Source organism: Notothenia rossii (assembly GCF_949606895.1).
Source record: "Notothenia rossii genome assembly, chromosome: 11".
Taxonomy (NCBI): Eukaryota; Metazoa; Chordata; class Actinopteri; order Perciformes; family Nototheniidae; genus Notothenia; species Notothenia rossii.
Window position 1 is genome coordinate 53,699,632 of NC_136910.1, and position 115,715 is coordinate 53,815,346.

Sequence of the window (115,715 nt, forward strand, 5' to 3'; positions counted from 1 at the left end):
CCCCCCCCACCATTTACCTCCCACTCCTCCCCCTGATCCTCTTCTCCCTCTCTCACCTTTCGCTGCTCCTTCTCCTGCCATTCCTCTCCCTCTCTCACCAGTCACTCTCCTTTGTCTCCTTCCTCTCCGCTTCCTCCTTGTTTCTCCCACTTAATTAGATAGCACGCATTAAGGCTCACTCCATCATCATCGAAGTGCCTGTAGCGAACGTGCACTTAAAAACAGACGAGGGTGAGAACATTCAATAAGGGGGGTATTTACTTAGCCCGTCACACATTACCATCAGGGGTGCAAAATGTTACTTCAGGGGCATTTTCCATTCAGCTGCACATGTATGGTAACTAATGGAGCATAGTAATGGGGTAGTCTCTATTTATGCAGGGAGGTAAATCAATACAATATATTTTCTACCAAGGGCGGAAAAATCAGCCCGGGAAACTCGACCGGCCCAACTCGGTACCGCTAGTCAATTGTCAACGGGGGGGGGGTATTCCCAATGGCCCTTCCCCCCTATATTTCTACTTCTCCCCATGATTTCCATCGACCCATATTTTGTGATTAGGTCATCAATGCTCTTTCCTGGTCAGAACAAGTTTCACACTACAGGATTTAGACACCAAGGAAAAATCAATGCTAAAATCTTCAACGTGTAAACGGCTGTCTCAGTCACTCGTATACAATGTTTCTGTATCAGGGCTTCCTTTTGTAGAGTGGTATAGTGTTTAAACATGCCGTTAAAGATAATATTCACTTATTTTCTTTCGTGGAAGCCGCCTGGCATCAAAATCAAGAATAAGGAAAAAGGACTTCTCATGCTGTTCCTAGTCCCAGCCACTGAGGTTGTAATAAAATACCTTTATTGTGCAGAAGAAAAGTGTGTTAACAAGCCACAGAGTGAGAATGAAATATTGGTGTAAACATAACAAGTAAATATATTTTCAATAAAGGATTAAAAGACTTTGTAGGGATTTGGTGCGTTTAACTGCGTGCATAGGCCGCAGGTGTCTCTGGATACACTGAAATAATGGCTTTATAGTGGCAGTGTAATCAATAAAGAGTATAAAATATCACAAATCTAGTAACAGAAATACAAGCAGCAGGTATCTTTGGTTTAAGGAGCAGGAGCCACATCGTCTAGACACGTCTCCATCTAGCTCAATAAATAATTGCACGTAGCGTTCAGCGATCGATCGTCCCTCATCAGTATGGAGCAGGTGATCGCTGTGTGCCTCTCCGTCCCACTCCCCACTTTTCTCATTATCTGCCATTCAAACACACATGGACACAGTGTTGAGAAGTATCCAATGCCAGGTGGTGGATTTATCCCACATATCAGTGTTGGTATGCCCATGTGATGTGATATGGAGCGTGTTTATTTGTGTGTCACCGGGCAAACCTTGTCATTCCATTACAGGTCACACTAATCTAATCATCCAGCTGTGAGACTCGTTTATGAAAGGCACCGTAGAGCACAGAGCTGTGTCTGTCACCACGTTACCTTTCCCTCAATGACAAACCGTGTCTGTGCCGACTCTGATAGCCCCGCAGCCGTTTCCCAGACTGATTACTGTGGGAGTGAGCGGCCTTTTGCTTCGATTTGGACACCAGCAAGGAGCGTAAACAAGGGGTCACATCGGGTCTACTCTGAAAAACCTGGAGGATGTCCAGGCGTGATGGAGGACGGCGATAAAGCTGTTATTAGTGTGACTTACAGGACTGGATGGGACATTCTCTCCTCTCTGAAATCATATTGACAGGAAGTGCGTCTCCCTCAGATGAACTCTCGAGGCGTTTGGTTTATCATCCTCACGCCCGCTTGTGAGGGTTGGCAGCCGATACAGATTTTCTCAGGCTCAATCAGCTGAGCGGCTTGAGGTAAAAGAGATCAATACTTTTCATTTTTAACACAGAGGAAATATCGACCGCGTAGAGGCCGCTCCTCCACTGGGCCAAGAGAGGCTTTCTGTGCCATGATAAGAGGCGTATTATTTTAATCATCATCATCTTTCATCCGCTCTTATCTGTCGCCCCTTACACAGGGAGATTGTTGTGGAGAGGGTGGTAGGGTGGAGGGCTGCGGAGTCACTGAGACAAACAGATTGGTTGACTCATTTCCAAGCGTCTTGTTTTGTTACGCTCTTTGTTGAATCAAAGCTAATAGAATGGCACGCTCATGCCAGGTTGTGAGAACATGCTGCCGTTCATTAATGAACACGAGGCAGTGCATGAGACACCAATGTGAAGTCAGCAATACAAAGCAAGGTGTCCTGCTTCCATATTAAAAGGACTCAAAACTAATCAAAATGAAAAACAGACAAAGAAAAAGGGGAAAAACAACCACAAAGAGACTCCAGGAACTAAAAGAAGTGACAAGAAAACTGAAACGAGGTTCTTCAATTGACAAAAAGTAACACAAAATGACCATAAAGAGACACAAAATGACGAAATGCCAACCAGATGCAAAGAGACAAGACTATGAAAGACAAAACAACCACAAAGAGACCCAAAAAAAGGATTTGGCAAGAAAGGGGGAAACAACAACCAAGAAACACAAATAACAAGTCACCAAACAGCCACAAAAATAACTTGACAAAATGTAAAACAAACAAAAATCACACAAAATGACAACAGGGAGACACAATAAAAAATAGATGCCAATCACCCGCAAAGAGACTGAAAAGCAACTCACAGTGATAATGGCAAGGGGGAAAAAAACCACAAAGAGACTCAAGGAACTAAAAAAGAGACAAAAAACTGCAACGAGGTTCTTCAATTGGGGTAAAAGTTAACAAAAAGTAACAGAAAATGACCACAAAGAGACACAAAACGACTACAAGGATCAAAGAGAACTCTTAGGTAAGAAGGGGGGAAACAACAAACAAGAAACACAAATTTCAACCACAAAAAGAGACACCAAACAGCTAGAAAACAGGGTAAACCACCAGAGACAAAATATAACGTTAAAAAATGTAAAAAAAACAGATATCACAGAATATGACCACAAAGAGATGTCAATATAATGCAAAGACACTGAAAAGCCACTATCAATGATAATGGAAACACCCACAAAGAGACTGAAAATGACTACAGGGTGGCCCTTGGGGGGTGGGGGGGTCATGTCTCTGCCCGGGGCCCCATTGTCTCATTATCCGCCCCTGTGAATAATTGAAGCTGCTGCTGACACAGAGCTGTGACCTGCCTGCAGATGGGGGGCAAGTGAAGAATAATTTCAGAGTCGCCATCAGCTGTAATAACAGAGAGATATGTACACTCTCAGAGAAGCCACAATATAATGGTCTCATTATCATAAGAAAAACATAAATGTATGTATTCATGACCGCATACACATTGGGTCGTGAAGTCATAATGTTGGAGAATAAATCACGTGATCATGTAACCTGATGGAGATCAGAACAGTCGAGTTCAATCACAGAGAAACAAACAAACTGGATATTGTAATTTTATTCATTGACCAAATTGGCAGATGAAATGCAAACCATATTCACAAAGTGGCAATAAGAGGCAGAGGCAATACAAAAGTAATGTCTGTGCTAGCGCAGCAGGGTTTATTGTTTCACTGCAGTAATAGACTCTCAAGGACAAACCAGTGTTCAGAACTGGGCCTAATGTCTGCTGAAAATCACATAATTATTCTTACGGATGAAACGTTGTCTGGGTATTTTTGCATTTTGGCTAGATTTCAAGTTTCTTTCAAGTACTGGATGAGCAACACAAACCATAAAACCACTTCTAAACCATTAGATGTCCTTCTATGTGAGATTAGATGAAAACAAAGAAGAAGAATGGAAGAGAAGTTGCCAATGCATAGACTTAACTTACACATGATTGATGTACAATACTAAATTGTTACGTGAACTAAAACTAAAACTAAATCATTGTAATTGCTAGAAACTAACATTGGCTGCGTTCGTTTTTATTTTCAGTGGTTGTTTTTTTGTGATTTATTATAAATGTCAGGTAAAGTTGCCAAAAACAGATATGATCCTTAAAGAATCTAAATACCTATATTGGTCAATCCACAGACAATCTTCTTCTGAAGCATCTACATAATGGACTCTCAATGGAAGATCTCTAGCTGGGGCACTTATAAAATGTTTAGCTGGAAGATGCTTAGCAGGTTTATCACTCCTGTTGTTCAGTCGTCCAATCATTTAGGCTCTTCCAGCTGCTGGAGGAAATGTGTGTCCCAGGTAGCCATGTCCTTACAATCACTTTTTGGCACAAGATTCATTCAGAAATCAATCATTTTACGGGAGGCTAAAATCCAGTTTTATTGTGAATATTTTCTCTTTTTGGGCTTTTACATTCAAGAGCTACAAACTTGAAACTAAACACGTATTTGGAATTCTGACTGTAGCTGCAAAAACGCAATAACCTGGTAAGATACAATACATTCAATATTTGTTATGGAAATAATCACCTTTTCCATGAGGCTTCAGAAAAATCAATTCGAGGAAACGTGAAAAAAGTGGCAGCAATATATTCCAGAGATGACCATGTGGGATAATGTGCAACGATTGAGTCATTAATGAAACAAGAATAGCCGACAGGAAGGGACCTTGATACTTGAACATTGTGAAATGAGGGCAGATATTGTCAAAGATTATTGTTCTCGTAATATCTGGCGTTAACGTTGTCTTTTTCTGGTAACCAGGCTGATTGTTTCTCACAAATCTTGTTTTTTTTTAATGGTTTGTGGAAGCAGCAATGGTCAACTCAACAATTGTTGCAATATCGATGTGTTTCCCCTCCAGCGCTCTGCGCCAGTCCAACAACTAAATAGGGACTTAATTGTATTGGTTTAATAATCACCTTCACTAGTGGATCGTTATTTGAATTTGTCCTCATCGCCCCTTAGGAAGAAACTTTTACCATGAAAGAACGAAGCTTAGAAAAGGACTCTTGGAGCATCTAACACCACCAACCCTCTCTTTGTAGACGGGATAGATTGAGTTTTGTTCTGTATGACCCAGTGCACTGCAGTCCATTATGGAGTTCCTTTGTTTTTCCATGACAAGGTTACAATAACCAGGTGCCTCCATGCTGTGCTGCACTGATTACCTTGAGCTATCACTGCCAGCTCCCATTCATCCCTTCTATGTATCACTGCATCCATTGTTTGACACAAACCAGGGACAGAGAGGAATTTACTCACTTTGTGATTCCTCGCTGTCACGTAAATGTCAATGTCGACGTGTCAGTTTCTGCGTGAACAGGAAAAAATTGATATTTTCAGATCGATGGCTCTCGAACCCCGAGGTGGTGAAGATTTCTTTAAATGTAATCGTTCAGTTCAAACACGAACGATAGCACTGCAAATGTATTTGAGAGGAGACCCCTCCTGACCCCTGCTTCTTCTGCAGGCAGCTCATGGCAGATTTACCCTATAAACCTTGCTGAAAATTCACCAGCGAGGGCTTTCAGGATTGTAAAGGAGATTAACTAAACAAATACATCACCTCTAGAGGCTAAATCTTTCTTCGTGGAGACTTGTGAGAGGGATGAGCCTCTCTGGAAGGAAATAAAGGCAATGAATGAGACCGAGGTGTCCGGTTGTGACTGCACGGTGATCTGATAGCTACTGAGGGCGTCCTGTGACTTCACACGAAATCACACATTTCATCTTTTACAGCGATCAATGTGTCACTCGCTGTTGAAGTGTCCTTGAGCAATAGTTGGAAAAAACTAAGCCTTGTTGCCAGGAGCCTTTGCCCCTCCAGTATGCATGACCCTGTATTGAGCACTGCATACAAATAAACTCTTTATTATGCTTTGCCAAGTGCTATGAAACCTCTGGATATAAATACATTATAATTAATCACTTTGCCAGAGACTAACTAATACATTCAAATTAAAGAGCCACAATGCTCGCATGATATCAGCCACCTGGTGCCTCAAAACAGCAGTTATTTGAAAAGCATAAAAGAAAAGAAGTGTAATCTGTTCTCACATAAGCAGTATAAATATTCAAATGTATTTCCTGTTGAAGACAGTTTAAAGGTTTGCAATAGCGCTCCTTAGCAGCAAGTTAGCTTAGCACAAAGACTGGAGACGGGGAAACAGGGGAGACTGCCTTCCAGTGCCACAAAAACTCAGCCTGGTTTCCCAGAAATGACAATACCATTTAACGAAACTGTTCGAGGGAACAAGGTTGGGGGTCCTGGTCAAACAAATATAGGACTTTCACTCAGGAGACTGATGTGCAATGGTTGTGTGAAACCAAAAAAGTACGGATACAACTTTAAAAAACGTAACAAACATACCTGTTCTTTGCCTTTTTTGGGGGGTGGTTCCCTTTCCTGTATGTTTTATACGTTTTGTGGATGTAAGGGGTCTGAAAATGCTGTTGCGGCACATGCAGTATGAGAAATAGAAAGACCCTTTTGAACACAAAAGCAGGTAAATATGTCACAGTGAATCCACAAAATACAAATATAAACCTGAAAATAACCATAATATGTCATCTATAAAAAAAACACACACGTTATTTTATGAGCTTTATGTCGCAGACTAGAACTTGGTAATAAAAAGTTCTGACGCAATCTTCAGAGATGTCAGGAAGTTACTGGCCAAGAATTGCTAATAACATTTAATGGACAAAGGCCAACATGAGTGGAATCAGTATACTTACATTTGGAAAAGAGGGAGAATATGTATAATTTAGTCTTCGCATGTAGTCTTCAGCATAATCCAACACAAGTGACAGCACGGTAATATGTTACACTAAATCTCCATGTGTCTGCCCCTTTAATGGGGTGTTAATATGAAGCAACAGAGCCAAGAATAACGCCAATCTGAGCTGATCATTTGGAAGCAGATGAAAACACCTTGACATCATTTCTTTCCACAATAACACCTCTCTGTCATCTTTTCACAGGCTGTGGCTTTTTTATGTTATTTGTGACTGCAGGCACAAAAGATGTTTCCTTTGGGAATTTGCTCTGTGATTTTCTCCTCCTTATATCTTTTTCTATGCCTCTTCCAGATAAATGTGCATTTTGGTTGCAAAAGCCGTTATAGGAAGCTCTGCCAACATCAATCTTCCTCGAATGGTTCTTCTCAGATAAACAAAACTGCCTGCTTTTGTCTTAAGGTGGGAATTTTGTAGAAGACATATCTCGTAACTTTAATTTCCAACCTTCTGTGTTCACACAATTATTTTTCCATCTTCACTTTTTTTCGATGGGGTCAGTCAAGTGTGTATCTGCTTTTTCCATTTGTTCTTCAAAAAACGATGTTGGTCTGGCAGCTGAATTGGAGAGCTATAATTGCAGGTATTACATACAAGAATAAAAATGTCATAATGCTTGGGTTTTGATTGATCCAGCTGTTGGAGGTGGTTCAAAATGATTGCTTATGCACTAATAAGGGCACTTCAGTCTTGCTTATACAACGTAGCATTGCATTGTGTATATGAAAAGATGTGCCAGATCGAGATGAGCCGACATCCTCAATGTACTTGTTCAAAAGATTCTAGTTCTATAAGAAGAACATTTGCAATAGTTGAAGGCTTTGATCGTAACACTTCCAGAATTTGGCAGATTAACAATTGACTTCAGACCTCGCTCTGAGGACTCCTGAATAAAGACTTATAAATAGCAGTCAGGCTCTAACATTACTGTTCATCTGATAAGTGATAAAACACAGTTTCCATCTTCAGTCACACCTTGCCTCCACTCTTATCGATTTCTGCTTGGGAACAGGAATTGGATCTTCCCAAACCAATCACTAGAAACAAACACATCCAACTGAATGTAGACACGGATGTGTGGTCATGACAACATACTGGTTTTGCACTGGTTTTAAGCAATGATGTTGGCAGGTATAGAAAAAACATGCTATCTGTACAAAGTATGATTAAGGAGCTTGGGAACTGCTTAGCCCCGTCTGTTGATGTTGGTTAGCTCTGGGTATACAGAGGTCTAGACCCAGACAACGTTTTTTGGAAGAAAGCCTTAAAAGGTCCCATGTCATGGCCATTTCTATCATAATTCCATTGTTGAGGTCTACTAGAATACATTTTCCAAACTCACATTGGTTTCTCATACAGCATCTCTGTATAGTATGTGTATTCACTCTCTGTCCTGAACGCCTTGTTGGAGATCCTGCCCCCCCCCCTCCTATGGGCCCACTGTGCTCTGATGTGTGTTTATGTGTTACAATGGCGTTTGTTAGCAACCAGAAAATGAGCTGCAGCTGAGAAAAGATTGAGTGTGTGTGTGTGTGTGTGTGTGTGTGTGTGTGTGTGTGTGTGTGTGTGTGTGTGTGTGTGTGTGTGTGTGTGTGTGTGTGTGTGTGTGTGTGTGAGGAAGTCCGCGGATTGGTCCAAACGTAACGGCTCCGCGCACATAACGGCTACGTCACTATACCCAATACGTCACTGTACCCAGGAAGAAACAGAAAAATCTCCAACGAGGCGTTCTGGGGCAGCATAGACAGGTATTTTCTGAGTTAGAGTTTTACTCGCTACAGGGTGTACTTTGAGGCTTTGTGACTCTGCAGACCGTTTACATGCATAAAAAGCTACATAACACACAAGGGGATGGTTAATAACCGGAAAAGCATGACATGGGCCCTTTAACAAAACACACAAAACATTTTGGTTGCATTATTGTTTTTCACGGCCATTACCAAACCTTATGTTGTGCATTTGGATACATGGACAGCCTGGGACAAAACAACAACCTATAAAGAATGTGTGAAACATCTATTCAGCACTTGTAAATGAACAGGGGGGTTCGTTTTGCAAATAGCTTATAGGTTGAATATTGTGAATTTAAGCCATGAGTAAGCATTACGTAAGAGTTAATGTCATTGGTGTTTTGTAATATTGAATCAACTCATCAAATGTAATTCTTACGGTAAAAGTGTTTACGTTGCGCAAACTACAGCATATTTTCAAATATACAATATGCAGTTTGATACAATAACTAAATTACATGTTTGTTTTTTGCCTTAACTTTGCAGGGTTCTGATGTTATCATGATGATAACAAATATGACAGACACAAATATGAACACCTGGCAAAGTACCCAAACCTTTTTCTGTGGTATTCCCGCTACAGTAGGCGTCTCACCCTGCATCACAAGGTGGAAACAACACCAGCTTTGATTTTGTGGCTGGTAATGAACCAATTCTGCATTGTTGAATCTTACATTGTTACACTGTTTCTTAGCGGGTTGTTTTAAAGCACCCTTTCAGAAGATGACGAGAGATTCCTCATACAAGCTGGTGTAGCATGCAGATATCTTGCCGCTCTGTTTCCACTGAGGCCAGGCTGTGCCGCTCTGCTGGGCTGGCACACACTCCTGTGATCCATCATTACCAGCCACAGGCGATGCAGAGTCACCTCAGCCCAGCACTTCTCTGCAGGCCGTCTGCTAATTAGGAGGAACGGAGAGCTGTGAAGTGGCTGCGGTGTAATAACATACAAGCTATGCATGCCCAACATGGAGCAGTAATATTTTAGATTTATCTCAGAGAGGGGATGTTTAAGTATGCTGTTATATCAAAAATTGTGTCTTAGAATGAGGCAACTTCCAATAAAAATTAAAAATGAGATGAGAGGGTTTCATCTTAAAGACATGATGCACATTTTTGAGTCGGCCAAGCTGTGTTTTGTATGACATCTAGATACAGGCTACATCTTTAAAAAACAACTGCCAGACATCAATTTATTCCTTCCAACGAGCCAAGAAGCGTCAGTAACTGTGGATGACTGCTTTCAGGTGAGCTTCTGCGTGACATCTTTGTGTCGCCCACACACCAGTCCCACCAGTTGCTGAAACACCACCGGTGTTGCGTCTAGTTGCTGTTGGCTGTTTGACAGTTTCCTGATTTGGTTGCTCGTTGGATGCTGTGCAAAAATGTGTGGACCTGAGCCAAACTTTGAATGCCACAGATATACAAACGAAGAGCTGACCACTTTTACTCTTGGATTTGATTAAATCATGTTTACCTCCATATTTGTCAAGTCTAAATGTTGTAAATCAATACAATCCTGGGAGAAAAGGACTTTCTGCCAGCACTTCTTCTCTTAATTTACTAGTCTTCAGAACTTTGGTATGGTGGCAGACAGAGGCAAACGCACCACAACATTCCAAAACACTTACATAAGGTGAAACAAGATGCACATTAAAAACGATAGAAATACCAAAACACAAATACATGCCAATGAAGAAAAATCTTCACCAACATGAGGAAGCATGCGCAGCTTTTAGAAAACACTCGCCAACTTGACAAAACATGCGCATGGTTTACTAAAAGCGTTCGAAAGGCTGCAAATATAAAATCACAAATGTGCAAAACCTGAGTTTGTCTGTTTCCTAATTGTAAGTGTTTTGTCAGTATATTTGGAAGGACTAAGTACCCCTTGTGGGTTACAGCATATGTGAAATAATATCTGAAGGAATCATGCAATCACATGAATTTAAATTAAAATAAACCGATAAAACTTTAGGTACGTTTCCAGTGACCGTTGACCATCATTATAAACCATGAACGTCAACGAGCGCTCCGGTCCCAGCTGTGTGCATCACTTTTTAGTGTTCCAGTTTCCTTTGTGTTTTAAAATTCTTTCAGCATTTATTTATTTGCGGTGTTGGAGCGTTTTGTTTATGCAGAAGTTTTAGTTGCACATGTTTCGTGAAGTTGGCGAAGATGTTTCTTCATTTGCATGTCTTTTGGCACATTTGTGGTTATTTTTGAAAGCGTGTTTGCACCTGTCGGCCACCTTACTTTAGAAACTGAGTAATAAGCAAGATTTACATGACAAAAACAACACTATCTCAACATTCTCAAATGTATGTATCTATGAATGATCTACTGCTATAGTATGAGCTACATCAACAAAATAAGTTTCTCTAAGGTAACATGTATTTGTGTACACATTGCTGCAGCTGAAGTTCAGGATGAAGTGGATCCTAATTGGTCGTCTTCTGTTTGATGTGAGCTCTAGTGACATGACACTGGGCTCCCGACAACATCAAGTAAATTGTGTTGCAGTTCCAGTATGAGCTTGTGTAGGAACATCACCGCTTGGGGGCTGCACTTCACAAAAAACACGGCCAAATGAATGTGGACGGGTGAACTTTACATCCATATGTGATTGCTGAACATGTATGGCTGCAGGGATTCTCCTCTATTGCTCCCATTGTGGATGATAAGGCTCTCACGCAATGTTCCACTTCATCTCTTAAGGTGTTAGAGGGGGTTGAGGACAAGGCTCTGTGCAGACCAGTCCAAACTGGGAAAGTGTTTGTATGATATAAAGGAATGGTTTTACGGACCTTTGTGCTAACCTCTTAGGCCCCACGGACCCGGTTCCGGGGCCAAAATCGCGTCATTTGTAGGAAACAACGTCTAACGAACCTTAATATTTAATAAACTATGAATATTTTATTTCCATATAACGGAGAAAAACTAATTTAACTGATCTTTTTCATTTTTATTTAAAAAAACGACAACACAATGCTAACAGTGAGCCTCTGAATTAGCCCTGAGCGAAAAATGCTAACCTATTACTCCACCGAAAATCACTCCTAGCTCCCTTATTACTTATCCTAGCTGCACATCCAACACATCGTTTATGATCGTAAAGACACAGAATCTAACGGTGCCCACCTCAACACTGAAAGATTCAAACTTGCGACGTTATCAACAAAAACGTACATCAAAACAAGTGGCGCTAGGTAGCCCACAACGCTAACATGGCTTACCTTCGTCTTTGTCTGGTCTAAACTGGTCTTCAATGGCATTAAAACGATAACAACGATGCTGTAGTTAATCCATACGTTAATATCCAATGTGGCTGTGTCCCCTTTGAAATGTTCTGATAATCTATAAGCAATAAAACTGCAATTCCGTTTTAAAAAGTAGAGCAGGCCATTCCTAGGTTCTATAGCTTCATTGTATGCGCGAAGACGCCATCTTTTTTTTAACATGAGTGTGTGCGGGACGATTTCCCTTCGTTTCTATTGGCTCTAACGGTCAGGAAGAGATGTCACATGTCAAAATCGAAGAAGGGGGGCCAGAGATATGGAAAATCCACCCAAATGGCCCCAGAAGAGGTTTTCTTTGCTAAATCTGTCTAAAAAGGTCAAATATCACTTGTTTTGCATCAATCTTGATACAGGGTACTTATTATATGTTGTACTTTGGATTCCTAAAGCTTTTAGTCTACTAACCCATCGTACAAGGTTAGTTTTCACTATAAGTAAAACATATTTTTTTGACGGACACTAATTTACAGTTTTTACCTTGTTCAATCTGAATTTTCTTTAAAATAAAAAACATCTATATTGATTCTGACTTTTCTACATCCAACTCACAGGTTTATCATTACTTTGTGAAAAAAGATTATTAATTTAACCCTTTTAGAAGGGAAGATATGGTCATTTGTTCTGGGGAATGTCATTTTCGAGCCTGAAACCTGAAAAACAGGCTTGGGGGTTAATGAAGAAGTGTTTCCGGAGCCTCAAATGAGACGCACGATATTGTCCAAAATATAATTTATACAATATTATTATTTCATCTTCAATGGAACGAAGGGGGTCATACCATGGAAAACAGAGACAAAAGAGGATGACGTGTGTTTTAATCGAATGATTTTTTAACATGAAAGAAATAAGAAAAAATATAAATCAAATGCAACTTGCTTTAATTTCTTATAGGAAACATAATTTTAAAATGAAACATTTCCTAATTTTTGCTATATCATTATTATTTTTGTAATTATACAAAATAACAAATAATATATATATTTTTTCAAATAATTAATGATAGGTAAAACATTTAATTAGGTTTTGGTAATGTATGTAAAACAAAACAAGTCAATTTAATCAGATTTTTTAAATGTCACATGGGCAAACAATCAGTAATCTTGATCTACAAATTAGCTGAATTCCTAATGAAATTAGTCTTGTGGGGAAAATCAGTTTGTTTCTCAACTGATGCGCTTGTTATATTTGGGTCAAACTTACATCAACACTCCGCATCTCAATAGTTTATTTGTGTTACTGAGTGTCTTTGCGTGCTCTACCCTGAAATCGCTCGCAACATTATTAAATGTTTCAATTTAGATGTGGTCAGTCTTCCTCACGCTGCATTACATGACAGTTATTTTCAAAAGGCCACCAGCTTTATTGAAAAGTGTCTGTTTCTCTTTCACACAGATCTACCCAGAGGGGGATCAGATATCTGTCGGAAGTCGAGCCAGACGTTGTGTCCCCCCCCCCCCCTCCCTCCCTTCAATGACCCTATTGGGATCATAACCCACCAGGGCAGGACCCCCCCCCCCCCCCCCCCCCCCCCATTTACCCAGCAGAGACACATGAGCTGATGAGGCCTTTATCAGATCAATTTGCCCATGCATGAAGCGATTTTATTCGACCAGTCTGTTCCAGTTTCTGAAGTCCCTACTTCAGCTTGAAATGCCTAAGATCAAAAGGCTAATATTTAAAAGCTGGATTATTTAAAGATATTTTCATTCAAAGGACTAAAAGGTTTAATTGCTGTGTGGATAATGAATCACTTTGCCGGAGACTAACTCTAATAGCTACTTTAGAAATGTCAATTCTTGCTGAGATGATTTCTGCTTTTGTTTACAGGTCCCATATACTGTACAGCGCTCTATCAAACAGGGGATACAACTAGGCACTGGCCACAAATAACTCAATACATTTAATGTCTTTTAAGCAATTTTCCTTTCTGTCTTTATTCCTCTCCTCAAATCTAATCTCGCCTCCTACAATTTTAGAAATAAGCTAATTTCAGGCTGGCAAAATTGTGTTATGAGAATGGGAGTGAGTGGATTGATTGAAAGGGCAATAAGGGCCGATCAATGAGCAGATGATTGTGGACCTTCAGCCCCATAGTGAGAGACTCCCTGAGGCGGGTTTGGCTTCGATATGGAGGCCATCCTTTCGTCCAGTCTTTGGGGCGGTCACATCCTATTTGGTGTGACAAAAGAGTGGTGCAGGAATGAGTCCTTAACCCAGAGAGTAGTTAGCATTTTAGCACTCCCGGGCTCCCTCGCCTGGAAGTCAATGTTTTTTGAACGTGTTAGATGCATGAAGCAAGGTCTGTGGTTAAACACAAGCCGACAGATTTTTACAGTTCGTTTTCCGACATTAAATTCAACAAAAAATACCCCACTTGTGAATTGTTTAAGCTTTTTAAGTGTCTTTAAATATGCTAACGACCTCACGGCAAACGTTAGCAATATATAGCTTAGCGGTGTTGACGCAAAGTCGTGCAACACCGACTTTATATGTAACGTTAGCTATTTAATCCTTTCAATAGCATTCACGCAGGGTTCGGGGGGGTTCCTTTCAGAAAGTATTATATTACAATAAAAAAAAAATCCATTACATGAACAAATAATTTATTAGTGAAAAAAAAAAAAATCAGGCAGTACGTCTAATTAAAATAAATAAATGGATCTTGATTTAAAATGTATTCGAACATTGTAATCCTGCTAGTGATATCCATTTTTTTTTTTAAATGCATCACTAACCTGATTACAACTCTATTTATGTAACTGTTTTGTATCCTGATAACCTAACCCCTTTACATATCATTCGCAAGCCTGCATTCACGCAAAATTACAACATCACTGAACCATTTCGAGGGCAAAACTAAGGTATGAAACATTCCCTTCATGACTTAGATATACACTTTGTATATAAAGACTGCAAAAAGGGTCACATGACCCCACCACCAGTTTCTATGAACGCCACTGGTATAAATGTACAAATACGGAGAGCACCAACCCCCTCCTACATAGCTAGCATTCCAGTGTCAGCAGCCCTCTGTTCCAGTGACTTTAAGCAGGGCAGGCTCCACGGGTCACAGACATTACTTACCTACACGCAGGGAGACATCGCTATGAAAACACTGATGGAGATGGAGAGAAGTCTATCCTCTGTGAAACACATGAGGTGTGTGTGTGGCTGTCTTCGTGTGAGCATACCCACACTCTCAGGCTTTTGTGTGCAAGTGTGAGTTTGTGTATTTGTGTTCTCAAGGTCACGTATACAAAAAGAGTTCAACCAGGTGCCACACAAGTGCGGATTGGACAGGAATAAGTCGGACCTCCCAGGACTTTCTGGCTGTGAGTCTGCCTGTCATCGTGCATCTTCCTCACACCGCTCCTCCCTCAACCCCTGTTTCACCTTAATTTGTATATTTTTCACCACCGCCAAATCTTTTATAAGATGCTGTTCTTTCTTCTGACCTCGACATCCTGAACAGAGCGGCCAGCCGGGACGGTTCACGCTGGAGTTTTAGACAGAGTGATGAAGAAGGAGAGACAGAGGAATAAACCGCTCCCTTGGGGGAAGAGATAAACATTTACTTTTCCATGAGGGTAGGGCGGTAACATTACATTCAGGAGGGAAAGAAAAAATAGGGGAAAGTAAAACGAACTCAGTGGGATAGTGGGCGAAGAAGAGATGGATAGAATAGGAAGTACATGACTCATCTAAAGCACCATGTATTCCAATAACAATGGCTGACCTGTGTCGTTTTTTCCCTTTAAAAACCCTTTGAAAACTACAGGAGATGGGATTGAACAATGTTGAGTGACCATAACCCCGACCAGGCATTGATCTGCAGCGGTTACCAGAACCCACTGTGTGCTTCGAGGAAAGAAGAAGAAGCCTTGCAAGCTGTAATTAGTTTTAAATTGAAATAGCAGCCCAGTCTGATCTCTGAGAAATTGCATTCGTAGGAAAAAGGTTGCAATGTTTGCATCTGATATGCACCAACAACTCTAGAATCTAAACCTTGGGCAGGTGCAGCCTTACTTTTCCCCTGACCAACCCTGTCTCCTAAAAAATTGCATTCCAGATAATTTAAAACCTAAATGCATTCTCGATTTCATTTTGTGAGAAACTTCCTGTCGACATACGGTCTGTTTTAAATAAACGGAAAGCAAATTGAACAAAAATAAAAACGAAGCTAAATTGCAACAAATTAATAAAAATAGGTTTAAATAATAAAGATAAATTATTGATACCAAGATAATCATTATGGCTGCATACTCAAATCTCACAATGTAAAACTACAATCTATTTAGGTTGTAGGTAGGAAGGAAGTGATAATGAGTGTGAAGATTTGCTCATTTGTGTGTTCGCAAGTTTAAGATCTGTAAAAAATAAGTGATGAAAGCCATAGAAATTGCCATCTTGTTTTTCTGGAAACAAAAGTTTTAGGTGGTAAAAATGTAGTTATCTTTCACCAACTTAAACACACTAACAGCCGCAAAAAAAAAAAAACCTTTGTGGCTCAGTTTGTGACCCGCAACATGTATGATACTCCAAATTAGTGATGTGCCACTATTTCAAGCATACTACGTCATCGAGTGCCACCGAAGTACTGTTCCAATGTCCAGCATACTTGGAAATCTACCGAGCCCGGCCTACTTTGTTTGGAGAAATTTCGAGGTTGCACATGTGTAGACTCCGCGGTCTTAAAATCCCCACAATGCTTTGCGCACGGACTAATTTCCCCAAATCTGTGGCGGAAAATGTAAGGCGGAGCCTCTCATATGACGCACACCTGCACACTTGCTCGCCTGTTCCACTCTTCGTTTTCCGAGGCTAGGAAGTGTTCTTGCCTCGCTTCTGAAGCAAGACACTAGGAAGACATGTGCTACCAAGCAAGCGTACTCGACATTGAGAAACACCCCCTCTTTCTGCAGTCTTCCTTATACGGCTGATTAGAACAAATCAGAAGCATCTGAGCAGAGGCGGAGCTTAGAGCTGATCAGGAACACCTGAGCAAAAGGAGCCAATAGGAGAGGAGAGAGAGAACACGATAAGGGGTAACACACTGGGAAGGGGTGAAAGTTGTAGGTTTAACATGAAATCATTAGAAACATTTTCACTGAGGTAGTTAATCAAGACAGAAGTTGAGTCATTTTCTCATAGACTTCAATACAAAATGTTTTGCTGCTTGTTGTATTGGATTTCATCAGAATTTGAACAAATAACCCTCATTGATAATAGCTTTTGGGGAACAATTTGACACAACGCCCTCATACTAAAAAAAAACAACAAGCAAATGAAAAACCATTAGTGAATAAATCAGTAAAACACATTATTTCTTTAAAGAAAATTCTAAAAAATATCCTTCTTTTAATTGATCTATTTTGTTCGCCACATGACTCCAATCATCCTCCGTACTTGCTTGATGTTTTTCTTTGTGGGGAAATAAAAAACTCAAATTAATCAACAATATATAAATAGCTCAACAGTCAGTATTAAACTTCTCTAAGAAAAAGAAATATTGAAATGGATTTTTCTTTGCAGAGCCGTACGTGATCACACTTTGTTTACCGGCTGCTAATGGAAGAGGACTGATGGGCTGTAATGCCGTGTCACGGCATAAACACTCAGTGGCACTTTAGTAGCACTGGTTGAGTATAGATTGCATTCATAAACAACAGGGGAAAAGAACGCTCAGTCTTTTGCCAGGGTGCTGATTGTGATCCAGTGGGTGATACACAGAGATGGCAAAAGTACACACATCCTTTACTCAAGTAGAAGTACAGATACTCGTGTTTAAAAATAATCTGGTAAAAGTAGAAGTACTGACTAAACTTATTTTCTCAAGTCAAAGTAAAGAGGGCTTTGAAATGTACTTCAGTAAAAAGTACCCATAACTAGCAGCTGTTTTAAAGAGTACCTGACCTCCCTTTATATTAATAGAACAATAATGTCATTGTTAGCTAATGAATGTTTCCATGCTGAACAACGGCAACATGACAACGTTTTCATTGGTCCCTCTTCTTTGGAGAAGACCAGGAAATGATGGATACACGGATCGTGTTCAAATCAATAGGCACGCAATGACTCTAAATAATAATGATCACGCCACCAAACACACATTCAAACTAAAGGAACCAGCCTGTTTGGAAAATGAGAGAAGTAGAAAGTACAGGTATTTGTGTTCAACATGTAAGAAGTAGAAAGTACAGGTATTTGTGTTCAACATGTAAGAAGTAGAAAGTACAGGTATTTGTGTTCAACATGTAAGAAGTAGAAAGTACAGGTATTTGTGTTCAACATGTAAGAAGTAGAAAGTACAGGTATTTGAGTTCAACATGTAAGAAGTAGAAAGTACAGGTATTTGGGTTCAAAATGTGAAAAGTAGAAAGTACAGGTATTTGTGTTCAACATGTAAGAAGTAGAAAGTACAGGTATTTGTGTTCAACATGTAAGAAGTAGAAAGTACAGGTATTTGTGTTCAAAATGTGAGAAGTAGAAAGTACAGGTATTTGGGTTCAAAATGTGAAAAGTAGAAAGTACAGGTATTTGTGTTCAACATGTAAGAAGTAGAAAGTACAGGTATTTGTGTTCAACATGTAAGAAGTAGAAAGTACAGGTATTTGTGTTCAAAATGTAAGAAGTAGAAAGTACAGGTATTAGTGTTCAAAATGTAAGAAGTAGAAAGTACAGGTATTTGTGTTCAACATGTAAGAAGTAGAAAGTACAGGTATTTGTGTTCAAAATGTAAGAAGTCAAAGTAAAAAGATGTCAGAAAAATAAGTAGTGGAGTAAAGTACCGATACCAGAAAAATGTACTTCCATCTGTCACATGTAAATATAATACCTTGCTTTATATCTTGTTATTGTTAATTTGTAAATTCAACATTTCTACTTTCTTGTTTATTTCTTGTCTTTTAATTTGTATTGTACAATGCCATGTCTTTTTATGCTGCTTCAACACAAACAATTCCCAAATTGGGATCAATAAAGTTCTATCTTATCTTATCTTATCTAAGTACAGTAACGAAGTATTTGTACTCCACTACTTCCCACCTCTGGTGATATACACTCCATGCAGGGGCTCCTCGATCATCTTCCTGTGGACTCATAAGGCCATGAGAAACATTAGGATGCACCGCTGTGCCGGCAGCCCCACTGACCCTAATTTATAATGACTCCATTGTCTTGGGGAACAGAGACGTATATCAGGCGTAAATGAAGTAGGACAGGCACTTTAGCTGGGGAGATGAGGTGATTATAGCTCATGGATTAGTCTGCCTGGGCGAGGTGGATGATCAGCATGGCGCGCACGGACACACACACGTGCGCTCACGCTCAGATCTGCAGGTTTGTGCATATACAGGACACCACACGTGCACGAGACCTCACCCAAACAGACCCAGTGTGAGGGGGGTTTACTGTAAACACAGACCACAGGAAGATGATCGCTCTGCTGGCAGTTTGGATTCACCTCGCTCTCCAGTGACTCCATGGCGCACAGCAGGTGCACGTCACGGTGGTTTACATGTTTTTTTATATGTCGGTTCAGGCAGTTACAGGTACAGGGAACATGGGCAGATTATGAAACAAGGGCCCCTGGGTAGAGACATGCAAAAGGCCCCATGAGTTAGGAGCAAGGCACACATACTAAATGGTTGTTTCGCCTGTTCGTATTGATGTTTTGTGTTGTCATTTATTCTCTCTTTGTAGTTGTTTTGTTTCATTTTGTGTCTATTCGTAATCGTCCATTTAAAGTCATTTTCTGTATATTAGTTTTGTGTCATTTTGTAGTAATTTTGTTTCAATTTGTTGTCTTTTTGTGTATTTGTAGTCTCTTTGTTATATTGTGCCTCTCCTGCCGTTATTATTAGTCACTTACGCGGCTTTCACACCAGTGCTTTTCCCTTTCTAGCTACGAGCGGGAGCTTTTCTGGTTCAGCTCCAGTTTCCCTTTTCTGCTCCCGCTCTGTTCACACCGCCCAGAGCTGCCGCTGCTGCGTCATGACGTCACCGTTTACGTGCCTGCTTCATAAAATCCAAACCGCGCGGAAATCCCTCACATCGACAACAAAAACAATGGCCGATTGTATTGAAGCGCTGTTCGCTTTGGTTATCCTCTTACGAAACGAAATGCGCCTCTGCGATGTGAACAGGAAAAACCGGTACTTTCCAGGCTCCAGCTCCGAGCCGAGGGGCATTAGTGGACAACTTCTGTCTTTTTGTGTGACTTGTTATGCTTCTTTGGTCCTTTTAAGGAATATCTTCCTGATCGTTACTTTTCTGTTTGAGTGACTCTTTGTAGGCGAGGCCAGAAGGACCCCTGACACTTTGAGGCCATGACCTTGAACTCAAAGACTCCCGTTCAATAATCAAACCATGCCAAACAGGTGTTTCATGAAGCCAGATTACCAGTTTAACCAGGATTAGGTCAGCAAATCAGGTTTATTCTCAAGAAACTATGTTTCAAAAAGGAGGTTTAAATACGTCTAACCCAGGTCAAACTGGAAAATCCCGCCTGGTCCAGGTCGGGTTGGTTTTCAGGCAGAGCTTCACCTCAGGATTAATCATTGTTACGATCAATCTGTCAGACTGTAATATTTCCAAAGTTCCTCCCTAATCCTCTTTACTGCTGACCGTGAGTTTTATGTCTTTGACAAGTACTGGTTTTATTGTGCAAGCCTTTCGTTTCTGCACAGTACTTTAGTCAAATTTAGGATTTGAAATACACTTCAATTAAATGATGAAGCTAATATTTAAAACCTGCTGTAGGCTAATAGTTAGAGACATGTTCACAGTGTGTCCTCTAAACAGACACCCTGACATGTGTTCATTTAAAATACAAACAGAGCACTGTTATGCTACCATATAGGTTGCACACTCAAACTGATGGGAGAATTTATTATCTTATTTTCTTATCAGAAAATATCAAAATCTGGAGTCTGGGATCCCATTCCATACATACAAGATGTCTATTGTAATTTTGCACCTTACAGTTGACTTTCATGTTAATAATTGCAGTAGTTGTGTTGCTTTAATATACTACTCTTTTAATATATGTTTATCTATTTGTTTACATGTCAGTTCTGTAATTATTTTTGTTTTATATGTACAATGAAATTGCAGACTGCAAACAGACACAGTTACCTGGCATCTAAATGGTCAGAATATGCAACAGGAGCCACAGGAAAGAAAGATCAAATGCAAACAATATGTTTCGGTCATGGCATTAAAGGGCCCCTATAGGTTTGCCCTATTTATTTCAATTTCAATGTGGGGAAGGTAATTTCGGAGAAACCAGCTCGAGTGCGCTAGAATTTGAAAATACAGAGCCGGAAAAAATCTGCCACTTCCTTACAGAGCCCCTCCTCCAACACACATGAACGCGCACATGACCAATGAGGGCACGAGATAAGTTTGTGCACAGATGGAAGGCTGACAGGAAGGTAGGCCATCCCGTTAGTTTAGCACTTAAGATATTCATTGCTATCGGGATGTTAAGAGCATTCTATGAAATATAACAAAAAGTGTATCTTGAGCCGGTTTCTCAAACTACCCGCCTTTAAGTTATACTCATCCATTTTTAAATGTGACTTAGGCTATATAGAAGCTCTGTTATTTGGTATCGAGAATCGAAGAGTTTCCAAAACTGTCAAATCAGGGACTAAACTGATGTTATTCTGAACCAGACGAGATGGAGGTCCAGGAGTCTGTTACGATGGAATAAATCATTCTGTTTGTGAACAGGAGCCACAGAAGAGGAGACTGTTCAGTGTCTCTGTAAAGTTTACAATCCTGCCGTTGAGCCGGCGGGCCTCGCGCGAGCTCCCTCATGGTACTGCTGTTACGAGGAGGATTAGTTCAGCTACCAGACTGAAGTCTGTTTCTATCTGCACTCACTCACTAATGGATCATCCCTGGGAGCCAACCAGTGATGTTTATGTAATTGAAATACTTTGAAAAAACATTCACAAGAGAAATAGTTGAATGTTCTGTTCTTTAATGAGCGGTGAATTAAATTCTCACTGTGCATCCTGTGACAGTAATGTTGGTGTTCCCATGATCACCACCACGTGGCGCACTGAGTCATGAACCTATCCATTCACTGCACAGCTCACTGTATATCTGCTGCCCTGAAACCTGAGGGAGGACAGTATTAAATATCTGTGAAACAGATGAGAGGCCAAACAAAATGCTTCAAAAATGATTAAGAACAAAGCTAAAAGTAATTAAAGCAAATGTACTTTTGTGCTGACAATGAAGTTTGTGGCTTGTGTTGTCATGTATTGAAGATTGTCATGTAAACAAAATGTCTTTGCCAGTTAAAGAAAAATGTATGTCTAAAACATAAATAGAAAATAAAATCTTGAGGATGGACAGATAGTTGGGACGGGACTGCATTTAAAAACAAAATTAAAATCATGTTATAAAAGGAGTTCATACATTTGCATGTGCCAATTATCTATTGTTAAAGTATTTAATTTACACACATATGTTCATTAGTCCATGGTCTTTTGTGTTTTTTTTCTATTTCTTCCTTCCCACCATGTATTTTCCTTTCACTTATTTTTGTTTGTTTACTTTGGAATCTTTATTTCTCTTTTTATCATGAATAATGCACTTGGAAGCAGCTGGACACTTGAAATGGTATTGGACATAAAACAAGTAAATATTGAACCATATGGGCATGTCTGATTTCAATACTTTATAATGTAAAACATTTCAACACACATGTTAGTTAGAAAGTGAAACAGATTGGGTCCTGACTGCTAAAGAATAATGGAGTTTACCGGTGAAAGCAGCCTGCTGTGCAGCATGTTGATGAACTGATCTGGGATCTGTCTGCTGGCCTGGGAAGCACTGATACCCCCCTGGAGGAGGGATGTTGCTTTTATAAACGAAACGCCCGTCATTCAAAACCGAAGCCAATGAGACTGCATGCAACCGTGAAACTGTACACTGCAAGAAATATCGGCTCTACAATAAATCCCATGTGAAAAAAATCAATGAATGAAACAGAATGGTGGGCACACGTTTAAAAAAATAGAGGAAGATAGGAGAATTAAGTTGAAATGGTGAGAAGAAAGTCAACATGTGCAAATTAAGGTCGACTTTTAAGCATTAGTGACAGGTTTATAAGAAGGGAAAAAACTGAGGGAAAGTGTTTTTCTTTAGATTAAGTTAACTTTGAGAAAAAGTAAACAGTTTGATGATAAAGTTGAAATATTGAGAATATAGTCAAAATGTTTAGAAATAAGTCAACTAACTTGTCAAAATAAGTTTGAACTTTCAGTATAAGTGTCTACGGAGCCCTGGAGGGTTCATAGAGAGAAACATAAATAAAACGAGGCCACGTTTTATTAATTTGTGCGCACGATATACTTTCTCGTTCAAACAAGTTACTTTTTCTTATGGTTAGACACATCGAACTGCCCGATTATTATGAAGAAGATGCCCGGTCGCCATGGCGTGTGGGTGTGTGTGTGTGTATGTTTGTGTGTGGGGGCATTTGTTTTCAGAAGATATTATGATATTGGCGTTCATTCCGGTGCACTCCGACAGCATTTAGCACTAGCCTACATTGAGATTAAGATTAAACTAAGTTCTTTCATTTGGGAATACACATATGGAGTTAGCCAGATGTGTGTAAAATACTGTTCATGGTCATTTGAAAACAAATGCCGGTGTCGGACACACACATACACCGAACACACACACACACACACACACACACACACACACACACACACACACACACACACACACACACACACACACGCGCGCGCACACACACACACACACACACACACACACACACACACACACACACACACACACACACACACACACACACACACACACACACACACACACACACACACACACACACACACACACACACACAGAGCTGAGCTGAGCTGATCCCAAACACACACAAATCATGTAGCATTTCACGTTTCCACAGCAACAACAACTTCCTGTCAACAGCGTAAACTAAAATAAAACAGGAAATTAGCCTAAATTACATTAAGACATAGGCCTATACAACTGCAACGAAAATAACAAAAACAATGTCATATCCTTTTCAGTTTCCCAGAACACAAATTGGGTTATTTACACATCATGCACCCTGGTGACCGGACATCTCCTTCATAAAACGAGTAATAGGGGGAATAATCGGGCAGTTCGATGTGTGTAGAGGTGTGTGTGTGTGTGTGTGTGTGTGTGTGTGTGTGTGTGTGTGTGTGTGTGTGTGTGTGTGTGTGTGTGTGTGTGTGTGTGGCTAAAACGTAGCAGCCTCAATCTCTATTCAGCTGTTCTAATGAAGGTAAACAAAGTGAAGGCGCTGCGTAAAACACACAGCTCTCTGCGCGCAGATAGCAGATACTGTGAGAATCACGGACATTAATTAATAGATCAAGGCAGGTTCACAGACTCTCCTGTTTTGTTGATCCGGTGCTTAAAGGGCCCATGACATGTTTTTTCCGGTTATTACCCGTCCCCTGTGTGTTATGAAGGTTTCTATGCATGTAAACGGTCTGCAGAGTCAAAAACCCTCAAAGTACACCCTGTAGCGAGTAAAGCTCTAACACAGAAAAGACTTGTCTATGCTGCCCCAGAACGCCTCGTTGGACATTTCTCATATTCCATTGTTTGCTTCCTGGGTTCTGTGACGTGTGAACACCCAAATCAACAACAAATGACCGGATTGGCCCAAATGGACCAATCCGCGGAGCACCTCCCACACCAGGATCCCTTGGCCAACTAACAGGGAGTCCCCATTGACTTGCATAGAGCTCCCTGAATGCTGGTAATAGACGAGTTGGGATCGTGGAGAAATGCTCTCCGCAGACCCAAACTCACAACGTTATAAAACGTTTTCTTACTCAATATCAAGCCACACTTATTGTTTTTACTTAATGTGTTTGTGTGTGCTCAGGATGAGTTTAGCTTGTTCTCGCTGTATCGCCGACCCGGAAACCTGTCCGCTCACCAATCAGAGCACACTGGGCTCACATGGAGGGGAGGCAGGAGCTCCAACAAGCCCTTTAGGACACAGAGTGAATACCTGGTGAATATACATACTATACAGAGATGCTGTATGAGAAACCAATGTGATTTTGGAAAATTGCACAATTTAAATCTTTTCCAGTAAAACTCAACAATGGAAATATGATCAGTAGAAACGGCCATGACATGGGACCTTTAAACAAATAGCTCTACACCTCTGGCCGAAATGTCCCTAAAATGAAGTCTGAGTTTGAAATATATCTCAAATAATGTATGCACTACCATTTCCACATAAACATAACAGTCTGCAATGAAACGGTTGACTCCTGTGCGAAAGTATCTTGTGCGAACGAGAAAGTACATTGTGCGCACAAATTAATAAAGCGTGGCCTCGTTTTATTTTACTGTTCTCTATATGAACCCTCCAGGGCTCCGTAAGTGCCAGATAAGAAAAAGAAAATCAAAGAAAAATTTTTCTACATTTTCAAAATAAATGTTGAGAAATAAATCAAAACACCATTTCAAGAATAAAAAAGTTGAAATGTCGAAAAAGTAAAGACTATATTCAAAGTTCAAATGAATTCTCTACATTTAGAATGTATTACAAAATGCAAAATAAACAAATTAATGAATGAAAATTTTTGAAATGTAAGAACTGCAAAGTGGAAACCAAGCACAACTGAATAAACATTTGCATAATAATGTATTCAATTTGCCTCCATACGGTTCAAGAGTTACTGAGATAAAACACCAGCATGGAAAAAAGCGAATATATTTTACAGTGTGCCCCGGCTGGCATAGTAGGAGAGCGAGAGAGAGAGCGAGAGAGAGAGCGAGAGAGAGAGAGAGAGAGAGAGAGAGAGAGAGAGAGAGAGAGAGAGAGAGAGAGAGAGAGAGAGAGAGAGAGAGAGAGAGAGAGAGAGGGATCGGAGGGGCGAGAGAAGGGGGGTTGGTCTGGGAGAGCATGGTCGCAGGAGCGCTGCAGACTTGCCTCAGTGTCTCCTCATTGATAACAGCTTCTCGGGAGCTCTTGGTGATGTTGCGGAGCCTCTCGTCAGGGGACATCTGACCCGGAGATTGTGTGCGTGTACGCGCGGAGGTTTGATCCACTGTGCGCGGTGCTGGTCGTTCGGCAGGACAGACAGAGGCACCGGGACAGCTGCGGGATCAGCCGGAGCTCGAGCTGCTGGTTCGAGGCTTCTTCTTTCGGGGATTCTCACTCACAGAACAGGAGCAGAGATCGTGATCTGGAAGCGCGACGGCACAACGACTGCTTTTCTGCTCTCTTGTGGAACATTTATTTCTGTGGCTTTTATATTTTTTCCACTGCGTAGCCTACCTCCAGTCTTGGAAATTGATAGCGACTTGGAGAAACTGTTTTCGCGGAGTTGAGTTTACGCAGATCTATACTGTGGATTTCCAGCGTTTATCCAGAACTGTTTCTCATTCAAGCGACTAAAGAGTGATCATATTGTGCAAAGTCAATGATCTGACTGTCAAAACGCAAGCTGTTTTTAAAAGAACCGAAAGATACATACAATTATTACTAAAACCAACAAGGAAGCAACATTTGTGCGGGAATAAGAACGTGGACTCTCATCACAACATTTCACCCCCACATCCATCCCAGTCTTTAACCCTGAATCACTTTGGCTTCGCCGGAGTTCCAGAGCAGATATGCCGCAGGTGGAAATGATGCTCTTCCTCCTCACCATCATAGTGATGTGTGTGGACGGCCAGGACCCGGCGTCCAAGGTGATGTCCGACCGATACGCCGTCTTCTGGAACCGAACCAACCCCAGGTAAGCACCACGCTCCCCGGTTAAAGCTGCACTAACCGGTTACAGTCGTTCAATAGTTGAGTGACTGTATAAACAGTGTGTACACTCTGATCTACACACGATGCAAGAGACGCATTTATTCATCCAAACCAAACCTCACGGAATATTTGTACAATTTAAAAACAAACGTGTTATTAGACTAATGTACAACCATGCATATCAAGATGTAACATTAGCTTTATATTACAACCTCCATGAACTACTCTTCGGCTGACATAATGTTGACAATTATGCTTTCTTAATATTTCCTTTTGACTTTAACCTGTATTTGTGGTCTTCGCTGATGGATTATCGTGATTATTTGATAGACCCCCACATCTGAATAATCTTTGAAATACACTGTGAGAACCGAGCAGCATAAATCACACCTGACAGAGGGACGAGCCGTTTCCACACAGGCTGTCCGCTATTACGCACCATTACGCGTTTGTGTACAGTGTTTGCGGCACGTTCCGGTTGCAAATTAGATATCAGGAGCTGGCAGAGATGCATTCGGCTGAGCTGCGCTGGAATAACGCTGAGTCGCTTCCAGTCTGCTGCCATCGATTATAATTGACAGTTGTTTTTGTGCCAAATGAAAATCCATCCTATGTGGCAGAGAGTTCATTACACTATCATGCTGCTTTGCTTATAAAGTGAGCAGAAAGTGTATTTTGTTGTGTTAGGTGACTTAAAAACTAACGGTGGCCTCCTGGTATTTCTAGTTTACATACTAAACTTCCCCTGAGGGCGGCTCCCCGTGTGACTCAGTGCCTCTATCTTGGCACTTGAGCACATAGTGATATAATGAGTGTGTCACTTAGTTTCATTAGGAATACATTCACTGCACGCTGACATTAAGCTGGCTTCAGTTTCGGCATGAGTCAAAAAAGTATGTAAATGTACTGTGTATCAGCATTTGCTCTGGGACGAGAAACTGGTCTGCTGAACTGACTGAGTGTTGCTGATACAAATGTAAATGCTGTGGTGGTGACTTCATAGGCTGCTGGAGTTCCTGCTCCGCCAAAAGACGGATATCTGAGTGTGATAACAGCTTTCTGTCCCGCTCGCAGGCTTGTAGGCATGTGGAAAAAGTACTCACATCTTGTACTTAAGTAAACGTAGAAGCACCAGAGTGGGAATACTGTTACAAGTAAAAGTCCTATAATCAAAATGTTACTCAAGTAAAAGTAGAAAAGTATTAGCATAAAAATATACTTAAAGTACCAAAATAAGTACTCATTCTGCATATTGGCCCATTTCAGAATAATATAGATATGTTTTGATTTGATAAGGTATGCAATGTGCTGAACAAGCTGGTAAAGGTGGAGGTAATAACGTTGTATACTGCAGGGTAGCTTTTAAGTGTTGATTATATTTCACATCATTAATCCAAATCTGCAAAGTAGCTTAATGTATTAGATAAATGCAGTGGAGTAAAATGACATGATTAAACTCTGAATTGAAGTGCAGTAGAAGTACAAAGTAGCACACAATTGAAATACTGCAGAAGTACACACATTTATACTTAAATACCGTACGTGAGTAAATCCACTTAGTTACTTTACACCACCGCTCGCAGGTGGTTTTCTCTCTCTTGGCCTCCGCACAGTTCCCAAAGTCTGGTTTCTTGGCTGCCATGCTTCCCCCTATCCAAGTGTTACCCCCCCCCCCCACCTTCCCCCCATCCAAGTGTTACCCCCCCCTCCCTCCACCTCCCCCCCCACCCCCTCCCGGCCCACGCTGGGGCAAACAATAAGGGGGTACACAGGGGTATTTCAGCCGCGGCCAAGGCCCAGCGTGGCGCTCGCTCTTGTGAGAGATCCACACATGCTGAGGTCACACACTTGGTAGAAACCAGGCGAGTTGCGGGTTAAGCAGCACAGAGGGGACCGTTGTCAGGGTCAAAACCGGGGCAGTACCGCCGGCCATGGGGCCCGGTGACGGCCCCGGCAAGGCACCCCGCCTGGGCTTTGTCTCCGCAGAATGGGGGCTAAATAAATGAGTAACTCTAAATGACTGTCTCCTTTTCTCATTCATGACTTTAATCTAAACCTGACCCCGGCTGCATAATGTAAGACAGGGCCGCTCTTAAAGCCTGGGGCCCCTGACCTGCAGCAGAACCTATAACAGTATTCTACACAAGCATGCAGGCCCCGGCATCCCTGCTGTTTAATGTAACCATACAGAACATTGGAGCACTGGGATCCTGCTGTGGTACAGTCCCAACTTCCAGATGAGCTCCCCCCCCCCCTTCTGCCTCCTCCGCTGCATATTTGACCAAAGTGTAGAAAATGGCATCCGGAGTAGCGGTCCATACTCAGCCATTCATGAAATCCCCTACAGGAGCTCTGGAATTGAAACGGGAAGTGAATCGTGAAAAATGGAAAGGCAAAGTCATTTTCATGTTTTCTATTGTTTCAAACGGGGCTTAAAGGCAGCATTTTTTATAGTAATTTAGATAAACGTGCATCCATGTTTGCTGTGCTTACATCTCAGGGAAACATCTTCCTGCGCTGATGCTTGTTGCAGATTAGGTGCAGGAGAGCAGCACTCTGAGCGCAGGAGGAGGAGGAGGGATTTACAGCCTTGAGGATGGTTCAGTTTGAAAAGCTTCCACAGTGACAGCAAGCCGCTGCGCTTGTATAAGCTACTTAATAAAATTAAATGCGACTCCAGTATCACGGAGCCTTGTTAGAAAGAATCTAGATTTTAAAAAAGGGAGTCTTTGTGGCTTTTTTTGATGCAATTTTAATGCGTTTTTTAAGCCAAAACAAGAAAAAGGGATTCAGATCATTTTGCCATTTGGTATTTATCTGTGAAATATATTTGTTGCACTGTGAAAGCTCTTGCATTGTTCAGTCTACTCTAGAGTCAGTCCATTAGTTGAAGTGTGCTGAGTTGCTATGCAGGTTTGGAAAGTTGTACAACTCTCCTACTTTGCATATACTCAAATATATTTTCGCAAACATCGGTAGAGTATGTGACAAAACTGTTTTGTGACTCCTTTTTAGTCGTAGACCTTGAAAGGTTTCAGATATTGTGATCAAAGAATGGTGAATAGTCATTTGTACTGGCTGTACTAGAAGGTATTGCTAGCAGCATCTACAGCGTTTACTTATCAATCAAAGAAGCGCTTGGTTACATGTTCTACTTCATGAAAGTTAATGCAGATTCAGTTATTCATGTTAATAAATAACTGTTTTAGTAAAGCAATGATGATGAAGTACTTTTAAAGCAATTCACAATTATATAAACAATGTATAGTGTGCCTTATAAGAAGAGATTAAAGGAATTTAAATAAACAATTGTCCTGTTAGCGTGATCAAAATAGGGCTGCAACTCACGTTGGTCATTTTTTAAGATCAATATATTGATTGATTGGTCTATAAAGTGTCAGAAAATAGTGAGAGACGTCTTTTAACGTCTTTGTTTTGTCCGTCCAAACCCCAGGAATATAACTTTTATTTGATTCAAAGCAAAAAAAGCAGAAGAAATAACAGATTTGAGGCTGAAAACAACATTTCACGTCATTTTCTACCCTATTTCAGGATTATGTTTCTGTTTATCGACAGATAGTTAATTTATTCTGCAGATCTAGATCTATACATAGCTTTTAACAACTGCATTCACCATTAATAGATTCATTTGTGACAGCATATAAAGCCTGCATTAAGAAAGCTTTAAAAGAAAGTGGCACCGAGACAAAACCCATAAAATAAAAACTGTAGCATTTCGTGGTGGAACAGCTCATGTAAGAAAAATGAGTCACAGATGTTTCTTGTCAGCTTCTCCGTCTGTGTCGGCGAACCAAACGATGGAATAAGTGTATGAGGGGTATTTACTGCTGCTCTGACAAGGAGCTATTAGTGAATTCCCAGCTCACCAGCTATTTAGCTGCTTCATTAAAACCCACCCGGGTCCATATGGTCCGCACGCAGCCGTTGCCGTGGCCCAAGGTGTTTATTTGTTGCTGATAGGTGGGATCAACGGAGAATCGGGGGCCGGGCTCTGTCCATAATCTCCCAAGCTGTTTGTGTCTCCGACGCCATGGAAACTGATACCCCTCGTCATCAAAGACCCTCATTGGGTGGGACTAAGGAGCTGACAGCTGGGGAGAGAGGGATTCCAGGATTCACTGTCACCCCAGGGGTTTCCCTTTAATCCCTGATAATGCCCATCCAAAGCTTCCCCCAGCAGATGCAACATATTTCTCCATAAGACAATCAAAGAATGACCTGTTTGCATGTTTGATATAAGCGTGGGTATTATCATTTAAAGAGATTTGAAGCCTGGCGGGCCGATTGTTCCAGGACCGAGGACGTAGTGGAACAGGCTGGTTGGGCCAGCTTCTTTGCTAATAAACTTCTTGGCACTATAAACTGAAGCCATTTATATGACCTTAGATTAAGGCTGCTTTGCCAAAGTTAGGGTTAGGGTTCCTTAATTAAGTTGGACATTGGTCTAAAATGATCTTAAAGACTAAAATGTATCAGTGTTGCAAGGGACGACCTTTCTAATGTACGGTCAAAGGTACAATGATTGATTCTTAAGCTAGAATATTGACAGCAGTGACAGAAACCTATAACTAGTACCAACAAAATTGATCTCAGTAAAAAGAGTAGCGACTAAGCGTTTTCTTGATGCCTTTGTGAAACAGGATATTTATATAGAATGCTTGTTATCCCATGGGAGAAGACTATAGTTTAAGTTCTGGTTGAGTTTCCGACATGGCATGCTTCAGGGTGTTAAATCGGACTTCTCTGATGACCCACACTGTCTTAGTTACCCCTCTCCGTTTCTGGACATACTTGAAGTAGAACCTCAGACATTTGAGAAGACTTGCCACTTGCACACATTTCTCCTCTTGTTTGCTTTTCTTACTCTTGCTCTCTTTTTAATCTCCACTTAAAGAAACAATGGTCCATTTTGCTCTTGGTGGCGAGCTGATGTTGTGATAGTTTCCCAGTGGCATTGTGAGTTGCCCCGTTCGCATTGTTCCCAGTGTTTACCCTCGCTTTCCCCTCTCAGCCTTTTCCCGACTCCCTGCCGCTTGGTTCCGCTTGGATTAAAAACGGACACAAAAAAAGGCAACCACGTCCAAATATTGACTGGGCCTCAGGACCGCAGCCCTCTCCCAGCGCCGCCACAGAGCCCCTGAAAGGACGCCATTGTTTCCGCTCGTACTCAGTGGCCCATAGCCGGCTTTAAGCTGTGCGGGGAGACAGACTGGGAGAAGGAGAGGTGCTTGTGGAGAGTGTGCATATGTTATATGAGGTGGGACAGGGGGATTATAACAGGGAGGGACAATACAGTTGCGGGGGTGAGAGAAACTTCCTCATAAGAGGCCAGAGGCTACGACAGGGGAACAGTGTGGCTCCTGGGGTGGGGTCAGAACCAATGTATCCACCCTGAGGAAGTGTCAATCTCAAAAGGCATCAAAGAGATCTGACAGAATGTGATTTCCTGCAGAGAGGGCTCAGAAAGTATCAATAAACAGAGGATGAGAAGCTTCTTATCTGAGGTTTACCTTTCATTTTATTACAAAGTGCAGGAGCATTAAGCCTCCTGACAGCACTTCAGTCTCTCAGAGCCTGAAATGAAAGAGCGTCACATCAGGGATAGGAAATCACTTCCTCATATCATGTCAGTTTCCTACCACTCTGTGTTCTTTAATCAGTGGTACCTTACAAAATGCACTTAATAAGCCCTCAGCTGCATTTGTGCAGAGGGGGGAAGTGGTCCTGTGGAGACGCCCGTCATTCCTCATGCTCTCTACGACCTTAGCCCTGCAGAGAGGACATGCCCTGCCCGCCCTTTACGCTCTGACTAATAAGACGAGGCCCTCAGGCTGCCGACGCCTGACTGACAGGAACTAGTGACGAGAGGTTACTAATAAGGACGGACCTTTTATTACTTTACGGCAATGTTCCTCTGAAGAACTGGCACAACAAAAGCACTGAGATTACAATCACTGTGTTTCAAGTTGCCGCTGGTCTTCTGTTCTGCAGTTTTTATTGCTCATCACAATGATTTAAATGTCTTTTGTCAGTTTTGTAGGGCACATTTGTAACATTCTGGTTTTTCTGTAGTAGGAACAACACATTGGCAAATCATGACAACCTCAATCAGGTTGGATTAGGAGTCGATTAGCTTCAACAATCTTCTAAAACTGTGTGTCAGAATATAAATATTAAGGTATAATGTTAAGTCAAATATTAAGCCTACTATTGCAATTTCACTCAAAATACTCAAATGTACCAAATTAGAAGTTGAAGTTAAATAATTTGCCCATTCAGTTTGATCAACACGTTTCTAATACGTTAATTTGTGTTAAGAATGTCCTAGTAATGAGTCTCTGTATGTTCGAAGAAGGGAAATTACTGATTTAAAATCTAGAATCTAGAAAATGTTATTTAGCAGAAGTGAAAAGTTCTGCAAACGGTGTGCATGATACTTAAACATGCCCATCAACAAGCATTTTTTTAGGACTAAACATATGCGTATTGAAACTAAAAATAAAGCAGAAATCCCAGAACTAGAATAAAAAACACATTTTAATCTAAATATTAATTTACGGAAAATATGTACTTTTCAAAATAAGTCAACCAGCTTCAAGAATGTTTTTTAGAACATATTTTGGGTATCTTGAAAGAATAGATCATCGGATAAATAGAGAATTATTTAAATTTAATAATTCGCCAATTTGATCCGCTTAAGGAAATCAATGTGTCATAAATGTTTGGATTTAACCAACTTGTTACAAGAATTTTCTAGAGTGAATATGTTGGAAGACAAACATATTTTAAAACATTTCTGCACTAGAATCAAGAAAAATCCCATTTCAATCTGAGAAATTGTATGAATAACAGATAAAAAACACTCAAAATCCAATTCTTACATTTTAATTTATTTAGAAAACCTTTTCCTTTGATTATCACATTCTAATTTCCAGAGTCAATCCTGAATTACTTTATCTAGAAAAAAGGTACATTTGACTTGAATCTAGAAAATCCACTACTCCTTGAAACAGGTTGAAAGGAGCTTTCTGAACTGGCTAAGAAAACTTTTATGACCAAAGTGATAAGATCTCTTGTGACCAGAGGAGATGCTGTGTGAGTTTAGTATCCTGTGTTTGATATGCGCGGCAGTCAATGGATTAGCGGGGGGTAGACTCTTCAGGCCTAATCTCGCAGTCTCACTCCGCTGCACAGAGCTTCACTTTTCTGCAGTTTTAATCTTTAGTGGGGCTTTTTTTTTGTGTACGCTGTTTAAATGTGAGTGGTGAAATGGCATCCCCCGTGTCTTTGTAGGCACCGGTGAGGGTATTAGCAAAGAGGCTCTAAGGGGCTTAAGAGGTCAGCCCTCCCTTTGTGTGGAGACACAAAACACTTCCTGTGGGACCCTTCACCCCTCTCTGTTCTCCCCTCAGAAAGCCAGGGCCTGCCTGACCATTCACATTAATCAGCCTTAGCTCCTAATGACTGCGGTAAAGCTTCTGAAAACGGCTTCTAAAAAGGTCCTAAAGAGCCACTAAGCTGCGAACAGACAGGGCAAGGCCGCCGCTGCTGTTTGTAGGGCATCACACAGTATCAAAGAGCGCAGGGTGGGAGCCTGGCCCTGCTGCAGACCCTTTATAGTTCCTCAACAACAACACAGTTTTTTCGTAGCTTTTCATGGACTGTTGTGGAAACAAGAGTCAAAGGAATGTGTGTCTTATACTTGGTTGTATGCTATTGAATGGCTGCACTGTAAAAAACGAAATGTTACCAAGAATGGTCTTAATGTCGTCTTTTCTGTTTTTAGAACGTACAAACATAGTTTTGACTTGTTTCAACATCAAGGGTTGGAGTTAGGGTTAGGGTTAAGGGCTTCTTGCAAGGTATTTCTAGAAACACATTGAAAACAGATTCGCACTGACAAGTCTAGTTTTATTTTTCAGACTTTTAAAAGAAATAAGTATATTATTTGTTGTGTAGAAGTTCTACTCCGTTTTTGAGTCCCCAGTTATTTCTCTCACATGTAATGATAATCTAGAAGACTAGAACTCTCTATTAGCTACTATAAGGCTTCATTTTGGACTAAAATCTCTTTCAAATGTGTGGTTTGACTTGTTAACTGATGTCAGTACACACTGTCTCTTCTGCTCTAAGACAAATGGAGGTAATAAAAAAGTTGGCACGTCTGAAGATTGGAATTGTATACGATTACAGCTGAAATGTCAATTGGCTCAAATTGTCGAATTTTGTCAGCGGGGGCCAAACCTCTGAGTAAATGGTTCTGGAAGTGTCTATTTGGGTCAGTGCGGCTTTGGAGGCCGGCCCGAAACTAAAAGTATGTGTTCCTGGTCGTCAGGGCGATATTTCTTGATTATAAATGGCTGCTGACTCTGAGCGTTTTGTTCATCTTGGAAGAAATTAGACAACGCTGAAGTGTGAGTGCATTGCTTTTCCAGTCAAGGGTGTGTGAATCAAGGAGATTGACAGATTTCCTTTCAGCCACGAAGACAAACCGAAACATCTCTGATGAAGCAAAATATGTTTTTTGTTGCCGTTTAATTGCTTTTGTTTCTCAGTTCAAACATCTCATGTAGTCACTCCGGTATGTGGGTTTATCTGATTCCAGTTTGGAGCAAAACCACAACGAGTTTTCTAACCTCCCGCGGTGCAAAATATTAAACGACGATTGTGATGTATCTGCGTGTGGAGAACGGTTGTTGTTGCATGAACTTGGTGTGACTTTGCGAGACCTTTCGTGTGGCTCTCTGGTCCGCCGGGACTCAAAGTGTTTCCTCCTGTTTGATTTCAGCACACTTGGTGCTTTGGGACGCATGAAATATTAAAAAAGCTGTTTGTGATCTCACGATAGAGCTTGGACAAACCTTCACACGCAACCAGGAGAAAATCCAGGTCAGGACTGCCACGACTTTAATAGAGGGGTCGACATTACGTTGTTTTCCTTCGCAAATTATTTTCCTGGCCTGCGTTCTTTGGTGATGAATGACTGCGATTAAATAGTTTTGGGTGTTTTATCCGCGAACACAACTTGAGTTGCAGGGTCATTAATTGAAATCAGGACTGCCAAGATCTGAGCACTTTCCGCAGATGTGGCTGACTTCTCCTCCTCGCCTTTTCACTGCTGTGAGGCGGAGCGGGGAGAACCAGGCAGCCATTTTCCAAATCCGACTCCATTTTGTTTCAAGAGTAAAAAAAAAGTAGGTTACGAATCCTGGGACGTCGCATGAGCATCATCTGATCTCTTCTGATCCGGCTCTCAACTACTGTAAAGAGAACAACTCCTTCTACACACATAAGGGACTCAATTGAAGTCAAACATTTCAACCAAAGTGTTGGTGAAGTCTGAAATATCTAAAATTGGGAAAATTCTATAAAGGAAATGTAAATATTTTAACCGTGTATGCTTTTAAAAACAGTTGTTTTAATATCTAGTCTAATGGCTTTTTACTTCTTTATATTTTCAAGTAATTCTATGTTTTACTTATAGACAAATTTAACAAATCTACATCAATGGACTTTCAAGATAATTACATGAACAATTCTAAAAAAATACTAATCAAGTCAAAGTATTCATTCTGCTTGAAGAGTTTTTACTTTTGTTAACATTATTTGGGTTTTTAGTGGGAAAATATATGAATTTAGAAGAAATTCTGAAGATTTGAAGGATCTTTAAACATTTGTGTCGAGGTTGAAAAATCAAGGCTACATTTCGGGCGAAACAAGAAGCAGTTCTGTAAAAATAAAAGGGAAAAAAAGCTAAATATTTTATTTATTACAGGAATTTATATCGATTTTTTTTTACCATCATCTCAAATCACTTTCTGATCATAAAACTGGAAAACTTGAGTTAAAAATCAGAAATTCAAGATGAAAGTTATTCAAACGTACATTTAGCTAATTTCAGAAGTTATTAGGAAAATTGCTGCGTTATTTTTGTCTTTTCTGGCTTAGATTGATGTCATTCTTGAAAAAAGTAAAGCCGTCTAGTTTTCTCTTCACAGATTTTTAACAAACCAACCAAAAATCAATAAACATGTTTAATTATGCAAATTATGTGTCACAAGTTAGTCTATCATGAATAAGAAAAAACACATTTAATTATCCCTAAATAAAGTTTTATGACTTTGCTGAGTCGGCCATTTTGCATGGAGGTGCAGCACTGATTGACCCCCTTAACACGCTGATATTGCACACGCTGTGATGTATTTTGTTTTTGCACCAACCCGTCGATGTGTGCCGCCCCGTTAGGAGCTGGCAACCTGGCCCTGCTCGTATCGCTGCTCGCAGCGCGGCATGCTGGGAACACGCTGGGCAGACGCTGCGAGCGCTCGCTGCTGATGATCCCCTTTTATGTCTTGGCCCCAGCAGGGCCCAGAGTTATTCTAGTGCATAATTGATGGAGGAGTTAGAATAGCAGAAGTAATGCGATGAGAGGGTGCAGCCAAGCGGAGCGAGGGATCGCGTGCGTGGGGCTGCAAACATTGAAGGGGACGAGAGGAGGGCATCTGGCGTAACAGGTCCCAGCGCTGAGTCGACACTGAATATGTCAGCGTCTCAGCCAATCAGAGCGCTTCTCTTCCCGCCAATCAGATGTCTGCAGCTGAGTGGAGTACTACGCTCTCATGAATCAGACTCTTTTCCTTCTTTTTTGATGTTTTAAATCTGATTCTGATGTTAAGTTAAGATAATTATTTTACTGGAGATTCCTCTTTAGCTAGAAAGGAATGTTGTAAATCACCTCGGGGGTGTCTTTGGCCTCAGAAGGCTTTCTTTGTCCCTGTAGTGGATTCTTGCCATGACAGGGTGGATATCACACCTATACGAGGTGCTACAAAGGGAAACTAATGGCCCAACAAGCCCGTATTGTCTGTTCAACAAAAGAGACCAGGTCACCTGTCCTGTCCTGCTTCAAAGAGACTGCAGGACACGGACGGGACGGGTTTCACCCTTCCCCCTAAGTCCCCTGAAGTTTCACTCTGATTTAATGTCTTTAATGTCATAAAGTCAATTTTTTGTTTTTCAAGCAAATAAAAGGCTATGTTTGAAATTAATATTAGAGGAAAAAAGGATACATGCTAAATATTACACAAGTAATACTTTATATTTGAAAAGGAAAATAATACAAAAGCCCATTAGTTAGTTCTTTATGTAAAAAAAAAATGATTAACCAAATCCAATTTCAACCTGCAGCTGATCTGCTCACTTTTCAGTAGAAATATGTAGTTTCTTTCTGATTTGTGCATTTTATGTAGTTATTTAATGTATATAAGTGTTCATGTTGTTCTTAAAATGCAAATAATCAAAAAGAAGGAACAAATTGTTAAAGATTACAACACAGACCACTGCAAATAAATAAATAAAATTAAGCAAAAACTGAATAAACCTCATGCTGAACTTTAAAAATCTTTAATCAATAACAACTATTTTCACTAAAAATGTACTTTATCAGCATCTGTTACAAGGAATAAGAGAGTTAAGTCCAGAAAAACACAAAATAAAATATTTTAAATTGGACAAAAAGCTTTTTATATTATCATCTATGCTGTAAAGTGAGACGATTTGACCGTTTAGCAGATTATCATAACTTTTTTTCGTTAGGAAAATAAATATTTTGTACCAAAGTAAATGATCAAATGTACATTTTCTCTACAGTCCACTCTCAGAAAGCCGCAGACAAAATAACTTCCTATCACCCAGACCTGATGACTCCCTCATTCAGTGTTTGCTGTTAATCCATTTGTTTTTATACTCCGTGTCTTAATACGCACAATGTACATTAGCCACTACTAATGGGAATTTATTGTAATTTGGCAGGCGGTGAAAGTGTTCTTTTAATTATCCAGCAGCCGGCGTAATGAAAACAGAGAGGGGGGAAGACAGTAGCTGAGGTCGGCTCCTGAACACAGACCTGTCCTGCAGCACTTAAAGGGCGACTGGACCGGGACTGTGCCGATTAACATCATAAAACCGGCTCATAAAGATGTTTTATTTGTTTCCTGAGTGTGCCGGCTGCTTAGGTTTCCATCAGAAGTCTTTATTGCTCGCTGCTCATATTTCTGTCTCTGGATGGAGGTGACTATTAACTTTTAGTGGACTTTTCCAAGTAGCAAAAGTATGTTCACCAAAAGTTCACTAATCATATTTCTGTTCCTCAATGGACTTTTTTTTTTTTTAAATATGTTTTACCAACGACTTTGGACTGTCTGTTATACAGTTTGGTTTTATGGCAGCTGTTAGAAAATCCATATGAAACGTAAAAAAAACAAATCTTTCAATTTATAGCTTGATATTTCAATCGGAGAGTTATCAGTATTCTTTTTAATAATTTTATCTTTGTCTTGTACAATTTAGGTCAAGACTTACAGACAATTTTATAAAAAAAGTGGATTTATAGTGACTCTAAATATTTTTCTAAGTGCACATTTTTTTAAAAAGCAGATTCTTTTTTTATTTTGTTCTTTCAGCATAAGCAGTATATTTCTTAACTTATTTTTTCGTGGAATTCAAATACATTAAAGCCTTTTTTTAATATCATATTGTGTATATTTGTAACGAGTATGTACAATTGTAATGTATCTTACAACTTTTCTGTAGTGTGACGTTACAGTTACAACTATTCAAAACAATTACATTTAAATATAATTTAATCCTAAATACGGTGTTAAAATGGGGAAAAAACTCATCCCAGTAAATGTGTTTCATATTCCATTGTTTGTAAATTTCAAATGAAAATGTTCAGCCATATAAAAAAAAAGAAAGAAGGCAATTAAGGCATATTTCTGGCTTTAAAAAACCGGGAAAGAAAATCAAAGTGATTTGGTATTAGCAGAGTTTAATCTCTTTAATCTAGAGTGTCCTCCACTACACATGGCGCTGGGGTCCAAGTCTGTCAGCTTCCCTCAGTTTCACTTATTTCCCCCTGTGTGACTATAGGATGAAGAATTGATCCAAGTAGAAAAAGTGTGGATGTTGAAGTCCTGTGACGGCTCATCTGGGTCACATGGTTCTTCCAGAAGAAGTGCTGGTGAGGTCTAGACACGCGATACACGGGGGGGTTTGAGGAACGCCGGCTAAGACGTCACTCGCGTTTACCATCCACGAGCCACTCCTGTATGGAGGCAGGCCCGCTCTAAATTTTGCCCAGCAACCCAGCAGCGTAGTGGGACATGTGCTGGTGTGATGCAGCACCAGTGTTTGACACATTTATACACTTTTCCAATCAGAAATCACCTTATTTCCTAATTTTCAAACAGTCTAACGAACTATCATAAGTTAAGTGAAGCCTCTGCATGACTATAAAGTGGTTCTGGCTGATTAAAATGGTTCTCATAATTGTTCCCCTGGTAGAATTTAGAGTTTTTTCGGAGAAATGATTGAGCACCAACTGAGAAGTTACATCTGGGCTTGCGTCGTTGTGATTTGGGGCCAAAAATGTCCAAAAATTAGGTTACAAATCTTCCACACTGCAGGCAAAAAAGAATAATATGCAAATTAGCGCCCCAGAAAAAGGAGGGAAACGAGGGGTGTGTCCTCTCTGAAAATCACCAATCAGGATTAACCCATAACCCCACGGCAGCCAATGAGGCGTGTGGCAGCTGTGCTCTCATTGGCCCGTTGAGCACAGATAACCAAAACTGTGCCAGATACACCAGGGTAGAAATAACCCAGAATTCCTTTAGCCCGGAGGGACCAAAGCCCTTAATGCAGCATGTTGAATTCATGCTGCCACAGCCTGCTGCATTCTGGGGGATGTAAACTGAAATGCCAACAACTATCTGAATTAATCACTATCTGTATGGTGTCTATTCATCGTGGCAAGGACACACACACACACACACACACACACGCACGCACACATACACACACACACACACACACACACACACACACACACACACACACACACACACACACACACAGAGCAATGCAGACTCAGTATAAATGAAGGAAGGTTACAGGGAGCTGAGTTTGCTTTCTCTCTTCCACGGTCCCTCATTATCTCTTCCAGTGCTATTCAATCCTCCCTCTCTATTTACTCTTCCTCTACTTTACTTTTGTCCCCCAGCAATAACTTAAAACCTGTGACAAATCCCTCCAACTTCTTTATGTTGACGTTCTGAACAGTTTGTATGACAATTACAGTAAGTACAAACATAGGCTCTTAGCCATACACTTCCATTATTGTGTTTTCGTGCTTTCTTAAAAATCTTCCCAAGATAATTTCGATCATCATCAAATGCATCGCAATATTCCAAAGTCTATGTTTGTGCCTCCTTAACAGTTTGATTTCATTATTTAAATGTTTTATATTGTGCTGTTCGAAAAGGCAATAAACTGGATGTTATGCGACAAACTATTTTACGAAATGTTGCTTCCAAAATGTTTTAATTGGGATACTACAGAAACTTGTAAAAGTACTTTGTTAATATTTTAAATAACCCAAATATGTGTTATGTACAACACATATGTTACAGTGACCTTGAAATGTCCTTGGCATGAGTAAAAAATATATCAGTGAAATACATTTCCTAAATTTGCTATAGTGTCAAGAAATGTAACTATTTTGAGATAATCACAATATTTTTCCAGTTTTATATTTAAAGCAACGTCAAAAATCTGTTCTAATTCTAAAATGTTTTTGTAAACCACGGCACATTTCCAATTATTGAATACAAAATATGTTATGGTGCAGTCACCTACATTTGCTGTATTGTCTCGAAACAGCTATTTCCGATAATCATAAAATAAAAAATAACAGAAATAGAATAAACATTTGTTAAATAAAAACGTTTGCATGTAGGGCCCGATCTTTTAAAAAAATGTTTAATTGCATGCTAATCCCCAAAAATGTATGTACTGTCCAATACAATTTGTAATTTGTCACTGTTGCACATTCTTTACCACACGATCCTTAAACTTGGTGCAGTGACACCAAAATGCTTCCGTCATCATCCCAAAATATATATCCTATAATCTGAATTAGTGTTTTTGAAATGTGTTTTGTGTAATAATTCCAAAAAATGTTCGGCGTCAGAATTCGTACATTTTGTTTAGCGGCTCCATCATTTGTTAAAATAAAAATAATTGAATGTATGTCCCACAAAAAGCTCTTTCCAAATATGTTTTAGCACATAGCTGTAGAAGTACCCCAGATTTGGTATAGTGCCGAAAAATTAAGTTTCATAAAATTAGTCTCCCTTTCAAATTTGCTACAGAACAACAAAATTCACTGAAAATATATTTGTTTTAATACAAAAAGTAAAATATTGTATAAAAGATACATTTTTGATAGCAACACAGACTCCACATTTTTGTATTCAACCAAAACATCTTTGCTAAATTTCCCCAAATTAGCTTTTATTCCCAAAATGTGTTACAAATAAAAATGTAAATACCAGCAAGAAATCCAATAGTGTTTAAAAGCACCCTTAATATTTGACGCAGCTCCCGGAAAGTACACAATATTTGCCGAGTTAGCACGCTATAGCACGATCCAGTCTTATACCTTTCATACTATTATCCTTAGATATCTTATTCGCTAAATTAACAGGTGAACCCAGAAAAAGTTCACGTTTTTGGCACATTCAGGGCCCCCTTGTTGCCTTTGGATTCGGTTGCTAACCCCGGTGTCCAGATGTTTTTCATCCAGCTGCTGAACTCCTGCTGCTATCAGATATGAGAAGGGGCGATTAGAGCTTCTCAGAATTCACAGCTTTGTTCTTCTCCCTCAAAAGTCTCCACGTAGCTGACTCCTTCGCTCTGCCAGGTTGGAGCTGAAGTCACTTCCTCCATGTGGCCTCCATACAACAGTAATGACTCAAGTCAGAATTTGGACCTGTTCAGTTAGCAGGGGCCATTTCTTCTTCTTCTTGGTTGTGATCCCGTACAGTTAAAAGTCTCAGATGCTGCACAGATGGATATCAGCGAGATGGTGACTTTAATTTGGCGGTGTGCTCTGTGGCTGCAGACACACATTTAATCTGCTGTGGAAAATGTGTCTTCAGACTTTGGGGAGACAGCGTGATCACACACACACACACATATATAGAGGCCATGCATGCGTGCACTCTGGCAAACACACACACAGAGATGCAGACTTGTGAGCAGAGTGTCATATGTTTATCCTGTAAGTCAGATGTTTGATCATAATTTGTGATTAATCAGCCATGAGAGCTTTTGAATTAAGTGCAGCTTTTCATGTCAGGGTAACTGCAGCCTAATCCGTCTGGCCGTTCCCAAATGCTTTATAGTTGAGCGGAGCAGATGACACAGAGCGGGGTGGCTCAGTGCTGGTGCTGGTTATAGCACTGTCTCAGAACTGGAAAGTCGGGGGGATTTAGTCCCAGCCGTGTCTTGAGCGCAATAAATTCCATTGATTAAACGTGTATCAAGGAGAGTATTTTATTTCTCAGTAGCATCTGCTACACACAAAATGAGTAGGTGCTCTTGTTTGCCTGTAATAAAGTGTGTAGCTTCAAAGAAAGAAACCCAAACCTCTAACCCAAACCCTAAGGAAATGATTCCATAAAGAGCTTAAACACATGCAATATGACCATTTTCTGTTGGAAAATATCATATTAGACAATGTTTTCTAGCTTGTGCAACCTTTATTTTCTATATGCATGTTCAACAAAGCCTTCTCTATAGACCCCCCTTTATTGTCCCTGTTCCTCTGTATGTCCGAAAGCAGCAATTTCCTACTAATCTCATTCCCATTAAAATGCCTTAAAATGATTCAAACTCACCCTTTTTGGCATGCCCTGTGCTCGCTGTTCCCTCCCCACAAATGTTTCTCCCACTGCCCTTTTGTTCCGCTCCAGAATGGAGTTGACGCGTGTGAAACCGAACGTGATACCGGGGGCCCGAGAGTTCATTATTTGCCGCTGTTCTCACGGGGCGAGTGAAAAATCACTCCTTTGTGCCTCGGAAGAAAGAGCCTTCCTCTGACCTCATGGTTACGCAGTGTAATGTCAAAAGGCCCCGAGGTTTGTGCGGTGTAGCCACACCCACCCTGTTGTGGAGGCACCGTGGAATCAGACCCTGTCCCGGAGAGAAAAAACAACCTCTCTTGTAAACAAATGTTTGGATCCCACATCGTACACCGCGCTAATTGGACCTTGGCTGCTTACAGGATCTTTTTTTCTCCCGTCTTAGACATCCAAAAAGTGCATTCTCTGTCCACTTTAGACCACTCCAATTAGCCTCTTTTATGGTAAAGATTTCTTTCATGCAGCGCTGTGGGGTATCAGACCAGTCGAAATGATAGGTTTCCTGACGTCAGCTCAGTTAGGGGCACACTGAACGTCGCATCGGTCAAAAGGTTGACCGACATCAAACACATTTCACTGCAGAAAGTCGCTCCTTTAAGTGCAGACCGTGCTCGGGTACTGGATCTAAGAAGGCGTTTCTGAAAGCGCTAACAGATGACATAATGACCCAGAGGACCCTGCTGCCTTTCAGGTGTTAATTGAAGCTGTGTGTGGTATGTTTATTCGTGTAGCTGAGTGTGTATTTTCACCCAGAAACACACACAAAGATGCAAAAAACTCAATCGAATCTAGTTTTTTGTCAATTATTTAGCCCTTAACATTTTTATTTTGTAAACAGATGTGTTTTATGCACAAAATGGCTGAATTTGATATATACAAGTATCATTTTCCTTTAACCTAATATTGCAGACTACCTGTATTCATCTTGTTTTGATTTACTGGCATTCTAAAAACGAGTTATTTCTATTTTATGGCTTGAATTTCAAAATCAACTTGAGATTCTTTGCAGCAAATGCATAATCCTTGGATAGGATCTGTCCTGAAACGGCCTTGTTCTGCCTCGTTTCAATGTTCTGACTCTCATTTCCATACAACTCTTTGAAAACGTAGATTTTTCACTTGTGTTAACAGAACAAAAAGTTTAAGGGCTCTATAATAAACCCAAATGTCTTGCATAGAGTGAGATTTGTCTTGCAGCAGCTGCTCAAACCTTTGATACGTTCCCCCGCCGCCGACAAATCCAGCCCGACCCGGACCACAGGCACTAAATGGGAGTTTTCATTGCACATCTGGGTAACTGTGATATACGATCGTGGGCTTTAATCACTCATAATTATGACATGACTCAACTCTCATGAGGTTGATTTTGGATGGAGCTCTGATGTTCCATCCAGCTCCTCCGTCTCCCTGTCTTCTCCCAACCTCCCCGGATCGCGCCATCTTGTTAGCCAGGAATGTGGAAACAGCACATTTCTGCTTCATGGGAAAACGTTGCTTCTTCTGTGGAGGAAGAACTGTTAATGGATTAAGTGGCCGCTGTTTCCCAATTGTGGGCCAAGCCTCCGTCGTACCCTGGTTTATTCAAGCTACTACCCCCCCTTTAACATCCATCTGCGCGCAAGCTAATAGGCATGGCTAGCATAGCTCGGCTTTAGACCCCGGTGCTCCGCCATGAATTTGGCTTTCCTGCCCCTCTTCACCCCATTCATGTCAGCCGGACCTGGCAGCCTTGTTGGGCTTTTTTGAGTGTGTTCACTTTGGACGGCGATGAAAGGAGTCGGGGGAACACGGGATCTTAAATCACTTAATGAGGGGAGACAGGCAACGCTTTTGTCCAGCTTGTTCTGAGGCTGTGTCCAGCCAAAGGCCTCTAACGGGCTCTGACACCTCGCTCTGCTGCAGACCCGACTGTGTGTGTGTGTGTGTGTGTGTGTGTGTGTGTGTGTGTGTGTGTGTGTGTGTGTGTGTGTGTGTGTGTGTGTGTGTGTGTGTGTGTGTGTGTGTGTGTGTGTGTTGGAGCATTGCCAACATCGCTCCAGCCTGCCGGGCTTCGGCGTTCTGACCATTTTTGTTCTACATTTCTTTCTCATCTCCTTACCAGCTCGCCATGTTTATTTGGTCTCGGCGTTTTTCGTGTCTTTTCGGCAACAGGAAGCATATTTGTGTGTGGTGAGGGTTAAGTGGGAGGCAGAAGGAAGCCGCGTGATGTGTTAGGCGGCGGTGTGCAGGACAGGGTCACTCCCTGCGGGTGTTTGGCCTTGGCCTACAGTTAGTATGTGCTGACTGAGCCGCGGCATGCAGGAAAAACCCAGAGAAGGAAATAAACAAACAAGCGGTAGCAGAGGTTGAAGTTTCTAACACACACTGCTGCCAATCGGATGAACAAAACACACAAATATGTTAATGAAGGGCGTATAACATCATTAAACTCTTTAATGAGCCCCAAAAGTACCTGAGCCTGTTTATTCTCTTGGATGGTTTCCATGTTTCCTCTTTGTGAATGCTGCACACCATGTTGGCAGAGTTTGGTACAAAAAAGGCAGCTTTTTTCTCTGCAGGATTTTGGAAAAATGACAGTCTTGATTATCATGCCGCATGGTGAAAGGGTATAACATGGGCCAAGAAAGATAATATTACATTTTGGGGTAGATCCCAATCACAGGGCAGATACACCCATAATCTTTCACTTATGGAAACAGCCTTGGCGGACGTCCACGCTCTCCAAGTGACCCTCTAGTTCCAAGACGTTGTGCTGCACCTAAAGTGTTAGGATTACATTTATTTTATTTTATTTTGGCCACCAGTTTGTTGACTCATTTAAAAAAAATACCACATCTCAACAAGGTCATTTCTACTGTGGTTTGTATCATTCAGCAGCTCGTATTTACTGTCTGTACGGAAAATCTTACACAAGAATAGGACTATAAGATTGTCTTTAGCCAAGTTTGGTTAAAAATGGTATTCCCCATCAACATAAATAAAGCCAATGTCAAGCTGAAACTGTGTGAGAAGCTGTCTGGATCTGTGTAGTAGCACCGCTGGCACGATAAGGATCAGAAGGGCCCGGGCACTCAGGGTTCAGCTTTGTAGCGGAGGCCTTCACCCTGTGACATCACAGTCCAGGAAATCCCCTTTCTCTCCCCCCTGCTTCCTCCATCCTCACTTCACCCGCCGTCTGTCTCTCACCTCCCCGCCGCCTACATCCTGCGTAGTCTTCCAACTGTGAGATTCTTTTGCTGTCTCCTCTTCTGCTAGTTCATTTCCACTCGTTCACTGCTCTTATTGCTCTCACACAGTCACCCGTGCTCCTTCCTGCCTCACTTTCTCTGACATTTCAAGGTGCGCATAAGCCACAGGAAGGCGGTTTGAATTTGACACTTCCCCCTCTTTCTTGATACTCATTGTCTCTTGCCGTCTTCCAACAACTCCATCTTTTCTCTCTTTTGCACACACACATTTCACCAAGCTTGCAAACACACTGGCTATCTGGCAGGCTAGTGTTCAGTTACAGGCCACCCTTCAGTGGTAAAGAGGTTTATGAACTCATCTTCGTTTGAACTAGAGCTTCTTCTTCGGAGGTCCAGTGTGAGCACCCTAGAACCAAATTGGCCCTGGTTGAACCATTAAAGAGGCCCTATTCTGCTTTTAGGGGTTTCCTGTAGTGTGTTATACATTTGTGTGCATGTAAATAGTCTGCAAAGGCTAAAATCTAAAAGTGTTCCCCCCCCCCCACTGCCTGAAGCACCTTTGAGTACTTCTGTAACAGAGTGACATCACTACATAACCCTCACGCTTCTATTGGCTATAGCACATCGTCGTGATGGTGCGGGACATCTCTAAGTGGTTGACCAATCACAGCAGAGCCGGGCATCTAACCAATCAGAGCAGACTTGGCTCTGGTTTCAGACAGAGGGTGAAAAGAGGTGCTGTAGCACAGGCAGTATGAGAAAAATAAAGAGCTTTTTGAACATCAAAGCACAGAAACGTGTCACAGTAGAGACACAGAATACAAATATGAACCTGAAAATGAGCAGAATAGGGCCCCTTTAACACATCAGCTGTGCATGCATGTATCTGAATATGTGTGTGTGAGGTTGCCTGTTGATGTGGCTCGCTGAAAAGCCAAGATTTATATGGCCGTTCTCAATTTAGCTTCACTGCCGCCGCTCCTTGGCTGTTAGACCTCACTGTTCTTTTCAGCTGGCTCAAGTCCGGTTCCTTTCACAGCCCTCCAACACAAGAAGAATGCTACGCAGTTCCCATGGTAAATCACGTTCACATTTACATTTTAAGGCCTCATCCAGAATGCAACCAATGCTAAGGGAGAGACTGTGTTACGACCCACAGTGGCACTGCATTAAAAAACCATAATGGCTTGCACTGGTGTAAAAACAAACCAGAAAGTACTGTTAATAGGTACGTCAAACACTAACACATTTTACAGCAGTTTGTACTCCTATGAGGAACACTTTTACGACTTGAAAAAGTGATTTTTCCAGACCTCTCAGTGTTTACATATAAAACTAGCTCATGATTCAATGGAGCTTCGTTACCGACGACTCCGACAATAGATGATGATCCTCATTTCATCTGATAAATTAAAGCAGTGTTTGCAGGTTATTCTGGTCAACACTGCAATTCAAATGTTAGTCGGGTTTCACTACATCGCTGACGACAGTGCTGCATTCTTTATTGTGCCAACAGAGCAGTCTCATTGAAATTAATGAGGAACCGATGGACTTTGTTTGTACCCTAAAAGTTGACCAGGGACATTTGTCTGCGTATCTTTTCAGCTTACTTTCTTTCTTACCTATTCACACAATACATATCAAAATACCTAGGACATTAGCCTGCCCATTACTACAGGAAGCTAGTACTTTACACCTCTTGTATCGGGTCATTTATCCTAATTTAGTGTCAGAACAGAATACTTTTGTAAGGAGTTTGAAACACCCCTGCGTGAAAGCTGATTGATTGCAACCGATAAATCTTGTCAACACACTCTTAAATGTGTGAGATCTTTATTTGCTGAGCATGGGTTCAATAAAACTTTAAAGCACTAAGGAAAAATAAACATTCTGGAAAAAAGATCTGTGATTATTATCAGCTGCAGGCATGAAGGATACTGAGCCCTGCATTTGGAGCTACTTGTCTATTTAGGATGTTTACGGCACTAAATGACAAGTTTATGTAAAAAGAAAGTACATACCAACCAAAACCACAGTCCACAGTGGTGGCTGAGGAAACAAAATATCTCCAAGACTGTATCAATTCCAAATAGCATACGGCCAATCCTGCCACATCTGTACACACTAAACGTTTTTTCTGTTGCATTCCTCTTTCCAAAATATGTAGATATGTTTTCAATAAGGGGATGTTGAGCTCAAAGACAATAAGATTATGATTTTATCAGTTTGCTCTCCAATATGTTCAAGCTGCCATTTCAAGCCCTTAGATTCAGCTACACTTTTGACTCCTCAGGGTCTACACATTCTCGCAATTTGATTTCTGAAAGGGAAAATAAAATAAATAAAATAGCTGTTTTTTAACGCCAGCCAAAATCGGAAAGTAAACCTCATTGTGCTCGGATAAATATGGACTCACGCCTGTGTGACCAGACTACAAACAGACATTGTGTACTTTGCTTTGCACGGTGTTTGAATGGGCCGCTCGATAGGCCGTGAGCCCATGAGAACCCCCCGACATGAAAGCCGTCGTCTGCGCACCAAGGAAATTCTGCTGACACCTAATCACAAAAAGAGAGGAGTGAAAAAAAATCAACCGGAGCACTTGGCGATCTCCGCGGGTTATCTTGAGGCAGCGTAACCTTTGTGACATTGATAGGATTGTACACAAAAGAAGGCGCTTTGCTTGCGTGCACACCAACACACACCAACTTTCTTTCATTAGCTTTCTTTTGGGGTGTGTGTTGCGGGGCTCTGAAGTAGCAGAGGTGATGGATGTCAGGTTGCCCTCTGTCGCTGTTCTACTCGACTCGCCTTAATGGACCTTTTACAGACTTGAGTGAAATTGATGGGAAAACTAATCCCAAAAATAAAACCGAGGCTCTTTTCTTTTCTGCCGTTCTTTTTTCTCAGGCTCTCATGGCGCCTTATCAACACCCAATATTTTACACTCAGTAAACCCTCTCATAAAGATCTGGTTCTCTTTACCTCACTTAGCCGGTCAAAGATGGGAGTTGAAGTCAAGCTGGAAGGCAACCAGTGCAACCAGTCACCCCTCTTCTCTCGCACTTATTTCTCAACGTCTTCCCGCTCATATGACATAGCTTTCTCATGTCAGGCCAAACATGTGATTCCCTTTAACCGCTGCCCCGGAGCAGCTGATAGCCCAGAAATCTTCCAGGCAGACGGAGACACAACTGTTTATTTTATTTACTATCTATAGAGAGCGTCTATTTCCGTAGGAGGTGTAAGGCTGGCTTGATGAGGTGTTTAAATCGGGGGTGTGGGGGGGATAAAGGCCATTCTTAGGGCTCGCTGATGGCCTCTATTCCCGTGATGGACTGGGTCTAACTTTTCCTCCATTAGCGAGTCACATTTCTGCTGAATAAGAGATAGGGCTGTTACATTGGCATACTGTATGTGTGGGACTTTTGTGATTATAGGACCATTTTAAAATAATTAGGTGTAAAACTACAAAATGTTTCATTATCCATTCACTTTATTTTCTTAATTGACTATTTTGTCTATAAAACCTCAGTGAGAAATGCACATCATCATTTCTTAATTTCCTTTTGTGTACGTCCAAACATGTTCAATTAGGGTTAGGGTAAGGAAAAAATAAAACACATTCTTACTTTTGATATTGGGGAACCGTTACATTTACATGTAAAATACTTGGACATTTATCCTTTATCAAAAAGTTGCCGACTATTTCTCTGTCAATCGAGTTATTGATTATTCAACTAATCAATGCCCCCCCTTTATAAATTAGGTCAGGGTTAGGGTTCACTGGGGTGAAACGCCGGTCATCATCGAGTGGGCGACACTGTACTCGTTTGAATTTGTGGATGATGGCAAACGTTTTCAGACCGTCTTTTCTGGAAGGCATTTATAGTGTTGCACACATGAAAAGTGTAAGTTCAAACCCAGCGTTCTTTCTCACCTTCACACGTTTGATTGGGTGTTAAAGTCAGATTGTTGGTTTTGTACATACAGTTACAATAATACTCAAACCAACCCCCCCCCCCCCCCCCCCCCCCAGTATGTGATAAACTGGGTGGGGGGTGGGGGTTTTCTGACTATGTGTAGTGAAGTGAATCCACTCAGATCTTTATCTTTGTGTCAACATTCCCAATGAGACGCTGAGTCACCCTTAGTTAAGATAGTCCGACGTCCCGCCATGTGCACTGAATCAAGACCTAATCTCATGTCTGACGCCACAACATCCATACTGCTGTGTGTGTGTGTGTGTGTGTGTGTGTGTGTGTGTGTGTGTGTGTGTGTGTGTGTGTGTGTTGTGTGTGTGTGTGTGTGTTGATATCATTAGCAGTCCTGCCTGAATCACATCGTAACTTCGACACAACAAAACTTGCCTGATTAGAGTTATTTTGACTTTATCACAGTCGTCATCATATGTGTGTGAGATAAGAGGGCAAACAGGCAGCAGGAAGTCTCAACACACACATCTGGAGACTGACTCTTTACAGCACCTTCATGAGCGTACAGTAAATATTAAGCTACAGCCAGCAGCCGTAAATCAAGGACTGGAAACTGCTAGCCTGGTTACGCTCAAAGGTAACCAAATCTCTTTTTATGGGGGGTTATGTGCTGGACTGTTCCTTGGCCAGGCGCCGTGTCTTCCTGGTGTTCAGATTTATCGCTTTACACGAAAGCAGTAAAGCATTTCCCCCAAAATGTCTTAAAAAAATTGAAGACATAACAACTCGGAAAACAACAAATCGGTGGGGATGAAGCCGTTAGAAATGTATGGTGTCATGGTGATGTTAAAGCAACACATTTATGATTTGGAAATCAGGGCAAAACAATCAAAAAATCACAATTGGATCTTACTTAGGACTTTTTGCTCTCCAATTTTCTGTAAGGTGCAACATAAATCACACCGGTATTCACATTTTAGTAATGCAGCTCATGCTCCAATCCAGAATTATGACAAACAGTAACAGCAATGCAGAGCAGCATTGACAGCATTAGACATATGGCTGGTTGATGGCAATAATGTTAAATAAGGTGGAAAACCAGCATAATATTGTCAATGGTTGCTCTCCTTGGATGTTATTTCGTGCCCCGATGTCAGCAGAGGTCACTTGGTCTTGACCCGCCGACCCCTCCGTCCCTCAGCCGTGCACTATAGCGTCACACGTCGCTCATGCGAACGCTGCCGACAACACCCCCCCGCTCCTCCCTCCCGTCCTGCAGCCATTGTCTAGATGTCATCTGGCAGACAAAACGCCTGTTCATCCAGAGCCGGAACAAAACACAGCATCCTCCATTCACACTGCGACTGTCAAACACTCCAACAAACGCTGCCACCTTCTCCAAAACCCTGGCTGTCCTCTTTCTTTTCTTTTTTTCCCCCTCTTTCATCGAGGGCAGAGAACTTCTCACCCCAGATCAAAGAGGGTATCATAGCAAACATGGCAGAGATCCCAACCCTGATACCCATCCTGTTTGTGGGAGAGCGTGCATGCGGGATATGAAAAAGCCCATTGTGGTCGTGCCAGTGTGCCTAATTAGTGTGTACACAACTATGTCAGCCGTCCTGTGATCTCCTCTTGTTCGACAGTTTGTGGGGCTCTATTGTGAGCCGAGTGGGAACGCTGAGAGAAGTGCAGGGATCTGAGTGTGTGTGTCCTGTAAATGAGTGTGTTATCAGAGACACACATCAGCATTCCTGCCCGTCTGGTTGCGGTCTCGTCTTCGTGTCACCCGCAAGCTCAGCGTCTCGGATGCCTCTTGATTTACGGCTGCTCCAGGATCAGGTGGCGAAGCTGCCCGATGTGCCAGTCAGGGAGCCCGGAGAGTCTACAAGAGTTGAGCCCGGTTTGTTTACTTTATGCTCTTTAATAACTTACATTTCTACGGCCTTATCAACTGGTCCAATGCCAGTTTTTTATCGCTTAGCTCAGAGTTGGGTTTCCCAAAGGTACCCAAGGGTCTCGCTTGACTTTTATTCAAGGAAGCCTTTGAGTTACCTAGATAACGCTTGTATATCCCACATTTTTGCTGATTATTTCTTCTTTATCAACCAAAGTGGGGCTAAGGGTGATAAGAAGAATGTAAAAAAAGTTTGATGAAGGTTATTTGACCCGTGTTCAGTTGATATATTTGAGCTCTCATTAGCTCAAGTTCTCCTGTACCTAGAGGTGTAGACAACTTAACTGAAAGGCCTCACATATGTCGAGTCCAGTGTGACGAGAACCTGCGGGCCCCATGCATACTGTACATATGTTACCACCACGAAAATAACCACAAACATTCTTCCACCTCTTTGCATCTTCTTGTACATTTATGACAATACACTTAAAAGAAAGACCGGCAAGGTTAGACGTTGTTTCGAAAGGGTTCTACTTTCTTGCTCTGAACTTATTTTGCAAGAGATTGGTAAGGGCTTTCATAACCATTCAAACCCATAAATAATAAAAGGGACGAGGACATCACAAAAGCAGTCTGAATAGTACAAATCGGTTCAACTGCTGCATGGATATCAAGGTCAAGAAACACGTTCTTGCCTCCACATTTGAGGACATTTAGTAGTAAAGGATCACTAGGCCAGGGAACATACATTGAAAATAGGGAAGATAATTGCTGAGAACATAATTCTTCTGTCACATTAAGAGGATATGGAGTCAGGTAACATAGGACTCAGATTATAAAGAAGCCTGGGAACATCTACGCTCCCAGGTAGATCGTTTTAAAATGTCGTTTTAATGAACAGAATTTTCTTTCAAGCCCCATAAGTTAAAGATGTGTCTGTTGATAAGGGAAGAAAAAGGATGAGAGTTTTGAATCTGCACAAAAATGCTTAAAACATCACTAAGGGAGACCAGAAAATACATTTGCTTTCGATAAGACCTTCTGGTGGAATCCTCCGACGGGTCCCATTGTAACAAAGCTCAGCGAGTTCAAACTGTTGGAAGATTAACTTTTGACTTGATCAAATGTTTTCTGTTCCCCCTGCCCTGTTTGCGCAGATGAAAGAGCCGACTGAATGGGCTTTGTACTGGATGAGGGATAAGACTATTGTCTGGATTGAGCTTTTGTCGGAATGTCGAAGGATTTTCAGTTTACCTTGTCGGTGTTTCTGTTGCTGGGTTTCCACCACGAACAGTTTGACTTGGAATTCCTTCAGTTGATTTCCTCTCGCAAACAAAGATTAGCAGCATTGTTTAATTAAAGGAGTTCATTTGCAAACAAACTGTGTAATGTGGCGGAAGCATATCATTCATTCCAAGTGATAGAAGCCCAAAACTGCAACAGAAGTTAGGATTAATAGTCAGATGAATTGAAGCATACATTCTCAAAAATACCTATATCGTCATGTTTTGGTGATATACGACAGAAGCAAAAAGAAGGCAGTTACATTTTTTATACAGTACCATTATCTACATTTTTGGCTATTGATGATCCAAGATGGATTCTCAGGATACAAAGCCTCAGGAAGGTAACGGAGACGTGTGTTATCAGGCTTTGATGCTCTGGTATGGCTGTCTGAGTGTTTCTGAGTGTGTGTGTGTGAGTGTGTGCCCTGCTTTATCAGCACACAGAGATGTAAGAGGGCTGACCTTATCACAATGTCTCTTCCTCCTCCCTGTCCTCCCCTTCTGCTCTTGGGATCGTCAATAAAAACACACACTCACACCTGAACAAAGCAGATCAGAGGAAATGCTCCAAAACAGTTCAATACATCAGTCAGCGAGGCTCTTTGAAGGGACAGGACTGCTGCCAGTGTGCGGTGACCCGGCCAGACAGCTGATATCGATAAAATGCTCCACGTCAATTTTGAAGGAGGGGGTGGGTCCCGTCATTGACCTGTGGTCACTTAGAGAGAAGCGGTACATGGGGATGTGCTGTGGTCCCAAAAGGCAGTACTGTAGTTGGAGAAAGGAAGAACACACACTTGGGAATCTTTAGTTTGAATATCATTTATTGAACTTCTATTAAATCTTGTTATTCAACAACGGTTAGCGTAGTTCAATCAAGCAACATCACATTGGCAACCTGGATTCCTATGAATACCTTTAAAACATAACGATATTCTCAGTTATGTTTCAAGGGTAACTTTTTCTACTCAGAAATGTACAGATTGAAATTGTTTGATACTTTGTCAATTGAAACAGAACAAAAATAATGTACTTGGTGAGGTAGTGGTTAGGCAATGCTTTTGGCTGTAAATGTATGCCTTTCTTACACTATTTAACTTTTGGACATACATTTAAGTAATATAATGTTGAATTATGGTTTTAAACGGGACACGAACAGCACTCTTAAGCGTAAAAATCCCAGAATCCAACCCAATTTCCTATGATTAAAAAACATAGTTGACGTGAAAATCCAACAAAATGCAGGAGAAAATAATTGAAAAAGAAAAAAAATGAATGAACGAAAATGTTGGAATGAATCATATAAGAATTGTCTCAATGCAACAGTATATTAATTGCTAACTTGAAATGTTTCCTTTTTAAACTTCCATCCTGACAAGTACAACCAGAAAGCTGTTTTGATTAGAAATAATTAGCTATTTTAAATGACATCTTGGAGACCCGCTACATCTTTTTTAAATGAATACTCACAATTAGATTAAACATAATCAAATTGTGAGTATAATGTGTCACTGGATATTTGCTGGGAGACTTTAAATAAAATGACTATTTGATTAAATAGTTACAGTGAATAATTACAGCTCACTGAGCAAACAAAGGGTCTCTGCCCTAAAGCGTACAGCATACATCTGACGATTCCTGCCTGATTACATTAAAGAACATCAGATGTACAGAAGGCAGAGCACATGTTAGCGCTGCCTCTCCTCTCTGAAGCTCTTGTAAAGGGATCGGCTGTCATCATCACTCTCGGGATGTGTTATCCATGAATTCCAGCTCATGTCTTTGGTATGAATCTGGGGATTTCTGAGGTCTAGCTACCCAGAGCTGGTTAAAGCCGTCTGGAGTGCTTGATTTAAGACCCTTATTTTCACCCATTCCAGAAAAAGAGAGTCTTAATTTACTTCCTGTGTTTTTACTTTGCGACTCATCTGTTTTGAAGCATGAGATGGGAAGTCATTCTGTAACCTCTATGCACGTGTGTCTCGTTAGCTAACATGGCTATTAGCCACAGTTAATTCCTTTCTCTCTCTTTGCTGAAGGCCCTACTCGAGAGACGCATAAAATATCCTGAGTGGAAAACTAAAAGCCATGACACGTGACTCCGGGTGCTTCCTGACCACCAGCTGCCAAGCTAAGCACATTTTGGTCATGAAAAAGTCCTTGACATAGCTCATGACCGCCGACGTCCACGTAGCCATGGAGCAAATAAGGGACGCTCCCGGGTGTCACTTGGTCTTGATCAGCCTCAGATTTACGGTGACCTGACCCAGGGAAGGCCAACAGGGGGTGTCTGTTATTATCCCAGGTCGACTCCTCCAGGGAGGGACTGCTAGAGGTCAGAGTGAGGGATGCAGATTTATATAGCCGGTGCTACACGCTGCACATGGTCTTTCTCCATTTAGCTAATGGGCCCGCTGTCATAATAGCCGTGCTTTCAGGGAGAAAGAGTTATGGCCTCATTGTCTTCCTGCTGAAGTGGTTTGTGTTTTCTTCTTGGAAAGTTTTAGGAGCTGCGAGTCTGGTGCTTGTCTAAGGAGTGTCCGGATGGCCTGTGGTTTCAACAGTACACCATGTGGTTTTATTTGTGCTCTGTCATTGAAGACACCAGGTCTAATAACCGGGTGTATTATAATCATCTGGTGAAAATGTGTGAAGAAGACACACCACTACTTTGTATACAGTGCCACTATCTTTCCAGCCTTTGTTCAACTAATATCTCAACTGTTATTTTTTTCTGTTGGGTTGCTATGTTTTCTGTTTAAAGCTTAACTTTCTGCACAGTTATATAATTTGATATAAGTATTGCTTAGATTTAACCGGACAAAAAAAATGATGATATGATTTGCAAAATTCCCCACATTTTTATCTCAAGAAATATTCTACTTAAATACATATATTTGTTGGGGTTCAGCCTTTAAAACAATATATGTTGCAGTCAAATGACTAATTAGTTAAAAATAAGACTGACTTTAATCAATTGGAGGATTATTTTTCTTCAATTAAGGAGAAATTATAAGCTTTTTTCAAAAAGTCTTCCAATGTAAAAAATGACAATTGGTACAGACCTAGTTTTTTCATATACCATTTTCTTCTTGTATCTTTCAGCTGGCACATCTTCCATGGGTTTTGTATTCAAGTTCTAAGAAAACTAGTCTATACTTCATTGAAAATAAATTACATTCCTTGTCATTTTCACCCTAAAACACAGCATACTTGTATAAACAGTCAACAACTACAGCTCCCATAAGGCTTTCACCACATGCCAGTAGCTAAAGGGCAACACACACCAGCCGTGTCACGTCGTGTTATGTCATTTGATGCCTGCAGCACACACCAAATGTGCCATGAAGACTGACGATTTAGTCATGTTACTACAGCAGTTCAATTAAATGTTGCTTTTCCTAGATATCCTTCTTTAGAGACATTACCACATGTCAACCAAAGACTGAGCTTACTTAAAAAAAACAACATGCTGAAACATGTTCTGATTCCTAGAATAATTCATGCTAGCACTAAAATAATACATTTCTGCCGATGCTGCTGTTTCACAGTGTTGATACAACGATCATTCTTGATCTGCAACCAACAACGAAATCAGTGTAGCAACAACACAGTGTTTAATATGCATTGCTGTTTAAAATGGTGACACAGTTTGGTACATTGACAATCCATGTTTGAGCCAAGTGAACATGCAGCCCAACAGTCAGGTCAACATCTGTGCCACATTCCTCTCCCATTCACACAAGTGTAACGACAGCGGCATGGTAGCCTCCAGCTAAACCCCGAACACTAAGGATTAGCAACGCCACGTTGGCTAACTGCACAATACAATGTGTTGAGAGCAGCTAACATATCGCGCGCTGGTTGTATGTGGAGCAGGTGTGCCCGGAAAACATGCACATGGACACACATTCATTCATACATTGCTCAAGTCCACCTTCAGATTCATCACAGGCTCATCACAAACCCACACAGACAGCACATACATGCCAGATGGGTGGTTATGGATCGACCTGGGCCATGTGCCAGCAAGATGCACGGCCATTACAGGGAAGAGGGTGAAGAAGGGAAGAAGAAGGCAGGAAAACTGCAATGGAAACCGTAACGTCCTGGGAACTATTTGTCTTTCCAGGCTCTGTGTATCACGTTAGAAGGAAGATAAAACTTTATATTGTCTTAGATGAGATTTTAACTCGGTTTTAGACCGGGTGTCGCCCTCAGAATTAATGTTGGCCTCTGGACAAGCATCGAGCTGATGCACCACTAAAAAGACCCGCTGAGACCTACGCTAATTAAATTATTTCAGGCAGTGTGACACCTTAGGTGCAGGCTGCTAAAACCTCCGGAGTCAATGCAGGTTCTCTGCCAACAGCTATTTCATCTGTAAAAGTAATGGGAATGGACCGTGGGGCTTTTTTGGTAACTTAAAATGTGTCCTCGGCATAATGTCCAAAACAAAAGGTTGGCATCAAATGTTAGGGTTGATTGCAGATTGATTAAATCCACTGTCAATTTCTACCAATTGAATCCAAATATTTTAAAGAAATGTAGTGAGATGTAACTTTTTAGATGTGCAAGAAACCAAAAATACTATCAATTACTTAAAACTTTTTATGGTTGTGAACGCAGTTTAGAGCAATGCCTAATTGATGTTTCAAACTGTTAGCTAAAGAGTGAAGATACAGAAGAAGGATGTATGAAATACTACACCTCCCAACATTAGATTTTAATAAAAGATGATGCTGTTGCAGTAAAAGTGTGTTTTCAGATTAATGTGTGGTAGTCAGGGATAACTGATAAATGAGGTTCCTGCCCAATGGGTACATTTTCAATCTATTTGGGTTTCGGAATCATTGAGCTTTGTTAGCATCCACATTTTTTGCAATTCCAAGGGTACAGACAATAAGAACATTGGAGGTAACTGAAAACAATGGCGAGTAGAAAACATGTTTATGTTAGGATAGTGTTTCAGTCATATTGGCACCTGAATCGAAACACTTCCAACCATCTAGCCCTGGTAACAGATGACAGTGTGTATTTATTGCTTCAATTATTTTTGTATGCGCGTGTGTTTACTTAGGCAGTAAATCCCCAGCGGCAGGGCCTAGGCTGGCAGTGTTGCTGTGTGTCAAGACTTACTCATCGGTGTTTGGGGAAGGGATTATGGGGGTTGAGAGACCGACATCCACACAAAACAGGATGAAGGCAGGAACACGGAGAGAGAGTTCATTTACTAACCACCGACATGTTCTCCTCCTGTCTCTTCTTCTCCTTTGTTCCCTTCATCATTTAGCCAGCTCTTTTTATCCAAAGTCCCTTATGCTACCAGGCGTGCACACATTTTTAGCATTGGTAGCTCCGAAAGGAATGCACCGCTAGCCCCCGGCTCACCGGCGGTGCCATGCTCTGCCAGCTGAGCTATGCAGGGACCACACACTTCTTCCCCCCTTGTTAGTTCTTCTTCTTTGCACTCGCTACTGTAAATTATAAGTGCAACCTTCTGCTTTTCCACAACAGCTGCCTCGGTTCAAGGTTACACCACATGTCTTTTGTGCGTGTCGACTGCACATACTGTGGACAGCTACTGTTTGGTGAAAGACATTCTTCGTCAATTATCAAATCTTGAGTTTAAGACCTTTACATTTCTTTATTAACAATTGAGCAAATATATATGGAATGTTAAAAGGTCTCATTTGATGAACACACGAAAGGACACTCGAGTGCAGTTCTCTGTGAAGCCGTGCACTTTATCGCAATGCTAACAAAAGTAAAACATGAGTGTGTAATCTAAACAAAGAGAAAAGACATTTGGAGAGCAAAGACCTTCACCAAGGCAGAGTGAAAAGTAATGTAAGTAACCACTCCTTATTCGAATCTGCTTCAATGGAAATAAGGTCAGTATTTAATACCTAATCCTGCCGACAAACGGGAAATCTAACCGTAAATATAACCCCCTTGGTGGGGATTATAATCTCAACCCAATTTCCAGAAAAACAGCTTTCTCTGAGTTTTCACAGTCAAATGATGACAACAAATGAGCTGGTTCCTGTCAATGGTAAAGATCGTGCGGTGCAGTCAAAAGAAATCCAACAAAACCCATGAGATGTCCCTCAAAAGAATGCGTGTTTCCCGACACCAAACCAACTCCATGATATGCACATTAACCTCATCCTGTCAATGGTGTCTGATGCTGTGTTTGATGGATTGAAGTAGAGAACACTTGCCGAACAACAAGATGTGGCAAACGAAGGGCGTGTGCGTTTTTTCTTTCCGCTCTCTTACTTTTTTTGCCCCATCTCCCCCTCCATCACGCTGTCGCAGCAGGTCCTCCACAGCTCACCCCGAGCTGTCAGGCTCAAATCAGGGGAACAGATGAGAAACAAATGGGTTCTGTCTGAAACACATGAGGGAAGGAGATACGCTTATCAGGGCTTCAGTGGTGGGCTTTACCCAAGGCACCTCTGCTGCCCCGAGCCACAGCTGCCCCCTCTAACTCTCCCTCCCCCTTCTTCCTCTCTACCTGCCAGTTTTATCTGAGGAATGTGGGAATGCAGCAAGGCCAGGGATGGAGGGACAGAGAAAGGAGGTTAAAGGGAGGGGAAGGGATAAAAGGGAGAGGATGGAGTCCCTAGTTGCTGATGGGCTCGCTCCCCGGGCCGACACCTTCTCCTAAACCCATACGGATTATAGCGATCAGAGAAGACGCCCCCCCTTCCATGATTCCCAGGCACCCTTCATCCCTCACCAGTCCTCCCTCCTCTTCTGCCTTAAACCAGCCAACATTCTTTGCTCTTGAGGGGTACAGTAGACTAACAAGGGGGGGGGGGGGGGGGGGAACCTTGTGCCTGGCATTCTGGCGATCTTCAGCTGAATGGAAACTGAAGCTGGCACTTCACGGATTAAATTAAAGATGGTTCAGCAAGTTTGCTGCAGCTTGAAGCAAAAAAGTACCCAAAATAGGTTCTAGAAAAAACCCTCATTTAAATGTGCCCGTCTTCTAGCTTTTATGGCACATTTTGTTGGACAGTATAAGACATTTTACGTTCAAAACAGTTTGATCAAGTTGGCAAATGTTGTTTCACCAAACAGTTCGGCTCCAGGAGCATTGTACAAGCATTTTAAGCTGAGAACACACCACACGGTTATTGCTTTCCTCTTGACACTTTGAGTAGCAGTAGTAGGACCATATTTACTTCCTTGTTTGTACCTTGTTTGGTCTGGGTTTTCTGACTTTTCAACCAAAACTAAATGTGTGAAACCTCCCCAAGACTAGAAAGAAAAAGAGGACACACGCAATGTTTACAACAGAAAACCTTGGCCAGGATTCAAAGGCGTGAAAAAGGCCTTAAATCAACACTGATATCAGAATTATGATAGAGCTGAATCATTTGTTATCACTAAGTTTGTTCTAGCCTTTTAGACATGTGTGTTTCTTTACCACAGCAACCTTTTGGACGAACTCCGTTCCATAAAATCCACTCGGGGCCTATTTAAAAACTCATCGACTGTAATATCATCCTATTGTGCAGCGTTCACTGTCAACACCACCCACTTAGCGTGGCCACAGATGCGCAAATTGCCGTTGCTGGCACCAAACCTATGACATGTCATCTGCGGGACGGTCCTGTTGACCGCCGGGCCACCCCGACGCTCTCATCCATTCACGGCGAGGCAATGAGTGCTTCCGTCAAGAGCAGAGGCCCGGAGGCAAAGCTGGCAGAACCCGGGAGTGTTTGCGAGAGTAGGTTAGTGAGTGATTGAAAGCAGCCTTCTGTGATGTGCTTGTCAGAAGCGAAGAATTGTGTCAAATATTGGGCGATGAGCATGCTGACTGATTCTGATGAAAGAAGCCTCATTTGCGACTTGCAAGCTTTCCGTGTGTCTGCATGCAAATGTCTAGGGATGTGTGTGTGCATACCTTTTTGTAAGCATGCATCTGTGAACTTCACTACAGTGTTAATGAGAAGCAGAACAGCCTGAAGGTGTGTGTGTGTGTGTGTGTGTGTGAGTATGCGATCTCATCTCCGGTGTCAGATCATCGCCTCAAAGAAAGGAAGCAGAGAGGTGAATATTTATTATAAACATGGGGAAATTCCTCTTCCAACGCCGGAAAGAATCTGACAATTAAAGACCCTTCTCAGAGATTCATTAACAGTTATTAAGATGTACAAGTTTTAATCATCTGCGTTGTGAGCATCCATCTTGTTTGATCTGCATTACATTTCAGAACAATGAAATGCAAACAAACTGTCTGACAAGCAAGGGTGTTTATGATTAAAGCATCAATTCATCACCCGGAAACATTAAATAGGCAAGAATCTGTCTTAATGACGCTTCCACAGGGACTCTCTGACAACAGCTTATACTGAAACATATGGCAAAACATACACAGGACCCTGCATCCACTATACAGAGACACAGCAGGACATTCTTTACCATGCAGCGTAGACTACACACCGCTACATATAAATATACATGTAACAGCTTGCTTATTATTAAGTCGTATAAACTCTTTAGTTGACGAATGTGTGCGTAAACCACCAAAAAGTCAATTATCTCAGCTCCTTAGTCTGTTATCTCCCAAGTGTTTCTCCACTCTCCCTCTCTCGCTCTTTGAATGATGAAGCCAAGTGAGCACAGCTGCTTTGTGACCCTTTAGTGGGGTCTCTACAATCCCCTCTATCCATCCCCTCCTTTGTGGGTACCTCATCTCAGAGCGAGTGCAGCACTTGGACACGGAGGCAGACACTCGTGTGCAGGTGCCAGAATTTTGACTTTGGTTTCAAGAGGAAGGTTGAACTCGTAAGAAAATGTGATATGACTTTGGTACCATAGAAGAAAGGCCAACATACATATCTGATACGTAAATACAATTCCTTAAACCTTCATTTTTTATAAGACCAACATGGGAAAAAAAGTTGCAAGAAGAAGTCAGATTGTATAGAAGTCTCAGAAAAAAATATGACCTACTTCTCACTTCAGTAAACATGTTCCTAATGAGTCTATGGTCTCAATTGATTATATCAAGGATTTCTTTTATACAAAACGTTCTATTTTGGAAGTTAAGTCATATTAAGAGTAAAATAACACGAGAAGGCCGGCTAGCTTAAACATGGTATGCCTTGTGATTGGCAGGCAATTTATTTGAAATAATATCCACTTCTCAAAAGGAGGAGACAGTGGGATAGTTGTGAAAGGTCACAAAAGTAATTTACATTCCACTCATGTGCTGTTTGTCTGAGGCGTGCTTCAAATATTCTGCTGAGGTGAAAAGAGCAATGTTGTTCCGTCCAATTAAGACCCTCCAACACACACATCACCGACCGCTGTGTGTGTCCGTCCGCCTGGCTTTGTCCACCCAGATGTCACTGTTTGTCTGTTATCAAACACTGTGGATACACACATTTAGCACAACCTTGTCAAACCCTGCATTTAGTATTCATTTGTCCCATTACAGATCATCGTGTCACTGAAGAGCCTTATATTTGATCAGATTTGTTTTTACCCTTTTTCGTTGTTTAATTAAGTGGATAAGAAAAAACGATATTCAAAAACGTGTTTAATTTAGCAATGTCTGAGCCAACCAACAAATGATGCATGAACGTCAATATTTTCTAGAAATATGAACACCATTATTATTATTTCACGTAATATCAATAGTTTACTTTCTCAAAACGAACTCAACCTGAATGTTAATGTAAAATGTCCTGCAGTGCATGCCACATAGTTTGCTTTTTTATTAGCTTATTTAGAGCGCAAGGTGGTAAAGACCTTGTGAAAAATAATGTAAGAAATGTACTCAATTACTTTCCACCTCTGGCTACAGCAGTTGTATTGCATAAGCGTTATAGCTCAATCAAAGAAACAAGTTATTCAATCAAGAAAAAATAATTCAACAAAGGCTTATTTCTCTTATTCTATTCATCTATGAATCAGACTTAGATCCAAGATGGGTCTGGACAAGCTCAAACTATTTAATTTTACCCTCAAGAAACAACTCTTGAGTCTTCAGCCTCCATCGTGCTCCGGCTCTTGTCACATGACACCATCTGCATGCTAACTGGCCTGTGAGAGCCTCTTCAGGCGGGCAGGCACACACTGAGGGCCCCGCTGCGCTGCCTGCGCTCTGCGGTGACAAGTGTGGAGGGACGAGAGCCAGGAGGCACACAGGAATGCAGCGGACAGTGTGTGTGTGTGTGTGTGTGTGTTTGTGTGTGTGTGTGTGTGTGCGTGCGTGCGTGCGTGCGTGCGTGCGTGCGTGTCATTTGTGCATGGTCCTCTACCAATTTATAGCAAAAATGCCCAAAAGATTACCTTTACAAACCTGGACAAATTGTAGCTTGTTGAAGGCTATATTTGTTGTTGTCCTTGTTGCTTTGCCTCCGGCTAACCAGAGTCTCTTTAAGAATCTCAAGCATCCTGCTGGAAATAACTTTCTTTGAATCTCACACCATTTTCCCCAAGGTCTGCTCCTCCTAAAACATCTTAATTATTATTTACTTGGGAAGGATTTAATTACTGACTAGAATGGTGTCATTGTGGTTTATGTCTAAAACACTAGCTGTTTAAATAAGAACTTTTCAAAGGCAAATAAGGGGCGAAGCAAATGAAGTACAGCTTTAAACAACTAGTTTGTTAGTCAGATAGATTAATATATTGGTCAATAAAAGATCATGAACGCTTACCATCAAAACATTTGGCTTATTCTTGCATTTTATGAGACAAACAGTAATTAATGATACAGTATTTTCTGTTCAGATAAAGCCTAATGTAGCCCATCGCTCTTTGTCTTCATTCATTACTCAGTCCCATTTACAGGTGCACCAGATGACTGCTTTCAGCCAAAGGATGGGGCGTTTGGGGGATTCATAAGAATATAGCATGAAGAATCTTTGCCAGTGTCTTTGCAGTTTCATATCCCTCTTTGAGGTCTAGTTCATTGACAAAATAATAAGTTATAACATATGACACTCGTCAGGGATCAAGTGGTAACGTCTCAGACTTATTTCGATCGAAGTCTTAGAGAAGCAGACAGTGATGGAGGCACACGATCAATATCAGGATCAGAATAGAGCTCATTGCCAAGCTGCTTTTAACATACAAGGAATGTGTCTCGGTGTGTGTGTGTGTGCGCGCGCGTGTGTGTGTGTGTGTGTGTGTGTGTGTGTGTGTGTGTGTGTGTGTGTGTGTGTGTGTGTGTGTACTGTCACAACTACTGACCTCGGCTTAATCATTTGAGGGATTATGGGGATTTAGGTCTGTACCTGCCGTGAGAAAAGGTGACATCATATGTCTTTCTGCCGTCTCATGTTGTATGAAACAAGTCTGGACATGTCACACACTCTGATCGAGTCACAAACACTCACACACACGTTGTCAAGCGGTGACACACTGTTTATCAAACGCGTTTCCTGGGACCTCATACCACCCTAAAACAAACACACAAATACACACCTACTCAAACACGGAGCGGTCAGTAAAGCCACCTGTGTGTATAGTGGCCGGAGCAGTTTGCTTTACCTGACTGATGATCGCTCTGCTGTCAGAGGCTTTGTTGGGGCGGATTAGCCGCCTGCAGGGCCGGGCTCGGGTTACTTCCTGGGTTAGGCTCAGCTAGCGCCTAATGGCAGAGGAAAGGTGCACACTGTGACCTGTAGGTGTTAAACTGAGACCTTTTTCTCATCTGTGATGACCCGGCTCTGCCACCGGATAGGTTGAATGTGCGAGATGACATCTTACCTCGCAGCACATAACTGCTCTCCCATGCATTGACCTGTTACTAGCAATGATGCTAAAGTCCATGTGAACTCAGGGGTGGAAAAAGTTGGCTTCTCTGTGATATTTTTTTTAATACATTTTATTATATTCCCATGTCTAAAATGCATTTCAATCTCCTCATATCATTGTCTAATAAAAGGTATAAGTACTAATACATATTCAAAATGGTTAAATACAGCAATAACACAATATAACGCTTTGTATTGTGACTTAGCCAGCCATACTTGGGGCCGACAAATACATAAATTAAACTAAGAAATAAAGCTGCAAAAAATTGACTACCAGCTCCTCCAGAGATTAAGAAACACTAAAAGACATGAGGACAAAATAAAGAGCAAAATCCTAAATGAAGGATGACTGTATTTCTCAGAGAGACACGAAGAATGATCGTCCTTCTGCAGCCTTTTTACGCTCTTATAGGGAATGAGTTATTAGTCGATAGTCATTAAAGGAAAATTAAAAGATTGATCTGTAAATGGGGCCTTGAAAGATGTTCTCTCATTTCCTACTAAGGATCTGGTACATCATTTGTACGTCTACAGCTGACTTTTAGAAATCACATAGCCATGCCATAACAGTTACAGAGAAGATTTAAGTAGGATATTGAATGCAAGGCTTTAAGTGCTTGCTATATTCATACTGTGTATAAATCATTTTGCTGCAGTAAAGCATCCTAATACTTCTTTTATAACAGAAACATGTGTCTACAGGGAGGCATACACATTAAATTATACACAAAATAAAATAAAAGCTTAATGTACTTTGAATGGAGAATGATTTTCCCGAAAGATTAAGGAGGACAACTTTTGTTTCAATGTTACCTAACAATGTGTCTTCAAAGCAAACACAGAGACTTGTACAGAGGGTGGAGAGAAATGGGGGTCAGTGCATTTTTGTCCCAGACCTCCCATCCATCCTACCAGTTGTGTATGTATGACAGTCTTCACCTAAGTGCCTTCGAAACACTGCAAAAAATAAGAGAAAATGGTAGGTTTGATAAATGTTAACACTGACAGAGTTCATGTAAGCCTCAGTGGATTTATTTTTGTAACGTTGTATATACCTCTACACTCAGTTATGTAGTTCACTTTGATATGATTTAATTTAAACCAGACAGCATTGTGTAGAAAAACATGAAATATGTCATAATATTTGTGCCTTTGGGATATAATGGGTTTGGTTGAACCGCTCTCAGCCTCTCTATCCATGTAATTGGCCGTTGTGCGGAGGGTAAACACTCTCTGGGAAGTGTTGAGCTTGTGAAGTGTGTGTGTGTGTTATCGTGGTGAGTGCAATGTGTGTACTCTGTGTACAGAAGTGTGTGTGCTGACTGATGCTGGTTCAGGGTGATTTTAAACTCTGGCCTTCTTTCCTAAACCGCCTCTTTCACGCACACCGATGTCATTTTTTGGAGCGGCCGTAGTTCACTTTGAGGTCATTGAATGTAAACCAATCATCAGAAGCACTGGGGCATTTATTATACTGTATATATTAGCCTTGGGAAGCAAAAAATATGCTTTACTTTTCTGCCGAACTTCAGTCAACTCCATATGAGTTTTTTTCCGGCTATGTATTTCCTTTAAGCCCCTGTCACACTGTCCCGAAATTGACACCCGATGGACACAAGATTAAGGAAATGTTCAAATTCGGCTCTGATCGTAACAACATCGGGCCATTCGTGAGGGCATCTTAAGCCATCGTATGACCGCCGGTGGAGTTTCTCAGGCTCCGGTAGCAACTTCGGGAGCGGTGGCAAAATCTTTGGCATGCCAAAGATGGCTTAAGATGCCCTCACGAATGTCCCGATGTTGTTACGATCAGAGCCGAATTTGAACTTTTCCTTTATCGTGTGTCCATCTGGTTGTTTTATTTTACAACAAAATCATGTAAACATATTATGTAAATAACCCAATTTGTGTTCTGTGAAACTAAAAAGGATATAATATATTATTTTGAAGGCGAGGAAGTTGTTGTTGCTATGGAAACAACATGACGTTGAAAACTTAATATCTTCTACATATAAAGACGGAGAAAGTAAAGGACAAAAGTCGGAAAATATCAGTACAGTATCATAACACTTTAATATAATTGTTTGTGTTACTTTCGTTGCAGTTGTATGTCTTAAATGTAATGTACAGTAAATGTTGCCTTCGTGTGTGGTTCGGGGCCATCTTCGTGCGAAATTCACAATTCCATATTCGTGTGTCCATCGGGTGTCAATTTCGGGACAGTGTGACGGGGGCTTTATAGATTTGTATGTGTGATTTGCTTATGAGGTTGGAGGACTTTTTTGTGTATTAATATTGTGAGTTTGAAGCTAAATGTAGTTTGAAGTCTGTAATGTCATGCCTATACCCTGCTTTCTTTCTAATGGCAAGCAGTGGAGAACTTCACTGCTCTCAAATGAAGTCCAATTGTAGAAGTCTACGAAAACAATTCACCCTACTTCTCAGTTGATTTATTACCTCAGTAAACATTTTAACAGTAGAGTTAATGGTCTCAATCGCTACATTCAAGTCTTTTTCAATTCAGCATGATGTTCATATTGTAAGTTTTGGTCCCATTTAGAGCAAATTAGACAATAAAACATCAATCCTTAAGGGCGCGGTTACCTTTTGACTGCAACTGCATTTTTCAATTTATTACAGGTATTAAACCCTTTCAGAATTGTTAATTGTAACATTGTTGAATGTCTTATGCAGTATATATTTGCACTTAACTTGAGTCTTTTGTTTTATTTGTGGTTATAGTCAACATATAATTATGGGTGTGTTAGCACTCCTGTTCCTGCAGCTCACAGAGCCTCCTAGTCTTCTTCTGTAATTAAGTGTAAGAGTAGATGAGAAACGTACAAAGCCTCCATGGGTTCTATTATTATTCTTTCTCTGTAGGCCTATTACATTTAGTACGCTGTGCAAGAGCACATTTTGATCCACCATGCTGACATTTATAACAATACAGCAGAACACACACACACACACACACACACACACACACACACACACACACACACACACACACACACACACACACACACACACACACACACACACACACACACACACACAATCCTCTTATGTACACTGCCAACACAAACCAGCCGGACCGCACCGTCAGCATTTATTTGTATTCATATCAATTCCACGAGCGGATCATGCAGCATGTCAAGTCGACACCCTCGCTACATCATGATGTGATTCTACTGAAACATGATCACCAGTTTATTGAGTTTCTGCCACGCCCCGGTCGTATAACGTCCTCATGGATCCAGCTCTGCTAATTTGTCCAGGGATCGAACCTGTGGCTGTTTTGATAACCGAACCGTCTCTCCCGGCGCTAATTTGCCCCCCCCCAACCAGGAGTTCCAACGCTGAAGGACAGGAAGGATGTACATTAGGGGCCAGAGTGCTCAAAGTCGTAAAAAGTAATGACAACGTCTGCTGATGCTGGCGAGCGGCTGCATTCCAACTGTGAGCCTACACTCCATTATTTGAAGAGGGCCGTGTGAGTGGTCGTATCTTTTTACAACGTTCCTAATGGTTATGGATGAAAATGATGGCACAGATGATGACGCCGCTCTTTCCACGGGGCGGTAATGGCGGTCACATGCCATTTAGGAAGGTAGGGAAAGTGTTGGTAATGGCAGTGGAAGGGCAGCGAGAGGGGGGAAGGAGACAGAGGGTAAGGGCTAGTATTAAAACGATTAGAGATGCAGGGTTAAGATGGAAGCTCGAGTGGATGAAGAGCAGGCGGAGAGATGAAGACGGGGTGGTGAAATAAGCAGAGAGGAAGGGTTAAGATGGCAGCGCCGGCAATGCTCTGCTCTTTCTCTCTCCCCGGGGGGTAGATTAGAGATGAGAATGCCTGTCATTCAGTGAAGGGGAGTATATTTATCCATTCCTCCCACCCGACTGTCTCCACCGACTCCCACTGAATGTTACCCTCCCTCTTTGAGCTCGATTTTTTTCCTCTTTTAAATCTTTTATTTTCAATTTCCTTCCTTCTTTTTTTAGCTTCATATCTCCCTTTGTCTCTGTGTCTTTGAAATCCCCCTTTTCCATCCATGGAAGCACTGATTTGATGATTTGCAAGTGTATTGAAACCAATTTTGTGATATCAATATGGGTATTTATATGGTAATGTATATCACAATACAGCAAATGTGTGCAGAAACAGTTAGGGTTAGGATATTGTGTTCTTAATTCGTTTTTAAAGTAAATGGATTTTTTCCCGATGCATCGTGGACATTGGGAATTAAAGCAAAACGATATGGTTAGGTTATTTTACTGACAATTCAATGTTGACTTGCTACATGGACAATGTTCACATTATGCCATTCAATGCCTCCGTTCTTTAATTTAATAAGCAGTTTGAGCTCAGTTACAGAATCTCAAATTCTCTTTTTTTAATTTTGGTCCACTAATCTTCTGACTCACAAACAAGGGCAGGTGGTGACGGTGTCGCCAGTAACTGTCAGAGTGAGAAAGAGAGGAGGGAGGTGTTGCCATTCGAACAGCAGGCTAGTATCTCCACTCCAATAACAATTACATCAAGTGGTGTGTTAAATGAGGTGGCCCATGGTTCAGCGGCAGGGGCTAATCGCTGCAGTCTGCTCCCTAAAACACAGCGATAATGACCAGCAGAGGGGAGGAATCGGTTGCCCCGAAATGCTTAATTTAACCCAGGCACATACTGTAAAAAAGGTGGCGCATGGTGAATGGAAAGAAGAAATGATTTGAGTCAGAAAAGAGAAACACATCTGTCTGAAGTTCTTTTCCCTCAGGCGAGGTGTGAAGAAGCCGTTCATAGAGATAGAAATCAGTCGGCTATCTATCTCTCCTTTATGGCCCTCTCCATCATCACATCCAAGCAGTAAATCCTTCCTCAACCTGACATGCAGCTGCTGACATGTGGTTCCCATCTAGCTATTTCACAACTGGCCCATATTGAGCCGAGGTAACGCTCAACGTGGCGAGGAACACACTGATAGCCGATCTAGGATCAGTTGCTAAATTCAGATAGCAGCGGATATAGACTGTATGACGTGCCTGTGATGTTTCCTGGATGTGAGTTTAATCAAACACTTGCAAGGCGTGTTTCTGTATGTGACAGGGCTTGGTTTGGTTTAATGCAGATCAGCTGTTGGAAAGCAGCTGGTCATATTTTGTTTGGGCCAGTCCGCCCTGTCGGACCGGTTCGTTTAGTCCCGGGCCAGATTTCTGTTGATCTTCGTGGCCTTTTGCTCAGAATTATATAAGCTGTTTCTGCATGTAAACGTGGGCGGACTGATTTGTTTGTTTTTCTTTTTAACTTTATTTATCCAGGGTGGTTTTTGCTAGCAACACCCTGCTTTAGGGTTTGTAGATGGAAATTTAGTTAACATTGCACATGCTGTCAGGTTTTGAGCCGGATTTAATTTGGATCTGCTTCTGAATGTTGTTACTCAAGTGGTATCTACCCATATTGATTGTTATCGAGAACTGATTCCAAATGGTGTTTTTTAAATATATTTCCACGTAGCGAACCTCACTTATGTCAAACTTTTCGTCAACACTGCTTAAGTGGTTACATTTTTAAGCTTGTTCCCGATTGAACATTTATTAATAACTACTTATTTTCACATGTGGTATTAGGCAGACATTCTACACACAAGATGAATTCTCTGGAAACTATGGTAGGGTTAGGGTTAGAGAAATAGTTCCTATAAAAACTTTTGACAGAGAAGTACCTGGGGGAAAAAAATCCCTTTTGTAATTTGGTTGAAATGTTCAGGTCATAGAAACATTTAAGTATTTTAGTTTATTTAATGTCTTTATCTTTTAGTTATTTAAAACTCAATAAATAACAATTTTGGTTTCTTTGAATATTTGGCACATTTAATCCTCCTAGATTGGATAAGGGATTCAAGAGGATTACGATCTGAGGACTAGCTTTCACACTGGATTCACTTGCAATAAAATGAATTAACTGTCTATCCGAGGCCCTTTGTTTGCCCTTTCTTTTCCATGTCACATATTGTCCTCCTCATAAGGGATTCAAACTAACAACCTCTCAGTCATACATTCTGAATGTTTGCCTCTAGTGTAAATATTCACCTGTGTTTGAAACTTTAAGGCACCCCTCAGGTCCACTTACGCTGTGTAGCAGTGGGAAACCGTTTTATATGCATTGAAATGTGCCCAGTGGAGGTCCCAAAAGACGGCCATTACCTCACTGACTGTACGCCTTGCACCATGCTGAATATGTGAATGAGCAACATGGCCTCCAACCGGCGCTGACACTGGCATGCTGCTGCTGGTGTGAATTTGAAATACAGCATCTTAAGGTGGACGGCGTGAATATGAGCCTCGCACTTCTAAAAGGTGTGTGAATCCGAGCCGGACTTCTCTTAAGGCGGTATGCGTAGTTCGTAGATATCCTCCGGTTTGCAGGCTGATGGACAAGACTTTGACAGACATTCAGTGTCAAGGGGAAGGGGCAGGGATGACGGGGCCCTGTGGGGGCAGATTGAGCAGGCCAGGTGGCACGGCTCGGCGCTGGCATGCGGGGAACTTCTATGTTTAGCCCTTACATGATGTTACATGTGCTGTTTTTTCTGGGCCTGCTGCGGGATGTAGAGGGGACGGAGCTGCGTTCCTAAGTCGTTCTCCCACTGTGGCCTTTTACAATGGGCACTAAAGAGTTTTTTTTTAACATTTTAACACTGGTTTTAGTTTCTGCCATACTGATCTTTTATAGGTTATCTGAAAATGTATAATTAACATAATGAGAATATACAGTTTTGGTCATTTTAAGCTAGTTGAAGTACTTCTATTTTATTTTTCAGATCCATGCATCACCATTGGTCGAATGTATCAAATAAATGTACCTAAGTACTCTTTACATGAATAACATATGATGTGCTTATTCCATTTAGAATTTAGGAGTTTTATTTGGATTTAGACTGCTTTTACTTAAAGGTGGGGTATGTCATTTATTTCAGAAACACTTTTTGTTATATTCCATGGAATGCTCTTAACATCCCGATAGCAATGAATATCTTAAATGCTTTGACAATAAATACATTAAAAAATGTCATCTCTTGAAGCCGTAGCGCTGTAAAAAGCACGACCAATCATCTGAGCCGGCCCGGCTAAAGTAACTGGATGGCCTACCTGCCTGTCAGCCTTCCATCTGTGCACAAACTTATCTCGTGCCCTCATTGGTCATGTGCGCGTTTGTGTGTGTTGGAGGAGGGGCTCTGTAAGGAAGTAGCAGATGTTTTCCGGTTGTGTATTTTCAAATTCGAGCGAACTCAAGCTGGTTTCTCCAAAATTACCCCACCTTTAAGTAAAACATTGAAGTACCACCACTGTGAATAACTCTGGTCCCCTGACTTGACGTCTTTCTAATTGAAACAATTACTTGAATGCACTTCTAAGAGTTATATTGAGTATATAATAAAACCCCCCAGACGAATGTTCTAAGAGTTTAACTTCCAAGAGATCCTTCTCTTTTGCAGTTTTACAGCATGCATACATTGGGAAGACAATATACATTTATTAAGCTGAGCTGTGGTTGTTTCCTCTGTTGTTAATAAAAAGAATGTAGATCTCCTTAAAATGTGAAGAGTTCTCACTGGGAGAACTTAGCGGGACCACCATGAGGTGCGAGTCGTTGTAATCACTGTAATCATGGAACTAGTATAGAGGTAAAAAAGCAGAGAGCGGTTGTTTCAGATAATGCTCTCTTATTTTCCGTTAGCTGTGAGATGCACATATGTTTTACGAAATGTCAAATTTCAAGGCCACTTATTGCAATTTTTGCCGCTACCATTCCATACAAGTAAACTCAACTGTCTTCGAAACAAGCTCTCACACACACACACACACACAAACACACACACACACACACACACACACACACACACACACACACGCACGCACGCACGCACGCACGCACGCACGCACGCACGCACGCACGCACACACACACACACACACACACACACACACACACACACACACACACACACACACACACACACACAGACCACCTAGCTCTTATACAGGACCTATGGGAGTTTTAAATCAGGGATGTGCTCTTTCCCACTCCTCTTTTTTCACATCACTCGAATTTTCTCACATCATTTTGGCTTCTTCTTTCACGTTTCTCTCACCAGTCCATCTTTCACTCCACTGCCATTCCAACCCTCTCTCTCGTTCTCTATAATCCTCCCTCACCCTTTCTGTCTCCCCCTCTCTTCTCAGGGCCTTGAACACAACACATTTTCCGCGCCCGAGTTTTTAGCATTTCACCATCTCCCCACTGAACGCCTATTACTCAACCGAGCCAGGCCCACCGCACTTTGATGTGTGTGAGACCTCACTGGTGGATAAGTGCTGGTGTTGGTGTGTGTGTGAGTGTGTTTGTGCGCATGCAGCGGTGGTGTGTGTGAAAGCTTTGCAGGCTTGTCATGGGCGGGTGATTGAGTCCAGACGTTGCGGGTTTCTCTCTGTACCGCCGAACCCTCCCCCCTCTCCAGGTTGTGGGTTCAGAGTGTGTTGCGGCTCCCTGGGGTGCAGTAAAGTGATAGGGCAGTGCAGGGGGGCTCGGATCGCCCCCGGAGAGAGAGGTCAGGGGTCGGAGTCTCGGCTCTGCAAGGGAGGATCGGGACCATGTTAGTCTTGCACGCTTCAGGTGGGGCCTTCCTGTGTTGCTGTGTGTGGGCGGGGGGGGGGGGGGGGGGGGGGGGTGCATTAGTGGGTTAACGCATTCTTCTTTCATTTCCCCTATAGAATGCTATTTATCATCAGTAACCTTTTCTCAAGTACTGTACTTAAATACAATTTGAGGGACTTTACTTGAGTATTTCAATTATGTGCTACTTTGTACTTCTTCCCCACTACAATTCAGAGGTAAAACATTTTTACTTTGCAGATCTGTAATGAAGATGTTAAATTCAATCATCACTTAAATAAGACTAATTACACACCCTAACAATAACAAACTACCCTGCCTGCAGTATACAAAGTAATTCAAATGAGCTGCACCTTTACCAACTTTGATAAACACTTCAAAGCATCAATAATGTTGATAAAACATATGATATGCACTATATTATTGTGAAATGGGCCAATGTGCATATGGAGTACTTTTACTTACCTTAATTATATTTGGGTGCTATACTTTTATTAGACTTTTACTTATAACAGAGTAAGTGTTACTTTTGCTTTTACTTACAGTAAGTACAAGATCTGAGTGCTTCTTCTACCTCTGTTGATCATTTGAATGTTCTTTTTCGAATGCCCACGCGGTCTGCGTAGGCCATTCAGGTCGGCTGCATTCACATGAAGGCCATTCAGACAATGTGATACAAACAGAACCACTTACAAGGTCTTTAGTTTTGAATGGCAGTGACTCAGAGCAAATGAACATGAATTCAACAGTACAGCAAATTAAATGTTCACTGGAAAGGGAAAAACGGCAACATAAGGAAGCAATTGTAGGGAGAAATATATTTATAAAATATGTCACATGATGACAAAAAGAGAAAACCTGTTCGTGTTGAACAATGTTTTTTTTATACTTACTGCGGTTTTGCTGTGTCTTAACATGTTTCACTTTATTTACAATGCAGTTAGCAATCTCATGCATTATAATTCAGGACTCATAAGAATGATGTGTTGACAACATGAGAAATGTTTAATTCGTCAACTGTCAAGGACCTTTCCGCACTGTGGCAGCTCTCACTTAAATACCTCTGGTTGCACTGGTCCATTATAGGATATGTGTCTAGTCACTTGCATTAATATGAGGAGGTAGACAACTTTGAAGCTGTAATTATATTTAATAGCTACAGAATTGTGTAATCACCATATCATTCATGGTAATGCGGTACAGCAATAAAAAAAACCTGTCCCTTGCTACAAGATTCTCGTGATGGACTTTAAAGCTCCAATGCAGCCAACAGGGACCTTAAAGTAAATAAACCTGAAGAGGCTGATGAAGATAGAGAGAAGGGAATTCATCGTAGAAAATAAAGACACGAAGGAAGCGTCAAGCCTCTCATGGAGAACTTTTTAAACTTCACCTTCCATCCCCAGCAACTCCCAAGATGGACGACAGCGAGGTCAGTCCGTCACCTGCGCTCAGACACTGGCCAAACACCGGCTCTGAGGCTGAATAATGGGCTGTCACTAACCCCTGACCTCAGCTCAGAGTCTAAAGTGTCAGATCGATATCAGCCGAGCACGGGGAGCAGCTCGTCTGACTTGAGGCACTGTGGGACGTTGGGCCGCTCGGAGGTTACACCGACTGTCTGCTCTGCAGGAGCGTCCGCATTAAGTTAAATTAAAAACTCATTATCATCATTATTTGTGTGTGCAGGGATCTGTAGCATCCTGCAAATTGTTCTTCAGTATATATGTCCGGCAGGTGCTGATGGGACATATTTTAGTGGGTTATTTTAACAGGACCCGCGCTGGGCCTCTGGGAGTTATGTGGCATTAGGGGTGGTAGAGGAGTACGTGTGTGTTCCTGTGTCTGGGGTCATGTATATGCGTGCTTGCATGTACAAACCTGCTCATTCCCAACTAGTCAAATACGGCAGCGTCGCCATGGCCCTATGCGGCAAGCTGTGAGCATTCACGTATCCCTCTCGCGTCCAATAAGGATGTGCTGTGCTGCCTTTATTGACGGTCGTAATTATGATGGAAGTAAAGGAGGAAGTCAGGTGACGTAGGTTGAGCAAACACAGTATCTTTCCCATGTGAAACCAACTCATGGTGTCTGACATTTATGAGCATTAGTTATGTAAAATACTTAAGTTAAGTAATGTACTCACGTCTCGTACCTAACGTGCCGAATGAACTTGTGTCCATAACTTAGGGATAACCTTAACCCTAATTGTACAAACAAACTTATATTCAAACCCAAACCATGATGCTTTCCTAATACCAAGTTGTCCATAATGTACTAAAACGTTACCGTACCATAACGTACTTAACTTGCGTCATGTACCAAACATACGTATGTCATGTACGCAACATAACGCTAACATTTTGTTCAAGTCTAACGGACTACATTGTACTTTAAAAGATGGCACTAAAAGGCACTCAGTTGGTTTAAAACTGACGCCTAGGGTTCCTAGTATGTTTGTGGAGTGTTGGGAGTGGTATTAGTACTCTTATTTATTTAAGTCATGCCATGTACCTCACGATCTTATGTCACATACGTTACGTTACTTAAACCATGTGTTTGTCTATGCCTAAAGGGCTACATAAAAACATTGCGCAAAAGGGTCCTTAGTGCGTAAGTTGTTCTTGCCAAGCTTCTGTTTGTAAAGTGTTGGGATGGAAAGTGGTTTGGCAGGTATTTGTGTGTCAAAAGATGTCAGTTTCTGTGGTTGGAACATGTGCTGTCGTAAACTGCCGTCATGGCAACCCGGGCAACAGCCATCTTTGGCACAGAGTGGGTTTATGGCTCGTTATGTCGGCCCCTTGGGGTTTTACACTGACTGAATGACTGAACCCTGCTGTGCGTGTGTGTGTGTGTGTTTGTGTGTGTGTGTGTGTGTGTGTGTGTGTGTGTGTGTGTGTGTGTGTGTGTGTGTGTGTGTGTCTGTGTGTGTCTGTGTGTGTCTGTGTGTGTGTGTGTGTTTGTGTGCGTGTTCGTGTGTGTCTGTGTGTGTCTGTGTGTGTCTGTGTGTGTTGTTGACTGACACTAACCCCGCTGCTGTTGCTGCTTTGACCTTTTTGACACCAGAATAGCGTTTTGCGAGTAATTAACCTGCCTCATCCATGTTAGGCAGAGGAAGGCTCTCTTGTCGGACTCAGTCCTCAGGTCCAAAATATTAATCTTAAAGGATCATGTCACTCAGATCTCAGAGTCTGATCGATGTTATTGAGGGAGTAGACACAATGGTCAGCTGATAATACTAGGTTAATGGGAAACAACATCTCAGATATTTAATAATAAGCAAGTTGTTTGTTTCTTTTCATGCTTTGCTTTTGGGCCCTAGCGTTTATGTCCTCAATATGAATGACTGGACAACTGTTTAAGTGCTCAGTGTGAGAAACCTTTGCAGAAAAATAAAACCAGTTTTGTTCGGCTGGATATACAACATTTGTTCAGGGTACAATTAAACTCAGACACACTTTTTCCCAAACGAAATCTCTTGAGTACTTTTTTTATATGGGGCTTTTCTTCTACTTCCTCTTTTCTTTTAACTGCACTGCGCTGCACTTTCCCCCAAGAAACATGTTCGGCAACCAAATGATGGACCCATAAACTAAAGCCTTACCTCAGTGCTTGTTCTGAAAAAACATTTAACGTTCGGAAATGTCTTTGTAGAAAACATTGCTATATTTTTCGAAGTACGGTGATTGAAGAAAGTCTTCTTTTGTCCGCTTCCAGTTTTCCTCACAGCCCGTACTGGCACACAATACACCAAGGCAACAGGGGCTGATTTGCGAGAGACTACATGAAGCTATGCATAAGGCGTTCTCTGTGTGCATGGACTCACTTAGCCTGGCACACAGCGGGTCTGCAGCTGCACCGAAGGACGAGTTAGCGATTGGCACAGTCAGGACCACCAGGATCATAAACAAGAGCGTCATCCCGCTTCCTCTCTCAAGCCCCAGTTTCATTTTTCAACCATCCGAGGTGCCTTCCCACCAGCAGCAATGTGTTTCCAATCTGAGGTCAATTATTCACCTCCCCTGGATTTGTTCCCAGCAGAAAAAAGAACCCCAGAAACAGAACTGTCTTTACTCTACAACAGGCTCCGTTTTCCCCATCGCTCCGCTGTCAACGCCCAGTCTTACCGAGCCCCCTGGCAGACACATTATGTGTTTAAATGTGTGTATTTGTGAGTCCACGGACAGATGTGTGTATGTAATTAGCCAACTAAATAATAATGGCTTAAACTTCCCAGCGGCGGAAAGCTATGAATGATGGGACAGGTGGAGGGAGGGTGATGGAGACCTCCCAACCCCGAGGGCAACAGGATGGACAGACCCAATTTGGTGACATCACAGGCCTGATGATCACCCCTATTGGCCCCCTAAAGAGTGCCCCCTAGAGGCTGTTTTAAGGAACTACACCCTCGATGTTGTGTAAAAGGGCAGTTAGTGCACATGGGTTTGTGGAGGAGTAAATTGAAGGACTTGATATAGAAGCAGCGTGAGGTCTGTGGTTTGTGTCCTTCAGTGCAGACACAAGCGTGTGTGTGTGTGTGTGTGTGTGTGTGTGTGTGTGTGTGTGTGTGTGTGTGTGTGTGTGTGTGTGTGTGTGTGTGTGTGTGTGTGTGTGTGTGTGTGTGTGTGTGTGTGTGTGTGTGTGTGTGTGTGTGTGTGTGTGTGTGTGTGTGTGTTAAGACAGTGTGTTTCTGTGGGCTGAAAGCATCTCCTCTTTTCCGTCTTTGTGAAATAACCCTGGGAAGCTGCCCCTTGTCTGACCCAACAGTGTTCATAAGGAAAACAACAGGAGGGCTTTATCCTCTCCTCCTCCTCCCTTTTACTTTCCTCTGCCCTCTGCATTCCTCTTCTTCCGTGTCATTTTTAGCTACTTTACTCCCTTCTCCTATCTGCTCTGTGACACTCAATCTTGTTTTGTTCTTCATTGTCTTCCTATGAATGTTCCCTTTTTCTATCATTCCCTCCTTGTATCTTGTGCTCTCGTTTCCTCTCCTTCACCCACATGCTTCCTTTCTCCTTCCTTCCAATCTCTCTTCTCTTCCCTCCCCTTTTCCCTGACACCCCCCTTCTTTCCGCTGGTTCTCTCTTTTCTATCCCATACACCAGTTTTACTTTCACACTTATATTTTCTTGCTTTTACTCCTTTTCTACTCTCTACTGATTTTTTACTTTTGTCCCCACTTTCTATTCAGTTCTCTCTTTTCTATTTCTTTCATTTTCTTTGAAAGGACCACAGGTTTATAGCTAACTCAGCTAACTTTTTTTCAGCTATACCTTCCCCCCCTTTACATCTCCATATTATTCAGGGCCGTGGCTACCACAAAGACAACTGAGCTCTAATCCTTTTTTCTAGAGATTTGGTTAACAGTTTTAAACCTAGTAAATATTTGCAACTATCTCTTTTTAGGACCATTTTAAAAAGCAAAACAGATTGAAAGAAACGTTTCTTGAAGCTAAATATGATGCATGTCATCACGTTCCTGATCAAAGTCCAGCAGACATGTGCAGTATTTCTTTAGTTTAGTTTCTCTTTCATGAAAACTAATTAAATAGTTCATCCATAAAGAATTCAAATATGTTCCGGACAATGCAAAGAGAACATTTAACCCTTTAGACTTATTTTCTTAAGTTTAATGTACAGCAAATTAAGACAAAGGACAGTTTATGTAGTTGAAGAGCAGATAAGCACTTGTTGAAAACTAACATTTTAGTAGGAGATTCGAAAGGAGACTTTCAGCCATACTTCCTTTCTTTCACGTCCTTTCTTTCACTTCCTTTCTTTCACCTACTTTCCTCTACTTCCTTTTACTTTCTTACACTCTCTTGTCTTCTTCATTCTTCTCGTCTTCATTCTCTCCCCCTATAATTCAACCAACAGCAGCCCTCCCTTCTCTTCTCTCCTTCCTATTATCTGTCTTTTTCCACTTTGTGTGTTTCCCCCTATACTACCTCCCCCTGTCCCTTACCTGTGCCAGGCCACAGAGTGACAACACCACAACAGAAGGGGATAAAGAAAGTAAACAAGAGGAGGGGAGCTCAGTGAAAAGAGGGATTATCCCTAAATGTGTGCTTTGTTAAGAGATCCAGTTACTGATTCATTGATAAGCCCCTCCAACTGGCCGTGAGTAATTGAGCCAATCAGGAATAATTAATCCCCACGACAAATGGATTCGGGATTAAGGTGCTTTTATTTTGGTAACGGCTCATGACACATTTTAACTGCTGGAGTATGCTCTTGTTTTGTTTTTGTGGTCTTCCTGTTTTCAAAACCCCCGAACTGTCAATCAGCCTTGAGCGCGTCCTGCTGCTATGAAGAATACAAATGTTGAAATTGCCCGTGAAGGCTTAATGACTTGCTAAGGAGCCTGTAACAACAAGGCCATTTAGAAAAACTGATGAATAAATCTGGCTAGGAATGAATAAAGAAACCTTGATGAAAATTAGGAGTACTAACGGTTTATAGCTTGGTAGATAAATAGTTTCTCACTTCAGTCAGGTCTAGTCAAGTCTTATATAGATAGAGATCAGTAGGAGAAAGTCTCTGGCCCTCAAAAGGCAAAACCATTAAACATCCAGAGCTGAAATGTCCTCTTATTCCAGAACATCTTGACTCAGGCTGTGTGTTTATGGTCTTATCAATATTCCAGCCCTTATGGCCTCCATGTGGTAAACATCTGGATCATCTCCGCTCTCACTACACGTTTTTATCATCCTTTGTAACAAACACCTACAGTCCATATTTAAGATTTAGGATGTCTCTTTGCCGCATATGTTTGGCCACATTTGACCCTCTTCAGAACTGCCATCCAAATCCATCTCTGGTGGAGCCATCATACATCGAGAGGGATAATAAATATCCAAGGAAAGAATGTGAAACTGATAGCCCAAACTACATTTGCAGATACTCAGGGATGCTTTGGTTTTAAAAGGAGACAGCCGTAGACTTAACCCCCAGCCACAGGTGGCTGAGAAATATTTGTATTGTTTTTTTTTCTTTAGTCATGTTACGCCTCATTTACTCCTTCTTGTCCCACGCTGTTTCCCTCCACAAATAAGCCCTGTGGCAAAAAAGAAGTATGGTCTTCATATATTATGTTAAGCAAGATGGTCGTAACAAATGGACATGGAAGTAAAAAGATATTGCAGTGACTATTAAACAAACTAAACAATGGTCAACCATTGTTGTCGTATTTATTTGCGTTAGGGTTACACGTAAAAGCTTCAAAATGTCCAAGTGCGGTAATAACTGATATATTTCATGATCTATTCTAGAACGTGACGTACAAATCTTCATAGCTCCTGTTCTTCACTCAGTCCTTTTTTCCCGAAATAAAATAGAAACTCAAACCCTGCCTGATCTTATCTTAATTGTTAATATTTGCTATTTTTTCTTGTTATGTTATTCTTATTGCCTCACTTACTGTACCTGGAAATGGTAGCAACATAGACCCATGTATCCAATGTTGAGTTTTTGTGGGAAACTGAATTCTATTTGTGTAAAAAACAATTCATTATGAACCTCACAAAAGGTGTAGACTGTAAAAGCCTAACTGCTTGAAGCCTAAGTGTTTGCTGATCTGTTCTGCTCCGAACCATGTTTATATTTCTATTGAGTGCAGAAGTGAAATCCGATGAGCGGTGGTCACTGGAGACTGATTTGAGATGCGTGTTGATGCCTGGATTAAACGCTGTCAGACATAATCAGGATGTATCTGAATACAAGTATCTGATCATGGTAATCATCACTTCCCTAAACTTATTTCCCTAACAAAGGCTTTAGTTACAAACTCTTCTTAATCCCAACTAATCTCGTCCGGTACTCCTGGGTCAGGTTTGATTGACAGCCGCTGACAGTCGTGAGGTGGAAGCCAACATTTGAGGCTTAGAAAAGACACGGGAGGACAAAGCAGGCTACCCAACAGCGCTCCTGGCTGAGGACATGATACCATGGAGCCGGTTGACCCCTGGTAGTCATAATAACAGCAAGCAGCTCTGAAACTAGAGGCTAAGGGAGGCCATGCTGTGCCTGCCTGGAGCCGGAGCGCTCAGCTGGTGCTGAAGGGGCGGAAAAAGAAGAGAAAACAAGGGCTTTGGTTTCACGTCTGACCAGACTATAATTAGAGAGAGAAAAAGATTAGAATATGGCATAAAACACCCCGCTACACACATCCGCTCATGCAAACCCAGTAGGACGGCTACTAATCCTGCAGCACATTTACAATATGTATAACGACAACATGATACCCCCAGCCGGCCCCGCACACACCTCCCTTTATGCTGCCTCCCGAGAACCACAGCGCGTATGTGTCAGAGGCAACAGCTGTGTCTCAATCCCTCCCTCCTCATTTCACCTGGCCTCAGATCAGCTGACGGGTACTCGAGGTGTAGCATCTGATCCGTGGCAATCGAGGCCCCCGTGGAACGTCAGGGTGAAAAAAAACCTGCGGTGCTTCGGCGAGTTCACCCCGTATCGGATCATCATCCGTCTGCATGCTCCACCACGATCTCCGTCCTGGCTCCCTTGACGGCCCTCACTATGTCAATGAACAGAGGTGGAGTATTGAAGACATCCGCAGTATGTCAGTGATACCGAACCGTGGGCCATTAGCAGCTACGGAGACACAACCCGGCCTGCCGTCCAGGCCTAATCTGTCTCTGCTAAAAGCCTCACAAATGCAACGTTATACAGCGCCTATGGGAATATGTGTTTCCAATCACTCTCTTCAGGAATACCTGGCATTTCTCTCTCCCTCCTCCTGTCCGATCGTTTTACAGTAAACACCAAGGGCAAAAAATCTCGGGGCTGTTTTGAGGAGAAGCTTTTAGAAACCAGCCCTCATTTTCCCAGACTCAGAGATTCCACGAGGGGCTCCTCCATCAAGCTGTCATATCGGGCTAATGAAAATCTCATTCTACAGAGGGATCCTCTTCAAGCTGCTAAAGGCACATGCTAACCAGGGGATTAGCCCTGTAACGCAAGGGGACTTTAATTTCAGCACCAGCATAAGTCATCGTCATTGCTGAGCTCTAACATTGATATATGGCTTACGACACACGCTAGACGTTTCTGTGTTGCAAGGGGAGACTGTTGAATCTCACGGGAGCCTCGGGATGATTATGAGTGACATGATGAGATCAATCAATCAATCAATCAATCAATCAATCAATCAATCAATGTTTATTTATATAGCCCAATATCACAAATGTTTTTGTCTCAATGGACTTCACAGTTTGTACAGAATATCAGTATGACAATACGACACCCTCTGTCCTTAGACCCTCACATCGTACAAGGAAACACTTCCGGAGAAAACCCACAGTTTAAAGGGGAACACGGGAGAAACCTCAGGGAGAGCAACAGAGGAGGGATCCCTCTCCCAGGACGGACAGACGTGCAATAGATGCCGTGTGAAAAGATAATAAATTTGCAACATAAGTAGTCCAAATGTTTGGAAATGCATGTGTGTATAATAAGAAGTTGAAAACAAAAACCAGAGCCGTAGCCCGGACGCGTCTTTCACACCGTTTCACATATGGGACATTTTGTCTCAGCTGTGGCCTCGCTAAGATACCCTGAGTATCATCTCGTTGAGCACTCACAAGTCTTTGGAGAACGCGTCGTTGTGGAGCGTAATGGCGAGAAACTCCCCATACAAATCAATGAGTAACTAGCCTCCCACTTAAGCAGCTGCTGTCAATGTACCCTTAAGCAAAGCGCTGTATCAAGGGATCTGGATGTTAGAAAACACAATGCAGGCTGCAGCAGAAAGCATGCATGCTCAGCATATTTCCATTGGGTAAATAAATCATTAAAAAGGGTCACGAGCAGGTGTGATATGATGGTATTGTGGGGATTGTCTTGCATGGATAAACAATAAACATGTAGAACAATCACCCTCCCATTATAGATGTATCATGTTAGTATTATTGCTGACATTCAGAAAACTGCCCACTGTGTGTATTATAACCACAATCAAATTGAGTCCTGTAAGCACAAGTGCCCGTATGTTTATTATTATGTTTTTCCTTGATGTGCCTTTAAGATTAGACTTAGATTAGTGTGTGTGTGTGTGTGTGTGTGTGTGTGTGTGTGTGTGTGTGTGGGTGTGTTTGTGCGTGCGTGCGTGCGTGCGTGCGTGTGTGTGTGTTCTTAAGGGCCAACAAATGTTAATGAGATAAGATGATTTTTTGATACGTCTATATTCATGTAATCTCTTGCCTTTCTGCACGTGGCTGAGTTTCTAGCAGTAAATCAATGGAATAAATTGAAGCCGTTGGCAGGAAAGGGTATTGCGTCACCCATGTGTTGATGTGTGTGAAACGAAAAGGGCACCCACACATGAAAACGCTCCGCAGCGGTACTAGTGGTCAAAAACTTCATAGAATACCTCAAAGAAGGACTTTAGACTTCATTTACATCAGACTTTTCAGACTTAACTTAAAAACCAAAAAAGGTGTTACCTGTAAATGTACAGCTTTGTAGGAAAAACATTTAATGTGTAATATTATCAGCGCTTACAGACCTGAAAGACTTCCAACTGACTTTTTCTGCACAACAACATATTCAAATTCCTTTCTTTCTGTCTTTCTCCTAAAGGTTTTACCGGGGTGATTACCACATTGACGTCTGCATCAACGACTACCTGGACGTCTACTGTCCACACTACATCGTCCCGGTGTCTGACGATCGAGCCGAGCGCTACGTCCTCTACATGGTGAACTATGACGGCTACAGCTCCTGCGACCACACCGCCAAGGGCTTCAAACGCTGGGAGTGCAACCGGCCTCTGTCGCCCAACGGGCCGCTGAAGTTCTCAGAGAAGTTCCAGCTCTTCACCCCCTTCTCTTTGGGCTTTGAATTTCGCCCCGGCAGAGAGTACTACTATATCTGTGAGTATGGTCTTACCTCTTCGTGTTATTTGCAGAAAGGATTGTGCCTTTGGTACTGATTGAAATGCATATAGAGTTTCAAAAACGTGTCTTCTCAAAGTTGGTAAAGAATATGATGTCAGATATTTTAACCTTTTGGCTAAAGAAATAAGTTTAGTTTTCTCAAAGCAGGGTAAAAAGTTGTGGTATTAGGACTGATCTGGTATCAGCACTAGCGAATAAAAATGTATACTGTAATGACATCCAGCCGTTTAACTAGAAGTCATGTCAGAAAATCAATACATTTCTCATCTTAGAATTTTGCAAAGACACAGCAAGAAAGTTCTGGTTTTGTTTTGCGAGTGCTTGGAATGAGAGGCCAAGGCAAAATACAAGCCGGAGGGAGCAAAACATATCTTGTGTTGAGGTCTCGCCTGAAGTGTCTTTTTTTACCGACCGGCTGAGCTCAGCTTTCTCTTCCTCGTGAGAAGAGCGAGGAAAATAAACAGCTGGGAAGTCATGTTTTTATAAGTGAAGTCAATGCCCTGCAGGGGCAGAAAAGAAGGACTAAAGGAGATACAGTGCTCTCCATGGTAGATTTTGGGGTATTTAGCCCACAGTGGTCCTAAGAACTGTGTAATGGGAAGAGGAAGGGGAGTACAGCCTTGGCACAAAAACAAAGTACAAAGTAAAGTTTGAGAATCCAAAGATACCGGTGACTGGATAGGGGAAGTTTGAACAAAGTGTCTTGTTTTGGAGTAACTTTTCAGCCTGACTTTTAGACGCAGGAGATGTTTTTTATTTAATGCAAATCAGAATGTGGTATCTTTGGAGCATTATCTCTCCCTTTAGTGACCTCCAGTAATACCTCAAATTGAGTTCTGTAGGATTGCATTGAAGCCGGCTAGAGTTTAAAATCTCAAGGAAGATTTTTCACTATAATTTTCTATTGTTGTTGATGATAAAATACCACCCACGGGAGAATTCTTCCTCCTCCTCCTCCTCCTCCTCCTCCTCCTCATGTCATTCAACACTTGATCTCACTGATCTTGGACGGTGCTACAAACGAGCATCTGGGATCACACGATCATTAAAGTGATTGTCGTCATGAGACCTAAATCAAAAGCTGTATTTTGGTTACAGTATTTTGTGTGATGATGTATTACCCTTCACTAGCTGTGTCTGCTTGATTTCTGTGTCTATTGGCTAGTCTCCTTGTCTCCATTGCAAACACGTGACGGTATTGTTTGGGGTGGTTGTCTTCTGCCAGAGAATTGTTGACGTTGTCGCAACTCTTTGGATGTTGATAAGAACAGTCATAGATTTCCTAATCCGGCTTGATTTGTTAAGTTGGCTCCGGCTGATGTAATATTGAGTGAATACAATGTTCTTGCGGGTTTAGATCATGATTGATGTTCCAGGAAGAAAAGGCGGAGAGACAGTTCATACGGCCTCAAGCAGTTTGTGGCCATATGGACCATCTCTCGCTGACTCACATCATGACTCATCCATCAGATCCTTGTTCACTGAAGACACTAATGTTCCCTCTGAGAACAGGGGATCTGAGAATAGAAAGCCATATAACAAAAGACAAAGAAACCTCCGGAGAGATATGAAGGCCTTATGGTTACAACAATTCACATAAAGCCCATGTTTGTATTCAGATTCTACAACGAATAGAAGCTTCCAGAATTAGGTATACCAATGAATTCCCATTTGAAAGTATCCTTTTGATCCACGTAGAAACACTCGATCCCTTTGGGTTAAACTGTTGATTTATGTGGCAGACATTAGGTAAATACACTACTACTTTAAAGCAGATGTGTATCTCTAGTAGTAGTAAGAGTTACACTGTGTAATGTTATATAGAAAAAAGTAAAGAGCTGTACGAATAGCTTTAGATTCAAGAAAATGTATAACGAAAAATATTAAGACAATATGACGATGTCAGGTAATCAGATGTTCTAGCGTTAAATTAATTTGTTTTAATGTTACTGTAAGCATTGGATGCCAAGCACCTGTGATTGACAGACCATATGTATTTGACAGGCAAGTAAACATTTTGTGAATTGCTTTGTCTCCATTGTCATGAGTACAGCTCATCAGTATAACTCATTTAAATAAATAACTCAATAAGGCTATATAAGTATATCGGCTGGTCAGAGTGCCATGCTCGTGTCTAAAATATATCCCTTTGTTGCAAAACTCTCACAAGCTGGTAAAGGTTAGCAAAGGCCCTGGGTTAGACAGAAAGCATTCATTTACAAATCATTTAGAAAAAAACAACTTTGACAGCAACATTTTTCTTCTTTCTTGATTTTGTGATTGCTTACAGTGTATCATTTAATCGCTCAAATACTTTCCCAATGAGTCTTTCTTTGAGCTTTGAATTTTATTTTGGTCACACATGAAAAGCACATTTTCCATTTGGTTTCTTTTCCATCCATTTATTCCCGGCAGCATCACACACATCCGGAAATGCTGCTTGTGTTACAGTAAAGTGTCAAATCACACGTCCACTGTCTCCTGCACTAACAAAGCCGGACAAAAGCAGAGTTGTATCGTATGGTTTTGGAATCTGTTAAGTGGGCATGTAAATGACACATTGGAGGGGGTTTCATGTGTGCTTGTGTCAGTGAAGACAGACACTCCTTTGTCCTCTATGGTGATCATGGTCCGCCGCAGGCAGGGAGGGAAAGAGAGGAGCGAGGGGGGGCCACGTCAAAAAGATGACACCTGCAGTTGGCTGAGGGCCTCGGCAGACAGACAAACACCCGCAGGAAAGCCACCCCGGTGTGGGATCAGTCCTGCGGCTGGTCCTAGGAGGTGAAAGGTCACCAGGATGACGGCGAGGTCTCCGCTGCGAGCTTCTCGTGGCCCTCAGAGGGCGGCATGTTTTTCTAATAGAGCCTCGGTGGAGCGGGGAAAGCCTGATCCTAATCTCGGGGGATAGAAATCCAATTTTCAGAGGAGACAGTTGAGAGTCTGGCTCTCCCTGTGTGAGAGAGAGGACTGTCTCCCTGTAAAGCCCTCGTGCTTCAAACGCCCGGCCCCGCTCCGTACAGCCAGTGCAGATCTACATCGATAATGACATGAACCCCGCCAGCACTGCTCCCCGGCCACTTTCCCTTCAGCTTCTCGCGGCTGAAGCAGAGACAAAGGGCTTTGTTCCCTAAGATAAACCGATCATCGGAAGAAAAACATCTGATCCGACAGAATTTAATTCAGGATCTGTCTAATTCAGCTCACAGTCACACCAAAGCCAGGCCTTACTCAGGCACGCCAGCCGCTCTCTGCGATCATGTACTGCCAGTACCGAACGTGCGAATATCACGAGTCATGCAGCTCCTGACCGAACGTGCAACATGTGTCTGAGCGTGTGACCGGGAGTTTTACCGTTGTCAGGGCGACGCGGGGCGGCGGGATGACCCGGGTTTAGAGTTGCAGGCGGAGATGGGGTTACAGTCCCCGGTGAAGCACGGCTGTGTTGCTCGAGGATAGAAAAGCCAGTCTCTGACCTCAGCGGCAGACATGAGAGAAAGGAAGAGAGACAGTTGGGTAATTGTGTGTCTGCATTTAGGAAGGGATGGTGGTACAGGGGGGGATGAGAAAGTGAGATGAGGGAAAAAGACAGTGTGACACAAAGCCAGAAAAAGATTAAAAGGGTGAGAAATAGAAAAGCAGAGCACTTAGATTTTTGTAGTGACGTGAAAAATCGGACTTTCCAATCGAAACTCTGGAAAATGTTAAGAAAATCTGTAAACAAATTATACTAATTATTTATTTTCGATTTAATTTATTAAATGTGTTTCCATATACATTTACTTTGCATATGTGTGCATATCATAGATATTTAACTTCCAAAAGCTTCTAAAACCAAATATTTAAATGTGCTCCTTTTAGTTTCTGGGATGCAGCCATTCGTCCTTAAAAAGAAAATATAATGATTTATTAAAAAAAAAAAAAAAAAGTAGTGCCATGTATCTCAATACTGCATACTTTGATAAAAACCAAAACAACTCAGCTAAACATTTTGACAATCTCTTGAAGTTTTTTCAGATTTCCAGGAAAATAAATTCAAAATGTCCTTTCACAAAAGGGTTGAACACATGTGCTACTGTCAGTCTTCACATTAAGAAAGCTAGATCAAAGCAATAACAATATGTCCATAAGAGATAATGCATGACGAGGTCCCTGATATCTGACACCCCAGGGTGCATTATCCCGCTTATACCATGGTGGCTTTCCAAAGGAAAACAAGAGCAGCTGCCTTTTATTGAAATTGTTTTTGGCCTTTCTAACATCTACAAAAAACAACTGCAGCTACTGTTACTGTATGTCATAATACGTTACGTCTCTGTACGCGGAAAAAGACTCTGCAAAGGCTACTGAGGTCTAAATCTTACTTCCTGTCCCATGCTGATTGGCCAGAAAATGTACCTGTTGCACCGAGAGCGAAGTCTTGAATCATGACATACAATACTGTGTTTCTGTCAATGATAACTTAATGGTGCATAGCAGGACTTAACACACAAACCTCTGCTTGTATTTAGGCGTTAGAGCAATAAGCTATTCATAGACATAATTGGAACAGTTTGTCAGAGCGGCTGTTAACATTGATTTCAATATGTTGACATTTAAGTTAACACATACAGTCAGTCTGTTTTAGGTCTGGGTTAATTACATTGTAGCGGGATACATCTATGGTTGCTATAGGGACCTTAATATATCCTGCTCACTGATTTAATTACTGTGATTTAAAAACAATACAAACTTTCTCAGGCTGTTGGCTACAGGCCTATAGAAATATCTATCAAAACGAAATGTGTCACTAAAGGATGAACCCCTCAAGAAAAGTCATTTTTCAATCCAAAATAAAGATTTTACTCCTTTCTGAAATGTTACAAATTGATAAATCTCTATTTGATATCATTGTAAAAGTATTGAGTTTGGTTAATAAACCATCAGTCGAACGAAGAAGGCAATTAGAAGACGTTTACTTGAACTTTTGATGGACATATTTTACTTTTTTTGACTTTACTTTAAATGCTTTTTTGTGCAACCAGTGCCTTTATTTAAGTGACATGCAGGATTCGAACCCCTTGCCCTTCGCTCGGGGACCAGTCCCCAGTACATGCCACTGCTTTTTTGTTTACATTTAATGGAGTAATTGATCAATCCTTTAATCTATAATTGATTAAGAGATTATTTGACAGCCATAATCATTGTTAGTTGAAACCATAATAATCCACTTATAAATAAATGAAACGTCTTGGATAAGAGCCTGGGACAATAGTTTCTTTGTGCAAGATTAGACTTTATACAGCAGATAAAGTAAGTCAGAAGGAGATAACAACAGTCGTGGAAAGAGAAGTAGCATGAGAGGCGTAGAGGGAGACAAAGACGGGGCTTCTGGCCAGTGGAGTTCAGACATAGAAACTGAGACAGTGAGTGTGAGGTAAGTTACTGGATACCCGCTGACATAGACAGAAGCAGCGAGATTGACACTGATTCTCTCGTTTATTTCCTCCCTCTGCTGCTTCACTTCCAATCCCGCTCTCATGGTGAAGTCTTAAAGATGATTTTTATCTCTTCCAGCGGCCGCACGGCATCTGATAAAGTGGCTTTTGAAATAAGAGACATGAGAGTCATGGGCGACAGTGGAAACTCTGACATGGTTTGCTTTTATCAGGATTCACCGCACGGAAAGAATCCATCACACGGAGGAGGGATGGATGGGTGTCTGTGGACAAACTACGGCTAGTCTTTGCTCAAATGCAACCACAACTACAATACATACATGCACCAAAACACACAGTCAGGAACACCCTCCAGGTTGGGTTTGTGGCGAGATTAAGAGCAATTTGAGAGACTCGGCAGGCAGCAGGAAATGACAGGGGTCAGGAGTGCTGAGGCCCAAGAGGAAAAGTCTGAAAAACAAAAAAGGAAAAATCTATATTGGGATGAACATAAGGTCAGACATAACGTAAAAATGTTCAGACAGAAGTTGAAGTCATTCGTCACAGCTGGAGACACCCTCAGCGCTCGGTTGGCGACTCGGTCCCCTGCACTGGTTGAAAACTAATTAGTTTTGTTAGCTCTGCAAAACAATCACAGCACAAAAATGTTTTAATCATTGCAGGAAACAGAGGAAATTAGATTTTGCAGGTGGGCATAACACAGCATGCCACTCACCTGCAGAAGTAACCGCCCCTGGTCAAATTACACCTGGGAATACGAGGGTGACATTGAGATGTTTGATAGTGTAAAATATGGAGCCGAAAGGTAGGATGAGAGGGGGATTCAGGAGGTGATATAAGGCTCTTCAGACTGTATTTAAAAGAGATATTTGTGGAATAGCTCGAGTGAAACAATTGACCTTGTCTGATTGTTCGTTTCTAGGACGGTAGGTGTTAGAGTGAAGAGGTCTCAGGTGAAGTTGTGAATGGAATGAAAATGTAGAATATTGAATGGTTTTGCAGATGGACCACAAAACGTAAGCTGCAATCAGACTAGACATTCAGTTCGCCTTGGTCATTTGATTAGTTTGCTTGGTGCCAGGTATCATCATCCCCACAACTCTTGATAACGGAAAACAAAAAAGATTGGGTTGAGTCAAGACATTCCATGCCATGAAAATATTGTGGTTGAATGGAAAGAAGACTTTGAAAGTTGTCAAATTAGACCAATGAAGGGCCACAAAAGGTTAGTTTGAGGTGAAATGTACTAAATATAGTTTGTTGGTTGTCTTTTATATGGACTTGGCCTTTATGGCTTGGTCTGGCCCCATTGGTGTCAATTCTTGAGTTTCGGTATTTATACCAATACACTTCTTTTCCCCTTACCTTGACAAATGTAAACACGTTTTTCTCAAGACCCTTTTTTTATTGAACAAAGTAGCTGAAGCCTTGAATGGTACAATCTAAAAATAAAGTAGCCTTTTGCACCTACTAATAAAACATTCTGAATGTACGACTGAAGCTTTTTTAATGTTAATGCAGGAGCATTTAGAAGGCTTTGGTTTATTGACATGGTTTTATCATGGTTGAATGCTTTGGATAGAAGCGTCAGCTAAATGAAATGTAATGTAGTGTGATGTACATTTACTAAAGGTTAGAGGGTGCAATGCAAAGGTTTTCTCAATGATGTGTGTTTTGTATAAAACTGCCATTCAAACCATAAACACAAAACCCTAGATGAGATCAAGGAAGTTTGAAATGTTAGAGTCACGTGTTCAGAGTTGTTTGTTTCTGACTGTCTAATGTCTCCACAGCCTCCATCACTGACGAGAAAGGAAGACGGAGCTGCCTTCGCCTCAAAGTCTTCGTCCGGCCTCAGAGTGAGTCTCAGACCGTTGAGTCTTCTCTGCCTTTCAGTCCTCCACCAGCTTGTGATCAAGCATTAGACTAGTGACGTTTGGACTTCTCTAATCTTTCCTCTCTCCTCTTTGTTTTCCAAAGACAATTGTGTGAAAGAACCCGGGACCGTTCAGGAAGGGGTCGACTTTGACGACAACAGTCACAACTCCCTAGAACCCAGAGGTTGGTGTACAATATATAGTACTGTGTGTGTGTGTGTGTGTGTGTGTGTGTGTGTGTGTGTGTGTGTGTGTGTGTGTGTGTGTGTGTTTGTGTGTGTGTGTGTGTGTGTGTGTGTGTGTGTGTGTGTGTGTGTGTGTGTGTGTGTGTGTGTGTGTGTGTGTGTGTGTGTGTGTGTGTGTGTGTGTGTGTGTGTGAATAATATTCCTTAGTTTTGCTTTCATTTAATCATGATTCAAGACATTGCACACTTCCTTCAGACATTGAGGTTGAAGTCATGCATTGGGAATTAAAGGGAGATATAGTTACTATAGTTTATATTTGATTGTACACAAATTGAGGATTCAGTTTAGACCCTAAAAAAAACCTGACTAACCCTATTATAATATATAATATATTTAAAAAAACTCAAAAATATTGCGATCATTCATTAATGCAAGTATTCACTTAATAGATTTTTAATACATTTAATCTATTTTCATCTATTAGGTATCATCTATATAATATTTTTGAAACAGTATCAACATTACTCAGCTAAGACATTTTGAACACATACTTATTCCGCACATGTATAAGAGGATGTTGATCAAAGGAAGTGTTTCGTGCTAAGCTAACTATTTATATTCATTGTCGTCCGTTCCCCTCAGACGGCATCGGTCACGAGTCTCCAGAGGCGGCTCGACGGGATGTGAACTCTGCGGGCCGACGCCAGACTTCAGTCCTCCTGCTCAGCGCCGCCCTCATTCTGCTGGCGGCCATCTTGTCTTTATAGCGCCCAGGCTGAGGAATCCGCCAGGAATGGACTGTCCTGATTGGACCACAGGCCGCCCTTACCCTGCAACCCCTCCCCTCAAAGGAGCACTTTTTTAAACAAAAAAGAACACTGACAATCTCTCTATGTGAAAAGAGAGAGGAAGGGACTTCCATGTTGAAGCCTTCAATGTTTTTTGACTTGCCAACCAGAGTGATTCATGACTTTCTGCTGCGTGCTGATGGTCAAGGCACCCTGAGGTGAAAGATGCGTACCCTTTCGCCTTGCTACTACTCACAGTATACTGATATTAAAGACAAGCACACATATGATCTCAAACCCACACACACACACACACAAACACACACTACACAATCAGTACACAGCTTGAATGGCAATGAAGCACAGCGGGATCCTTAAAAAGTTTACAGACTTTTTTTTGTGTTCAGGAAAACATCACATAACCCCCCGACATGTATCATGATTATATCTCACGTCAAAATGGAAGATGTTTTCGAGGAAGACCTGGAAGTAACGCATCACCACCATGCTAACGGAAAAAAACAAGAACGATGTTGTTACTAGGAGACGGTCGCCAAGGGCGCAGGGCGGGACTTTGACGACTCAACCCTCCCTGTTTAAAAGCTGACCCTTGTTGAGAATTAGAACATTTAAAGCAGCACTCATCTTTTAGTGTTGGGATAGGGCCGATTTAATGACCGATTAATGTGTTTTGATTTTAATATGTCACCTAATTCAATTGTAGCAGCCAACATGGGTGTACAGTAAAATATTTGAACGGAGCGAAGAAGTGGTTATGGTTTTTTTGCCAGGCAAAATGTATTTTCCTATTTATTGTGAAGTCCTCGTGTTTCTTTTTTCTGCTCTGGTTTTAGTCTGTAAGTACAGTAGAAAGGCAATACAGTTACCCATTAAGTTAGTTCATATTACACAGCTTTTTTGATACAATCACTTCAGTTTATGTATCTGTTGGAATTGATCGCTAATTTTTTAACAAAGTCCAGGAAGGAAAAAAAAAGTCTGATGTGCTATCAGGGTGTAGAAAAAAAAAGAAAAAAAAATCGTTGAATATTTGTGTTTCGATTGTCATTAAAAATGTCACCAACGTAGTTTTACTATTAAACCATTGCTTTTGTGAATCACTGTCATGACACGACTGTTGTATATAGAGACAAGTTTCCTACCAAGTTCAGGGATGCGTCCATGACTAATATGAGGTTAAAATAAAAATACACGTTTTTTCTAATCAGGAGGGTTACGGCCCGTCCACACTACAGCTTCGACAGCTTCAAAAATGGTTTCCAACGCGTCTGCCCATTTACTTTGAATGGGGTGACGTCACGTTGCCTCGCTTTTCGCCAAACTGAATTGTGGGTAGCATAGCGGTCCGTCTCCGGCGTCTCCGGCTGCAGAAGTTGAACATTGTTCAACTTCTAGCCAGCGTTAGCCAATCAAATCCTGTTTATGCAAATCTGACAGTTCAAGCGCTAGCCAATCAAACCGCGTGCAAGCTGGGAGAGCCAGACCGCAGTTCATTTCCTCATATTCCAAACCAGAAATTACAGTAGCAAATCACCCGGTTCTTTACGACCAGAACTATTTACCGGGATACCAACCGGAGGAACCAGGCATAGAGGGAGGTGGCAGAGACAGTGGGTGAAACTGGTAGGTTTTTGGCTGTTTGGGGAGTTTATATATATATATATATTGCTCGCATAAAATCCCCGGGGTTTTTTTTCTTTGTATGCCGGGGGCGGGACATTCATGTGATTGGTTGTTGGTGGCGGAGCTCGAATAAAATCCCCAAGCTTCAGACACGCCCAGCTCCAAGCTTTTTTTGAAACTGTAGTGTGGACGGGCCGTTACTCTCCCTCGACTCAAGCAGCACAAGTTTTCTAAGGCGAAAGATGTTAGAGCGAGCGAGTTACAGAGCAGGTGGTGGTTGTTGCGTGAAGTGCAGCTGAAAGAAAACACACCAGGGGAACCATCGTAAAATACTTTTTTTAGAATGAAGAAAAGGAAAACCACTGGCAGAGATGGAATACACACAGCATGTGTCCCGATATTCAGCGCTAGTGGATCCGAGAGAAAAGAGCAACATGTGAAGAGTTGAAGTGCTAATGCTGAGATCAATAGTCTTGATTTTCAGGAACATGCGGTTGACTTACATTTCCCAAACATCTGGTACTGATTATGGCTGGTAAAGAAACGGTCGCCAATTGCTTTTAGCCCTGTCAATTTAAGGACTAAATTGTAAAAATAAAATCTGCATTTAAAGGGGATTTCCAATGTCTCACACAGTGATGATCACCTTTAATTATTACGTGTCACTCTGCTCCTTAATTTAAAGCAACCCGTTCGTGATCCTTTTTCAATCATCCCGACAAGTACGCTTACAAACCCCCACATCTGCATTTCTCCATATGCCTGCTCACCAAAAGCTTTGCTCTGCACACCAGGGTCCGTGAGCCATGCTTGACCCCGCCTTTATCCTTTCAGCGATGGGCCTTTTACTCCGGACCGGCTCGCGTCTCTGAAGCGTCAAATTAACTTGTGAATGTATATAAATGCCCGTAATCTTATGGACAGATGACCTAACGCATTTCCTTTGTTACGGTAATTTGTCTGACCGCGTATACATAAGCTACTTTTTCGTTCTTGTAATTGGAGAGACCGATGGAAGTGATCGCACGTGATCACGTATACTGTGTTAGCTGAACTCACAATATAATTGTTTTCGATTACACGTATTTCTGTTGAAGTTGTGACATTTGATTAAGGCTCGTAATCCTATACCTTATCCAGCAGTCATTACAAACCTGGCAGTATTTTTATCATCACGTTGTTGGATTAATGAAAGTGAGCTTTTAAATTGATGAAAGAGAACGTTCCCCTCGCCCAATCTGTCGCCTGAGGCCACCAGATCCAATATCTGCGATCTCTGATAATGACAATACGAGGATATAGAAAGCTTGCCCAACCAGCTTTTCTCCTCTTCACATTTAATTATAATAACCGCCAGGTGAAACCACCCTGCTCCCATGTCGGTTTTTTTAAATGCTTGCCGTTCTTGCTCATTAATACGGAACAATTGAGTATTAGGTTGTGACCTAATGAGAATAAATTGATAATTTCACCAAAGTCATATCATAAAATGTTATTAAAAAAATTACAAGAAATATTCTAGAAAAAGTAATGATACAAAAATAAATAGTTATAATTTTGAGACCAATTATAATAATGTTATTTATATAGAGGCAGATATATGACTTTCTATACAAAAGTACAGATACTTTCATTGCCTATCTATTCTGTTTCATATATGAAAACATAAAGAACAGAGTGGTGCAGTGATGACGGGTTTTTTAATAGGCTGACCTGGAAGTTGACCTGGGCAAAAAAAAAGAGCTTATTTTCTGCAATAAATCGAAATCCCATTGGATTTTGATATATTGCAGAAAATAAGCTTTGTGGCAAACACATGTTTGTAAGCTTGTGTTAACCACAGACCTTATTTCAGGCACCACAAATGCATTTAACAAACCACTGGACTCATTACTGCACCACTCTATAGACTTATCCCAAATTAAATGTCATAAATTCTGAGCTTGAAGTAGCGGGGTTGGACTGAAAACAGTTCTTTCAGTTTGAAGACATTTTGGCTCACAAGTTTATGGTTTGGAGGAATTAGTCATTTAAGAAATAAATGAAGTATTTTGAGGGTAGGAATTACTCAGTTTTGGCAGCAAATCTGGGCACACACATTACCACATTATTAGAAATCTCCTCACACCTACGAGTCTCCATGTTTTAAGTCCAACATTCAAAGTCCACTGTAACTGTAAACATTGCCTCGGGCCACGATGAGAAAAACCAACCAGTTAGTTTTGTGGATACTGTGTATCCAACAATTAGTCTGTTGTAACATACAATGTTAGATACTTTCTCTTTTTCACACCTCTTTTGAAGGGCACATTAATGTTCTTAGCAAAAAAAAAAAATCAATGTTTGATATAAGGAAATGCTTCGTTTCATTTTATATGTCTTTTTTATGAAACAAAAAAAAACAGGATTAACATTGCACCCCCTCCCCCTCTGTAAATGCATTAGGGCAAACACGGCACATATCATGCAGTTTGGTTGCGTTATGATCATGGTTTAAAGGGTCTGAAGAAGGATCAGATGGATATCCAAGAACAAAAATATCTCTTTTCCCTCCAAAACACACTTGTTCAATGTATTGTTGCATCAAAAGTGTCTTTAAAGTGCAAGATTTCCTTTGTCTTCTTGTGGTCTTTTGCTAACTTTTGCCTCCAGCTGTGTCCGAGCTAAGCAGCAGTTTCAATCGCCTTGTCGCAGGACTTTGGATTCAAAACCGAAAGTGTGCATTTGTTATGCATTTAGCATTGGAAAGTGTATTTTACGTTAGCCAAGGAAGCACACATTGTTTAATCATTTGACAAAATGTAATAAATGTTCACATCATTTTGTAACTTCCCCGCTTTTTGTAATAAGTGATTACATATTGCAAGGGTTATTTCAAGCGATTTTTAGAAGACCTTGCTTTTAACTTCTGCACTGCATTGTGGGGGGTTTGCCCATTATTCCAAAACCCCAATAGTCAGATAAATGTCCCATTGGACCAAAAGCCCATTTGTCCAAAGCCAGACATCCCCATTTGAACAGCCATTGCTCTGAAAGTACACATTGCAAACCAGTGCGATATGTAATATTGTTTTTACAAAGCGGGGAATAAAGATGTGATCATTTTTTTACATTTTGTCATTTTATTACATTTTTTCCAAACCTGTCATGGATGTGCCACAAAAATGCATATATCTTTGACATTGTAGTAAGTGTAACTTGTGCCTATATGACCCCCCCCCCCCCCCCCTCTCCTGTACTCTTGCAAACTATTCTAATGTCTTTTTTCCTGCTCAATCCCTCACTAGAATTTTCTACAAAAATGCCATTTCTTTGTAAATACACGTGTTGGAGCAGCTATGACTAACTACAACAAACAACTAAAAAAAGGATTTAATAAATATTTCTTTGTCGTTGTAATGATCGTGTCTGATTTGTTTTATTAATCGCGATGCAAATGAGTGACAGTTTGTGAAACGGGATGAACACGAAGAAGGCATGAAGGCAGCGCAGAGTGAGTGTTTGTCTTGGTTGACACTCGATGCATAATCACACAGGCGGAGTCCGGGGGAAGTGGGTGAAACAGCTGTTTCTCTGTAATCTGCCAGTAATTCACAGCCTGAAAAAACAAAAACAGCTTCAATTAATCTTGCGAGAATGTGCAGCGCTGGATCTCTGCCAGAAAAGCTCCCAATCTTTTCCTCCTCTTCGCTCTGCCTCTCCTGATGTCTTCTTCGATTCCTCACTTTCTGTCTTTCTCTCCATTCTTCTGTCTCTTTGGTGACTTCCCCACCTTTGAACAACATGTCGCTAAGCCTTCCTCATAACATTCAGAATGTGTGTTTACTGAACACAATGGGACATCGCCAGGAGAAGGTCATGAACACACTGTTCTTCGGTCCGCTGTGACAACCTGTTTTATCAATTGTGATGCAGGTGCGGGCGAGGTGTGGGAAAGAAAGTGAGGTGCTTAGGGAAATATGTCTCGTCATGGTTCGAACCATGAACTCTTAGTGTTGGACGAAATAGTTTTCAGAACTTGTCACAAGAGACAGGATGATAGAAGATGCTCATAATTGATGCAACAGAGCCTATCCTACATGTTCTTGTCCTCCAAGGAGTCAAACTCCCATTGGATCCTATAACTGAATATTAAATTTCACTAGACCCTCCATGACAAGGAGAAATGCTTCCAGACCTCATGCTTCCAGTTTACATCTCAGTTATACATTTTTGTTTCCTGAGTCCAGGATCATCTGGTGACATCACAGTGACATGATGAGGGTGTAAACAACATTTTATTCATGTTTATAAAATAAATAAATGAATGGAGTCTCTCTCTGAATATAACCAATCACACACGGTAGCCTAAAACACACAAATGACAGGATTTTACCTCGTTCCCTCGTTTCAAAGTCAATGATTTTTTCAACCTGTTTTTGGTTAGAGGCCTGATAGAGATGTTCACGTTTTGATCTGTGACATAAAATAATGTTGTGCAAGTCACTCACAATACTTGGTTAAAGTTTAGGGAAGGATCACGGTCTTTAGTTTTTCATACAGAAAATACAGAAAAAGTCCAAAGCAATAGACGGAAATATTTACTACTATTCATGTGTTACCAACAATTATTTAACCAGATTTAGGACTCAAGATGTCAGCCCCACTTTCTGCTGTCAAACTCTTTGTCCACATCCGACCCGGCCAACTCACCACAAGCTCTGCGCAGTGAATACATGTTTGACTTCCTGCACTCCAACAAATCACTGCCACAGAACATAACCTAGCTAGCAATTACATTGTCTTTGGCCATACAAATCGAAAGCATGTAAATGTAATTCGTAGGAGACGGGGTTTCAATGTTTTTTAATTTGACTGTTTCTAGGCAATAAAAGGAGATTGAATGTTCAGTATTGCGCCAGTTGAGTTATATCCTGGTCCAACCCTGCCGCCTGCAATGACATTTATATTACTACAGTGAGATGTTCTGCCAATTTTGATGTGCAGACAAATGTAATCGTTGGTTGGATCAAGATCAAAGGCAGTTTTTATTTGACTGAATGAAACATTTCGTCTGATTTGCTTCTTGAATCTCATGTGTGTTTAGGTGTTTGGCATCAGAGGAACTTTAGTTAGGGTTAGGGTAAGATCGTAGGGTCAGTCAATTAGGGTTAGGGTTAACCAGACATGAAACAGACTTTACTCTGCAGTTCTCTTGTACTACATCTGTGTAATATCCAATTAAGTCCATGTGTGAATATTGCTGTTCATTGTCTAAGGCAGTGGTTCCCAACCTGGGGGGCGCGCCCATATAAATGTAAAGCAATACATGATTGTCACTAAAAGCCTTGTCTCTACATTACAATGAAACATACAAAATAATTGATTAATTCATTTGAATACAAATTCAAGTTAGTAGCTAATAAAGGCATAAAAAGACAGAAATGTATAATTCAACGCAACTTCCAGCCCGAGTAATTTGGGGGGACTCTTGGGAAAAAAGGTTGGGAACCACTGGTCTAAGGCATTAACAGCGAACAAGTGGGGGTCAATAGGATGACTCCATTAAGCTAGCATGAAACTGTAAGAAAGACAAACATCCGTGGCTAAAGAAGAAAGGTTATTTATACCAAGACACCCTTCAAAATGTCTAACTAGAAAGACTAATTCTGTTCATCAGGATCAAACTTGTAAGGCAAATTCAAAAAATGCCACCAGTGCCTAAACAGAACCATATTGGTTTAATAATGCTGTACAATCTGATTTTGTATTACCATATGCTACTGTTACTTTTAGTATCAACAACTAGATTTCACGATATTTCCTAACTATGTTAAATTCAGACTGGCATTACATTTGCTTCAAATCATGTTTTGTCCAGCAACTTAGTTTCATATAAAGGTTGTTTCTCGGAGACAAAGTTTCTAAAAGTGTGAACGAAATATTGTTTTACTGTTCTGTAAAATCTACTTTTCCAGAGATAAAGATTTGTCAGGTTGAAATAAAAAATTGCACAAAAAATATAACACTTAAATGAGAGACTGACATACAACATTTACTTTTTTCATCTGAGTTTTAAGCATGAGTAAAGCAAGCATTATTATCTTTAGGCCTACAATGCAGTAGGATTGAAGGAGGGATTCAGGTTTCAAACCCGAAGCAAAGTATATACATACTTTAAAATGTGCCCGTGGGCAAACTCTGAATGTTCCACAATATTTTTAGCATTGCATCTGCAATCGGTATATTTAGATGTTTTGACCTTGTTGAGCTCTTGTCTCCTGTTGTTATGGAAACTATAATAATACAGTTTATTTCAAATCAACTTAAAAAACAACTTTTACAGACTTTTTAGTAACTGGTCCTTTCACCCTGAGCCGTTTCCATTATTGTGGCTACCTCCAACACGTGATCCATGTTGACAGATGTTGCATTGTGGGAATGTCTGAACCTGGACTTCCCACTGATAACCAGCCTCCTGTTATCTCGGTTTTGGGTCTGATGGAAACATATCTGTCTACAACTTCCACTTCCTGTTCTCCCTCTCTGATATAGAAACCTCATCGGTGTGTCTCTGTCAGTAAACCTTTAGCAGCACAGTGGAAAGAAGTAAACACGAAATCATGTTGCGTGCCTCTTTTTTCTTGAGGATACAATTAAGACTGTTTAAGACTCTAGGATTCCTGTTGTGTTAAAACTCTTACTGTAAGATTATGTTGGATAAAACCTGGAACATGTTTACAGTGCGCAGGATTAGCTGCAGAGAGATCAACTTAAGACTGTGAAAGCTTCTGATTATCACGAGGGATGCAGCTCCTTCCTGTACCTCCGCTATGTCAGCTTTTCCCAAAATTAATAAAACAGCCTTCTTCTAAACATTTCAAAATATTTTGATCGGTTTTACTTGAACATTTTGCCATAACCATTAAAAAAAAAACGTCTAATTCTGGAGCCATTTTTACCAATATGATCATTTGAGTGTTTGTGCATAAGCTCACAACAGATTGTCTGTGTGTAATCCTGCATTAGACAACCTTAGAATAGGTTGCTCCATCATCTTCTCTAAAGCCGTCCAGGACTAGCAGCTGTTTTCTGTCATGTTTTGCATCTTCAGCACGCCTCACTCAGTGGAAGCCTTAGCGGGAGGCCAGAATTGTTGCTTTCATTAACTAAGCTGTGAAGCAACCTGCCACCTTAAGAACATGTCAGCAGCAGGAAGTGGAGCCTGCTGGTCGCTGTTGTTTGGTCTGAGAGGGGATGAAGTGTAGACGGACAGCAGCTGCAAAGGGTTGGTTTTCCCCTTTAACTCCAAACGTATGAGGACACTGTACTTGTGGTGCTCTAGGATTGTTTTTAAATGGTTAAATCCTCTTGGTTCCAATGAAGGGAAATCGTAATGCTGCTCCTGTATATAGTGTTATTTAAAGGTTTTTACGCACTGTTTCAATAGTTTGGGAGGCCCTTTTGGTGTGGAAGAACCGGACTGGCTTGCACATAACAAGAACTTTAAAGGGGCCCTAGTATGCTTTTCGGGGGTTTTACCCTTTCCTGTAGTGTGTTATAGGTTTGTGTGCATGTAAAGGGTCTTCAAAGGCTTAAATCCCAAATCCCTTCACTCCCGCCCTTCCTGAAACGCCTTCATTGGATTCCTTTGTTTACTTCTGTAACATAATGACATCACTACGTAACACTTGTGTTTCTATTGGCTAGTGCTAGAACACTTTGTACATGATAGGCTAAGGGGTGGGACATCCGTAAGCGGTTGAGCAATCACAACAGAGCCGGCCAGCTAACCAATCAGAGCAGACTGGGCTCTGGTTTCAGACAGAGGGTGAAAAGAGGTGCTGCAGCACGGGCAGTATGAGTTCACATGTTTTTTAGGTTTGTTTTCTGCTCTTTAATTAGATTTTATGTGCTTTTGTTTTGAAGTGATACATTGTGTGATTTTAACTGGTTTTACTTCCTGTTGCATGCATTTATTTTGAAAGGATATAGATTGTAATTGTAACACCCTTTACACCCGCCATGGTGATTGACTGAGATGCCGGTGAGAAAGAAGTGAAGGGCGACTCAAGAGCACACTCAAGCAAAAGGCCTGATGTTGTTTGTATAAGAATAGTGAATATTGGTTGTCTCTGCCTACAGTGGGAGTGAAGTGGGAAGAGAGGACGGCCTACAAGGAAGTGGAGAAAAAAATTGTCTGATAAAAGGATTTTCAAGATGTACTTATGTGCGCTAATATAAAACGAATGAGAGCTTAGGGGATAGACGGACTGCCACCGAGGTCAAAATTAGATGCGAGACTTAAATCTCCGGATACTTACGGACTAGTATGTTACCAGTTTGACACATTCTAATTTACAACCCTTCATTTTCCTGATTAATTTTCCTGTCGTCTCGGTCTTAAGAACGTCTCATGTGGCTCGTGTTAATTTGATCTCACGGGGAGAGCCCCCCCCCCCCCCCCCCTTAATATCTCCACTTTAATTCTCAACGCTTCCTCTTCAAAGTTATACTCCTGTCCGCTTCAATTTTGCAGATGGAATTGGGCGACGGGCCGTGGGTTCAAACGAATGCTGAGTGAGATGTAATATCAAGCAGCCAAACAATCGCACTACCTCTTCAGAAGCGGCGACCTTCGACCACGTGGCATGCGCTGACGCAAACCCCGAGGACAAACCCATTTCAGAAATCATCACGGAAAATCGTGTTGGCCGTGTGGATACGGACAGCGAGGGGACAGGCGGTATTACTCGACTCCCCCGTATTCCCATGATAGAGACCACACAATGGCACGGCGGCCAATTCTCTGCCCCGCTGTTAAAATGAAGCCCTATTCAGTTTTTATGTAGGCCATCTGTAAGTCTACTCAATCCTAAAAATAACGACTGAGTGGAATAGAATATATTCATTGCTACGTGCTCTCGCTGTGGATGGCTCCGAGCTGAATGGGATCTGTGAAAGGAGAGAGCCAGAGAAAACACGGAGCACGCCTCTGTGATTGACTCAAGGCCTTTGAAATGGGCTAAATCTATTATTCAGACATATACAGGACTGTAGGGTAAAGTCCTTACCTTTGGGAGGGGGAAAAAAAAATCAATATTATTAAATGTCCTCTTGTTCTGCTGCAGAACAATAAGAAGAGTACGGCTATTAGTTAGTCCTCTAAACAATAGAGCCACAACACAAGGATATTTTGTCTACAATTGATCCCATTATTATGTGTTTTTGTCCTTTTGGAATAACAATTGTTATTTGAAACCCTGCAAAATGAAGCCTAAAGACTTGCTGCAGCAGCTGCTGTATTGTGAACATTGTTAATGGAAGTTATGTCTGAAGTTTCCCGCCATACAACACTGTACAATATTATAATTGAAGGCCATTTTCAGAATCTTATGGCATAAAGTACAATGTGACCGTTTGAACTAATGATATGTTTCAAATTGAATTTAAAGCTCCAACACACCAAATGATGTAATGTCCACACTCAACATAACATAATGTGACATAAATAAGGCAGTGTCAGTCCATTGTTTGTACACATTTTTTACGATTTTCTTAAAGGTACCTGTAAAAATATGCAGCCAGCGTCCATTGTTTTTTTTTCTGATTCAGCAACGCAATACGTCAATGTAGACAGCAGGAAAATCTCAGTGTTTATTAGCTTTTATTGTCTTTCGCAGACAGTGTCACACACATTTTGAAATGAAGCAGCATTCGTGTCTATTGGCACGTTTGCAATGTCTTTAGTGTGGCACACCAAAAATAAATTGGCTTCGAGACCGGTTTGAAGGCACGTTTAGGCCTGGCAGAGATAAATGCAATTTTTCTGAAAAGTTTGGGAAAAAGTGTCCATACACAGTAAGGTTATGCCATGTGTTGAGTCCTTTGGTATTTCAAACAAGTGAAATGTATTCAAATCCAATGGGCCGTGTGAAAAAGTACCAGATATCTGTAAGATCAACCTTTGACAAAAGCTCAAGTATAGTAGAAGTTTTGATAGGGAATATCAAGGTGTGATACAGCTGATGCTTTCATACAGCCTTCAGCAGCGTGTTACAGTAACTCTTACACAACAACAACAACATGAAGTTGAAGCATATGGGACAATACGGAGCTGCAGGCGGTGCAGAGGCAGGTGTTCTCGCAGCCCGGGGCCTCAAAGGGCCACCTGGCGCTCAGGTACACACTTACTGTATGATGATGACACACACTTCTCAACAATGTCACTGCATGAGATCCCAGGAGCCGGCTCACAGACAGGGCAGCTCAGCAACACACACTTTAACATACACGCTGTACACAACCAGTCACCGTGGAGACGACCGCTACCCTGGTAGAATTAGTACAAAGTGGTACAAAATAACTGGAACAGCCACTGGAGTTCTGGGAATCAAATCTGGAGCAGCTGGTTGCAAATCTTTGATAAATATTACTTAAGAAGTAAATTGCTGCCTTCCAATCAAACTCATGAGATCGGATTTCTTAATGAGCAGTCATTACCTTGATTTGGTTGGCATTAAAGTGTTTTGTAAGGAGCTAGAACAAAAAGTAGTGTGTGTGAATAGAGGGGGAAAAAACCATCCTGAACTTGGTGCTTTCAGAAGCTTTTTACATATACAAACTCATGAGGCCACATGCTGTGCTGAAATGTTGAAATGGACTGAAACACAACCCCACTTGGAGGCAGCAATAAAAGAGTACAGAGTTTATGGAAATAACAAATGGACGCAGAGTAAACATGACACAGTATGAAGCCCAGTCTTTTATTCCATGGTCTCTTCCAAATATGTAATGTTACCTCCAGAAATGGGGTTATTTATTCAGCTTGGAATATTCATACAACGTGGTTGCAGGATGTAGGCTGGGCTGGGTAAGAACCCATTCACTCCTTGTCTCAAATCATCACCAGAACAGACAACCTCTTCTGTCAGCTACCCAGCTATAGTCAAAGCGTCATAAGCAAGCTATAGCCTACTATAAATGATATTTTTCACGGTAGCAAATCAGAAAGCTGCATTCACATGATATACCGTTTGCTCTTTGCTCACTTCAAAGTGTGGCGGAGAGGCTTGCTGTGAAAACAGCTAGCGAAGTTGTGCTTTGTTGGTTACCTCCCTTGCTAGCTTCCGCAGATTCATTCAAATTTCATCTGATTGGATGTTCGCCGATGGATCAGTGGTAAACAAGATCAAAGTCGAAATCATTTTCGTCAATTTCCTGCAGTGTGCTACGACGAGGGTAGCTCTCTCCAAAGAAACACAACGTCAGCACAGAGCCGTTTTGCCGCCTGTCATGTGAATGCACCTTAATAGACAACCCAATTTACCCAATTAATTAATTAAGGGTGGCTTCTGCAATCGTGGCTAGTCGCACCACTTCTGTTACGTAGCTAAGATGGCGCTCATTGAGATTGACAGGTGTCCAGCGTACAAACCTCAACTCTTTGACTGATGAGTGCCCCGTCCTGGTACTCATAGTGCATTGCACACTTATGCATTCAACATGGCATATTATTTATGTACAGTAACGATTCGAGAAACAGCAAAAAGCTCTGGGCATTTTTTAAAGTCCAACCAGCACTTGAAATGCAAGACTGGAGTTTGTGTTGAGAGACGACATCTACAACCAAGTAGTTTCGCAAGTAGCATATTTATTTTCAAGCCATGGGTTACAAGTTTGCCCTGCGTTAAATCATGTCAAAGTGTTATGTTGCGAGATACTGAACTCTCAATGGTGAAGCCAAAGGTGTGCGAGTGCATCTGAATGTGTGTTGCTTCTGATGAGCCTTGTATGGTCTCTTTCATCAGTGTATGAATGTGTGTGTAAATGTTTAAAAGCTTAGTTGTACAAAGACAAATCAACGAAGAGTAGAAAAGCGCTATACGAATGAAGCCCGTTTACTTTTTCATCTCAACAAGTTTGACCTGTCAGCCTTAAGGAGGTTTCAAGTGGTTATCGTTATTATTAAGTGGTCAATAAATGGCTTAAGCTGTTATTATTTTGTGGAAACATTTGAAGTGTGATCTTTATAATTTAGAGAAATAAAAACACTTGCTCTGCAGAAGAAAAAAAACGATTATTTAATCTGAGAATAATGTGTTATGCTAACTTGCACAACACTGTAAGGTCTTTGTTCTGATAGTTTGCAGTCTATGTGGACTTTGTAAATGACACCATTTTCGATTTTCCACACATTACTTTTATGGTTTTGAGTACAGTAGTGTCAATGTTTTAAATGTTGTTCAAGCATGTAAACAGCTATATAAAGTCTTTAATGAACTGTTGACTTATTTCTTATGAACATCAGGAGGTCACATGTTTTTTCTGTGGGAACGTACATTCTTTTGCTAAGCCTTCCGGGCTCAAACTCTGCAGCGATGCATTCAGTAAATAATTAATGTTAATGTCAAAGGGAACAGAGAAAGGGCAAACCTCTCAGATAAAAACCTGAAAGACTGGTCTGAAAATGATACTGAACTTTAGGTGAGTGTATTTGGATTAATGACTGTATGAACAGATTGTCAACTCACATTAAAGTTGTTAAATATGTATCATTTCAGATTATTTACTGTCTATCCTCTCTTTCATCTAATTTCTGTAAAATCTAGGATTTGGTATCATGTCGTTCGAAAATAATGCACATTTTAGCCAATGTGTTAAAATGTTAAAATGCACACACCGAAACACACACACTGTTACAAAACTGCTATGAACTATTTTCTTGACAATTAAGAGTGGGTTTTGTTGGAAAAGACGTGTCAAAAATATAGAATGTTGAATTAAATAAAAGGCTCAAATATTTCCTAAAAATGTGGAGCAAATGTTTTTTTGTCAACCTACCTATGGACAACTGATCTTTTGGGGTCTTTTTTCAGTGGCGGGTAATATGTATTTGCTTTAAGAAAAATGTTAAGGTTGATATTTATTTTCTAAGATAAGTCTTTATTGAGCCCTGTGGGGAATTCAAGTGCCTTAGAAGCAACTGCAACACGAGTGAAACACAGGATGGGATTGATATTAATTCACACAAGGATAATAATAATAATGTACGCACAGAGACTCAAAAGGATTGCTTCAGTAAAATGGGCAGAAATGTTGACGGAGGTCTGCAAAAACTAGAATGTTGTGACTCTTAAGCCTTCATTATATGCTAAATTCTTTATTCATAATATTCTTCTTTATTTATTTTTATCCTGACAGCATAATGACATGATTTGTATAGTTTTTTAATTTCTAGTTCAGCTTTATGCCTCATTATTCTAGGACTCTAAAACATAAGCTGATATTAAATGTTATTTTGCAGTGGATAGCTGAGGGCAACTTTCCAAAAAATAAAACACTACAGTTGTCTGATCTGTTGCGAACTAATTGGCATATAATTAAGGCTTTGCACTTAATGTGGACCTTTAATATCTACTAAGACATAATGAATCTTGATCAGCTGACAGGTGCTGCTGCTTTTGAACAGGCAGTCACTGCAGCCTCGGCTCCATTTTCAACAGTTGTTTGTTCAGTGAGCTGCCTCATTACCACTAACGTTTGCTTGGATTTTTACTTCTTTTATTTTCACGATTATAAAGAAAAACATTAGGAGCCCTTCAACACCTTAAAAGATCCCCCTGGGCTGGTAAAAGTCACCAATAAAAGAGGGGGGGTGCTGTAACAGCTGGAGCCCTTCCCCAGTTGTTCTGGTTAAATGACATGTTTCCTCCCCACAATACATCAGGAAACATGTTCAAACTTCACTTGCAATGTTCCCCAGTTTAAAACCTTGAAGGATCCTACAGTGTGCTCGACATTTCCCTGTTTTTCTGAGTATATAAATCTAAAAGCAGGCACATGTGGGTTTACAAGCAAGCTCAAAGGAAAACCACCAACACACTCGCTGCTTTTCAGAGCAGGAAACACACAGCGCCTTTTAAAGACCACACCTGCAGGCCGAGCAATCAGGGCAAGTGATCACAGGTGTGTGTGTGTGTGTGTGTGTGTGTGTGTGTGTGTGTGTGTGTGTGTGTGTGTGTGTGTGTGTGTGTGTGTGTGTGTGTGTGTGTGTGTGTGTGTTCACAGCTCATCAGAGAATGTCTCCCTGTCAGCTAAAATAATCACTTAAACACCAGCTCCAATATTATATATATATATATATATATTTTATAATATATATTATGTGTAAAGAAACGGATGACGAGAAGGGTAACACATTTAAAAAATAAAGGAAATGTTCAACTTGGCATTCAGACAGAACATTTGCAAAATGTTTTTCTTTTACTAGAAGCGAAATAAAAATATATGCCGGGTGTAAACATTTCAAGAAGAGAGGTCTTTTTTTTTAAAACATTTGATGAATTATATATAAACTAATTAATACAATTAAATGCATCAATTTGTATATTTTATTTTATTTCACATACTTTCCCGGATTTTTTTTTCCTATATATAAAGATTTATTCAATTACTTATTTTTACCGAATTTGTAATTTATATTGGGGTTATCTATTCATGATATATATTTTTAGATACATTTTCCCTAATTCAGGTCGGTATGATTGTCTAGTTCACAAAATGGCATACAAGAAAATACAAAAACATTTTATAAAAGACAAAAATAAATCCTGTAATATTAAAAAAATGCAAGCCAAGCCTGATATTAAAAAGGCCTACAGTATGTTGTAATATATATTTCTCTTGTTCTTGTCATTTGTTTATCTGTAAAATGTCTTAATCTGTAGCTGTGGATCAGGGTTTTGCCTTCAAAGATGGCAAATACATTTAAAAGACATATGAGTGTATCTAGTTTTTTCAGACTTTTTGTGATTCATCTTCTCACTTTGTTGTAAATTACTACATATTTTAGCTAAACTGTGTGATCCCTTCATATTAAAAAAAAAAACTGTTTTGATTGCTGAGGTGTTTCTGTGTCTAATAGTTCTCGGAAAAGACACACCTGTGATCCAGTGTCACCTGAGTGGGCGTGGTCTTTATAGATCCTGTTTGTTTTATACCCTGCCAAACACTTACGAAGACTTTAAGCCAGACCATGCTGGAAGTTTCTCTGTCCTGCTCTCATAAATACCTAGGGCACAAAAAACAGATGTAGGAATCCAGTTCTTCCTGTTCGTACTTTTAAGTCCATTTTACTGCTTCTTATTGTTGAAGCTGGTTTTTCCCTGTTTGGGTTCTTGCAGTTGGGTTCAAGAGCAGAAACATAACCTTTCTAGCTGTGTATGTGGTGATAATATAAAAGAAAAAAAACAGCCTTGATAATAAATTAATTGAAGATGCACCTCATTGTTACATCCAGAAATGTACTTTTTTAAAGGCCTTCTAAATGACCCATGTTGAAGGGCTGTATATTCTTAGACGTTATGACCTCAGCCTTGGACACCAACCTTGAAACACACACACACACACACACACACACACACACACACACACACACACACACACACACACACACACACACACACACACACACACACACACACACACAAATAAACCCCCATAGACAGCAGCACGCTCAGCACACCCTCAGCTGGTGTTTGGTCTCCTACATTCCTTCCCTTTGTGAGCCGCACTTCGACTCCCCCCCCCCCCAAAATCCCCCGCTTCTTCTGTTTGACATTCCTTCCTTTTATATGCCTTTTCTTTGTTAATTAGCCAGAATGTTTTTATTGCTGGGCTAATTAGCATAGCTTTACAGTGAAGTGACACCTGGTTCTGTTTCCCATGCTACAGTGCAGTGCCACTGAGCGTATGGTGGCCCACAGACGCCCGCTCACATGCTTTGATGGATGAGTAACTTTGCCCTATTAGTCATGCAGTGGCACTTAAAGGCACCACTCCCAGGGCTCAACAGGTCGAGACGGACAATTATCACCAATGAAAAATGAAACGTCACTTACTTTTTTGTAAACTTGGTTAAGGACCTGTGGTAGGGCCTTGTTCTCTTGCCTTCAATTATTTACAGTCCATTTTTATTGTAACTGTAATGTATTCAGATTTATTTTGTTTCTCATAATATAGCTTTTGTTTGGACGTCTGTTGTCAACTCCTTTTTGTGTCGGAAAAACATAACCTCATTAGAAATTCCCAAACAACTCCAATCCTTTGCCAAAAAAGGAATACAAAAGTGGAACATGCATGTCGAGAAGGACAATTATCACCAGTGAAAAATGAAACCTGACTTGGTTAAGGACCTGTGGTAGGGCTTTGTTCTTTTGCCTTTTCATTTAAATGGTATTTGTTTTCCATTCATGGTATGCACAACTTAATGTATAATAATTGTTTACAAAACATGTCTCTATTAACACACCATTAACCGAAAAGGAGCAGGGAGAAGAAAATAATCTTATATTACCTGCCCCTTAATAAATGGAAATAGATGGTCTGTCCTTCATATTTTCTTATTCACACAGTATCGTAGGATAATAAGAGAAACACGAAAACTTACTACAAAAAATACTTAGTTCCCACTTGACAGTTAACGGAAAGAAACACAACAAAAAACAACAACACCGAAACATCACATGTACAAAGAAAAAGTGCAACACCCTCATCTGGGTCCTACTATTCCATTTTGATTGTAACTGTACTATATCGAGAGTTTTTTTGTTTCTTATAATATTGTGTGTTGTCAACTCCTTTTAGCCCTTGTGTTGGAAACAAATAAACTCATTAGAAATTCCCAAACAATTCCAATCCTTTGCCAAAAAAGGCAAAGTGGAACATGCACTGTGACGTAAATGTTTCACATTCATATTCTACTCATTTGTTGAGCCAATTATCTTTGAAAGGACATGTAATTGCTGTCTGGAATATGTTCCCAGGGCCACATTTTGTCCAAGTGCAACGTTTTTGTCCTGCACCTCACGTGACTGATAAGCCTACATTTTACTCAGGGTTTTGGCCTCGGCTCAGCGCTAATCGTTTTCTCAATATCATTTTCCACTTCACATGACCCCCTTCTGGCAGGATTCTCTGAAGATCACCATAGCAATGGCCATGTAAAACTGCCATGGCATTATCCTCCTTTTATCCACAATCAAACAGGAACATCTGCAATTCATAATTTGTACAATGGCATGGCGTTGCGTGGCTGCCCTTTTTCACAGTCTTGAACTGCTGAATAAAAAATATATGTTTATATTGAAAGGCTTTTCTTTTAAATGGAGGGGTGAGCATAAAGTTCCTAATGTCCTGGTGACAAATACCCCAGTGGTCTGCAGTGTTTTAAAGGTCCTTATTATACTGTTTTTCATCAATATATAATGGGTCTCAGATATATACAAATGTCTCTGAAGTGTTTGGCTCGAAACACCAAACAGATCATTGCAGCATTACCCATAATCCCCTCTGTTTCAGCCCTGTTTCAAAAGTGCTGATTCTCTGTCTGTTACTTTAGATGAAAATAAGGAGCCCCTCCCCACGCCCCTCTGAGAGATATTTGGTTACAAAGAACACAAGGGTGCTCTAGGAGGAGATTTAGGTGATAATGGGGGGGGGGGGGGGTAACCTTGGTTGGTGATTGGCTAATGGTTACACAAGCCAAAAAATTGTTATGACATCATAAAGTGGCCAAAATCTGATCAGCTCATTTTCAGACAGGTTTTTATAGAAATGGATCAGGACAAAAAGTGAGAGAATATTTTTTCCTGAAATTTTCAGAGCCTCTTTCCACAGAGGGGACACATGTTGATGTAGAAGAGACATGAAGAAGAGGGGACACATGTTGATGTAGAAGAGATATGAAGAAGAGGGGACACATGTTGATGTAGAAGAGACATGAAGAAGAGGGGACACATGTTGATCTATAAAATACATGAAAAAGTGGATTTTGCATAATAGGTGACCTGTAACTCAACCTTCTAGTATCGACTCAGCTTGATTGGAAAGACCAAAGTGCTACCAAAAAAAGTACCAGGTACTTTCCACAACTAGAGCCGTGCCGTACAAATTATATAATATTTGACATAGGGGACGTGTAATTTCAACAGACAACACACAAAAGGGAGGTAATAGGGTTTTTGTTAGAGACTATTTTCAATGATGAAAACACATTTGGTGCATTGGGTCTAGGGTTAGAGTTGGGTATTTTAAGCAATAAGATGTGGGATTGAGTCACAATAAACTAAAGTGTGTCCCTGGTAATGAAGGATCATGAAAACAGAGTGGAATAGTTGTTTTTGGACAAATATAAAGGAATACCATAGGCTTAGGCTATATCTGACAATATTGCTAGACTATTCTTCAGGTTGGTCTATTAAAACAATGACAGTATCACCTGACTTGTGTTTTCATAGTGAGCCCTAATTATTTAATTAAGCCCCTATGAAATAATTGTATGCACGTTTTAGTTGTATCCAAAAGAGACTATAGCAGTACTAAAGCACACATTGCACACACGCTAGCTAACGTAAGCCAACCAAGTTTAAATTAACCATAATAATTGACTGCAGCTGTCAGTAAATGTAGAACTAAAATGTTGAAAAGCTGTCAGGAGCGATGGTTTCTGACGGTCAGATGAATTTCTGAATAAAAATGTTCTTTCTGATTTCCTTACTGGTCGTCAGTTCATCAAAATGTGAAGGAGTGACATGCAGCTCTGAGGTCTCCCTCTCTCATACATTTGAAGAAGGAAAACGATTTATATGAAATATCCCACGTCTCTCTCTGCCTCCCGTTGAATTCATAAATCACATACAGTAAATTGACTATTCAATGCATGTTGAAAAGCTGCTAAATTATTGAGAACATTCTTAAACTCAAGATAAATTTGCCTATGTCTGGTAGTCAAAAGTTAAATGATGAGGGGTGTTGGTCTCACAGATGTTTCTACGCCATGATTCTCACAGTGCTGGAATGTTCTGGAAATGTTTATAATTCATAGTTTATAGTGAAGCATGCCGTCTAAAGACACAGACACAACCATTTCTAATGAGAGTGTACTTTACGTCAAAAACAATTAAGTTTCCTTTTATTTCCAGATGAGTCTAGGCAGTTCTCCGCAGTGGCGAAATGTTCCAGTGTGCTTTTTCCATACCGTGCTGTCAGAACTCCAGTCTCTAATCCAAACTCACACAGCAGAGTGAGAGGGAATATTTGTCTTGGCTTCTTATGTGTCAGGGAGAAAATTAGCTGTGTTAGAATAACAGCGTGTGTCAAAGTCCTGCAGGAACGTACAGGAGGAGGAAGAGACAGCTGAGGTGTGTTTGAAGGGAGGTTGGAAACACGTCATGTGCTGTCAAAACCCACTGGCAGTTAGGAGGCATGTAGCCAGAGTCAACGGTCAACCATTTCCTCAAACCAATACTTCCCCGTGCGGAACAGAGACCCTCCCTCTAACGACCCCGGGTTAACATGGGGGAAAAGCATTATGTACGGGACCTGAATGTAACAATTCCGTACCCCCATAGTGTCAGTTTTGTACATGTTTTGTATGTGTACGTGTTATTTTGATAGGTGTAAAGAAGAAAGTCAGGTGTATTATAAAAACGCCACTGTCCGTGTCCCCTAAAACTTAACGTTGACTTATTGTTAGCCAGTGGCGAGCAGTCAGGGCCCTTTAGGCCCTCTGTGAGGGCCTAAGATATTCTAAAAATAATATTTGAAAACATTTTTCAAATATCTTTTTTTTTTTTTTTTTTTTTTAATATTATTTTTTATATAATCTTTTTAGTTGTATTTTTCAGTAGTTTTACCAAAAATAACTTGATTTAATTGTATTTAAAATAAAATTTCCAAAGAAATAAATCCTTCGAATCTGCCTGTTCAGTTTCTGTTGGAATGTGAAGGGTTAAACGCCGTCTCTGCGAGTTACTAGGCTTGTTTGAGACAAGCGAGACCTGCGCAGACCTGCGCAGTTGCGATCAACGTCTTGCTAGTGCGTTGCATGATGGTTAGTCATTTTGTCCGACTTGCTCTGGAGGCTCGCCTACATGAGACGTTGAAATCTCGCGGGACAAAGACGCCCGCAGCCTTGAGAGCGAGGCGCGGCGAGGCGGCGCAGTTCCTCTCCACGGGCTGCGGAAGCGAAATGCTTGATGGGAAACGACTCGCTGGTATCTCGAGCTGAGCGCTCATTGGTGGTTTTTACCACGTGCTGCTGATGAAACTCTCCAATTGGCTCGGCAAAAGTTTGTTGTTGTTTGGTGTCAGTTTTACGTCGCCCCCTCCATTAACATTTTTCATCCTTGTTCCGCAATGTTTATCATCATGAAATTAATATCTATATATTTGTATACTATACTTGCACTGCTTACCGTTTTCATACTTTATATATCTTAGCATATTCATACACACTGTTCATACTGCTCACAGGCTGCTGTGTATATTCATACCCCTCACTGTTTATTCATCATTCAATTCATTCTATATTTTATTCTGTAGATTGTGTATATTACTTTTCACTTTACTGCTTGTTGCACTCCTGGTTGGAAGCTAAACTGCATTTCGTTGTCTCAGTACCTGTAATATGTGCAATAACAATAAAGTTTAATCTAATCTTGAGCAGGAACAAATGTATTTACTCAGTACATATCTGACATTAACGATTAAACACATTTGGGCATTCTTTATAAATGCAAACCGAGTCAAGCCGACTCCGGAGGTGGGGGTATGCACCTTAAAGTTGTTTGCAATCCGCCAAAAAAACCGAGAGAAGAAGAAGAAGAAGAAGAAGAAGAAGAAGAAGAAGAAGAAGAAGAAGAAGAAGAAGAAGAAGAAGAAG

General features: G+C 41.1%; 1 protein-coding gene across 1 annotated transcript; it reads left to right on the top strand.

The window, feature by feature from the left end:
• Window positions 1-25,734: 25,734 nt before the first annotated feature.
• On the top strand, window positions 25,735-94,485 carry LOC307023453 (ephrin-A5b-like). The gene is made up of 5 exons (XM_079656740.1): window positions 25,735-26,602; window positions 84,765-85,057; window positions 92,310-92,375; window positions 92,497-92,577; window positions 93,222-94,485. The coding sequence occupies exons 1-5, from the start codon at window positions 26,478-26,480 to the stop codon at window positions 93,344-93,346; spliced, it is 690 nt and encodes a 229-aa protein (XP_079512866.1). The 5' UTR covers window positions 25,735-26,477; the 3' UTR covers window positions 93,347-94,485.
• The last annotated feature ends 21,230 nt before the right edge of the window (window positions 94,486-115,715 follow it).

What these genes read in the sequence shown, in the direction of transcription:
- LOC307023453 (XM_079656740.1), top strand. Translation starts at nt 26,478, where the DNA reads ATGCCGCAGGTGGAAATGATGCTCTTCCTCCTCACCATCATAGTGATG. An exon ending in TGGAACCGAACCAACCCCAG is followed by an intron (nt 26,603 to 84,764) that starts GTAAGCACCACG and finishes TTTCTCCTAAAG; the next exon opens with GTTTTACCGGGGTGATTACC. An exon ending in AGTCTTCGTCCGGCCTCAGA is followed by an intron (nt 92,376 to 92,496) that starts GTGAGTCTCAGA and finishes TGTTTTCCAAAG; the next exon opens with ACAATTGTGTGAAAGAACCC.